The 144,179-nt window shown below is 37.3% G+C and overlaps 8 protein-coding genes across 9 annotated transcripts; 2 read left to right on the top strand and 6 right to left on the bottom strand.

Annotated features, from left to right (window-relative positions):
* Window positions 1-5,260: 5,260 nt before the first annotated feature.
* On the bottom strand, window positions 5,261-13,065 carry LOC752889 (ADP-ribosylation factor-like protein 3). Its single transcript, XM_001176236.4, has 5 exons — window positions 12,935-13,065; window positions 11,128-11,335; window positions 10,581-10,687; window positions 9,675-9,866; window positions 5,261-9,020 (listed from the first exon to the last, which is right to left on the bottom strand). Exons 1-5 carry the CDS (start codon window positions 12,935-12,937, stop codon window positions 8,976-8,978), a joined length of 555 nt encoding a protein of 184 aa, XP_001176236.1. The 5' UTR covers window positions 12,938-13,065; the 3' UTR covers window positions 5,261-8,975.
* A 5,043-nt stretch (window positions 13,066-18,108) lies between these two features.
* On the bottom strand, window positions 18,109-24,816 carry LOC586828 (ADP-ribosylation factor-like protein 3). Its single transcript, XM_011664952.2, has 5 exons — window positions 24,717-24,816; window positions 21,627-21,834; window positions 21,361-21,467; window positions 20,554-20,745; window positions 18,109-18,763 (listed from the first exon to the last, which is right to left on the bottom strand). Exons 1-5 carry the CDS (start codon window positions 24,717-24,719, stop codon window positions 18,704-18,706), a joined length of 570 nt encoding a protein of 189 aa, XP_011663254.2. The 5' UTR covers window positions 24,720-24,816; the 3' UTR covers window positions 18,109-18,703.
* Window positions 24,817-27,170: 2,354 nt separating this feature from the next.
* Window positions 27,171-59,974, top strand: LOC586678 (MICOS complex subunit MIC60). Its single transcript, XM_030985328.1, has 15 exons — window positions 27,171-27,198; window positions 42,504-42,582; window positions 46,011-46,162; window positions 46,766-47,005; window positions 47,361-47,415; window positions 49,430-49,601; window positions 50,333-50,469; window positions 50,818-50,924; window positions 52,915-53,053; window positions 53,376-53,499; window positions 54,351-54,574; window positions 55,464-55,692; window positions 56,490-56,573; window positions 57,490-57,625; window positions 58,089-59,974. Exons 1-15 carry the CDS (start codon window positions 27,176-27,178, stop codon window positions 58,492-58,494), a joined length of 2,307 nt encoding a protein of 768 aa, XP_030841188.1. The 5' UTR covers window positions 27,171-27,175; the 3' UTR covers window positions 58,495-59,974.
* Window positions 59,975-62,044: 2,070 nt separating this feature from the next.
* On the bottom strand, window positions 62,045-68,578 carry LOC586702 (uracil-DNA glycosylase). The gene is made up of 8 exons (XM_786473.5): window positions 68,406-68,578; window positions 66,479-66,706; window positions 65,819-65,914; window positions 65,174-65,228; window positions 64,863-64,905; window positions 64,203-64,291; window positions 62,757-62,935; window positions 62,045-62,198 (listed from the first exon to the last, which is right to left on the bottom strand). The coding sequence occupies exons 1-8, from the start codon at window positions 68,484-68,486 to the stop codon at window positions 62,046-62,048; spliced, it is 924 nt and encodes a 307-aa protein (XP_791566.1). The 5' UTR covers window positions 68,487-68,578; the 3' UTR covers window position 62,045.
* Window positions 68,579-75,314: 6,736 nt separating this feature from the next.
* On the top strand, window positions 75,315-89,845 carry LOC100890609 (transmembrane prolyl 4-hydroxylase). Its single transcript, XM_003729238.3, has 9 exons — window positions 75,315-76,020; window positions 78,106-78,187; window positions 81,373-81,898; window positions 83,007-83,064; window positions 85,678-85,823; window positions 86,725-86,815; window positions 87,776-87,902; window positions 88,480-88,588; window positions 89,213-89,845. Exons 1-9 carry the CDS (start codon window positions 75,859-75,861, stop codon window positions 89,436-89,438), a joined length of 1,527 nt encoding a protein of 508 aa, XP_003729286.2. The 5' UTR covers window positions 75,315-75,858; the 3' UTR covers window positions 89,439-89,845.
* Window positions 89,846-92,441: 2,596 nt separating this feature from the next.
* LOC105437857 (transmembrane prolyl 4-hydroxylase-like) lies at window positions 92,442-99,325 on the bottom strand. The gene is made up of 6 exons (XM_030986396.1): window positions 99,287-99,325; window positions 96,214-96,344; window positions 95,446-95,536; window positions 94,486-94,609; window positions 93,220-93,328; window positions 92,442-92,727 (listed from the first exon to the last, which is right to left on the bottom strand). Exons 1-6 carry the CDS (start codon window positions 99,323-99,325, stop codon window positions 92,442-92,444), a joined length of 780 nt encoding a protein of 259 aa, XP_030842256.1.
* Window positions 99,326-105,273: 5,948 nt separating this feature from the next.
* Window positions 105,274-118,521, bottom strand: LOC115924299. The gene is made up of 3 exons (XM_030986397.1): window positions 118,237-118,521; window positions 112,224-112,305; window positions 105,274-105,776 (listed from the first exon to the last, which is right to left on the bottom strand). Exons 1-3 carry the CDS (start codon window positions 118,519-118,521, stop codon window positions 105,274-105,276), a joined length of 870 nt encoding a protein of 289 aa, XP_030842257.1.
* A 2,408-nt stretch (window positions 118,522-120,929) lies between these two features.
* On the bottom strand, window positions 120,930-136,282 carry LOC100890950 (transmembrane prolyl 4-hydroxylase). 2 transcript variants are annotated; one of them, XM_030985329.1, is made up of 9 exons: window positions 135,854-136,282; window positions 130,803-130,884; window positions 129,668-130,166; window positions 129,184-129,241; window positions 127,266-127,390; window positions 125,812-125,902; window positions 124,861-124,990; window positions 123,870-123,978; window positions 120,930-123,346 (listed from the first exon to the last, which is right to left on the bottom strand). In XM_030985329.1, the coding sequence occupies exons 1-9, from the start codon at window positions 136,226-136,228 to the stop codon at window positions 123,061-123,063; spliced, it is 1,755 nt and encodes a 584-aa protein (XP_030841189.1). In that variant the 5' UTR covers window positions 136,229-136,282; the 3' UTR covers window positions 120,930-123,060. The 2 variants fall into 2 exon arrangements, with proteins under 2 accessions (XP_030841189.1, XP_030841191.1); XM_030985331.1 differs by lacking the exons at window positions 127,266-127,390; window positions 129,184-129,241.
* Window positions 136,283-144,179: the final 7,897 nt, after the last annotated feature.

The following is a 144,179-nucleotide window of genomic DNA, read 5'->3' on the forward strand; positions in this document are numbered from 1 at the left end:
TTAGTTGAAAGAAAATTGGCACCGATCAAATAATAAAGGGGCATTTATCAGAGGTGAAGGGGGCACTTATCTGAAGTGAAAAGGATTAACTTCCCGTACCTGAAAAGGGTCATTTACCAGAGAAGGGGGCACTTATGAGAAAGGGCTCTTTTTTAATGGGGCACTTATCATTTGGAAAAGGAGCATTTATTAGAAAGGAAAAGGGGCACATGTGAAAATATAAGGTGCGCTTATCCGAGTTAAAATAGGGGTAGTTATTAAAAGTGGAAGGGGCAGTTCTTACAAAGGAAAAGGGGCACTTGTCACAGTAAAAGAGGCAGCTCTCAGATTTGACTATAGGGCAATTATCTATACCTCTCTATAACTATATCGGCCATTAGAAATGCAGTCAGGCATTGTTCCCTAAAACTCAAAACTATAAGAACGAAAGGCCTAAAATTGAAGAAAAAAAAACAGGAAATGGATTACATCAATGGTAAGTTTGACATTCTCAACCCTCCAATGATTGAGAAAGATATGAGAAAGCTAGGTTGCAAAAAAAGTTTACAAATTTCTATTTTTTGTAAAGGCATTAGCCAAATAGGCACTCACCAATAACGTAAGAACATCTACATGTACGCACAAAAAGCCGCTAGCCGTTTCAAAGTTGTCACTTTGACAACATAATATTAACAGACGCGTAGCCAGGGGGCGGTGTGGGCGGTCGCCCCCCCCCCCAAAAAAAAAAGAGAGAGAAAGAAGAAAGGAAGAGGCCGTAGGAAGCAAAAGAATTATAAGTCGAAAACGGTACAACGAATCGTCTTCTTTCTCTAATAACTTAATGAAACGTCAAAGCTTCCGCGCTTCGCGCGGGAGGGGGGGGGGACTGAACTCATATAAGGATTTAGAGTCGAGAACGGTACATCGAATCTTCTTCTTTCTCTAAATAATTTAATGAAACGTCTATCACTGACGTTTAATGTTGCAGGACTAATCATATCAAGCAGTGTTTTTTGTTTTCTCTATCTACATAATATCTAACATTAATTTCATAAATTAATAAATTTTGGGTGAAGGTACGAAAGATTCCGAAATATTGGGCATGTTGTTTAAGGATTTAAATTATAATTATAGAAATAATAAGTTGATGATGTTTTTTCTCTAAAGAGGCATCGGAAGAGAAATAGCTTCGTTTTCTTGTAAATAGGCCAAGATGTTAAAGGACGTCTCAGTGCAGCAAGCCCAGCACGCAGGAAAGCCCATCAGTCAAACCGACAGCCAGCCAGCCAATTTCAACGACCCAGTATTCAGAAGATCGGGCTGATGCTATTTACGACTTCCGTCGATCTAGAGGAACGGTAAACCAAACCCTAACCCTTACCCCTCACCCCAAACCTTGCCCAACCTCAACCCCAACCCAAATGCAATTGACAATCGCATCGAATAAACGGGGGCTCATATAGTCGTCCGGCAAGCGGCAGGGGAGGGGACCAAAGAGGTGGCCCAATTCGTGAGAAAATATTTAGCGGCAAAACAGCCTGCCGGTGAATAAGCGGGGGGGGGGGGGGTTGAAAAATTGAAATCCCGGGGGCCCCCTGGATCCGTCACTGACCCTAACCTCTATACCCCGAACCCTAACCCTAACCCTACAAGCGGTTCACCAAAGAAGTTGGAAATTTAACGAAGCAACATTCTGGTCATCTGTTATGTGCCTTCTGTAATTACTATTTTTGATGCTCATGCTTTTTGTTTATACCAGCTATTCGGTCAACGGTCATCTCTTGTAATTTTTGTGTTTGAGTAAGTGCTTCGTATCTGCTTTATGGAAAGGCGCTATCAAAAATATTTTGCATTATTATTAATTTAAAGGAGAAGAAGAAGTAGACAAAGAGGAAGTATAGTAGCAGAAGAAGAACAAGACGATGAAACAGAAGCAGGAGCAGAGGAATTAAGCAGCAGAAGCAGGAAATCGAGGGGGTGGGAAAGCGTGCTCGACATTACATTATCGTAATGCAATTGTATTAACTGCGGGCGATACAATAATAATTCCTTGCTAATCAGAGCGCATCGAGGACACGTCAATTGAAAATTTTGAAATCAAGCACATTCCTAATACTTATCGCTGTGACACTGTTCTATATCAAATAAAACATTTAGTGAATTTTACTTCGGAGAAGAAAATAAGTAGTCGAGAGATGGTTTATATATATATTTCATTGTGAATAAAAATATTTTAAACACATGGGTATTTTTTCTTCGCTCGCTCACAACAAATTAGAAACCGGATAATTTCAGGAAGTAAAGTGCCTGAATACTGTGCAACGAGGTGCCAAAATATATATTTAATAGCAAGGTGCCCGAATATCGTCTCATTCAGGCAGCAATAAAGACGCGATAACAAAAACTTTCGGGAAACAAAGACTCGAAAGAAAAAAGTCAGCGATCGAGCGGCAGGGCGCCATCCGTATGCGTTCCCGAACAATCGGGAAAATCGTGGAGGGGGGGGGCATAATGGCCCCGGTCTTATTAGGGTTTATCTTGATGCAATATTGTTGAATTCAAACTCTGAAGAAAACGTGTAAACTCTGTATCATCCCTGCATCAGCAATACAGAATTAAGTGCATTGAACCTGCCGACCTTTCGCTATTCAGTATTATCAATAATTCGCGACTCTGGGTTCAAAGTCTGAGGAGCCCTGAACTTTCAGCTGTCATGCACAATGGTAACTAACAACAGAGTGTTGTGAATTAGATACATTAAGACGTCGGGCCCTCACAACATATTCTTATTATATGCTACACAATAACATTTCAGTATTCTATAACTTCGCGTTAGTCTGATAAAAGAGTCTCGATCTTCCAACTTCCACCATGAACGTATAATGTACTCGAGTTCAAATCCAGCAAATTAACATCACCATAACAGCTAGCTTTGATAATTCTCTTTTATTTGGTTTCAATACCCGTGCAGTTATTCCTTTGCATACAAGTGTAATAATCAAGTAAGTCTATTAATCAAAAGTAATTACTAAATTGCAAACGCAAAAACCCCATCGATACGCCGCATACACACTTTCAAAATAAAGAATTAAAGAGTAACTGGTGCAAAGCAAATTATTTCAAAAGTACATTAAATCGGACAAACAGATCACAAATACTTCACAAAACCAGGGGGTGGGGTGTTTCACAAAGGCTTTTTTTCATAATGACAAATGACAAAAATCATTGACAAATCTGCTAATAACTAGTCAGAAGCAAGGATTACACTAGCCATAACGAAAAATGTCATTTGTCACTGTCATTATACACGCTCTCCCCTCTAAGATCTGGCTTAAAGACAGATAAGCAAATCTTAAATCAAGATCTAATCTAAATTTATATGTGCAAGAAACCGATTACCAGGACAGCATTGACATACTGTGAAACTTAGATTAAAGTAAGACCTAAAAAAGAAAGATGTTGTATTGCCCTTTGCGACCGACCCAAAAATCTTGAAAGAGAGAGTTTTAGAGAAGATTGGCACCTAAAGGGCAATACAACATCTTTTTGTTTAGGCCTAATGGACATGACACTGTGAAAGTGTACATACTCGGTAATGGGGTTCATAAATCGCACCCCACCTAGCTCTTCCGTGTGACATATCAATCCAACCTCCCCTAGTAATGTTAAAAACAAGAGAAAATGGTGCAAAGTACCATTTTTTTGAAAAATGAGTCTAAGTCATTTATGCCTAAATGGTTGGGATGGTTGCCAATAACATACCCTTCTTGCTACCTTTTCCTATTTCTCTGATGTTTGACAAAAGTTTATTTCTACAAAGTAGCTATTTCGTCATGATTAATTGATTGATTTGTTGAGGGGGGGGGGGGGGGGCAAGAAACCAACTAAATAAATTAGTGAAATAACATTAGATTTGGATTCATAAGACAGGTGGGATTCATAAGACAGGTGGGATCTATACGATTTAAAAGGGATTCGGGAAGATCTGTGGCTATAATAAGGGGAAAGGTGCCAAAGTGCAAGATATATGCACAAAAAACAGTAAAACGGAGAATAAAGGAGAAGATGGCGGGGAAGCTTAGCAGAGAAGTCATTTTGTTAAGACTCCGTGGTAAGAAGGAAGTATGCATGGGAAAAGTAAGGCAATGCCAAGAGAGAGAAAGAGAGAGAGAGAGACAGAGAGAGACAGAGAGACAGAGAGAGAGAGAGAGAGAGAGAGAGAGAGAGAGAGAATAGCCCGGATTTAAATTCAGTTTTCGTTATATTATTAAACCTGATACCGATGATTATTTTGTCTGCCATGTTAAACCTTGAACACAATCGCACAATCTTTCGCATGAGAAGACTTTCGCGCAATGCAACCTTACCAAACATGTTTGCCATCAAACAAATACATTGACGTAGAATTAATCTGAACACGATTTTTATGGGATAAACAATATGGATTTGAAACTACCCTCATGCCGATTTCTTGAAAGTGTTTGCGATTATATTGTTGGAGAATCATTCCTTGGGAGTGTTTCACAAAGACTAAGATCGACTTTAAGTATATAGGACTTTACTACGGCAGGCTATCTGTTTGCTCCCATAATTTACTGGCATTCATTGGTCTCTCAAGGGACTTACAAATCATGGTCACAAATCTACTTTTTTTTTTATAATTCATTATTGAAGGAAGAAATATTATCTAATGATATAATTGAGAGACCAATGGTGAGAGCAAGCAGTGGTATGACGATCTTAGTCTTTGTGAAACACCCCCCCCCCCCCGGATGTGAAAAAATAATAGAAAAGAAAGAATTCAAACCTTACAGTATTTAATCCCAATAATGTAGAAATATTATACACATATACTGGTCAGTGCTCCCAAGAGCTAATGAACAACCTTATGATACACAATACAAAAAAAATGTGCATGCTGAAAAAAATGCTTCTTTCCTAATGACCGTAACGCTTAAATTACATTTTACATCTATTAATACATAATGTATATATATATGAAAATATATGAAGTTGCATTATGTTATCTTTTTTAATAATACCTGTACTTGGCACTATGCCACTCATCCAAACTCTCTCATTCTTTATTTTTTTCTTGTGCGCCTCGGAATAGAATTGTCTAGATAGACGGCGCTATATATATATATAAATGCCTATTATTATTATTATTATTATTATTATTTTACATATAATTCTAAGATGGAAAAGAGGAAGAAAAAATAGAAATTCTCAAATTTCAACATAAATATGAATAAAAGTCAATAAATAAATACACAAACAGTGAAAGTATACATCAAGTTCATATTTATGAATACATTCAGGAGGATTTTCAAGTTTTATCACTTCATAAATAATCAAAATCTCATTCCATGAATAGCTGGAGTTTTGATCCCATACTTATATCTGCTTAAATATTAAATCATAGAAACCTTTTTTTTTACAGAAGACACACAACTATATATATACTGGCAAAGTACTTAACCATCAATACCTTTCTTAATAATAATAATAATAATAGTAATAATAACATTCTGGCTTTATATACATGAAGTGCTAACTATATCTAAGATATCTCTTTTCTTTTACACTATCCTGTTCATAGTATTTAGACTTGGCCGCACACAATACGTTCACATTCTCTGCACATTCTCTGCTCCCTTAGAAGCATCCTACCAGGTACCTATTTAATACTTGGGTGGATAGAAGCAATATAGATAGAATCCCTTGCTTAAGGACATGTTTACGGCACCTGCAGATATTCAACCCACAACCAATTCATCTTCAGTCGAGCATAAATTGACTAGCTCACCTCTTTTAAGCCATTATGCTAATCATAATAATAATATTGGATATTTACATAGCGCACATATCCACTCAGGTGCTCAAAGCGCTCCAATATTACCTCGGCTCTGCTAGGCTAATACCTTTTTAAATAGAACAAAAATCTATAATGTCATTTGTGATACAGTATATACACATGTATAAACCTGTTTTTGTACATTATAATTATATCAATCCGTCTTAGTCATATCATAGTACGATTTGTCATCTATTTAACCTGTTGAATCTATATAGCCATTATGATATTTACATATATGCATTAATTAGACAAACTTTTAACTCAAGGTGAATACATTTCATGCAAGCTAGGTGTATATACAAAACAAACAAACAAACAAAAATACATAAAAAACATCCAAACAAGCATTACAGTTATGGCATACTACATATTTATAATGCACATACCATAATTCAACCTGTTCATTACTTGATGCCACTGTGTTTTCTTGAAAAATATTCTGTATCTAAAGAAACAAAAGTCACATGAATGAAACCTAACTATATAAAACTATAAAAAATAAAGGGGTGACTTGGGACACACAACATCTGCGGTATCATAATGAAAAGATATTTTAGCTTTCTAGAAGGCTAAAAATAGGTTTCATAGACAAAAGGGATTTTGTACGATCTGCATTTTCTATTTTTCAGGTTGATTTGAATGATGGAGAGGTTGGTTAAAGACTTAAAAAGAGGGGATCATTTTGAAACCCTGGAACAGCTCATGTGTTACGTCATCATTACATACAGTAAACACACTGGGCTATTTCCCCTGCTGGCTAGGGGATTAACGTAGAACAAGGTTTTGTGTGCTATGAAAAAAATGGAGGCTATGACATATACACGTGTAAGTATTTTGTTGCAATTGATATAAATATGCAGTGTTTAAAAGAATAGGGCTGTTAAAAAAAGATTCAAGCTTCTCGTTGTTCCCTTCTGTGCTTCTTGATGAATATGTATATATATTTATATAAAATCAGCCATTTTAGACACGTTTCTTGATAACAAAATGAATGAATCAACTTTTTCATAACCATATCAATGTATACACAAAAAAAAAAGTGAAATTATGATCTTATTCTCAGGTAAAGACGCAATCCAAGTTCAGAGCAGCTGTCCAGTTCACATGCTGAAAAATCAGACAACTTTTTGATGCTGGAATAAAATTTACATTTACTTGATTGAATTCTACATTTGCTTTGAGACGATTTTACAGCAGCTATCACACAGAGCCTATGAAGGTTGAGACTAAATATTAGGCATTTCAGACCATGCTCATATCAACAGGCAACTACCATGCTAGATGTATTGCTCTGCAATACACCAAAAGATTTGTATTCTTGAACTTAATAACCATGACATCACAATGGCTTAACTTGTATGATGGCCAGAAGGGGGCGCTATACAACATTTGAATTCAAGCATCTTTTATTTCTGAAATTAGCCTACACACAAAAATGTATAAATAAAAATTCTTTGGCACTGATTGCAACTTTACTTAATCATTCATTGAAAAGAATTATCTGGCAACAAACAGAAAGCACTGGAAATGTAGCACATACGTGAAGTAAATTTCTGGACATTGCTGTTGAAAATTCACAAAGCATTTGAGACCAAAATATTTAAGGAGAACCTTGTATTTATGAGGGCTGTTGGAGTGGCACAATGTAAGTAAGCCACACCTTTGTGGGTTGATTAGTTTTTCATTTTCTTAATCAGTTCATGAATCTGTGGTGCAGTAGTGTGCATATAATATGTAGTATGTTGGTCTACCCATCGACTACGCTATATGGCAATAATTCAGTGCATGGAAATCTTTCAAAGCAGGAATCCCTTCTGCAACACAAAGTTGGGGTGCAGACCTAAGGCTATGATGCAGTAATCATGGATAAAATCTCAAAACTTTTAAGAGACATGAGTCAAATTTTGTATCTCAATTTGTTAGTTTCATTGCTAAATTGGGCAAAAAATATCTTCTTTTGTTTCTGTTTCATGACAAAACAAACTAGCTTTCCTTAATTTAGACATTATAATTGTGTTATCATTTACAATCTCGGGCAGGGTGTGCAGCTGACTTTGCAAGGACTGCCCAAAGACCACCATGGGTGCCAAGCACATCACATCGAGGGGTCAGTGACACAAAGACGTAACTTCATTTTGGCCATTTTGAGAAAAAGTGGTTTATGTGTCACTGAGCACTTGGGCCTTAAGGAGTTAAGTCTATGTTTCACTAGCCATTGACTTAAATGGGGTGTTGGGTGGTGTTAAGTCTTTATGTTTCCTGGAAAGACCACATTTTTCTGAACATTTTGATATGAAATACTTATTTTGGCAAAAAGAGGAGTTACGTCATCGTGTCACTGAACCCTCGACATGTAGATGACAGTCAGAGCTGCCTTGATCTTTTGATGAGAACTTGAGTAATCCCTTACAACAATTCTTTGAATTACATGGTTATTGTGGGAGGTGGTTGCAGTTATCCTTTACTGGATGAACACAAAGAGGGTGCTAGGCATAACACGTGTACAGGACTGGCAGACAATGAGCCTTAATGACCCTACTTGCATATACAGACAATGCTCTACATGTATAACCTCTTCTGTTGTCTAAGTTTTTAGATGATTGTCATGAATAAACTTTGAAGTGTTGCATCAAAAATAATTCTGCTGTTTGAATTGAGCATCAAAGGTTTCCATGGAAATAAACTGACAAACGTTTTTTTTTTTTAAATAAAAAAAAATATATAAACACATTTTTTAAAAAGAGAGCTTTGAGCGATATAGCTCTGGTAAATAGAAAAAAAACTCTGTTAAAACACAATACACATGTATTACTAAACTATCACTGATAAATTTGCTCCCACAAACAAACAGAAAAGTATTTTTCACGCTGCTGCACAATGATGAGGGTAACTGTGTTCAGGAAGCAAAGGGTGGCGATCATCAGCCTCCACACATTGTCCACCTTCACCTTCTTGGGCGGACTATGCAACCCAAGGGATCAAGACTGAAGACCATAAGAACATACATCTTGAGAACAAGCTGGTCCTAGGACTACACCCATTATCTTACTGTCAAGGATGGTATGGCAAGGATCATGTGTCTTCTCTGCTAAGATGGCAACGCCACGCTGATGGAACTGGGCAGGATGGAAGGTCTCTACTTTTTACTGTTTATCGTCTTCACTACCCACGTTAAACCATCCTGTTTGGAACAGAGAAAATTGAAAGAAAATCACTTCATTATTAGGCCTACAATAGATGGCTCATCGACTCGCTATGAAGTCAAGCCTATTGGGTCCCGTGTTATGTTGTCACCGTAACTGCGGCAAATCTGTCCTATATTGCCATGTAATATGGAGGGGTGCACAAAATTTGTTTTGTGTGCAATTCTGAAAGGGAAATATTGTAATCCTTTATATTTGTATTCTACATTCATTCAACTTTGAATTAATCCATGTTGTATTTTCATAGAATAGGGTCTTTAATAACTGCACATCCTTTCTAACCCAGGTGTCGTGGTCAAGTGGATACATCCCTGGACTGTCGATCACAAGGTCCGCGGTTCAAGTCCCGCTGCAGCACTAATGTCCTTTGGCAAGACGTTGATCTACATTTGCCACACTAAACCCAGGTAATGTAAATAGGTACCTGGCAGGAATTAATTCCTTGAAATGCTGGAGCGCTGTAATGGCTGCTAGGCTAAAGCCGCCAAGCCAGGGTAATAATAAATGCGCCTCGGAATAGAATTTCTAGATAGAGGGCGCTATAGAAATGCCTATTACTATCATTATTAAAATCTATATATTGTTGCATACAAATATAAAGATGAAAGCATCTCTAGAAAAGACTTATTTACCTCCAGGCCTTCTCCGGACAGGGCTGAACATGCTTGGATTTGCCAAGGCCTGTCTCGAATAGATTGTAGATTTAAAGCATCACCATCAGATAGGTCAGAGGCAGATGCTGCTCCTACTAGATCCTGCTTGTTGGCGAATACTAGCACTGGTACTCGCTGTAACTTCTCTTCCTCCAATAGTTCATTCAATTCCTAAGGAGAAAGAAGTATAGTATTGATAGAAAATTAATATACAGAGGCATAAGAAAATACAGAGACTGTGGACATTATGTAGGTACAGAAAGTCTATCCTATAGCTATTACAATATTCTTGTAAAGAGATTTAGAAGGGAGGTGATACCAGAAAAGTGGAGGCAATCTAAATGGTTCAAGATTGGCAATTTGATTGTTTAACATATTCTTTTGGATTAAAATTCATGAACAAATTTGTAAACTTGAGATTTTGAGGGTGGTCAGTGATATCAGTTGGTTTTACCCAATTAGCCTGAAAAGAGACCCAAGCATGTTATCTCATATATGTTTTTTTTCTTCAAATTTGAAGCCTAATATGCCTGAAATAGGGAGGTACTACGGAATGAAATCAGGGGAAAGCCGGAAAAATGGCATCTGTGTGTCATTCCTACCAATCTGGTGAAAATTCCACTCCAGCCGATTTCATACATGAAGTGAAATCACAACTTCAACCCTGGACCGAACACTACACTTACCCCCACCCCTAACCTAACATCCAATAGAAACCCAAATCTTGAGCATTTTTCACAGCACTTTGAAGGGTATTACGTGTTCTGCAAAAAATTATTTGTTGCTGTTATTGTTGTTGTTGTTACTGTTATTGTTGCTGTTGCTGTATATATTTCCAATAAAAAGGGGATACATGCCTTTAACTACTCTTAAGTAACAACTCACCTCCCCTGTTTCTTCAAATCTTGTTCTATCTGAACTGTCTACCACATATATCAAAACATCGGTATTTTCAAAGTAGTTCCTCCAGTACGGTCTGATCTTCCGTTGCCCTGTGAGGTCAAATTAGAAGAAAGATAAAAGAGAAAGAAAGAAAGAGAGAGAGAGAGAGAGAGAGAGAGAGAGGGAGATAAAGAAAATAAGTTCAAGTGTCAAGTCAAGCTACTGGTAATGTCTCTACAGACCAACAAACCGTAACAGGTATTCACAATTGTGTACACAAAACTAAATTATAAACAATAAAAACAATGAGATGTACATAATATAATGTTATTTTAAATTATAAGATTTAATAAGCTACATACATGTACATGTATTACTAAGATTACGAACATTGGGATTTAGAATGAAAGTGAACAAAGTACATGGGATTAGAATTCTGCTCTGGAAAGCTCCAAAGTTATAAATAAAACAAAAGAGCAATATCTGCAACAGTGCAAGTTAATTTCAGAGAGAACTCTGCAGATCAAGCCTATCACATGTAGCTACATACCTCCTATATCCCATACGTTAAGATTCCATTCCTTGTTTTTTAAGCTCTTGATGTTGAAACCTCGCGTTGGTGATATGTTCTCATGACCCTCTTTAGAAAGGCTTTTAAGAATGGTAGTCTTGCCAGCATTGTCCAGACCAAGTAGAAGAACTCGTAGCTCCCTCTGATGTTTGTGCTTCAGTTTCCGTAACAGGTCTAAAAAGTACGGCTGTGAATATGATAAGAGGGAAATCAGGAAGGTAATCTTCTTATACAAGAAGGGGACACAAATCACACAATGCTGGAAGTCTTGAGCCCCCTTTACAAAATGCACCAAAGCACCTCAAATATAGTGCTGCACAGCAAAATGCAATGACCTACACGTTGTAAGCATGGTGGTCTACACATTTCTTTATAGATCTCAGGGGAAAAATATTTAGTTAATTTATTTAATTTTGGGGGCTACTTTTAAGCTTGCTTGCATTAAAATTACACTCTTTAAATTGTTTTGCGTTGAACTCTATGCAATTTTTTGGGGGCACTTATATGACTTTTGAGGGCTCTTTTTTGGCATTTTTGGTGCAAGTTCACCCCGAGCCCCTGCATATTTTTTCCCTGATAGATCTCATGTATAAGCGAAGCTAATGTATGTGAGTAAGTGTAGGGTATTTTGCACAAAACTATTTTTTAAACTCCACTTGACAACATTTAGATCTACACATGACATTGAACATGTCAAATGGATTTTATTTTCTTGCAACATTATTTGAGATGGTACCGTAATCCGTATACTCAACTCAAGTATACCCAGACAGACTTAGAGAACTACAACTTCCTACTTTGGCTTACAGAAGACAAAGAGCAGACCAGATACAGATATTCAAAATCCTGAGAGGCTTTGACAGAGTGAATCCTTCAAAATTCTTCCAACTTGCCACTGAATCAATAACAAGAGGACATGATTTCAAGATTGTTAAACAACGTTTTAACACAAGACTTAGGCAGTATAGTTTCTCAATAAGGAGTCATGTGTAAACAATTGGAATGCCCTGCCTAAGGAAGTAGTCAATGCTACCACCATTAACCAATTCAAGTCATCCCTAGAAAGGTAAGTTTGAACCATACTTGAGACGGGATGCAACAGTAAAGAGGGACAAATAAGCGATGCTTCCAGTCTCTACACCCAAGTATACCCAAGTAAGTACTCAACGTTGTTATTGTATTCTGTGTCAATCAAGAAGCTTCTTTTATTTTTTGCACATTTAAGAGAGTTGCTAGCGATTAGAATCTAGATCTAGATCTAGTAGTACTCAGTCTCAGTAGGCTAGTAGTAGAACTATAGAAGACCTCTAACAAGTCTAAGTTAGATCTACTCTACTCTCGGCTAGGGCTAGGCTCTAGGCCTACACAGCGAATAAGGTTTGCTAGTGCCCAGCTAGCTAACATGCACCATATAATTAAATAATATACTTTATAATTATACTGTCACAACTTCACAAGACTATGACAAGGCAAGGAATTTTGAATGACTGCAGAATGTATCCGCATGTACACATCTTACATTGCACTACGGGTACCAGAGCTCACTGCGCTCCGAGCCGCTACGTACCCGCTGTCAGAGGGCGAGAGTTCGCATAGCCTCGAAGGAATCACCGACACTCACCGAGTTTCAAACCCACAAAGTTGTACCAAAGGCAGTGACAAAATAACACTACTTCAGCAAATAAAATAGCAACTTTTTCTTTACTTATAATTTAGCAGCACAACAAATGTAAAAAAATGATACTGGAAGGAGATAAAAGTGCCAAAATATATGTTTTTCTCTTACCATGATAACTGTCTCGTCGTCGATCTGCGAAATTTAGCTTGGTGTAACTATGTAATATGACGTCATCATGTATTGGAAGATATAACTTCCGGAAAATAAATAAATTATTGTGGCGGTGGATATGACACAATTGAGGCAAATCAAAAAGCGACCTACTTGTTTATTTCATTTTTTTTAATCTGACATGTATTCATTTACCAGTCCTTGAACAGTATATATTAAACCATTTATTAATCATTCATCCATCCACCCATCCAATAAACATCCATGCATCTATGTTGTATATTTTTATATATCATATTCATATATCTAGCAGATGTCACATGCCTTATGTCCATTCATTTATTCTTTTTTGACGAGCAAGATTGATCTCTTATACCCAAATCTCGAGATTCATGGGGAAAAACAGAAAGGAAGAAACTTATGAAAGAAAGTAAAAAAGAAAGGAAGGATCGAAGAGAGAAATGAAGGAAAAAAGAAAATTAGAGCTAGATCGAGAGAGAGAGAGAAGAAAATCAAAAGAAAAAATAGAAGAAAAGAAAGCATGTAGAAGAACTTCTCACACCATGATCTATGCCTCCAATAGGTTGTGAACAAAACAAACAAATGGCAAACAATAATGAACAAATTTAGTAAAAAGAAAACAAATCAAAATGTATCCCGATTGCTGTGCATAACCAAATGGGAGCTCCTCTCGATCTACATGCAAGCTAGCCCATATGAAAAGGAAAATTTAAATGACAGGGAACAGCTAATTGCAGCTTACCATTCATAGTGTCAAAATTAAAGGAGAGAAACATTTTCAAGTATCAGAATATGAGGCATTGGCAACTTGGAATGACACATTGTGCTGGAATATACATTTTCAAAGCATACCTGTTCCTCACAGTCCAACAATAAAATAACCTTTTTTGCACATCATCATCACTTGGTTATTTCATATAATTTTCAAAGGTTCACAACTTCTTTCATGTAAGTCCCATAGCTTCTTCAGCATTTTGAAATCTTTAATAACTAGCTATTCTGCCCTTTTGAGGCTATACAAAGCATAAGCATAAGTCTGGAAGGAGTGTTCTCCTCCAATTTAAGTCAATTTGGGAAATCTTAATCAATTGCCCCACCCCCCCCCCACACACACACACACACACACACACACACACACACACGCACACATTGTCTATATCAACAGGATTAACCGGCCATGTAATATCAGCTTTAAAAAAATGTTTTTTAATCTCAATTCAACTTTCTCAATATTTCTTGTGTAAATCAGTGCATATATATAGCTAAGCCGATTTTGTTTTAATTTCTCAAAGTTTGAGGGTATAACTCTTTTCCACACCCACTCAATCTACTCACATAGCTAAGGGGGTGGGGACTGCCGATCCAATGCCAATAATGTGTTACAAATGATTGTATCTTCTTACAGAAGCTAATGGGCTACTAACACATCAATGTCTCCTGCTTTAACAAAAATAATGAACAATGAAGCAAATGATCCATAAATGATTCAGTCATAACACACCAAAAGGTAAATACCAGTTCTTAGTTTATTTCATTTATTCAATTAACTTATTACAGGCATATCCTATAGATGTGAAATCCATATATATACATAAGACATTTACACACACAAGCTGCCAAGTTTACATTACCATATAGATACATGCACGGAACACAGTGTACACAAATAGTGTGGAATTGTGTTTTCATCTCAGTCGATAATTCAACAATTAAAGCCAAAACAATATCATAGGCCTAGAAAGAAGTCAAAATTGATACAGAATTACTGTAATATGTAGGGATATACTAGGATGATGGGTCAAGATACATATGGAGGCATGCAGGGAGCAGCTATAAAGCAACCACTGTACTAGATCCCGTTTAAAAAGAAGGTGAGTGTGATTTAAAATCAATATTGAGGTCTGGAGTTAAATACAGAGAGAGGGAAAGAGAGAGAGAGAGAGAGAGAGAGAGAGAGATAGAGAGAGGGGGTGGGGGGAGGGGGTGGGGTCTAAATAAATTGGGTGTATCCTTATGAAGCTAATTCCTGGAAAGTTTCCCCACAGGCCCAGATCTCTACCATATTTATACCCAAGGGCAATATTAAATAGGGGAGTACTTGTCTTGGGGGGGGGGGGCAGATATTACTTTGTGGTTGATTGCCCAAGGGGCAGTTGTTCAGGAGTGAAATGACAGTATTTCCAGAGCAATCATTCTCATGTAAAATTGTTGTGAAGTATGTTCTAGTTCTTGATAATTGATAGAATTATAATCTATATTAAACATAAATGTATATCTGAAATATTGCGAGAGGTTCTATCACAAATGATATTATTTTTTTTGTAAAAGCAGCTTCAAAATAATACTCACACTTACTAATGGTACAACAAATACAATCTAATTGTTTATCTCTATTCTGTACAGTCCCCATCAAATACTTGAGGTTCATGTCTGTGCCACTTTCTAATGAAAGTCTAGAGCCGAGCCGAACCAACACTAAGATAACATCCAAATGCCTGAGTAAGCTATATACATGTATATGTATATCCATGAAAACATATAATTATCTACCAATTAACATATAATTCTTCACCGTAAGCAACATTTACATTAAGGAGGGTGTTTGGGTGATTTGCATTAGAACATAATCATAAAATGTGGGTGTTTCAGTCTGTATACGTTCACTACCGGCGTGTATTTCCAATTAATACAAATGGATTCTGATAACTGATCCAGCATTATTACATGCATGCTCACGAAATGATATCAACATTGGACTTTCTTCACATCTACTATTGACATAAACTGTATGTTAGGCAATGCAATGTCTAAATAACTATATCATGTGCTCCAATAACAATGTATAGCTTACTCCAAGTACTTCATACTGAATAAGTGAGCTGCTAATGATAAATTAACATCGTAACTTAGCAATGAATTATACATCACATTCTTTATAAAACGCAGCCCTTGCTATTTTATGACTGTCCCATACGTTACTGACTGTATCAGTTTGAATCAGACAAAACATCAAATAAATTGTTATTTTTATGTTAGTTACTATTCACAATTCCACCTATGGGACATACCTTGTACTCACCCACTGATAAATGGGGATGCCAGTTAGAATTGATCAGAGGGCCTAAAAATCACCTAGAATGAGCTATTTTGAACACAAAAAGGCCTAAACTATGATCTGAAAATAACTCGCCAGGGCCTGAAAACTGGCATCCCTGTGATGAATATTGTATGGAACAGATGAATAGAAGGAGAAGGGAGTAAAAGACAAACACTTAAATCTCTCAGTCACTTGATTTGGTATGTAGATATACATATCTTCTCCCTTCAAACGAAATGACTATCTAATAATAATAATAATAATTAACCATTCTTGTATAGCGCATAACACATAGTATTAAAACATGTCCCTAAGCGCTCTAGAGAAAAACACAACAAAATACAAAGACAATCTACCTTTAGTTTTGAATGTATATACAATTTACCAACGCCGAGTCTAAATAAACGAAAGATCCCATTTTGCAAAGTAAAAAGTTAACTTCACAGTTCTTATTAAACTACAATGTATAATTTTCAACATCACCATGAACACAATGTGAAAGCACTACATGTATTAGCTTTGTTCACAATTCTAACTTATTATCCAATTTGCCTACTGGTACATGTTGTTATCCACATTTCTGATGCAAAATGTAACTCAAGTAGATTATATGATTTCATCAAATAATATACTTGTTTCAAGTGAAACTATTATTCATGTTTGCACAAACAGTACCCCACATAAAAAAGCATATATTGTGTTTGCACAACTTACAGGCAATTACATGCCTAATTTGGGTGATTTGTGCAATATGCAAATTTGCAGTGTAAAGTGATCAAAGTTGAGCATTATATTGACCAAAAGTTGATGGAGTCACACACCTAATTGACAACATGTTGGGTAATAATCTTTACCAAGGAATTGAAAAAGAGTACAGGAACTTATAAGTGCATGACCCACTTAGAATCATAAGTGAATACAATTGAAAACAGGTTTTCAGATAATTATATTTCGCTGATGTAAAGGAAACCTATCTCAAATTTCCTACAATATCCACATCTGAATTTTACATGTTTTACTTTTACATTCCAAATTATGGGAGAACATCTGTATTGCGAAAATAAATACTCAATTATTTAAAGGCAGGAATTAAAACTCAAGGTGATTACAATTACAATCAATGCACGTTGACATGAATACTGAAATAGTACTTACAGACTGTACAGATGTGAAAAGTTATTAGTCAAAGTCAGGGCCAATATTCAGAAAACCATGTATGAACATGTCCACAGCTCACTGAGGATAAACCACATATATGTACATGTCTTGTATGATTTAGCCTGTTATATCTTTTCGGACTAGCTTTGATGAATACGGACCTATGGAAGATGAGAGAAATGTGAAAAGACATTGTCCTATTCTAAAAACGAAGTTTCAAACACACAACATGCACACATCTAATTTAAGAGAAACACCCTATTACATAAACCAACCTAATCAAAAGCAATTAATACAATGTTGTACATTTTATGAATACACAGGTCTGCACATTCTGTCCTTTGGCTCAGTACCTTCACATGATATAAAAAGAATTAATAATAATAATAACACGGGACAATTAAGATGAGTTTAATTTTAGGGCCCATATTTATAGATCCTTACCAAGCCTAGTTATCATCTAAGTATGTAATATGGCATATGTATTAATTGACAACAAGCTCAGTAAGGTTGTATGAATATGGGTCCTGAACACTTCATACAACATGTATTTTTTGGTGATGTTTGACATGAAATACACACAAATGGAGGAAAATATGGAGAAATGGTGGTGAAAAAAAAGCATCCATCAATTTACATAATAAAGGTATACCATTGACAACTCTACCTCCGTTTTACTACTTACATATATATAAAACTAGAATTCTAAAAAATGTATCAATTAAAAGGTAAACTCAAAAACTTAGGATCCACGCAACCCTTTACTTCTTGCACATTTCTTCTGGTCAAAATTCTCTCCACCCCCCCCCCCCCCCATAAAGAGAAATAATAATCAATAAAATAAAATAAAACATAATGATAATAATAAATAAATAACATAAAATAATAGTAATAATTCAAATATTAAAAAAAATTATAACAATCAGCTCATTTTAAAATTGTAAGATTGCTACATTCATTGCATTTTTGTGCAAGTGGGAATTGAAAAAGATAACAAAGATTACTCTTTTCCAATTATGTGATAGGGTACCATGAATATTCTATAATAGGAATCATTAACAGGCATAATGTAATTGTGGAGAAGAATTATCATGAAAAAAATCACATACGGATTGTCCCATCCTTGTGATTATGATGTGATGATACAGTATGTGCTAAAGAAGCAAATGAGCTTGGGCTACAAAACGCAGTCTGTATAATGAGCCGACAATACCTTCCATGACAGCATTCTTGTACACATGCATGTAGCTTACTACATGGTATATGTGTGTATCAAGAGACTCAAAACTGTTGACTCATTATTACTGACAGGTTTTGGATTAAATAAAGTTGTATAGGTACATATTTGTAGGTGATACTGGTTTTACAAGAACACCAAAGTCCTAACAACCATTGCGTGTGAGCTTGCGATGACCGGTTTCCTGATGATTTAAGATCCTCTTCATATACTGTCCTGTTCATAACTAGAAGAGGCTGATGCTCGAGGTCTCTTACTTCTTTGTGCTCGAGGTCTTCGAGCTCGAGTTCTTCATCACCCACAACATACCTTCCTGCATGGGGGGGGGGGGGGGGGGGAGGAGTACAACACAAACATGGAATTATCATTTATTTCATTAGGTGTTATAATACAAATTAAATGTATCAGTGAGGGTATTGGTAAGCATTTTCCACATCAGCCCTACCCTTGGTAGTCAGACACCTGAGGTGGAAGGCATCATTAAAAAAAATATTAAACGATGTCACAGCCGTAAAATATGCATGACTGAAAACCTGGCTAGTATCAATACCAAGACATGGAGCAGGTTCAGTATCAATATATCAACACATTTGTCCACTAATGATTTCTTTTAAATCCAACTATTTCACAAATTTTTTCAAAGTCAAGGTCCTATTCTCAGACTTGTCAATAATTGCACTACATATGTTAAACTTACGAGACTTCCTAAACTTACTATTTTGCAAAACTGTTTAGGACTTCTGGAACAACCATGTATTGCATCTTCTGGGAATACCCAAAGGACTTTACACTACTATAATGCAACATCACTCTGTTTCTCTTCTTTTCAGGAAATGACTACGGTATGCACCACTTTATCTTTATTATTTCTAATAATGCAGTGGTCTGAATTATGAACCTATCTATTTAAAGCCTATCTGCACTAGTTTGGCCAGGAAGGACCAAGCCTCCCTGCATAGTCACTGACAGGTGATTATCTCATCAAATCAGCTCTCAATTAACATAAGAAAAAGGAAACCATGGGGGACCAACAGCTACATTTACCTCATCGGCATTGTTTGCTATATAGAGGGCGCAAGTAGCTACAAGTAGTGCAGTCCCACTTTTAATGTAGGTCCGTACAACAAATGCTTTGCAAGTCCAATTTAATGCTTAATTTGATTACAGAATATTTGCTCTACCATTTAGTGAAGAAATTATTATTATCAGATGGTACATTCTCTTAACACCTGCATAGCACATACATGTAAATTGTTTTATATTTGAATGTATAATCTTGATAACTTGTCTTTTGCATTTTCTTAATATGAAGATACAACCTGTATGAATATAATATACATGTACATGTATATCTTATCTACCGGTACTTAATAATGACAGTTTATTTGTATACAATCAGCTTATGAGCAGAGCCTTCTACAGAAATATGAATTCTTTTGGTGTTCCACAGGGATTGTTTTATGGTTTCTTTACTTTGTTATTGTATAATTTCTTACTGTATTTTGTCTTCTTTGTTATAGCCATACTCGCTTACGTTCCTGGAAATGACATACCGTAATTAACAGTGTATAAACTGCCCTCGTGTATTAACGGCACCCCTCTTTTTCGCAAAAAAAATAAATAAAAAAAATTTAAAAATTGCTGACTCTTTCAGCAGCAAGCCAGGTCTGTGTTAAAAAAAAAACATGCAGGAAGGCCTTTCATTTAACTGCGAGGTGCAGCCAAATGTGTAAGATCATTGTAAATTAAAAAACAGTAGAGGACCTAGGATAAAACCTTGTGGTACACCATGTAATAGAAGAAAAATTGGAGGAATTATTATTATAAACTATTGAGATCTATCAGAAAGATTACTTTCAAACCGAGATGACAGACAAATTTGAGTGTTGTTCTAGTTTCTGAGTGGTGAGTCAACAGCTGGGAGACATTGCCAGGCATAGCGCCAGGTGGAGGGTCAAAAATCGAAACATAAAAAAAAATAAAATTAAAAATTGTACCGTGTATAAGCCGCACCCCCGACTTTGAATTTTTTTTCGGCGGCAAAAAAGTGCGGTTTATACAACGTTAATTACGGTAAATAAAATAACAAGAGCAAATCCTTACCTTTAAGCCCTCTCCAGTGAGCGCTGAGCATCTTTGTATTTGCCATGCCCTGCCACGTATTGAACGAAGGCTAAGGGCTTCATCATCTGAAAGGTCCGCTGGACTTGCAGCGCCAAGCAAATCCTGCTTATTGGCATATATCAACACAGGTGTTCCCTGTAAGGGCTCTTCTTCTAAAAGATCTTGGAGTTCCTGCATGGCATAGAGTGTAAGAGCAAGGTGTATGAAGAGAAATACAAACTTACTGATGATATCTTTTAAGATTAAGAATAGCAGTTCTGCTGAAGTGTTAAAAAAAACAATCTTAAGAAATATCTGTTTAATTTAGCTTATAATTGATTACCATAACCTTTCATGTCTGTACCTTTCCTATCGCACTTTGTATAAATGTATCATGTATGTATTTCATCTTTTGCACAAGCTGCGCCTTGAGCATTTGACTGTCAAGTGGATTTGGCGCCTTATATTATTATTATTATATAATAATAATTAGTACAGTACACCGCATAATAAACATTTACAAGCAGAGTATTCTGGCCAGGACGCCAATTTTATAAGTGCACATGTGCCAATATAACCATATTAATGTTCACATCCTACAAGGTACCGGTACCCATTTAACACATACATGAAGATTGATTTTTTTACAAAGGACATTAGTGCTATGGCGGGACTCGAGCTGTGAACCATGTGATCCACAGTCCTGCGACATATCAACTAGACCACGACACCTCTACAGATCCCACTGTAATGACATGTTTACTAACTGAGTAAAACAGACAGGTAATATGTTAACATGTTACTTACCAGACCAGTTTCTTCAAATCTGTCCCTGTCGCAGCTATCTATCACATAGATCAACACATCTGTGCTTTGGATATAATTCTTCCAGTACGGTCTTAGTTTCCGCTGCCCTGCAATGAAAAGAGTGGAAAGGGGAAGGGAAAACGTTTGTAAATAAGTATGGTACATATCCTCTACTCTATATGGTTACCAGTTAAATGGACTTGTGTTCTTTAAATCCTCACTCTATGTCTACTTTTTATATTTGAAACATTGTGAAGTTGACATACCTCCAATATCCCAGACATTCAATTTCAAGCCATTTGCGTTTACACTCTTGATGTTGAATCCTTGTGTTGGTGAGATGTTGTCGTGGCTTTCATTTGACAGGAACTTTAGAATGGTAGTCTTGCCAGCATTGTCCAGACCCAGTAAGAGAACGCGTAGCTCCCTTGTGTCTTTACGCTTCATCTTCCGTAATAAATCTAATAGCCCAGGCTGCAGAAAAAAGCACACATAATTTTACCATTAAGGCATTAACTAGTAGTAGGACATGCAAGAACAAGACCATACAATTACATACAAGGTATATAAGACCTAACCTCCACCCAATCCTTGGTCTGTAACATTATTACTAGAGAAACTCTTTTTCCTAGACGCTGTATTACATGTACATGCAATGATAGATGAGCATTTATTTTCCGAAGAGGTTAATTTGTTTTATTTTGCGAGTTGCTGTGGGATGACAAGATCATGAACTTAACAACATGCAAAGTGAGTTGGTAATTTACAAACTGTGTACTGCAGATATGTGCACTGACGTTTTGTGAGTTATTAAGGGTGCGTTTAAGCTCAACTTTTTCAGGCCAGAATAAGGCTTTTGTTACACATTGTGTTCAAAAGAAGGTTGCCTCCTTTCTCATTTTTGAATAAATGACGATTGTAAACATCGATTGTTAACTCACAAAAAGGTGAGCTTTGGATCAGTGTTTCTCTTAACAGACGGTTTCTGGGAAAGCATAAATGCACAATCAATTGTAAACGTGTGTCCGATTCACATGAAAATCTGTGCAAAAATTCTCAAGGCATGCGCATAATCAGGCACAAGCAGAGTCATCCAAGGCCGAGCAAGATCATTTGTAACTGTACTTCTTCCATATTAATATCATTGTCTTGAAATGAGAGTCAAGAGCTCAAACTACAGACGATAGTCGCGACACGTACACAAAAATATCACAGTAGGCCCTATACAGTTTTTTAAAATAGCGCGCCCCAACTTTACCTTCTTCTTTGTCCTCATTCTCCACTCCTGAAAGCCTTAGCTCAATTATGATATCTCATCAAGTAGATCTAGAATTTCACTTACCGTTACTGGGTTAGAAAGTAGATCTGATTGGTTCAGATAAATTTGCGTAGAATGTGACATGGTTTGAATATCACATCTCCCCCACCCCCCAAAAATGGAAATTTGCGCAAACTTTTTGGACACCAAATTCACACAATCAGCAATTAAATTTAAGCATCATCGTGATTGATATTGATAAGTATCCTGATCATTCATACTCATAGTAGGCACATTCATGGGGCACTAGAGGGCGCTTCGCGCGCATTTGAAAATCTGAATGGCCTTGCTGCGGTGGGTCGGCAATAATCAGCCCAAAACTTGGATATGGGAGGGTGGAAGGATATATCTTTTTTATAATGTTATCCGGTCTTACCCCTGACCATCCTATGTTTAATCTAAGTAGAAATAACATGCAAGTACGAGAAGAGAAACACCGGGCCCATTACTGATGCAACTTTTTAAATATTTTGCCTAGAAATGACCACCAAACAGAAAAAATTGACATTTTTTTCTGACAAATCTTCATAAAATCTGAGTTATAAACAACTCACAACTAGATACGGTAATACGATTTTCTGAAAATTCAGATGTGATTTTTTAAGTTTCTTTCAAGTATTTTTCTGCGCATCGCAGCACCAATTTTCTTCACTGCTTCAAAATCACCCTTGAAATTTTTTTTGCAACAAATTTGATACAAGGTCCGCGAGTGTTCCCCGTTCCTTGCGTGTTGAAAGTTTGGTAATACATAGTTTGCATCGACTCGCGCACGAAAAAATGGCTCGAAAACAAATGTCAAATGAAGAAATAAACAAGCTTTTGTATAGTTATAAGACTAAGAGATCTACCAAGGTTTCTTCGTCGATTTAATTTAAATTATATAGTCTCAATTAGAATTCAGAATTATCTCACTGAAAAGTTAAGAAACCGACGATGTTTTCGATCGTAGTTATTTTTATTTTGCCAGCAGACAATCTAGCGTTGTTTTGGCAAAAAGCTAGCCCGCCACCTTCCCACCACGAACCTTTCGAGTTCCACTAAAATTGCGCGCTGCGGAGCTCTGAAGGTGCATTGGTATCGTTGGCAAACTCCCAGTCCGCTAGCTCCCCACGACGGACCATTCGTGGTATGGCAACAGTGTGTGTACTGTGTGTGAGGTACGATTTTGGTTTCGAGAACGCACGTAACGCAACCGTGCACGTCACTTTCAGCTGTCGAATAAGGACATTTTTACATGTACGATTTTTAGGATGGATACTTGGTCAGTTTTCTTCTTAGAAAATATCTTTTGTTGCTTTACAATTAAAAATAAAATTTCTTCAAATTTGCTCCTGACTCGGTTCAGTCTAATCTACATGTAGTCTAGATTCTAATTGTCTGATGTGTTTTCAAGTCAATTTTTTAAATATATTTGTTTGCATGAATTTGCCTCGGACTAGTCTACTCATAGACATAAATCTACATGTAGGTCTAGACTCAAGACTAGATCTAGACCTATATCTATTCATAGGCCTAGACCTAATTCATAAATCATGTCTTTACTTTACTACTAGTCAGCATGGTCAGTAGATTTAGTCTGACTTTACTTTCAATATTTTTGTTTCGTACAGAAGTTAGATCCAGACACAGTCAACAGTCACACTCACACACAGTCAGTAGTGTAGGTCTAGATATGAATGGATCACAACACAGCAGAGGAAAATGGGTGCCAAGTTAAGCATGTTGCAAGCCTTACATGCAGTCATGATTAACTGATGTTGCATGTCAAAAAAATTCACTAGCAAGCAACGCAACGCAATACCTTGGCTTGAGCCTGGTCGGGTCAGCGGTTAGCCATGACGCCGATCTCACAGGCGCAGGCGAGGCTGCTTCGCTGGAGCTATGCGATTTGGCTGCGATTGGAGAGCCATCCTCACATTATTCGATCTTTTTTATACGCTGGATTAACTGCAACACAAAGTACACAATTACAGAATTGAAAGAATATTATGAAAAAGAAGTACATGTAACATATAACCTAACCACATATATTTCTTACCATGATTGTAGATATAATAGATAGCCTAAATCCGGAGACAAATAAATGGAAACGCTTTCTGTAACTAAGCTATGTGACGTCATTGAAAAATGTACTTCCGGAATTCGGATAGAGCTCATATTTATTGTGCATTGTGGGATACAATGCAATGGTACGTGAATTAGGAGATCTATACCAGCAATATCAGTAATACTGCCTATAGCTCCTCTCAAGTCTCAACTGCATAAGTTCATTTCATATCCTGGGATATATTAGGCTATATGGTTTCATAATAAGGCCTATGCACAGCAGGGGCGGATCTAGGGGGTGGCGGTTTACGCCCCCCCCCCCTTGGCAGCCAAGTGGAGAAAAAAAGAAAAGGGGGCCGGGGGCGGGGGGGGGGGGGAGAGAGAAAAAGAAGGAGAAAAAAAAGTTTAAAAAGTAAAACAGTAAAACGGCGCGATTTTTAGAAAATCCTGGATCCGCCACTGGGTCAACATCCCCCCCCCCCCCCTGGCAAAAAGCTAGAACCGCCCCTGCACAGACCGAGTAATTATAGTACTAGAGAAAGTAGTTATTTAATATAAATCAAGCAATCAAGGCAACAATGCCTCATGTTAATTGAATGAAAACAAAATGATATACATAGTACATCTGACAAATAAGGGCATATTTCTTACCAGTGCCGTGGCTTACGCAGGATTTTTTCAAGGGGAGGGGGGGGGGGGGTTAACATTTTTAAATCGGGCCGAAAATTTCACAATGCCTCAGCCAGCCGGTGAATAAGCGGGGTGGGGTAAGAGCACATTTTTATTTGTTGGTCCCAAAATGTTTGCAACGAATTATGGGGGGGGGGTAAGGTCAGTTTTGGGGGGTCACCCTTTGGTACAAAAAACATATACAATGTTTTTTAGTTTTTTAAGGAGGGATTTCATCAAAAATCAAAGGGATGGTTCGACCCCCCCCCCCCCCCCTGCGTACGCGTCTGTATCTTACTGAAAGTTGATCAATAGCGACAATCTTCATTAGGAGCAGGCGCGTACGCAGGGGGGGGGGGGGTGTTTGGGGGGTTAAACCCCCCCCCCCTTTGGTATTTTTATGTGTATAAACCCCCCTCAAAAAAACCAAAACTCCCCCCTTTGTTTTTTTTTTATATAAAAAAATGAATAAATAAAAAATTATTCCCATGGCAGACCTAAAAAAGGTGATCTTACCCCCCCCCCCCCCCCAACGGAGCAAAATGTCAAATTTTCAAATTTCGAGACCAAAAAAAAAAAAGAAAAAAAAGTCCTCCCACCTTCTTATAATATAATCCCCCTTTCTTTATTTTCCCTTTCCCCCTTTTCTCTCCACCGTCTTTCCCCTTTCTCCCTTTTTCGCCTTTTCTCTCCTCTCTCTCTTCCCCTTTCTTCCTTTCCCCTCCTCCCCTTTTCTCTTCTCTCTCTTTTGTTCTTCTTTCTCTCTTCCCTTTTCTTTCTTTCTCCCCTCCTTTTTCTTTCCCCCTCTTTTCAGTAATCATTTTCTCCCTTTTTCCTTCCCCCTCCCCCTTTACCCCCTTTTTTCACCAGGGGGGGGGGGCATGTGCCCCCTGCCCCCCCCCCCCCCTTTATCTGCCACTTGGGGTACTCCGCACATTACATACGGGGATGTGCCGCTCTATATAAAATGAGTCGCTCTTTCTCTAAAATTCACTAGACATAGCATTGGTTTATAAAAGTGTCACTTGCACATATTGGTTTTTTGCTTGTTTTTTTGTTTGTCTAATTATCACCAAGGACTTGTAAATATGTAATTTTCATATGATTGAAAATGTAATAAACACACAAATATTTTTTTTTAAATATCACTAAACATGGGTCCAATTATCAAACATTTTCGCGTGTTTGCATGGCGAAAAAATCTGCCAAAATGACCCTAAAAAATGGGGAGGGGTAACTAAACCAAATCTGAGTAGGGCCTCCCCCCAAGAAGAACAAGAAGAACAAGAAGAACAAGAAGAACAAGAAGAAAAAGAACAAGAACAAGAAGAACAAGAAGAACAAGAACAAGAAGAAGATCGAAGAAGAAGAACAAGAAGAACAAGAACAATAACAAAGAAGAAGAAGAACAAGAAGAAGAACAAGAAGAACAAGAAGAACAAGAAGAATAAGAAAAAGAAGAAGAAGAAGACAAGATCTGATAGAAGAAGAAGAATTAGAATTAAGAAGGATCGAGAAGGAGGAGGAGGAGGAGCTAGGAGGAGGAAGAAGAGGAGGATGGAGGAGGAAGAGTATGACTGAGGAGGAGGAATTAGAAGAGGATGAAGAAGAAGAGGTGAGGAGGAGGAGGAGGAGGAGGAGGAGGAGGAGAGGAGGAGGGGGAGGAGGAGGGGATGGGGAGGAGGAGGAGGAGGAGAAGGAGGAGGAGGAGGAACTAGTCTTTAGCTATGCAACTAGCGACTGTTCGCGCAGACTACTATACCGTGTGTTTCTATTACGTCTATGGTTCGAGGGTGTTTGCCAGGGTAGGCAATCTTTTGGAACCTGTAGAGGTTTGCGCACGTCACTACGTAAAGGAAATGTTGACGCCCCCTAATGAATATGCATTATGCTTGTGCCGACACGGCGTGTGTACTGTCCGTACACGCTGTGCATGCATAGGCTATGGCTATGTTGACAGCACATCTGCACTACCGATTCAAGCAAGAGAATATATGTATTTCACTACACTTGTATTGTTTTGAATACATTAATTGCATCTATACTTGCATCAATTAAGTTAGTGCATTTCTAAATTTGTATTGTACTGTTGTGACTTCATACTTGCATCAATATAAGTTATTGCATCTAACCTGTTCCAAACTGCATTTTGCGTGTCCCAAATTTATATCTTTGTCATGGGTGCATTGTTTGCATCAATCAAGTTATTGCATTGTACATGTTCCAAGCTGCATTCTACGTGTACCAAAATTTCTATCTTTTGGTAATTGTGTTGTTTTGACTACAGACTCCCATTATTTAAGTTATTGCATTGTATATGTTCCAAGCTGCATTCTACGTGTACCAAAATGTCTATCTTTGGGTAATTCTGTTGTTTTGCCTACACACTCCAATCATTTAAATTATTACATTGTTCATGTTCCAAGCTGCATTCTACGTATTCCAAAATGTTGAGTAATTGTATTGTTTAGCCTACACACTCCCATCATCCAAATTATTGCAATATACATGTTCCAAGCTGCATTCTACGTGTTCCAAAATTTCTATCTTTGGGTAATTGTATTGTTTTGACTACACACTTGCCTCAATCAAATTATTGCATTATTATGTTCCAAGCTGCATTCTACGTATTCCAAAATTTCTATCTTTGGGTAATTATATTGTTTTGCCTACACACTCCTATCATTCAAATTATTGCATTGTACATGTTCCAAGCTGCATTCTACGCGTTCCAAAATGTCTATTTTTACGGGATAATATTGTTTTGCCTACACACTCCCATCAATCAAATTATTGCATTGTACATGTTCCAAGCTGCATTCTACGTGTTCCAAAATTTCTATCTTTGGGTAATTGTATTGTTTTGCTTACACACTCCATCATTCAAATTATTGCATTGTATATGTTCCAAGCTGCATTCTACGTATTCCAAAATTTCTATTTTTGGGTAATTGTATTGTTTTGCCTACACACTCCCATCATTCAAATTATTGCATTGTACATGTTCCAAGCTGCATTCTACGTGTTCCAAAATTTCTATCTATGGGTAATTGTATTGTTTTGACTACACACTTGCCTCAATCAAATTATTGCATTGTATATGTTCCAAGCTGCATTCTACGTATTCCAAAATTTCCATCTTTGGGTAATTATATTGTTTTGCCTACACACTCCCATCATTCAAATTATTGCATTGTATATGTTCCAAGCTGCATTCTACGTATTCCAAAATTTCTATCTTTGGGTAATTATATTGTTTTGCCTACACACTCCCATCATTCAAATTATTGCAATGTACATGTTCCAAGCTGCATTCTACGTGTTCCAAAATGTATATCTTTGGGTAATTGGTATTGTTTTGACTACACACTTGCCTCAATCAAATTATTGCATTGTATATGTTCCAAGCTGCATTCTACGTATTCCAAAATTTCTATCTTTGGGTAATTGTATTGTCTTGCCTACACACTCCCATCATTCAAATTATTGCATTGTACATGTTCCAAGCTGCATTCTACGTGTTCCAAAATGTCTATCTTTAGGGGATAATATTGTTTTGCCTACACACTCCCATTATTCAAATTACTGCAAAAAACATGTTCCAAGCTGTATTATACGTGTTCCAAATTTCTATTTTTAGGGGATAATATTGTTTTGCCTACACACTCCCATCATTCAAATTATTGCAGTGTACATGTTCCAAGCTGCATTCTACGTGTTCCAAAATTTCTATCTTTGGGTTATTGTATTGTTTTGTCTACATACCACTCAGGCGCGGATCCAGGATTTTCCAATAGGGGGGCCGGAAATTTAAAAATTGCGCATACCGTTTTTGTCCAACTCAATATACCAATACTGACAAGGTCATAATAGAAGCACCATACCGGTACATCGGGGGGGGGGGGGGGGAGGGCTATAGCCCCTTGCCCGAAAAAGTAATTTTCTGGTTTCACAATTCGGCTAGTGAGCGAAGCGAGTGAGCAAAAATGTGAGCATAATATGTATTTTGTGAAATAATTATTTGTCACCAAAATAAATGAGAAAAGATTTTTTTTTAAAATCATATTCGGGCAGCTCGCTGTTCCCCCCCCCCCCCCCTTACTGGCGAAGCGCATAAGCTTTGATGCTTCATTAATTTATGAGAGGAAGAAGATGATTCGTTGTTCCATTCTCGGTTCTTAATCCTTGTTTGAATTCAGTTTTCTTTAAATTATTAGAGAAAGAAGACAATTCTTTGTACCATTCTCGTCTCTTAATCCTTGTTGAATTTAGCTTTCCCCCTTCAGCACGAGGCGTGGAAGCTTTGACGTTTTATTAAATTATTAGAGAAAGAAGATGATTCGTTGTTCCATTCTCGACTCTTAATCCTTGTTTGAATTTATTTTTCATAAAATTATTAGAGCAAAAGGTCTAGCGACGCCCCTGTGCGTACCCTAGATAACACTGAGTGGGTGGGGAAGAGAAAAGTCGGGTGAGGAAGGGGGAAAGAAAAGGAAATGGCGCTAAGTGACAGTAACGACGAATAAGGGAAAACTGTAATCCGGAGATTTGGGGGTCATTCCTGAAGGCTTGGCATACGTTATTGAATAGAGGGGGCCGGGCCGGCCGCATAAAATCTCGAGCCGCGGATTCAAAGTTAAACATTAAAAACAGCCCCTGCGCTCCCGCCCCCCCCCCCCCCCACTCAGTGTTATTTAGGGTACGCATATGCTCGTACCCTCTTTTTAACAGCACCCCCTATCTGAGGACTGCCAACATTTCCAAACCCCCCTTTCGCGGGCTTTTCGCGGGCTTTTCCTGCCTTGGAGACCCCCCTAAATCAGGAAAAATGCTCAATGTACCCCCCTAAATTCGGAATAATTTCTCAGGAGTCCAAAGAGATGAGAGAAAAAAAGAAAAACACCCCCTTTTTAAAGAAATCTCAGGGTGGAAAGTCAAATACACCCCTTTTTTTACAATTCTCGGGCCGGACTTTGTCGCACGAAAAATACCCCTTTACCGGACATTTTGGCAACACGCATGCGGTCATTCCGACCTTTGAGTGGGGGGGGGGGGGGGGCCGGGCCTGCGCTACAAAGGTCATCACTCTTTAGTGAGAAATTTGAAAAGGGCACATAGGCCCGATTTCACAAAGCAAGGTTTGAGCTCAAACCTCCTTTTGTTTCGCCAAACCTCCCTTTGTTATTTACAAACCAGGTTTATATGTTGGATCTCTTTTAAATAGAAGCTATATACTCAACAGTCAGATTTTGCCCTTCATTTGGATTCAGCTCACAACCAACTCGCTTGTGTTTGTATTTGAACTCATGTCGGTAGTAATCATGGACAGGGGCGGCAATCCTGGATCCGATACGGGGACACGTCCCCCAGGAAATTTAGTAATATAGCCAGAAAGAAATCTAGCGGAAAGAACGTACATATTGAGCTTAGGGATTTTCTAGATAATTTCGCCCGATAACACAAAACTATGATATGACGCTCCCGGGCCGTGATTTATCCATGGTTGGTGTAATAGATCTGTTTTTTCTTTCATTTCCACTAACCTAATTATGTGCTATCACAATTATGATTGTTTCATTTCCCCTTTAAAGCAGGCGCGTAGCTAGGGGCGGTAGGGGCAGTAAGAGGACATAGGACGAAAAAGGAGCAGACAAAGCAACATTTTTGGAAATTCTGACAAGGCGAGAACGGTACAACGAATCATCTTCTTTCTCTAATAATAAATGAAATGTCAAAGCTTCCGCGCTTCGCTCGCTCGGGGGCAACTGAATTCAGACAAGGATTGAGAGTCGAGAATGAAACAACGAATCGTCTTCTTTCACTAATAATTTAATGAAAATAAATTTAAACAAGGATTAAGAGTCGAGAATGGAACAACGAATCATCTTCTTTCTCTAATAATTTAATAAAACGTCAAAGCTTCCACGCCTCGTGCTGAAGGGGGAAAGCTGAATTCAAACAAGGATTAAGAGACGAGAATGGAACAAAGAATCGTCTTCTTTCTCTAATAATTTAAAGAAAACTGAATTCAAACAAGGATTAAGAATCGAGAATGGAACAACGAATCATCTTCTTCCTCTCATAATTTAATGAAGCGTCAGAAGTTTACGCGCGGGCGGGGAAAATTGAATTTAGACAAGGATTGAGAGTCGAGAATGGAACAACGAATCATCTTCTATCTCTAATAATTTAATAAAACGTCAAAGCTTATGCGCTTCGCCAGTAATGGGAGGGGGGAACAGCGAGCTGCCCGAATATGATTTTTTTTTTATTTTTATCTTTTCTCATTTATTTTGGTGACAAATTACACTTTCACAAAATACAATTTATGCTCAAATTTTTGCTCGCTCGCTTCGCTCTCTAGCCGAATTGTGAAACCAGAAAATTACTTTTTTGTGCAAGGGGCTAAAGCCTCCCCCCCCCCCCCCCCCCCGATGTTCCGGTATCGTGCTTCCATTATGACCTTGTCAGTATTGGTATATTGAGTTGGACAAAAACGGTAGGGCAATTTTTAAATTTCCGCCCCCCCCCCCCCCTATTGGAAAATCCTGGATCCGCGCCTGAGTGATGTGTAGACAAAACAATACAATTACCCAAAGATAGAAATTTTGGAACACGTAGAATGCAGCTTGGAACATGTACATTGCAATAATTTGAATAATGGGAGTGTGTAGGCAAAACAATATTATCCCGTAAAGATAGACATTTTGGAACACGTAGAATGCAGCTTGGAACATGTACAATGCAATAATTTGAATAATGGGAGTGTGTAGGCAAAACAATATTATCCCCTTAAAGATATACATTTTGGAACACGTAGAATGCAGCTTGAAACATGTACAATGCAATAATTTGGATATGATTGGAGTGTGTAGGCAAAACAACACAATTACCCAAAGATAGAAATTTTGGAACACGTAGAATGCAGCTTGGAACATGTACAATGCAATAATTTGGATGATGGGAGTGTGTAGGCAAAACAATATTATCCCCTAAAGATAGACATTTTGGAACACGTAGAATGCAGCTTGGAACATGTACAATGCAATAATTTGAATAATGGGAGTGTGTAGGCAAAACAATACAATTACTCAACATTTTGGAATACGTAGAATGCAGCTTGGAACATGAACAATGTAATAATTTGAATGATTGGAGTGTGTAGGCAAAACAATACAATTACTCAACATTTTGGAATATGTAGAATGCAGCTTGGAACATGTACAATGCAATAATTTGAATGATTGGAGTGTGTAGGCAAAACAATACAATTACTCAACATTTTGGAATATGTAGAATGCAGCTTGGAACATGTACAATGCAATAATTTGGATGATGGGAGTGTGTAGGCAAAACAATAAAGATATACATTTTGGAACACGTAGAATGCAGCTTGGAACATGTACATTGCAATAATTTGAATAATTGGAGTGTGTAGGCAAAACAATATTATCCCGTAAAGATAGACATTTTGGAACACGTAGAATGCAGCTTGGAACATGTACAATGCAATAATTTGAATGATGGGAGTGTGTAGGCAAAACAATATAATTACCCAAAGATAGAAATTTTGGAATACGTAGAATGCAGCTTGGAACATATACAATGCAATAATTTGATTGAGGCAAGTGTGTAGTCAAAACAATACAATTACCCAAAGATAGAAATTTTGGAACACGTAGAATGCAGCTTGGAACATGTACAATGCAATAATTTGGACGATGGGAGTGTGTAGGCAAAACAATAGAATTACCCAAAGATAGAAATTTTGGAACACGTAGAATGCAGCTTGGAACATGTACAATGCAATAATTTGGATGATGGGAGTGTGTAGGCAAAACAACAGAATTACCCAAAGATAGACATTTTGGTACACGTAGAATGCAGCTTGGAACATGTACAATGCAATAATTTGATTGATGGGAGTGTGTAGGCAAAACAATACAATTACCCAAAGATAGAAATTTTGGAACACGTAGAATGCAGCTTGGAACATGTACAATGCAATAATTTGAATGATGGGAGTGTGTAGGCAAAACAATACAATTACCCAAAGATAGAAATTTTGGAATACGTAGAATGCAGCTTGGAACATATACAATGCAATAATTTGATTGATGCAAGTGTGTAGTCAAAACAATACAATTACCCAAAGATAGAAATTTTGGAACACGTAGAATGCAGCTTGGAACATGTACAATGCAATTATTTGAATGATGGGAGTGTGTAGGCAAAACAATACAATTACCCAATGATAGAAAATTTGGAACACATAGAATGCAGCTTGGAACATGTACAATGCAATAATTTGAATAATGGGAGTGTGTAGGCAAAACAATATTATCCCCTTAAAGATAAACATTTTGGAACACGTAGAATGCAGCTTGAAACATGTACAATGCAATAATTTGGATATGATTGGAGTGTGTAGGCAAAACAACACAATTACCCAAAGATAGAAATTTTGGAACACGTAGAATGCAGCTTGGAACATGTACAATGCAATAATTTGGATGATGGGAGTGTGTATAGGCAAAACAATATTATCCCCTAAAGATAGACATTTTGGAACACGTAGAATGCAGCTTGGAACATGTACAATGCAATAATTTGAATAATGGGAGTGTGTAGGCAAAACAATACAATTACTCAACATTTTGGAATACGTAGAATGCAGCTTGGAACATGAACAATGTAATAATTTGAATGATTGGAGTGTGTAGGCAAAACAATACAATTACTCAACATTTTGGAATATGTAGAATGCAGCTTGGAACATGTACAATGCAATAATTTGGATGATGGGAGTGTGTAGGCAAAACAATAAAGATATACATTTTGGAACACGTAGAATGCAGCTTGGAACATGTACATTGCAATAATTTGAATAATTGGAGTGTGTAGGCAAAACAATATTATCCCGTAAAGATAGACATTTTGGAACACGTAGAATGCAGCTTGGAACATGTACAATGCAATAATTTGAATGATGGGAGTGTGTAGGCAAAACAATATAATTACCCAAAGATAGAAATTTTGGAATACGTAGAATGCAGCTTGGAACATATACAATGCAATAATTTGATTGAGGCAAGTGTGTAGTCAAAACAATACAATTACCCAAAGATAGAAATTTTGGAACACGTAGAATGCAGCTTGGAACATGTACAATGCAATAATTTGGACGATGGGAGTGTGTAGGCAAAACAATAGAATTACCCAAAGATAGAAATTTTGGAACACGTAGAATGCAGCTTGGAACATGTACAATGCAATAATTTGGATGATGGGAGTGTGTAGGCAAAACAACAGAATTACCCAAAGATAGACATTTTGGTACACGTAGAATGCAGCTTGGAACATGTACAATGCAATAATTTGATTGATGGGAGTGTGTAGGCAAAACAATACAATTACCCAAAGATAGAAATTTTGGAACACGTAGAATGCAGCTTGGAACATGTACAATGCAATAATTTGAATGATGGGAGTGTGTAGGCAAAACAATACAATTACCCAAAGATAGAAATTTTGGAATACGTAGAATGCAGCTTGGAACATATACAATGCAATAATTTGATTGATGCAAGTGTGTAGTCAAAACAATACAATTACCCAAAGATAGAAATTTTGGAACACGTAGAATGCAGCTTGGAACATGTACAATGCAATTATTTGAATGATGGGAGTGTGTAGGCAAAACAATACAATTACCCAATGATAGAAAATTTGGAACACATAGAATGCAGCTTGGAACATGTACAATGCAATAATTTGAATAATGGGAGTGTGTAGGCAAAACAATATTATCCCCTTAAAGATATACATTTTGGAACACGTAGAATGCAGCTTGAAACATGTACAATGCAATAATTTGGATATGATTGGAGTGTGTAGGCAAAACAACACAATTACCCAAAGATAGAAATTTTGGAACACGTAGAATGCAGCTTGGAACATGTACAATGCAATAATTTGGATGATGGGAGTGTGTATAGGCAAAACAATATTATCCCCTAAAGATAGACATTTTGGAACACGTAGAATGCAGCTTGGAACATGTACAATGCAATAATTTGAATAATGGGAGTGTGTAGGCAAAACAATACAATTACTCAACATTTTGGAATACGTAGAATGCAGCTTGGAACATGAACAATGTAATAATTTGAATGATTGGAGTGTGTAGGCAAAACAATACAATTACTCAACATTTTGGAATATGTAGAATGCAGCTTGGAACATGTACAATGCAATAATTTGAATGATTGGAGTGTGTAGGCAAAACAATACAATTACTCAACATTTTGGAATATGTAGAATGCAGCTTGGAACATGTACAATGCAATAATTTGGATGATGGGAGTGTGTAGGCAAAACAATAAAGATATACATTTTGGAACACGTAGAATGCAGCTTGGAACATGTACATTGCAATAATTTGAATAATTGGAGTGTGTAGGCAAAACAATATTATCCCGTAAAGATAGACATTTTGGAACACGTAGAATGCAGCTTGGAACATGTACAATGCAATAATTTGAATGATGGGAGTGTGTAGGCAAAACAATATAATTACCCAAAGATAGAAATTTTGGAATACGTAGAATGCAGCTTGGAACATATATGCAATAATTTGGATATGATTGGAGTGTGTAGGCAAAACAACACAATTACCCAAAGATAGAAATTTTGGAACACGTAGAATGCAGCTTGGAACATGTACAATGCAATAATTTGGATGATGGGAGTGTGTATAGGCAAAACAATATTATCCCCTAAAGATAGACATTTTGGAACACGTAGAATGCAGCTTGGAACATGTACAATGCAATAATTTGAATAATGGGAGTGTGTAGGCAAAACAATACAATTACTCAACATTTTGGAATACGTAGAATGCAGCTTGGAACATGAACAATGTAATAATTTGAATGATTGGAGTGTGTAGGCAAAACAATACAATTACTCAACATTTTGGAATATGTAGAATGCAGCTTGGAACATGTACAATGCAATAATTTGAATGATTGGAGTGTGTAGGCAAAACAATACAATTACTCAACATTTTGGAATATGTAGAATGCAGCTTGGAACATGTACAATGCAATAATTTGGATGATGGGAGTGTGTAGGCAAAACAATAAAGATATACATTTTGGAACACGTAGAATGCAGCTTGGAACATGTACATTGCAATAATTTGAATAATTGGAGTGTGTAGGCAAAACAATATTATCCCGTAAAGATAGACATTTTGGAACACGTAGAATGCAGCTTGGAACATGTACAATGCAATAATTTGAATGATGGGAGTGTGTAGGCAAAACAATATAATTACCCAAAGATAGAAATTTTGGAATACGTAGAATGCAGCTTGGAACATATATGCAATAATTTGGATATGATTGGAGTGTGTAGGCAAAACAACACAATTACCCAAAGATAGAAATTTTGGAACACGTAGAATGCAGCTTGGAACATGTACAATGCAATAATTTGGATGATGGGAGTGTGTAGGCAAAACAATATTATCCCCTAAAGATAGACATTTTGGAACACGTAGAATGCAGCTTGGAACATGTACAATGCAATAATTTGAATAATGGGAGTGTGTAGGCAAAACAATACAATTACTCAACATTTTGGAATACGTAGAATGCAGCTTGGAACATGAACAATGTAATAATTTGAATGATTGGAGTGTGTAGGCAAAACAATACAATTACTCAACATTTTGGAATATGTAGAATGCAGCTTGGAACATGTACAATGCAATAATTTGAATGATTGGAGTGTGTAGGCAAAACAATACAATTACTCAACATTTTGGAATATGTAGAATGCAGCTTGGAACATGTACAATGCAATAATTTGGATGATGGGAGTGTGTAGGCAAAACAATAAAGATATACATTTTGGAACACGTAGAATGCAGCTTGGAACATGTACATTGCAATAATTTGAATAATTGGAGTGTGTAGGCAAAACAATATTATCCCGTAAAGATAGACATTTTGGAACACGTAGAATGCAGCTTGGAACATGTACAATGCAATAATTTGAATGATGGGAGTGTGTAGGCAAAACAATATAATTACCCAAAGATAGAAATTTTGGAATACGTAGAATGCAGCTTGGAACATATACAATGCAATAATTTGATTGAGGCAAGTGTGTAGTCAAAACAATACAATTACCCAAAGATAGAAATTTTGGAACACGTAGAATGCAGCTTGGAACATGTACAATGCAATAATTTGGATGATGGGAGTGTGTAGGCAAAACAACACAATTACCCAAAGATAGAAATTTTGGAACACGTAGAATGCAGCTTGGAACATGTACAATGCAATAATTTGGATGATGGGAGTGTGTATAGGCAAAACAATATTATCCCCTAAAGATAGACATTTTGGAACACGTAGAATGCAGCTTGGAACATGTACAATGCAATAATTTGAATAATGGGAGTGTGTAGGCAAAACAATACAATTACTCAACATTTTGGAATACGTAGAATGCAGCTTGGAACATGAACAATGTAATAATTTGAATGATTGGAGTGTGTAGGCAAAACAATACAATTACTCAACATTTTGGAATATGTAGAATGCAGCTTGGAACATGTACAATGCAATAATTTGAATGATTGGAGTGTGTAGGCAAAACAATACAATTACTCAACATTTTGGAATATGTAGAATGCAGCTTGGAACATGTACAATGCAATAATTTGGATGATGGGAGTGTGTAGGCAAAACAATAAAGATATACATTTTGGAACACGTAGAATGCAGCTTGGAACATGTACATTGCAATAATTTGAATAATTGGAGTGTGTAGGCAAAACAATATTATCCCGTAAAGATAGACATTTTGGAACACGTAGAATGCAGCTTGGAACATGTACAATGCAATAATTTGAATGATGGGAGTGTGTAGGCAAAACAATATAATTACCCAAAGATAGAAATTTTGGAATACGTAGAATGCAGCTTGGAACATATATGCAATAATTTGGATATGATTGGAGTGTGTAGGCAAAACAACACAATTACCCAAAGATAGAAATTTTGGAACACGTAGAATGCAGCTTGGAACATGTACAATGCAATAATTTGGATGATGGGAGTGTGTATAGGCAAAACAATATTATCCCCTAAAGATAGACATTTTGGAACACGTAGAATGCAGCTTGGAACATGTACAATGCAATAATTTGAATAATGGGAGTGTGTAGGCAAAACAATACAATTACTCAACATTTTGGAATACGTAGAATGCAGCTTGGAACATGAACAATGTAATAATTTGAATGATTGGAGTGTGTAGGCAAAACAATACAATTACTCAACATTTTGGAATATGTAGAATGCAGCTTGGAACATGTACAATGCAATAATTTGAATGATTGGAGTGTGTAGGCAAAACAATACAATTACTCAACATTTTGGAATATGTAGAATGCAGCTTGGAACATGTACAATGCAATAATTTGGATGATGGGAGTGTGTAGGCAAAACAATAAAGATATACATTTTGGAACACGTAGAATGCAGCTTGGAACATGTACATTGCAATAATTTGAATAATTGGAGTGTGTAGGCAAAACAATATTATCCCGTAAAGATAGACATTTTGGAACACGTAGAATGCAGCTTGGAACATGTACAATGCAATAATTTGAATGATGGGAGTGTGTAGGCAAAACAATATAATTACCCAAAGATAGAAATTTTGGAATACGTAGAATGCAGCTTGGAACATATATGCAATAATTTGGATATGATTGGAGTGTGTAGGCAAAACAACACAATTACCCAAAGATAGAAATTTTGGAACACGTAGAATGCAGCTTGGAACATGTACAATGCAATAATTTGGATGATGGGAGTGTGTAGGCAAAACAATATTATCCCCTAAAGATAGACATTTTGGAACACGTAGAATGCAGCTTGGAACATGTACAATGCAATAATTTGAATAATGGGAGTGTGTAGGCAAAACAATACAATTACTCAACATTTTGGAATACGTAGAATGCAGCTTGGAACATGAACAATGTAATAATTTGAATGATTGGAGTGTGTAGGCAAAACAATACAATTACTCAACATTTTGGAATATGTAGAATGCAGCTTGGAACATGTACAATGCAATAATTTGAATGATTGGAGTGTGTAGGCAAAACAATACAATTACTCAACATTTTGGAATATGTAGAATGCAGCTTGGAACATGTACAATGCAATAATTTGGATGATGGGAGTGTGTAGGCAAAACAATAAAGATATACATTTTGGAACACGTAGAATGCAGCTTGGAACATGTACATTGCAATAATTTGAATAATTGGAGTGTGTAGGCAAAACAATATTATCCCGTAAAGATAGACATTTTGGAACACGTAGAATGCAGCTTGGAACATGTACAATGCAATAATTTGAATGATGGGAGTGTGTAGGCAAAACAATATAATTACCCAAAGATAGAAATTTTGGAATACGTAGAATGCAGCTTGGAACATATACAATGCAATAATTTGATTGAGGCAAGTGTGTAGTCAAAACAATACAATTACCCAAAGATAGAAATTTTGGAACACGTAGAATGCAGCTTGGAACATGTACAATGCAATAATTTGGACGATGGGAGTGTGTAGGCAAAACAATAGAATTACCCAAAGATAGAAATTTTGGAACACGTAGAATGCAGCTTGGAACATGTACAATGCAATAATTTGGATGATGGGAGTGTGTAGGCAAAACAACAGAATTACCCAAAGATAGACATTTTGGTACACGTAGAATGCAGCTTGGAACATGTACAATGCAATAATTTGATTGATGGGAGTGTGTAGGCAAAACAATACAATTACCCAAAGATAGAAATTTTGGAACACGTAGAATGCAGCTTGGAACATGTACAATGCAATAATTTGAATGATGGGAGTGTGTAGGCAAAACAATACAATTACCCAAAGATAGAAATTTTGGAATACGTAGAATGCAGCTTGGAACATATACAATGCAATAATTTGATTGATGCAAGTGTGTAGTCAAAACAATACAATTACCCAAAGATAGAAATTTTGGAACACGTAGAATGCAGCTTGGAACATGTACAATGCAATTATTTGAATGATGGGAGTGTGTAGGCAAAACAATACAATTACCCAATGATAGAAAATTTGGAACACATAGAATGCAGCTTGGAACATGTACAATGCAATAATTTGAATGATGGGAGTGTGTAGGCAAAACAATACAATTACCCAAAGATAGAAATTTTGGAACACGTAGAATGCAGCTTGGAACATGTACAATGCAATAATTTGAATGATGGAGTGTGTAAGCAAAACAATAGAATTACCCAAAGATAGAAATTTTGGAATACGTAGAATGCAGCTTGGAACATGTACAATGCAATAATTTGAATGATGGGAGTGTGTAGGCAAAACAATACAATTACCCAAAGATAGAAATTTTGGAATACGTAGAATGCAGCTTGGAACATGTACAATGCAATAATTTGATTAAGGCAAGTGTGTAGTCAAAACAATAAAGATATACATTTTGGAACACGTAGAATGCAGCTTGAAACATGTACAATGCAATAATTTGAATGATGGGAGTGTGTAGGCAAAACAATAGAATTACCCAAAGATAGAAATTTTGGAACACGTAGAATGCAGCTTGGAACATGTACAATGCAATAATTTGGATGATGGGAGTGTGTAGGCAAAACAATAGAATTACCCAAAGATAGAAATTTTGGAACACGTAGAATGCAGCTTGGAACATGTACAATGCAATAATTTGGATGATGGGAGTGTGTAGGCAAAACAACAGAATTACCCAAAGATAGACATTTTGGTACACGTAGAATGCAGCTTGGAACATATACAATGCAATAACTTAAATAATGGGAGTCTGTAGTCAAAACAACACAATTACCAAAAGATAGAAATTTTGGTACACGTAGAATGCAGCTTGGAACATGTACAATGCAATAATTTGAATGATGGAGTGTGTAAGCAAAACAATAGAATTACCCAAAGATAGAAATTTTGGAATACGTAGAATGCAGCTTGGAACATGTACAATGCAATAATTTGAATGATGGGAGTGTGTAGGCAAAACAATACAATTACCCAAAGATAGAAATTTTGGAATACGTAGAATGCAGCTTGGAACATGTACAATGCAATAATTTGATTAAGGCAAGTGTGTAGTCAAAACAATAAAGATATACATTTTGGAACACGTAGAATGCAGCTTGAAACATGTACAATGCAATAATTTGAATGATGGGAGTGTGTAGGCAAAACAATAGAATTACCCAAAGATAGAAATTTTGGAACACGTAGAATGCAGCTTGGAACATGTACAATGCAATAATTTGGATGATGGGAGTGTGTAGGCAAAACAATACAATTACCCAAAGATAGAAATTTTGGAACACGTAGAATGCAGCTTGGAACATGTACAATGCAATAATTTGGATGATGGGAGTGTGTAGGCAAAACAACAGAATTACCCAAAGATAGACATTTTGGTACACGTAGAATGCAGCTTGGAACATATACAATGCAATAACTTAAATAATGGGAGTCTGTAGTCAAAACAACACAATTACCAAAAGATAGACATTTTGGTACACGTAGAATGCAGCTTGGAACATGTACAATGCAATAACTTGATTGATGCAAACAATGCACCCATGACAAAGATATAAATTTGGGACACGCAAAATGCAGTTTGGAACAGGTTAGATGCAATAACTTATATTGATGCAAGTATGAAGTCACAACAGTACAATACAAATTTAGAAATGCACTAACTTAATTGATGCAAGTATAGATGCAATTAATGTATTCAAAACAATACAAGTGTAGTGAAATATATATATTCTCTTGCTTGAATCGGTAGTGCAGATGTGCTGTCAACATAGCCATAGTCTATGCATGCACAGCGTGTACGGACAGTACACACGCCGTGTCGGCACAAGCATAATGCATATTCATTAGGGGGCGTCAACATTTCCTTTACGTAGTGACGTGCGCAAACCTCTACAGGTTCCAAAAGATTGCCTACCGTTTGCCAGGCCAAGGGAAGTCTACAATTTCACTTCTATATCAAGGAAAAATGTGGCGGTTATCAGGGAATATTTCGAGAACAATACGAGTAAGTATATTTTGATCAGAATAAATAATCAAGTTTCACAATTGCTACTTTAGTATTGATTAGGAAAGGCATGAATTATCTTTTGGATGTACGTTCTTCCATTTGTGTAGTCCCATAAGTTTAAAATAATGTAAAGAGCCATCTGATTTTTCATGCAATTGGAAGTCAACCGATCGCCAGTGCAGTCTCTGCACGTAGAACTTTGCGCATTGAGCGCTGTACAGTGCAGGGAGTTTACACGCTCCCATTGGTATTGGCCTCCCTACTTAGATATCATTATCATGGATATGGATTAATATGGGTAGACTATTTTGAAACGCCGACAAAAATGAATTTGAGAATGAGCCATGCCAGAATCACGTTTTTGAGAGATGATAAACGCAAAGCTGTTTTGTCTTTTGAAACACACGTAGACTAGATTCTAGCCCGTAATCGGCTAGACCGAAAGCTTCAGTCTCTCTAATCGTCGGTTGTTCCACTGAGACTATGTCTGGCTCCACTAGACCTCCGATTACAGAGACTGAAGTCTGGGGACCTCTTTCTGTGAGGCACTGTACGGAACAAATGGTTCGGTTCGACCGGACCGCGATGAATGAGATATGCAATGAGTAGGTATGTGACTATCGCGCACATTGGCTTGGTTTCAGCGTGCCCGGCAGCGGTTTCACGCCCAATACGAGTTACTCTGCAGGGTTCCTCTTTGATTGCGTGTGGAAACGGCGGTTTCTCGCCAGATTTGGCTTGCTTGTCTGATGACGTCATTGGAAAAATTTCCTTTCGCCTCGACTTCGAATTTTTAGAAACGGACATGTGAAAGTGCATTTTTGTTCAAGTCAAAGTTCAATGTCATCTTTAGTCATCGTAATCTTCGCTGAAGATAAGTTTTAATAGTTCTAAAACTAATTTAATTCGTTTATTTATACATTTTTCTCGTTACTTGATGAATATAAATCAAATCGGAACATACAATCATTGTTTTTTTGCTTCCTCAAAATTGATTGTCAGGAAATTACGGAAATTTGTCTGTATTTTTGTGGCAGTGAGTTCATTAATGACTAATTAGCTAATTAATTTGCTAATTGCTAATTACTAATTAATTATAGAAGGGTCTATAATACATCAAATAATACAATATTGGTTTTCTTCCCCTATCACATGTTCTTTCCTTAAGGTTTTATCTACAAAAATGAATAATAATAAAGACCATCCTTTATATTGGTCATGGTCGGTCACAGATTTTGAGAGGTCTCAATGGTAAAACAATGGCGATAATTAAATCAGATTTTTAATCTTAAAAAAAATCATAACTCGCTAAATATTTGTCCTAGAGCTATGGTTTATATACCATTTTAAATTTTTTTTCAAGCCCTTTCCAATGATATAAGATACAATGTAATCCCACAATTTTTATTTTTTTAGTCACATACCTACAATGAGATTTTCACTCTTTACATCCTCATAACTGCTGCAATTATAACACAAATTAAAAATAACATATATATAGCTTATTTGACTTACGATAGCTTGCTCATTTAGATCCTAAATTAATGATTAATCCGAGAAAGTCTCGTCGTCAACATTATCCGTCTTGGTGTTAGTTGATGAATATTCATTTTTTCTTTTCGAACGTCCAATAGCTACCGTAGCTACGTACGAGTAAGCCCAGCTTGACCAATGAACTCCCACGAAACGAGTGCTCTGATTGGCCATTTGGCTATGTTTTGGTAGGTTGACCCGGAAATATTTTGGCCGCCGGGTCATATAGCCCTATGTTCCGAGTGCATGAACGTTCGGAGATACAAATTGGATAATTCATATAAGTAAGTCCGTAAATTATCCATTTAATATTGAGTTATCAAATTTTGATAACTGTAATTATTAGGACAAATGACATACCGACCTAATTTAAATCTGATTTAGAAATCAGGAAATTAGATCTAAATAAAGAAAATCGGGGAGAAAATGTCGTGGACGAAAATATGTACATATAGTAACATAGCCATCCCCACGGTACGAGATCTCTGGGTTGCCATCTGTATTGGGGAATGACAACAAATGTCAGTTTTATTAAAGAAATGACCCAAATCAGATGGTTATTGCTGTCTAGTAATCGGCCAGCTCCAGTTTTCGGCCGATTGGTTGGATGCAAGGTAAAATCCCTCTAAAATACATTGCATAATAGCATAACACATATCCCACACATACCATACCATGCCAGTGTCACTGAAGAACCACATTTGCAATGAAAAATATATCCTAAAATATCACATTTTAGCGATGTAATCGGCGGTCCCGCTACCCGAATCTGAAAAATCAAGTATCTTACGCGTGTCTGTAAGAAATATGGGTACCACAAAATGAGCTTTATTTCAAGTATTTTTCAGATTTGGAGCCCGATTTTGTGCTAGTCGCAAGCTCAAAAGTATCTCATCGCATGTATTAAATCAATGCAGCCGCACACCGCAACGCACACACGATATCTCTGTCTAATTCAGATTCCAATATCCGATCACCGCAGAACTAGTTTTCGGCCTGGCGAGCTCCGGGGAGCTCCGGCGTGGGATATCTGCTCTGCCCGCTAGTGCTATAGATCAGCGCGGAAACGCACGGCGCGTGCGCGCGCTTCCTATTGACTTTGTACATGCGGCCGAAAACTGACTCCGAAACAGTGAAAATTGAAATGAATATTGTCATGGCAATTCGTGCTTTTATTCTGGGATTCTTATTTTGTTTAAATAATAATAATATTTGCTTCATGATTTGAACAAAAAATGATAATAAATAGGAAGTAAAGGGTCCAAAAAATGGATTTTGTCTTAAGTGGCCGAAAACCGGCTCCTTTACTCTATCTGTACATATCGGACCTTTCCAGGCTAATTTCTGCATCTGGTTCGGAGAAATAGCAGGCGCCATGTGCTGTGTCATTTTGTTGTACAACCTAGCTCAGCGTGCATGCCTGTGTACATGGTGTAATCGTTCATCATGTTCATTGTTTACGTATTATGCGATTGTGCTTAACTTATAACTATTGACTTGTATTGTCAATGCTAGCTGTCTTGCCATTTCTCATGCAGTAATTTAGCAGCAGCATGAGTCCCCATCGTTGAGCACACATTACGGCCAAAGACATGTGTCGATTACGAACATTTACTCACGGCATGTTTACAAACACATGCAGACATCAACGGAATTAAAAACGAGCAAGACTTTTTACACTTGAAATTTTCAAAATTACTAATTGGTACAATAACTAGGTCTACTAGTAGTCAGATCGAAAAATTAAAAAAAGTGTGCACCCTAGTTGACCTCCAAGCAACTCTCTGCTTCCCGGTAACATGGGTCATAATAAATAAACCCTTTAAAATGGCTGAATCTATGTGTTGGTATGGTAAAAAAATGTTTATTTTGTTATCTTTTGTTTCTGCTAGGCATGTACTTGTCGGACACCTAATCCAGTGAGCCATAAGGCTGGAGGAAAATGCAGTTATTGCTCCAAGCCGAGCTCAACCCCTCCTGAAGCTCCAAAATCAGCGCCGCCTCCCCCACCACCTCCTCCTCCTCCTCCTCGTGTTCAAAAGAAGTAAGTTTGTCTAACCATACTCCATGCATACAATCCAGAATTATGTTGGAATAATACAAGGCTCATGCCTACAAATGTAGGAAATTAGATTTGTAGAATTTTTTTCTGTGAAGAGTTGGCTTACACATCTTCATACATTATACATGTATTACTTAAAATGCTCCCTTTTTCTAGCAGTTGTAGAGTGAAGATGGCAATTTTTGCCATGCAGAACATTCTTTAAAGTCAAATACACACTTAACTTGAAGATGGCTATCCCTTTGATGTTTTCAACATGAACACGTACCCGTAGTTCAAAAATAAACAAGGCAAAAACATGGGAGTAAAAACAGAACCACACACAGTCTGTTTTACCCTTACCCTATTTCTCTGAGAAATTTGAAAACCAAAGTATTGTGTGTTTTGGGTATTCAATCCCATGTATATTGTATGTGATAACAAAAATTATTTGTTTACTAATGATAGTCATGATTAGAGAAATTTTTTTTCCAATTGTTGTACACAACATAAAATTAAGTTAAAATAATGATTTTTTTTTTTCTCCTTTTTTTCATTTTTCTTTTGTAATTGTGTATTTGTTTATCTGTTTTGTTTTTTGTGAAGGTCTGGTAGTGCAGGGAAGGTCATCATGGGTGGTTTGTTGGTAGGAGTAGGAGCAACCGTGGGTACATTAGCCTACGCTAAAGCTAACCCTGAGTTCAGGAAGCAGGTAGAAGGCAACTGGCCCATGCTCCTAGATGTCTTCCCTTATTTCTTAGACGAGGATGCGGCAGGAGACACCAAGAAGTCCAAAGCAGATTCTATGTCTCTTGGTGGAGGGAAGAAACCGTTAATACCAATCAGGTACGTCTCTGTCAAAGCCTAGGTAACCGGTTCATTAGTCAATTTATTCCTCAGTGCTTTTCACCTGTATTTTTTCCTCTGATTTTTACTACTTTGTTTTCTTCTCCTTCCCCCATCTTTTTTTTATTCCTACCCTTCCATTTGCTTCTCACTCACATATCTTGTAAATGGTTTCTTGTTCATTTTACATGATTTCTTGTACGGCATTGATTTCTATGATTTATAAATACTAAACTAAATACTTGTGCTTCTTATATTTACACTTTAATGAAATGATGTAGTGTATCATGTCTATTTCATGATGGTCTGATTCATTTCCCAATTTGGCATGAAAACAATTATTTTATCTTTGTAGCTCACCAAATACTGTTACTCCAACCGGTGAGACACATGCAGTAATTTCACAATCAGTAAGTACATCAGGGCTCTCACTTAACTTTTTTTCTTGGTTGCCAGCCGGGCATCCTATACAGTTTTTTAGGTTGCCAAATGGCAGTTTAGGTGGTCACAGTGAATATGTTTAAAGGGGTTTGTGTAATGCATAAATCTGCCATCGGGTCTGTCGCAATTGTCGCGCCATCGAAATTACCATCCTCCATGGTAACCATGGTAATCATGGTACCAAACAATAAAATACATTGTTTGATGACCCTATATTTATCGTTTGATACTATGGTAACCATGGTGGATGGTAATTTGGACAACAAAATCATGGTTACCATGGCACTTTTTTTTGTTATAAGGGGCGCTACTTGAAATCTTGAATTAAAATATTTAAACTAGAGGGTCTATAAAAAAATCATAATTAACTCAGTGCCCGGTACAACAGTCAGGGAAAAAATTAAGTTTTTCATTTCAGGGGCTCCATTTCAGGTTTTGGGGACATTTTTGGGGGGCTACTTTTTCAACTTCCGAGAGCTTTTTTTTCATTTCGAGGGCTCTTTTTTCTGGGGCTACTTTTTCATTAATTCATAAAAGGATAGTTTGTTGAGATTTTTTTTTGTATGCTAAGGTTTAATTCGGGCTTCCTGCGTCATAATTACCCATTCAAAAAGAAAGCATTTATCTAGTTAAAAACCTAAGTTTTAATGCATTTGACTGTAACATAATAGATTGTGATTATTCTGGCCATGACCATGTTCAGATCTTCTACTGAATTTCGATAATTATTTTTTTCAAAGTAAAATTTTCACAAGAAAATCAGACAGTCGTTTAAAAACTAAGACATAAGTAACACTTTTACTAGTTCTAAGCTCAGGTTTCATACCTCGATTCACGAACCTACTTTGAAATCACGGCAATAATGATGCAAACAGATAGCAATTTCAAAGTGTTGTCAAGTCTCTTCGACTCTAGCTCAGCTCAGCTCAGCTCACACAGCAGCTGCAGTGACACTGCACTGTGCAACTGAACTGTCAGTCACGATCATTTTCTCCGATTTTCTTGTGAAAACTTATTTGAAAAATGAATATCATGGCGAGAATAATCACAAAATAAGCTTTGATTTCATACCTCTATTCACGAAAACTATATACAATAGCGGCAATCATGATGGAAATTGATTGCAGTTTGGCGATCTTTTTTAGCAAATGGTCTAGGTTCAGCTAATATGATCTATCGAAACAAAATCGACCGCAAAAAACTCGATCCCTGCGCTCCGTCTCGCAACCGCGAAAATGTACGTGTTTTCGCGTACACGTGCGTGCGACATGGTAAGCCAGGTGAATCAAGTTTTTTATGACCGAATTTGTGTATACAATTTTAGACGGAGATTCAGCGCGCGTGTGCGTGCCGACCAAGAAATGCACACAATGAATACAAAGCTAGTAGAGAGCGGCCGCTCGTAATCGTTACGGGGGCCGGGGCTATTTGAGATCATTTCCTTTTTTTGACATTTATTTTGTTGGTTGCCAGCCGGGCAGCCAAGACGGGACTTTTAGGTTGCCCGGTGGCGTTTTAGGTGGTCAATGGCACCCGGGCAACCGCTAATTTCGAGCCCTGTACATGTATGTCCATATTCTGCAGACATCAATTAAAAGGGAGAATATAAAAATGTAATTTATGAAATATGCGAGTTCTATATTACCGTTTCTTTTGATCGTTGGAGCAATTTGATGTATTCATAAAACACTACATGTGTAGCTAGCTACCAAATTTTCAAGAGATTAAAAATAGCCGATCAGTCGAAATGTTAAAAAACAATCTAAAGTTATATCCGTTTGATTTGGCTTATGATTAATTGTACTTGTTCTTCTTCTTTTACTCTTTCATATGTTGTATCCTACTCAATTGGATGTTTGTTTATATATTTTGTTTCATCTTTTGCACTAGTGCACCTTGAACATTTCAATCAAGTAGAAATAGGCGCCTTGCAAATGTTATCTTTTATTTATATCATAATCTTTATATTTGTCTCTCTCTCAGCCATCTGTGCAAGCCACAAGAGAGCCAGCAGTACAGCCTAAAGCTCGTGTTGCTCCCAAGGCTTCCCTTGAGCTGGAGGCTACTCTCAAGAAAGAGGAGGAGGCTAGAAGGAGCCAGGAGCTACATGAGAAGCTTCTAGAACAAGAGATTGACGAAGCCGCTAGTCTTGCAGGTTAGTTTGATTCATTAGTCGTCCTGGGGGGTGTTTCACAAAGATCTTAAGGTGAACTTAACTCCAAGTAGGACTTAAAAATTATGGAGAGCCATTTGTAGTTTTAAAATTAAATATATTAAAAAGCGAAACTTCAAGTATTTCAGACTTTTTATCAATTCCACATCGAGAACATGAAATCTCTTTGATAATAAACAAATATGAATGATTTGTTTCAAAAGGTTATGCCTTTTGAAATAACTTTTACAAAATATTTTTTATAGATGCTAACGGCTTCCATAACTGTTAATTCCAATTTAAAGATAAGTTCAACTTAGGATCTTTGTGAAACACTCCCCTGGATTGTGAAAGGAGGGTGGGGGCTTAATAGCCCAAATGTATGTCAAGCAAGCATCCCCCTCCCCTCCTTCCCGACAAAAACATCTTTGTGTTTCTAAAATTAGCCTGATATAGTTGAAATCGGGGGGGGGGGGGGGGGGGGGGGAGGTGCCCTCATCTTTTTGAAATCTGCCAATGGTCAGGTTTTTGTTTGATTGATAGCTCAATAAGATGTCAAACTTTCTAAGCATTAATTTAAATATTATGAGAAAAAAATAAACTATCATTTTGTAATTCAGACTAATGATGGTTATGATGAAAAGAATCATGATCGAATATGAAAGTCCAATGCAAGTAAATAAAGAAGCTAATAACAACCAAACTGAGCAATGTCTCATTATTTCCTCCCGCAGCATATGAAGCCATTGTAGAGAGCTGTGTATCAGACAGCGTAGAAGCCACAAGGATTGCCATGGGATCAAAGAAAGAAGCGGTAGAAGCTACTAAACAACATACAGATAAACTCAAGCTTGCTATGGGTGATCTCGAGGTCAGTATGGTCTACCAAACATTTCATGATCCAACCATGAGCCCATTTCGAAAAACATTGCAATGCCTTTAGATATAAAACTTCAAATATGATCATGTAATATGGTTCGATTGGGTTTCTAAATTATCATTTCTAATTATATGATACATCCTGCCAGTGCCTCTGCTCTCAAAATGTCATTCTTTGTGGAAACTACATGTCTCTATTTATTATGCACTTTATTCATTCTTTTTTTTACTGTGGACAGTTTAGATAACTTTTTCACTTGGCTGAATTAGTTATAGATTGTGACTGCAATTCAGTTACTCTAACATTGTGCATGTATCAATATTTTTTGCTGATGTCCAGGAGGAGAATGGTGAATTGAAAAAGAAGCAGTGGGATGAGGTGGTAGTAGCAGCAGAAAACAAACTGAAGGCAGTGACACAAGCTAGTAAAGGAGAAGCAGCTGCAAGGTCAGTAACAAAGGACCATCTTCACAAAGTTAAATGGAATGGTTAGAATGTTGTTCTATGTGTAAGTTTGTTTGTTAATACATGACTGCTATGAAAGCATGTGTATGCTTGTCAGTAAGCAACCAGGGGACCAATGGCTTTAAGTCCTCACCAAGGGACTTGGTAATGAGGATTAATGCCTCACCAAAGGGCACTAGCCCATCGACTTGGTTTCAAACCTGGGACCCACCGGAAACGAGACCACTGCTCCATCGCCGAGCCATCACGCCTCCTAAAGTATTTGTATATGGCACACATTGCCCTTATGATATGCACCAAACATCATTATGAACTTTCAAAGAGCTTTTGAGATGACTACAAAGCTTTCGTTCCAACGACTGTTATAAGCACACAACACATTTCCAGGAATTATTCCTACCATTACTCATTTACTTCATTTGGGTTGAGTGTGATAAATGTAGATATAGGCCTTTCTAATGGACTTTGATTGCAAAGCAAGGATTCAAATCCAGTACTGTGTGATCCAGAATTTGTTACTTATCCAATAAAGTCTAGACCATCACACCCCTACAGGTTGAACAGATGATGTATTAATGTAGGTTTGATAATCATAAACCAAGAATTTTCTTCCCCTGTCCCTAGATGTAGGCACATTTTCTGCAGCTTTTATCAATTATGCAGACATGCCAACCGTTCCGATTTTAACGGAACTGTTCCGTTTTTGAAGTTTTTATAGCCCTAAAAAACGGAACGTTCCGATTTTGGGGAATTTGGCTTTCCATACATAGCATTGATCCGATCGAGTGCTGAACGGATTGCATTGCGCAAGGTGCGTGCAGCGTGCACTGATATGTACGTACAGTGGTAGCGTGTTGCTGCGCGCCACGTGCACTCTGATATGTGTTTCCGTACGTAACATTTCCGTACGTAAATACTTGCGCTGGCAAATCTCGTAAGTATAATTTCTATACGTTTGCACGCATATCAGCGCAGCATGCATGCATTGGCTATCGCGGCTAGCGCACCGTATATGCATAGGGTCCCCATGCAAAGTACGTGTTTCGAGGTACCGTATATTTTGTGATTTGTGATTTGTCTCGGAAGAAAATCTGTCAAAATGAGCGAAACAGCAGCAAGACGAATTCAGAAGTACAAACAGGAATACAAGGAACGATGGCAAAAAGCTAGCCCGCCACCTTCCCACCTCGAACCTTTCGAGTTCCGCTAAAATTGTGCGCTGCGGAGCTCCGAGGGTGCGTTGGTATCGCTGGCAAACTCTCGGGCGGCTAGCTCCCCACGACGGACCATTCGCGGTATGGCGAGAGTGTGTGTGTGAGATACGATTTTGGATTCGAGAACGCACGTACCACAACCGTGCGCGTCATTTTCAGCTGTCGAATGTCTACGACCAATTTTACATGTACGATTTTTAGTACAGATACTTGGTCAGTTTTCTTCTTATATCTTTGGTTTTACAACATTTAAAAATATAATTTCTTCAAATTTGCTCCTGACTCGGTTCAGACTAATTGTCTGATGTGTTTTCAAGTCAATTTCTTGAATATATTTTTTTGCATGAATTTGCCTAGACCTAGTAGACCCCTCTATGACACAAAAATTACCCATAAACTTGGGTTGAATTTTAGGGGAAATGGTCCCTAAAATAGGCTCAGATTGCACCAGAGAGCATCTGGAACCCAGAGCTTCCAGGGCCCTAAAGCGGGCCCTGGACCCCGGCTAAAAGGACTTCGCGCTCGTGATGTGCGCTTCGCGCACATAGTGTACAGATTTCTGATTTTCAAATGTTGGCATGTATGAATTATGCGACAGGGTCACTATACCCTTTGTGACCTAATCTCAGCCCAAATGAAGAATGTAAGTGTTTTGATTGCAAAACAAATGGCAATCTGTATTTTATTTCTAGGTCTGTCACTTATATATTCAGTGTCAAGCTAAAAAAAAAACTAATTATTCTTGTTGTGTCCTTCAGAGAAGCATTGGCCAAACTGAAGGCAGTCCTAGAAGAAGCCAACCGGACCAAGACCTCGGCAGGACAAAGCTCTAATCTCATAGGAGCTCAGGCTAATCTGAATCAGATGGTCTATGACCTGGAGTTTGCCACCGCAGAGGTAAGAGGAATATATACCAAATGTTTTCTATTGTACTGATATTTTAATCTCTGGTTTACCACTGTAACATGCAGGGGACTGCCACAGTCATGTAGCATATAGTCTAAAACATGTAGCAGTTCAGGCTTTCACTTCAGGAGGAGGGGGAATAGCAGGCAAATAAAGCATTTGTTTTGTTTTTCTTTTCTTTACTTTTGTTGTTAATGAATCAATACTCCGGGGCCTGATTGATGTAAAGGACTCCGGCTCAGGTTTGTACAAAAAACATGACTTACTCCTGCCTCAAAGTAATAATTCTATTCTACTATGTATTACTTTTCAGGTTGTGGTAGCCCAGAATGAAGCGCGTATTCTGAAGAACTACCATGAACTGATTCAGGAGGGTAGGGAAAGCTTCAAGAAGGAAGTTCAAAGCTTGATGCCAGAGGCTAAAATTGGCAAAAAGGGTAAGATTTTTAAAAGAGTACCAATTACCTCAATAAAAAAAATAGTGTATACCGGTAGGTAGAATATATAAAATCAACCCAATAAACTTTACCTGGTATTTGGTAAACGGACCAGGAGTATGAATAAAATTAAGGATAACACAAAAACCTACGTAAATAGGGTAAAAACTTAACCGTAGTTGGACTTGGGTCCCATCATGCCCTATTTAAGTAGTCTATTCAGCAAGACATTTTACAGTTCACTGGGAGTGTACCGGTATATAAAATGCAATATTTCTTTGTAATAGAAATTGTTGGAGCTCATAGTTTGACTACAGTATACAAACATGGAACCTCTCACATCAAACTTACTTCATGATTGGTATACTCTAAAGTGACGATGTCGTAGGGCTGTAGATAGCGCTTCTCGTAGTCTGGTTTGTCGTAGTCGAACACTGTACTAGTCACTTGACTGGAGATGTCAAGGTTGTGTGTTTGGTGTGTAGCATGGAGCATTTAAACAAGCATTTTATGTACATTGTTTCTCTCCACCCAGGTTTACAATTTGGGTACCCGGTGAGATGCAAACATTATTTATGTTTTATTGGCATGTGCATAACTTTACAAGGCGAACGGCTACTAGAATTGCTTCGCAGTGGAGCGTAAGGAATGGCAATTGAATTCAGAGACTGGAGCAATGACAAGTTCATATTGAGCTCTGAAATGAAAATTTAAAGTGCTTAGAAATGTGCATTTAGTATTTAGTGCTATACTAATTTCTGACTCACATAATCATCATCATCGTCATCATCATCATCATCATCATCCTCATTGTTAGTACTATCATCATTATTTGTTAATGGTTCATGTAGGTAAGAAGCTAACAGAGGAAGAGCTGAATGCCTTGATAGCCCATGCCCATCGTAGAGTATACCAGCTACAAAAGGGGCTTGCTGAGCAACAAGCCATGGAACAGAAGAGATTAGCTGCTGCTATGGAGGTACAGAAAGAGGAAGATGAAGGGGTCACCAAGTCAAAGGTCATGGTGGAGCTTGAGAGACAGGCAGCTGACCTGGCTGTACTCTACCAGAGGAAGGTCAGTTTAGGGGAAGTCCCATATTCATCAGGATGTCATTGTGTAGTGAGCAGGCACAAACCCTTGCAGTTGTCATGTATAAGGCCTGAAGAAAAAAGATGTTGTACCCCTTTAGGTGCCAAAACACGGGGCGGTCGTTTAGATTTTTTTTTTTTTTTTTTAACTTAAAAAAAACCCATTTTACTCCCTCTTTGGGCTGATATTTCACAGTTTTTAATGCTTTAATACATATTTTTTCTAAAAAAACGGTAAAAAAAAAAAAAACTTTAAAAGAAAGCCGACCATAGATTTCAAGATTTTGGGGTCAGTCGCAAAGGTCAATACAGCATCTTTCTTTTTTTGAGCCTAACAGAGTGGCTGAACTGTGAGACTAGTAAGACTTAATGATCTATACTGCACTCCATAGACTTTTTACTCTATCTGCTTCTGGCATATCCAGAGACTGACAGAGTTGGGGGCAGATCTTCTTTTTGATGGATTTGGTAAATCATCATTATCCTAATGTTGGATAATGCTGTACATGGAAAATGTACATTAAAGATGTTCATGCAGGGGTATATAGTCGTTCGTGAAGTAGGCAACTTGGCGAACACTGAGCCATAAAGGGACACTAGTACGCTCGGAAGTGTAATAACCGTTGGCTTAGTGTGCTGCCCTCTATATACCCACAATGAGCAACTTTAAAATGACAGGAATATTTTGATTGTCTCACCAAACCTCTCACTGAGTGTCTGTTGTTTCAGCACATAGAACAAGTTTGTAAATGTGAAGTTAGAATGTTACTCACATTTTGCAACAAATGATAGAAGAAAAACAAAAAAGCAATTTCACATGTACGATATATCAGAACCCTATTTTCAAAGTACATCCATTGTTAATTGAATGACAGCAAGAAGACTTGTTGGCTGAAGCCGAACAGGAGCTAAGGCTTCAGCTGAGACGTCAAGCTGCAGCTCACAGTGACCACCTCTCAGACGTACTCCAGCAACAGCGGCAGGAGTTTGATCGTCAGCTTTCCGTACAGGACGTTCTGGTGAGGGATCAAGAGAGGGATAACTACTATAAGCAACTCTCTGGTGCTATGGCTAAACTCAGGGGCGTCGAAGCTGCAGTAGAAGGTAAACATCCTGGGTCACATCTCTGTACTATTTAAAATATAAAAAACACTTATTATTATTATTGTTGTTGTTAATGATATAGACCCAAATTCACAAAGGAGGTTTAAATTTAACCCATGGTTTTATATACCCTCATTTACATAACCCATGGTCTATGTAATTGAGGGTTTAAATCATGGGTTAAATTTAAAACTCCTTTGAGAATTTGGCCTTTCTGTTTATTATTATTATTTATTTAGTTTTATTGAAGTATTTGACATGACCTGTCCCTGGGAGGGAAAAGCAAACTAAATAACTGTAACCCTTTGGTCTTTCCTCCTGATATAACTGATTTGGGGTGTGCAGGTGGACATTTAAACCAGGATCCCCCTTACACTCGATACAAATAGTGCAGTGAGTTTGTAACATGCATAGGTTGTGACTACTCTCTACATGGGGCCTGTACTTAACATCCCTACTGAGGGACATAGTGTTTTCTACTATAACATAGCCTGCAGCTATGAAACATAGGAGGGGCACATTAATGCAATGTAAGCTTTGGTCATCCATTTGATGAAAGAACCCATGATCTTTGGTTCTACATGCAGACGCTCTACCAACTGAGCCAACTCGCCTCTTTGTCTACACATTGAATGGGAACTCCTTCATGATATTTAGTTGGTTAAACAAAAGTATAAGTAAGATAAGTTTCCCATCGAACTAGATAAAACACAGATTTCACTTTCATTCCCACAGTCCCATTATCATGAATATCATTGTGGTATTTATAGACTTAGTGTGATTGTTATTTTTCTCAGGGAGAGCAGGACTGGAGGTACAGAATCAGAAAGCGCAGGAACTCTGGTTAGCTTGTGAAACTCTCAAGAGAACAATTGCTACAGGTAGGATGTATTCTTAGAGTTTTGAGTGAGAGAAAAGTAAACTTGTTTCAATGTGGTCTTTTATTTGTTCTATGTGTATCAAAAGATTTCCCACAAAACTTTTTGTCAATATCATGAATCTGGTATAATTTTCGTATTTTTGTGTAGGGGCAAAATTATGACACCTCCAGGATGAAGAAGTTAACGGGTCACACTCCATGCTATCAGTGAAATAAAAGTGTAGCTTCTTCTTTTTCAAGAGATATGATTTGAAGGAAGAATCTATCATCATCTGAAAGACCTATTCTCTTATTTATTTGAATTTAAAGTCTCCTCTTCAACTATACAATGATGCCGAACACATTACATTTGCTTTTGTAGCATTTTCAACTAATCAATGAAAATATTTGTTGTGCAAGTGTTCATAATGTTATCATATGTGTTAGTTTCTTCAATAGCTGGACCATCAGATGGTTCAATGGTTTAATGCCCGGTTCAATTTTGTCTATTTATCAATCATTTTTTTTTAAATAGGATAATAAAATATGTAGTGTAAAATGAGCTCAGAGATTGATCCTCCATAACCTTGCACTACGCCAATAACATAGGTCAAGGTAAGTCTTTATCTCACACACTGGGCAGGTATATCAGAATCAAAGAAACGTAGAGCTGCAGAAGAGAGAGCAAGACGCCCTCACACACAGCCTGGCGGAAATCATCGGCATCGATGGATAGCGCCAATAAACCCAACAACAACAACAAGGTGTGATTAAGGAAAAATGGAAACTACTAAAAAGTTTGCAAAAAAATTGTAAGGCGTAGTCCCCCAAGTATACACATACAGAAAAGTCAAATACATTAAGATTAGATCATTGCTGAGGAACAAAAAGGTTGATTGTGTGCTTAATAAGTAGAATGATGTTTGGTTTGTTGACAGGTAAGCTAGAGGCATCCTCATGGGAGGAGAAGCTCAAACCCTTAGCCAGTGAGGTCCAAGCAATCAAAGAAGCATCCGTTAGCAACGACTTTGTGGATACGGTTGTCAAGACGATACCAGAGGAGGCTCTTACAAGGTATGAAATAGAGTATCGTTGGCAGGGAACGATTCGTGAAAACAAGTCCGTCGAAAGGTGAAACAAATATATTAAGAGGTATAAAATTTCTTGATCATGAAAAAAGTGGTGATATTCAGCCTATTGGCGTTTAGAAAGAAGGGCAATGGATGGAGAAAAGCGATGAGGTCCAATATGATATTGAAGAAGAAGTGATGAATTATAGTCCACATATCCCCATAAGATGATATATATCTCTGTGAGGGATCTCTAAACAGTACACTGCAAATTATGCCTCAGCAGTGTATCAATCCTTGCTTTACAATCCCTAATATAAGAAGTTTTGAAGCATATTTGATATCATTAGAGCAAAAAGAATAAAATAAAGTGAAATCTGCTCAAATGGTAAAAATATTTTGTGTGATATTTAGCCTGTTTGTGTTGTATACATAGCTTTATACATTGTATTTGATTTGTCTTGCAGGGGAGTGTTCACTGAAGACTCCCTACGTCAACGATGGGACCAAACCCAGCGGGTCTGCAAACGAGTCGCCATGATCGATGAGACCAGTAGTGGCATGTTTGCATACTTCCTCTCCTACTTCCAGTCCCTCCTCCTCCTCAACGACCCCCTTCCACCAAACTCGGAAGAAGCCATCGACCTCTCCACCCTCGATACCTTCAAGCTTGTATCGTACGCCTCGTATCACATGGAGAACGGCAACCTAGAGCAAGCCTTGAGGTATGCAAATCAGCTGACGGGTATGCCCAGGAAGGTGGCCTCTGATTGGCTGAGAGAAGCACGGTTGCTATTGGAAACCAGTCAAGCAGCATCAGTCCTCTCATCACATGCGTCTGCTTCGGGATTGGGAGGGTTGCACTTCCAGTGAAAGAGATTCTAAATTCATATTATCTAGATAGCATGTTGAATCGTCTGTTTGGGGCCAGAAGGGCTTAAAGAGATTTAGCGACCTTCTGGCTCTGAACAGATGAAATATAATATAAATTCAATTTCATTCATTATGTGGATTATGCCAGCCACTTATATTACATCACAAATATATCACAATGGTGAATGGGATATCAATATATCTGTAAAGCACCGAGTGACATCATAGATGTATTAGGCACAATGTAAATCCAAAATATGATAATCAAAGTAAGCAAGATGGTTGTAATGGTCATAAAATGACATTCAACCTTATACAGTTGCAATGTTAATGTAGTAATACATATAACTTCAACTTGCCCCCCCCCCCCCCCCACCCTAATCCTTGAATGTTTGTGAATTATTGCACTTTGTACAGTGTTTGTAAGGCATAAATAGAACGGATCCAATCAGATATGCTCCATCGCTATGATATAGCTTGATGTACATAGCTTGCTAAAAAGACACGCCTGTCCTGAAGAATGATCTGCACTAATTTTTGTAAACAAAGAGTTTTTTAAACGCTCATTCACATTTGGTAATTGCAATTCAGAATGTTTGTGCTGGATATGTGTGATATCATGCATGGTGTTTATTATTTCATTTTGAAGGATTTGTTTTTATCAGTAATTCAGATTTGGAGTTGTTTTCTTTTATAATTTATATCATCCTTTGTCCTTTGTTATATTTTTCATTCTTTGAAAGTTGAAGGAGAGGAAATTATAAATTGTGATTGTGTAGATTCTACACAAGCCTTTACAAGACAGTTCTGAGGTATTCATTAGATTTTGTGCTCACATTTGTTTACACTCTGATTATTCATGCTCACGATATCACCTGCTTGGAGCGAAAAGGCCGGCCTTGATTGATTTAAAGGATTTCTGTCTGGCTCTCGACAGATGATGGTGGAATGCTACACTAATTCAAATGTGGTTGTATCATCATTTGTTCTTGGGTTTTAGGGAAGACTCGTCTCCAAGACTTCTGAAGAGACCCAACACAAGGCCATGAATAGAAAGAAGAAGAAAAAATTATTACTTAAAATGGCCAAGATTTTGTGTTGTAACCGGGGCATGACTTTATGCTTTGGTTTCCCTTGGCGGGGCTCTTCACCAACTTTCATCATTGAGGGTCTGGATTGAAAACTATAGGGGCTTTTATGCATGAGCAATATGCTAAAATATTGAAATGTTGTGGGCTTCTAAGTTGATTTTGATTAAAAAGGTGTCCTAGCCACCTGTTTTTTTCAACTATATTTTTTGCCATGACGCCATTGTGTGTGACTGCATGTAGACACGAATGGCAGACGGCTAAATGGTCTTGAATTCCATAGAATTGAAATGGCTCCATTGGACAATGCTCCGAAAACTCTGTGAGCATTTTTGTAAGGCAGTCCAGATGTGTATTGTCTCTGAGAGAAATAAAAAAATTATGTCAAAATATGTGAACTGTTTTTTTTTTTTCTTCTTCTTTTGCACTTAGGTAGGCAGAATGGAAATAAGTGAGGGGGGAGCAGGAGTATTTTGTACTTTCTATGATATTGAGTAAGGCAGAGAAGGAAACAAAGTACAGAGATTGAGAGACAAAGCAAGAGAGTTTCCTTCTGTGACGAGGAAGGGAATAAAGGGGGAGGGGGGAGAGAGAGAGAGAGGAGCAGGAGCACTAGTTTGTCTCTTCTAAGGGTGACAGAAACAAAACCTACAAAATTAGGGGGTAGATATGTTGCAGTAACTTCTTTAAATATATTCAAATTATTATATTTTTTTTGGTAGAGGTGGCATCAAAAAAGACTTGATTGAAGATGTCTTACAAAGAGTGGATTCAACAATTAAACCGAGTATCACCACACCTCCAGAAACCTTACAATGAATAACAAATTCTACACAGCAACATGTTTAGAAAAGTTTTAAAAATGTTTTTATTATGGCACGAAAACAAATGTAAGGCACAATTGTTGCATACAGTGTTTTGCATACGTGGAATTGGAATCGAGTTTCAAGCATTGAAACACAGCTGCATCACACTTTTAATACTGAAAACCTGTTTTTTACAAACCTGGTTTGTAAAAACGCGTAAAAATGCGTCGACAAACCTCCTTTGTGAATTCGGGCCTCAGAGTCTGTAAATATCCTTCCTTGTTTAGAATCACATTTACACACATGTTTCAAGTGAATTAGAAACATCTTAATGTAGTTTATATCATTTCACATGAATGTTTGGATTTGGATAATAAACCAGTAAATGTCAAAGTGTCTTGCATAATGTAAGACAGGATATTGACAACTTAAAAAGATACATACAAATGATACACAATAACGGCTTTTAAACTGCCCTATGCAAATAGATCATCTCACAGTTTAAACTAATACTTTACTGCACGCCGAGTACACTATCGAGATTCATACACAAGTGTATCTTACTTCTATGGTTGGAATCTTTCAGGATTTATCACAGTACAATTTATTTGATTCATGAAAATACTGTTGGGGTTACGTCCGATTTCAGGTCTACATCGGGTAATGATGTCTTGTGCAAAAATGGAAATGTGTGCATTTCACATAAAAATCATTTTAAATATAAACTTTTCCAGGACAACTATTAAAAAGTAAAACAAGTACAAAGTTCTACAATTCTTCCTGGCAAGGTGCTTGATAATTTCAGTGACAAAAAATCCAATGCTCAAAATGTAAAATCATGTGATGATTCTAAAAATGGTGGGTCATATGATATTATGATCTTATTCGTTATGAAACATGAAAAGTAACGGTTCACAATCACGTAGATCCGATTGATTCGGCTTAAAAACTGGAAGAAAATGTTTGGCAAAAAGATACATGTGTAACAAAGTGGGGGTGATCAAGTACACACATTGCACTTAATTTTGTTTGCAGTCCTTAAGAGTGAGATTACTTCTATACAGGGTGACCACAAAAAATGACATTTCTGGTTTATCTCCTTTAATAGCTCTTGTGTAATTTCACAGCGGACAAATAGGAAACAACAAAGTTGAATACAATTTTAGTTAGACCAAAACCCTTGAACTAACTTTGCAAGGGTGGTACAACATTTATAAAGCTAGGAAGTGATCAACTCCTCTGCTCCTGGTTCCACTTAAGAGCTTCAAAGACGTGTGCTCCATAAAATATGACTCTGTGCATCTTCTACAGCCATGCCAGATGTATGTCATTATATAAACATGTACTATTAAACTTGATGCAATGTACAACTTCTATTATCTTTGATGTCGAGTAAACTATGCACTTAAAGCTCAATCTCTAATTATGGGGGTAACTGGAACTTCACTATCTCTCCACTCTCTTTCTCTGCCTCTATATTTACCTTTCTTCCACCCCCCCCCCTCTCTCTCTCTCTCTCTCTCTTTCACTCTCTCTCATTCTATCTCTCTCTACCCTTCTCTTCCTTTCTCTCTCTTTTCCTATAGCACCATCTCACTCTATCTCTCTTTACATCAAGTTTCTTTGAAAGAGAAACAAATATCCCAAGTTCTTTAGTTCAATTTTCATCTGAGAGCCTTGTCCAGTCAATGGGTTCCTTGCCAGCTTTCTGCAGGAGTTTATTTGTTCTTGAGAAGTGCCCGCAATCGAAGAAACCTCGATGAGCTGAGAGAGGAGATGGATGAACGGCCTTCAGCACATGATGGCGCTTCTATGTAGTGAAAGAAAAAAGAATGATAGAAGTGGATGTCCCTGTGACCGCACATACCAATATTGTACGCATGCAGGAGTGATACTGCTGTCATCCTTCTCCTTAGCATCATCTATCAATCTTATCATCAATTTAACCAACAGGTAAAGTACATGGCATGAAAATACATGTTCCTTGAAAGTTCAGATATTGGTATTTAATCTATTGATAATTGTTATTGCCAGTACATGTATGTCTAGACAAACAGTAAAACCAGATACTTTCATTAACCCAAAGGCCATTGAATTATTTCATTCCCATGGGTTTAATACATGGAACACCCAGTTCCTGTACACAATGAGTTAAGTATGGGGATAGTCAACATTTATGATAGATGCAGACAGCAAAATACATCAGAATACATCACATCCAATCCTTCTAGTTTGCAAAGTTCTAGTGTTAAAGTAGGCACACAAATGGAAAAGTAAAGAGTGCTAATTTTCTATCCTTCCCTCAGTTTCTTATATCAATTTTGGAAATGAACAAAACTAAAGAAATTTTGGAAAGTTCTCTACTCACGGAGTTAATGATGCTTCCTTTCTTCTGTGCATATGATCCCCACAGCATGAAAACGACTCCATTGAGGTTTGAGTTGAGCCAGGCGATGACCGCTGTGGTGAGTTTCTCCCAGCCTTTGTCTTTGTGTGAGTTTGGGTTGTTGGCCCTTACGGTCAAGACCGCATTCAAGAGAAGCACTCCTATAAAAAATAGAAGCAGTGCACAGCTTATTGTAACGTCCAACTACAACAAAACTGTAGGCCAGTTGCCCCCAGTGACAGTTTGATTTTCATAAAGTATATTTTCAGGGTTATCAGCAGGGAAGAGGAAAATGTCTTTCAATGTCAAAATAAGAACTTTATATTACAGCCCGTCTGTTCTAGTTTGGCCAGGAGGGATTAGACCACCCATGGTGGTCACTGGCAGGTGGCTATCTCACCAACTTAGCACTCAATTAAAGGAAAAGAGGATCATGGGGGATCAACGGGCATGGCTTAGGCATTGTTTTCTATATAGAGGGAGCAAGTAGCTACAAGTAGTACAGTGGGGCTTTAAAGCACATTGGTACTTGCTATCAAGACAGTAGGATTCATGCTGTCAAGAAAGGATATCATCAGGGGCTCAAAACTGACAGAGTTCTGAGGTCATACCTATTGACATGCAGAATGAGTTCCAAATTTGAACGATCCCTTCTTTATTAATTGATAAAGCAGAACTCTTTTTTTTTTTAATGTCTTAATAATGACAACTTTTACTTTATCAAGACAAATATTAGCTGTTTCACACCTTATTTCAACCCATGTCCAGGGTACTGAAACCATCCAGGCAGCTAGGGGGAACACCCTTGCGAATGAATAAGTATCCATTGTGTTCTTTTTATTCGTTATAATTACATTTTCACTTCATGTTTATTGCATGTATGACTTGTATGAAATTGCCAAATAAATAATAATAATAACAATAGATATCCACCCTACGACCTCCCATCACTGAATAGAAGTTGTGTCCTACCTTGTTTAGACCATCCAATAAGGTGCCCATGTCCTGGGTACTGAAACTATACTAGATATCCAGCCTGCCCCAACCCCAACGACCTTCCATCACAAAATAGAAGATGGGTCCTACCTTGTTTAGACCATCCAATAAGGTGCCCATGTCCTGGGTACTGAAACTATACTAGATATCCAGCCTGCCCCAACCCCAACGACCTGCCATCACACAATAGAAGATGGGTCCTACCCTGTTTAGACCATCCAATAAGGTGCCCATGTCCTGGGTACTGAAACTATACTAGATATCCAGCCTGCCCCAACCCCAACGACCTTCCATCACACAATAGAAGATGGGTCCTACCTTGTTTAGACCATCCAATAAGGTGCCCATGTCCTGGGTACTGAAACTATACTAGATATCCAGCCTGCCCCAACCCCAACGACCTTCCATCACACAATAGAAGATGGGTCCTACCTTGTTTAGACCATCCAATAAGGTGTCCATGCCCTGGGTGCTCAAAGCCATCAATGTCCTTCATCAGACACTTGTACATGTTTGCCAGACTGAAGACAAATCAAGAAAAAAAGGGTGGCAGGAAAATAATGTTAGGGCCGCTAGAAACAGTGGTACAGCACTTAGTTGGGCAGCAATTGCTCTGCATCAATTTCTACACAAATAAAATTCATAACTTCAACCCAACACTTTACCTATCCCTATCATTTATACTAAACCACACGCAAAACACAATTGCAACTAACCCAATACCTTTATTGAAATAAAGCCTGGAGCAATTCTCACTGGAGCAAATTTTGGGTCACCCTGGAACTACTTCGTAGTGTATACAGATAAATACCCTGCATACTTTAATATACTCTATCCTTCATCAGGAGAAAAGTTAGAGAGCACTATCTGAAAATGTCAATTACCCCTCCTCTGAAAGATTACCTTGACAATTCTTTTCCAAAATTACCAAAAAGGCACTGTAACTCATTGAAGTACTTGGAATTAACTTCTTCTTGGTTCATAAAAGATATAGGGACACATCTACATGGTGTTACTTCAGACATCTTACATTTTTTTTCTCACCACAACAAACTACAAAGAACATCTATTTAAGTTATATACAGGACATACCTTGGTGGTGGCTTCACTCCTTTTTGCACACTGAAGCATAAACCTACAACAAAGAAGAACAAAATCAAAGAAAACTGAAAAATGATTGAATAGAAATGAAAAAGCATAAGTTTATATGATAATGCATAGTTTTTAAATGAAGTTGTTACTATATATGGATTCATGTAGATGGTTGATTTTATATATATTTTCTTTCTTTACTTAACCGTATACAATACAACAGAAATTCAACTCGTTACTTGTGACCATCTAAAAAAGTAATCTGGATTTATTCTAATTTGTTGGGATGGCGGTGACGTCTAACTACTCACCGTGTGCTTGACCAGGTCCATGGTATGGATCTTGACCAAGGATCACCACCTTAACCTGAGAGAGAGAGAGAGAGAGAGAGAGAGAGAGAGAGAGAGAGAGAGAGAGAAGCAGAGAAAGAGAGAGAGAGGCAGAGTAAGAGAGAGAGAGAGAGAGAGAGAGAGAGAGACGGACAGAAAGAGAGGCAAAGAGGCAGAAAGAGAGGCAGAGAGACAGAAAGAGAGAGAGAGACAGACAGACAGAAAGTTTTATACTGGGCAAAATTGGTGCAAATACATTAAATGCCCCTTTAGAAAAATGAAATTTTTTTAAAAATGAGACAGACAACAACAGTACAAAGATGAGTAAAAGTGAGGCCATTAATTACTGAAGACATACAAAACACACAACATGAACGTTACTGCCCTAAGTTCAAAATAATGACAATCTTGATGTCAATTCCTTAGGCTTATGCCATCATTTCAATCATTTTGGGCCTTTGTGCCACTCTATGTGGTCAAAGTGATCACATTTCTGCCTCAAGCATGGTAATAGACAAGGAAAGACTGAGAATATGTCAAATATGTACATGAAAGGGAAGTGTATGGAATATTTCCACGGGGTGAGAAGGCAAGGGGGTGTAATGGTCAAGTTTATGCAGTACTTACATCTTTGATATCACAAGCCTGTGTCCATGAGAAAACCTGATGTGAGGGTGGGTAGATGGTATGGCTTCTACGCTCAGCAGCTACAAACTCTTGCAACTGAAAGAAAATATAATATAATAATCAATCTATGACAATGGAGAATGTATCCTTATAAGCAAATTACAGACTAATGTAACTCCAGGAAGCTCAGACGCCGATGCCGCATTTCTACTGAAGTTTAAGGCAACTTGCCAACAGGGTCCTGGTGCTAAAATGCTAAATAATCATAAATTGTGCATGTTTTTAGCTGCACTTTTCCCTAAAACAAGATGTTCAAGTAAATGGCAGGTAATAATTGGAAGACTGGCAAAACTGTAAATGTATGCCTTTCTATGACTATGATTTTTTGATTTTTAAAAAAATATATCATGACTACTACCTGGTATTCAGCGCCTTCGATTAGGCAACTAGATATTGGCCTTTTATAAATTCCTGGATTGGATATTCAATGTCGTTTATAAATTTTTTCTTAATTGTTTGTCAATATCTCACATGAATATAAACATTATTATACTTGAACAATGCTCATTGTGCCAATTACATTGTTTACTGGAGAAACATTGAGCATAAGGTATATATATATATATATATATATATATATTTATTAGCATCTTGATTTACCTTGATAAAATATGGTTTGGAGAACTCGGAAGACAAAGCCTTTGCCCAGGAAGCACCAATGCCATCAGGTCCATTCTTGATAGAGTTGATAGGAGATATTTCAGTCTTCTTCATCTTGAGTTTCTCCATAGCATCCTTCTTTTTCTCTTCCATCCTATGTTTTTGCTCTGGGCTAAGCCCTGTAGATTTACCATCCTTCACAGCTTTTGCTTTTTTTGGCGATGGGCTCTGAATGCAAAAACAAATCACGGGGGTAAAATGAATTTATGTCAAACAGCATCAAACAGCCAACTCCATCGAGATCTGGATCTGTACTCAAAATATCCATAGCCATTTTCATGGTCCAAAAAACTCTCTAGTCTAGATGTATTCTACATTAGAGGATCTATTCTACATTAGAGGATATATTCTAGACTTAGAGATGTACATGTACTGTACATGTATTCAGAATCAGGGGTCTACACATAAACTGGTCAAATTCAAAGGCAAAACCTGTACTGTAGGCTGTACTTGTAAACTTGAAAACACAATTTCTTTTAGTCGAATTACATCTAGGCCTATTCTTTTTACCAGAGTCCTGCCACTTACCATTGACTTAGCATTGGGATGGATTCAATTTTTATGGTTATCTTTACTCTTTAGACTATAGTCAAACACAGGCACAGCATTGGAATTGAACACAAAACCTACTGTTAGTATAAGTATATTATTGGAAAGCATGAAAGCATGTTGGTAAATAATCATTTGTATGAGAACTTATATTAGAATTTGAATTTGTGAACTTTTCATGAATCACGCCATATGAAATTATTGAATCATTGATTCAGAATTCACAATTAGAGTATTGACACATTTAACTTCTTAGACTAAGTTAAAGTTAAGTGTTGGAATTCATGAAAGTTTCTTCAAATTCTTGTCGTGAAATTGTCTGTGTAGCAATGCCAGTAAGTTTAATTTGCTTAACAAACAGCTGACCAGACGAACATGCTATATCGTTCAGTGCATGAGCATGACCATGGTCTGAATCTGATACTAAAAAACAGATGGTGAAAGTTTCATCTTTCAAATATTCACTGATCACGCGCCGGATCGACAACACGATATGACACCGGTATACCCAACCCAGACGTGCAGACCTTGCGTGTTCGGACAGGTTGTGTTTCCAGGACGTGGATTGTAAAACAGCAATAGTCTTTAGAACTTAGAAGTTAAAGGGAGTGTATCATGGGAAATATTGGTTAACGCCATCTACGTTTTCTTTTGGACAACTGCACGTAAACGAATAAACTTGATTAGCTGGGTCAGCGCGCGCTAGACTGGGTCAGTGCGCGCTAGCGTTCGTGAAACAGACCGAAGTTCTCCTCGCGCTTCAGTTTCGCGTATTTGCATGCACGTAAATGTTGCGTTCGGGTCGTCCGTAGGCGTAGTCGTATTATACCCGATTGGCCCAGAGTAGGCCCCCAGGAAAGACACGTAGTCTCGTCATGACACACTCCCTTTAATTTAAATCAAAATCCTATTTCATAAATAGATTCTAGATCTAGATCTAGATCTAGATCTAGATCTAACAGTTAGAGTCTATTCCAACTCTGTCTCTAGATCTAAGTCAGTCAGAGACTTGTGTGAGAGTGAGAGTTTATGTTGAACAATATTATTAATTATTACAGAGAACAAAAAATGTACATCTATAAAGAGAAGGCTTTTTGTTTGCTAAGCTAATTGTCCGGACACCAATACATATTAGCATTGACCACTATCTCTTTGCCTGTGTACGTCTGCTGCGAGCTGCGGACAACCAATCCCCACCATGTCAGAAACCAACAAAAACTACTGTAATTTACATGCATGGGACTGGTGAGAGATCTAGCGGAACAAGTTGTAATTAAGTGCAACTTTCTATACTAAACGCATAAATATAATTACATACCTGTGAATTTTCTATACTTGAAAGAGGTCGTTTGACTTGCTTTGGGCTGAAGAATGCCGATATTTTTGCCTGTCCAAGCATGTTGTCTACTCAATTTTGAAATCTTGCACAACAATTAAGGCTAAGCACCTGTCGATTTGTTTTTCTTGAAAGCGCGCGCCAGAACTTTCGAGCATGCGCAGTTTGTTGTATAAAAGTAGTCTATAATTATCAGACCATCATCGCATGGAAGATGTGGGTTTGTCTCATATCGGAACAATTACCCCCTGGGTTATCACCCCCGGAAAACTGCTGCTCCCCCCCCCCCCCCCAACGGAAAATTACACGTGGATAATTAACCCCTTCCCCCAGGACAAACAAGGGCAAGCACCTCCGCGGACAATTACCCCCCACTAAAGGGCGTATAGTTAGGGAGGGGGGGGGGGGGGGGGGGGAGTTGGTGTTCAAATGCAATTTTATTTTTTGGTGCTTACCCCCCCCCCCCCCTCCTCCCCTCCCGCTTTTTCTATTCACCGGCTAGCTGATTCCTCCGCTAAATATTTTCTCACGAATTGGGGTTTTTAAAAAAGTGCTCCTTACTACGCCCCCCCCCCCCCCCCTATTCACTGACTGGCTGATTCGCGGCTATATATTTTCTCACGACGTGAGCAAAAGAACACCTCCTCCCCTCCCGCTTTTTCTATTCACCGGCTAGCTGATTCCTCCGCTAAATATTTTCTCACGAGTTTAAAAAAGTGCTCCTTACTACGCCCCCCCCCCCCTATTCACTGACTGGCTGATTCGCGGCTTTATATTTTCTCACGAGGTGAGCAAAAGAACACCTCCCCATCCTGGATACGCCCTTGCCCCCAAGAACAATTATCCCCCGGAAAATTACCCCCCCCCCCCCGGGGACAATTACCCCCAGAAATTTACCACCCGAGGTCAATTACACCCCCCCCCCCCCTGTCCGTTAAAGGGGAAAGTCCAGCCCGATAATAAGTTGGTTTTAATTAAAGCAGATTTTTTTTTTTCTTTTTCGTAGGGTAATTATCCTCGGGGGGGGGGGGTAATTGCCCTTGGGAGTAGTTTTTCGGGGGGGGGGTAATTTTCCAGGGGGTGATCGCCCAACGGCAAAGGGGGTAATTTATTGTCCTAGAACCCATTCGCATTGCGGTGATAAATTTTGGTCCCGACTCCCAAGGTATAATATAGAAGTTTGATATTATTTCGTTGTGAAATCATGTGATGCAAATAACTTCCTTTAGAAAAATGGATCGAGGCCTATTCCTCAAAATAATACTGTCATCAAGGAGAGTTAGTTAGGTAGTTAAAAGTAGATGAAGTAATAACCAATAATTCGTCCTTGTTTTCACGAAGTGACGGTAGTGAGGAAAATCGTAACGCAAAGTGAATGCAATTTTTTTTCACTACCGTCACTTCGTGAAAACAGCGACGAATTTATTCATACCATAGGCTATCCAAGTTGTATGTATTTTTCAAGTATGTGAACAAATTAAATAGACTCGGTGAGTGTTTAACAAAGGCCCTGAATTCAAACAGTCCATCTTTCATTCTTGAGTTATGAACACAAAAAGCAACATAACATTTATAAGGGGTGTGAATTATAATATTGTTAACTGTAGATAATAGACAATAGATAGATAGGCCTATACGGAGCGAGAGGTAGAAATAATAAATGGAAATATATAAAATCATATCATATAGATGTATATGGAGAGAGTGATAAACGCAACTAATAGAAACATAGATATTATATAATTATGCTTAGATAGGTGGAGCGAGAGAGAGAGAGAGAGAGAGAGAGAGCGAGAGAGAGAGAGAGGGAGAGAGAGAGAGAGGGAGAGAGAGGGGAGAGAGAGAGATAGAGAGAGAGAGAGAGAGAGAGAGAGAGAGAGAGTGTGTGTGTGTGTGTGAAAGAGGGAGAGAGAGATCGGTCAACACCATACACCTCTTCCAACGGAAGTACTGATAATTTGTTTTGGTCAAATACATGTAAATCCAGGACTACCAATATTATTGTATCTATTTCGCGGACTCAGCTGTTCGATCAGAGCTGCAACCAAACTCATTTGGCGAAGAAGGACCTCCGACTAAAAACTAACAAAACAAAAACAAACGGACACAATAACAAGCCAAATGAAATCACTCACCAATCAAAATAGTGCAACGTTGTTCTCCGGAAAATTTCCCCAATGTCATTTCCATCATAGTTTGTGAAGGATCCTGTTATTAGTAGGAGATGTTTCCTATCAGGATGATAAAAGATACTTATCAAGGAGATTCGATTCCATTACCCATTTCTGGTGCTCTTCAAAGATAACAAGACATTTAATATAATAATAAGTTATGATTATGTTGCCTTATTCTCGAGATCTGGGGGATTAAAAAAGAATCCTCAGAGTGAATAGTAAATGGTAGATTTCAATGATACGAAAATATTATGATCCGACAATTTTTATTTTGCTCGAGTCACGTTATATTTCACTAAGCCCAAGGCTGAGATTTAATTGGAACGATTATTTGGGCGGGAGTGGCCTTGACTGGAATTAAAAAGCTGAGCTATACTTCCCTGTAATCCGAGGCATCCCTACAATAATTATAAACTACATTATAAAGCAAAGCAAAACAAGTAATGTAAACAGTAACGAAATACATTTATAACCAGTAATACATGTAGTAAGATCGCATGGGCCTGCAAATGCCGGGGTAGGGGAACTCTGGGGGAGAGGAGTATCTCTGCTCCCCATGTGAAGGATACTTTATTTTCATGGGTTTATTGGTGTTATCATCCTATTGAAGAGGGTCATGTCATTGCCGAGTCGAATTCATAAAGAATTATGGGCCTATAGTCGAATAGTAAGTCTCTCGGATAAATTCTAAAGAAATAGGGGGGCAGTAGTTTCTTCTCTTGTCATATCAGTAGCAAAACATGTGCAACTAGGAAAAACAAAAATTGTAAGGACTATAAAACGCTGAGGCCTCCCTCGCATGACTGGAGCAAATACCTCGACTCGAAAGCCTTGACCGTCAATATTATCTGAACTTGACTTGCGGTTGATCTACCCTTCGAGCTCGAGTTAATATGTGAGTCATTATTGTGCTTGCTACTCACAAAAATAATATACCACTTCGTCTTTGAAAATTGAACGGTGCAATTTCCCAAACAGGGCACCCGCTTCTATTTTCTTATATTTTTTTCACTTTGAAATGACAAATTTTATACTAACTAACCCCTCCTCCTCCTCCTCCTCCTCCTCCTCCTCCTCCTCCTCCTCCTACTTTTCCTCCTCCTCCTCCTCCTTCCCCTCCTCCTCCTCCTCCTCCTCCTCCTCCTTCCCCTCCTCCTCCTCCTCCTCCTCCTCTTTCTCCTCCTCCTCTTTCTCCTTCTCCTCCTTCTCCTCCTCCTACTCCTCCTCCTCCTCCTCCTCCTCCTCCTTCTCCTCCTTCTCCTCCTCCTCCTACTCCTCCTCCTCCTCCTCCTCCTCCTCCTCCTCCTCCTCCTCCTCCTCCTTCTCCTTCTCCTCCTCCTCCTCCTCCTCTTTCTCCTTCTCCTCCTCCTCCTTCTCCTCCTCCTCCTCCTCCTTCTCCTTCTCCTCCTCCTCCTACTCCTCCTCCTCCTCCTCCTCTTTCTCCTTCTCCTCCTCCTCCTCCTCATTCTCCTCCTCCTCCTCCTCCGCATCTCTACCAATCTGTTGTTTAAGCTCTATGTCTGAATAGACTAGAGCAATACACATCATGCAACACAAACATTGCCAAGTCAAATGCATCATCTCTGAACCTGAAAATAATTCATCGTGATGTTTGGTTTAATGTCTCATAAGTTGACAATAATTCATAGTGATAAATGGCTTGATGTATGAGAGTGCATCCCACTGTTTACAAGGTCAAACGCGATGCATGTATGTACCTCTGATTGTTTGTACAGTACATCTGTTTATCTATGAAAGAACATAAAGTAGAAAGGAACTAGTTCGTAACAGTGCCTGAGAGAGAAAAGGAAAACTTATACAAATCTGAAAGGCTTACGTGCCGAGTTGCTAGGACCACGAAAAGCGCGAGATACAAGTCAGTGATGCATCGACTGTGTTTTTGGTTTCAATTATACTATGACCTTCTTTTTTCTTCTTCACTTTATCTTCTGATTTCGTCCACCAAAACAGGTAAAAAAAATACCATAAAACATACTTCAATATGTTTTACTAAATAAATCGTATATGATTATTGCCTGGAAAAAGTTATTCCCACCAGTTTATACGCAGTATATCCGCATTTTTTCCCCACATGACAACACTTTTATGATCAAGATGATACTTGACACTATTTTATAATTTGAATATATTTTTTATATTGTAAGACGGAGATTCTTAAACGAGGAAAAATTGTTCTGACTTATAATTATGTTCTCTCTGAATTTCGCGATAGTTTTTTCGATAAATTTAAAAATATTTAAAAATATGTAGTTTTAAACAAGTCTGTCGATCAACATCAATTCAATTATCTTGCACGGTTTATGATATTGAGCATTCCTTTGTCCAATTATGGTTTGTTTTATGACTTTATTTTTTTCGTTGGGGAAACGACTTCCAGAAATGAAATGACTAAAAAATTGCGACAAGAAAAACAACTGAACAAGCAAAACAACCCCATCACCACCACCACTAACAACAAAGTCATTATGTACCGGATATCTTCATGACAGAATTGCTTTATGTTAAACCTTTTGGTGTCTAGAACCTGCATGTGATCTTTTTAAAGTTGCGATTAATTTAATATTTTTGCGGTGTTTCATGTTAATCATTTCATACGTAGACGGGGTTTTGATTTTGGTTACGCTTAATAAGACGAAATTTATTTATGAAGCAACACAAAGATGTAACCAAATCGTAAATAGGATTGGTTTCGGTGCTGGAAGAATAATATTCTAGGGACGGAACTCAGTGAGGGGCCTAATAAATGAGTTCTCGTTGCGGTCTTAGGTCCTATACCGATACGAGCTGCTTGGTAGGGGTCCGGTTAAGTTGAAGACATTTTTTCATTAACATTGAAATATAATAAACGAAAACAGCTTTGAATAAAGAATATGAAAGGAGATGAAGCACGAGATGAATGAAGATAAAGGGGGAAAAGGTTTGGATGGAGAAAACAAAGGTTCAGAGAAGTAGAAAGCAAGTGAGGAAGAGAGAGAGGGAGAGAGAGAGAGAGAGAGAGAGAGAGGGAGAGAGAGGTTGGAGGAAGTGGGAAAGAGAGAGAGAGAAAAAAAAGAGAGATATATAAACAAATACAAAAAGAGAGGGGAAGGAGAGAGAGATGAGGAGGGAGAGCGAGACGAGAGAGACAGGGAGGGGGAGAGGGAGGGGAGGGAGCGGAGATGTGGAGTGATGAGAAGTGAAATGACAAAGAGATAAACAAGATGGCGGAGGTGAAATGAGACGAGAGGGAGAGTAGTAAGAATGAAACTAATGAAGCAAATAGTTTCGTGAGCATAGAAATTTACTGCACAATAACAGTTCAAAGTATTCACCGACTTTGATTTAGATTTTCCCTTTTGTTGCTCGTTTCCATCTCATTCCATGCTCTTTTTCACTCGGGAGTCGCATTAACCTACTTTTGTAATCATGATACATTTTTTGGTTACGACCCCGCCCATTCTTTTGGCTCCGTTGGAGGCCCTTCTCTCTAGAACAAAGTCAACTTTCTATCAAATAGTTTTTATCCTGCCTTTAGGCACCACAAACATGGCATCAACAAAAGATAATGTGTCGTATCCCATTGAGCATTAGCAGTATGATATGAATCATAGATGCATGCTGTGATGCGGCTTGGATCACGATACAAAAGTGCAAGCCTCTGGCCTAGATCACACTCGTCGAGGAGGTGTTAGATGTCTGATGAACTCGAATACTACTTTCATATTTACCGTTGAATTTTTGGGCTTTGCAAAGGAGGACGAAGGATAAGGAGGTAGGAGAGGAGAAGGAGAAAGAGGAGGAGAAGGGTCGAGGAGGAGGAGAAGAGAAAGAAGAAGAAGACGACAAAGAAGAAAAGAAAAACAGATTAAAAAAATTAACAAGCAAGCAAACAAACAAGCACACACTGGAAATATAACCTCTGGTTGCAGATATGATTCGAATAGTAATTATTTTCGCATGTTTTTTGTTCCCCGCTTCGCATGCTCTGCAGGTGTAGCCCACATATTTCAGTACTTATCGAATAATTTAAAGAAGACCCTGTAATAGTGTCGACTGAAAACAAATTCTAAAAATGAAAGGGCACAACTGTCAAGGCATATGATAATATACATGGATGACACAGCAGTATACTGTTTTATATCTGGTATTGTCATTGGTCTAGAATCTGTCAATGCTTATATAGATGGTCAACGAGTGGAGGGGGCGGTTGCATGAGGGGAGGGGGGGGGGGGGGTAGACGAACGGAAAATAAATTACAAGTACACAGCTGTACGCTTCGCCTGTCAAAGTCAAGTTGAGGCATTTACTCCCTCACATTCTCTGATGACTGTCTCTTCCTTTCTCTCTCTCTCTCTGTTTGACCCTTGCCACATTTCTCTTTTTCTTTTAGTTCTCCTCCCCTCTCTCTACGGTGCCCTCTCTCTCTCTCTCTCTCTCTCTCTCTCTCTCTCTCTCTCTCTCTCTCTCTCTCTCTCTCCGTCTCTCTTTCTCTACCTTTCTGCCACTAATTATGATTTTCCTCATATGTTACTAATTTGTTGTCTCTTCCTGTCTCCCTTGTCTATCTCTACTGTTTGCTCTCTAAGCCTCTCTTCTCAAATCGTCTCCATCTTCTATTCCTACATAGCACTGTTTCTTTTCGTCTCTTCTTTTTTTTAGTCCCTCGCGCTCCCCCCCCCCCCCCCCCACCTTCTCCCCTTGTCCCCCTCTCCTCTCTCTCTCTTTCTCTTTCTCTATCACTGCTTCCTGGTTGTTTCCCCGTCCTCCACATCTCTCCTCAGCTAGCTCTCACTCCGATGGATGTTCATCGACATGCTCAAAATAATTGGCTCTCTTCACTCGCAGCTATGTCTCTCACTCTCTCTGGATCGCTCTGCTCCCAACAGTCAGAGCATTTATAGGGAAGTCGCCCCAGACCAGAGGAATAATATATGTAGGCCGTGTTTATATTCATTTTCAGCAAACGTCAACAAAAGCCCACCTGCTGTTGGCAACATTTCAAATCATCGAATTGACATCTCCGCCCCATCCTAGATCTGTGGAATCCATCCTGATCATCATTTCGGAATAAACTGGAATACGCGTTTCGACGATGTATTTTTTTGTTCGCAAACTCCTCCTATCTTCAGAAGCATTTTGTCACCTGGAATGCCTAGCTATACTAGATGAGTAACCCGGACGACATAGTACTCTTCACAGATACAAACTCGTGTTAAACTGAGTTATCTTTAAATGCATTGTTTCAATTAGATACCATAACCATGGAATTGAACGCTGAACTAATTTTGACATTGTTTTCAGGAGTATTCTTCTTGAATCATGTGCTGTCGTGTGACGATGTTTGCTCAACGGAAGGACATAATTATAGCCCAATGGGAGATGTTCCGGAGAGGATGGAATTATTTCAGTATCATCCTGTTAAAGTGAGTATAAATTATCTCGTCATGTTAATAAAATCAAGCGCTTTGGTATAGATTTATCATTATGTATGAAATGGATACAATTTATACTTGTATATTGTTGTTTTTTTCATCCTAACAGTCTCATATTATGTGTGTGTATAATTAAACCTGTCAGTCTCTCTCTTTTCATCTGTACGAACGTAATGTAATTTCTATATACTTTATTTCTGATTAATCTCTATCTCGCTCAAGCCCAAGCTCTCTCTCTCTCTCTCTCTCTCTATCTCTCGCTCTCCCTCCCTCTCTCTCTCTCTCTCTTCTCAATATATCCCTCTCCCCACACCTCTCTCTCTATCTTCTCCTCTCCCTCCTCGCCTCGAACTTTCTACATCTCTCTCCTCTCTCTCTCTCTCTCTAAATATATACGGAGCTATGCAGACATAGAAACATCTGTACATAATCTATATACATGTATATTTAAAGTTGGCCAATGTACATCCTGTACTATTCCTGTATACTAATCGTGTACTAATTTTCATGTCTGTCTGTCTGTCCGTCTTGGTAAAAGTATGTACAATAAACAACAAAATTATTCATACCGTTACCAAGTTTTGTATGTGAAAAATTGATTTGTGCCGATTTATGTTTTTTGATAATGTGATATATCAAAGCTTATCTATTGTATCTATCCCTTTATTTATATATCAATCATTTTCCTGGCCTTATCCATGTCTGCGATATGATAGTTGCTAAATCATATTGTCTGTCGAAGTAGATGGCAAGGTAGCTTCTGTTCACCTCTCTTCCTTGAATCATCTTTCCCCTGCAAGGCATCATCCCTTGTATTTAACCCTCCAACCTAATGTCCTTGTTGTCTGATGATTCCAATCATCTTCGTTATGATATAAGAGCTTAATTCCAGAAGGAGCTAAATCCACTTTTGATGAAAATTGAGTTATCGATTTAAGAACATTGCCCATTTAAGTACCCGTCTTTCAACACAATTATGTACCTACATTTTGGTAGCAATTATGAAAAAATGCACCTTCTAATATCACTTTTCCATAGACGCTTGTATACACAATCTGGTAAACAATCTTTTTCTCTGAAGCTTCAAAAATGGATTTAGTTCCTTTTGGAATTATACTCTCTTATCAGTGGCACTGTCCTCATGTAACACACGGTGTAGTTCAAAGGTCACCCTCAGCTGTGACAACATTATCAATGAACATGGAATACCAACCGATCTTGCCATTCATCAAGGTGTATTTTTGCCTTTTTGTAAATTTGGATGTGTATGAAATTGTATATCACATTGTATTTTTCTCAGTATTTTCTGTGTATGATGTAAGTATAATGTAATTTAGCCCTTGAGCTGCGATCTTGCTTTATAAGATACCTGCCCCCTTAATAAATCTGTCATGATTATGATTTTGTTTGCAGAAAATGTTCACAAAAACAAAACATAAATATCAACTGTGTTAAGATTTTTTTTGAAAGGAGCTACGAAATAATATATAATTACAATTGTTATCCGTATAAAATGGCGTATCCACCACAGGGTTCAACCCCCATATAATTATGAAGGCCTATAAAAAAATGTCGCCCCCTCATTATCAGTACGCCACTGAGCACGGCATTATCGGCTTGGTAAACATTTAGAAGCCGACAGTGTTTATAATAATTGTGAGTGACTGTAAGTTAAAGAGAGATCTATCCGATGTATTATTGTCGCTGACAGATATATATGCATTCCACGATCACTGTATTGCTAAATGAAGCAGTATGAAAGTTAATAACACCCCAATTACTCGAAGTAAGTCACACAGTATGTGCTGTTGTGGATTTGCAGTTGATGTCATTTTTTTAAATCTTTGAATTAGGAACTCGACAATACTCAAAAAGAAGCCGTAAGAATATAGATAGGCCTATATGGTGATATCCAATCCGTATTTTCTATAAAGTTCTAAATAATAATGCATTTTTATTTAATAGAAAGGTGAAAGTAATTTTGACGAAGAGCGAATCTAAAGTAACAAGTAACAAACATCTTTAATATGGAGTCATAACAAAACCCATTGTATATTATCTTTCTTTGACTGTTAGATTGGTCATGTGCGATTCGTAGAGGTTGAGCCGGGCAGATACGTGCAGATGAAAACACTCGCAATGCATCCACCCATATTTGGTGAGTACTGTCACAACGCTTATTTGGTTTGATTTGATTTGATTTGATTTGATTTGATTTGATTTGATTTGATATGATTCGCCAAATGAAAATATATCTACATTGGGAAATAAATATCCAGTGAAATACACTTTCTTTTGTTTACAGAATAACCCATCAAAAGGATTATCACTTTCTATGATGAAACTTCTACGCGTAAATTTGAAGAAAATAAAGTCTTCTGGCCAAATCATATTTAGTTATACCACTATACCAGGAATATTACACTCATTATTGAATAACACAAACAGTGCTATATATGCAAACTTTTAATTTTTACTCAACATAATTGAACCGCATCTGATCTACTACTATTTGGTTTTCTTTGATCTACTTTGGAAAACTTGTTGTAAAGCTTAGGCGTTAGCATGACCCACTTCATTCTCCTTAGCAAGTTCAATCGGAAATGGGTCTAAGCTTCGTCCAACCCTGACCTCTGTTAAAATATAGACATTCCTTAATCTTCTAGAATATTAGAAAAGGTACATGCAAACATAACATGCTCAGGTGACAATTGCTCTGCGGCTAATAAGTAATATCCTAAATAATAATAATAATAATAATAATAATATTCCGCTTTTATATAGCGCCCAATACATCGATAAAACAATGTGTCTAAGCGATATTATTACCCCGGTCACGATCGGATTCAGGCTTAACCGCACACAATGCATGTACATTCTCCACTCCCTGGGGAGCATTCAACCGAATTCTTGACTTCAGGCCATGACCGTACGCTGTACATAACGTTAATCCCAACCTTAAACCCTTACCTTGAACCAAATTGCTCTACTTTGATCGTTACCATGACTCTAAATAAAGCCCGGAGCATTTATCCCCAGATCATCATAATATCACGGAGAGCTGCAAACCAATGTTATCCTTTGATATTAAGCTTTATACCCGTTTCTATTTGGAATATAGACTTCATTTTTCCCAAAAATTTGAGTCAATTTCGACTTTGTAATTTTGGTCATACCAAACGTCACAGTAAATATAAATTCATATAGTAACCTTTATTTTTTCCGTCACAATATAGTCGGATGATCAACACTTAACTTTGTATTTAATGGACATGAATGGAATGTATTCCGTAGTGATTACAATTGAACTTTCAAACTTGAAAGGTCGTCAATCCGCTCAGAACAGGTGTAAGCTTGAGCTCTGGTATGGAATCAAATCTCAAGTGAGAATAGCTCGAGAATGCACTATGAATATGATTGTATTTTTATCGTGCAGTATTAAAAGCAGGTCATTTAAATTAACCTGCAAACAATGTCATTAAACTTATATTAACTTACCCCCACCCAATTTCAGATGCCGTATGCCTAAGAAGCAGAAAAAAGAACGGAAATAAAAAAATCCAAACCATCTGCATATGCGAGTATGGGACTACTGATGAGCGACATACAATATTTTGTCATTATTTAGTAATTCAAACGTGTTTTTTTTCCTTAATATATTTTGGTAGGGAAATACGACGTATATGTATTTGGCCTTCTAGTGGACATTTGTTAGAATTTAACTTTTCGTCCTAATTCGAACTCGATCATGCCCACATGGTGTTACCTCGGTTCGAGTAAGGGAATATTGAGGGTGATATGTAATGATATTATTTGCTACGGTGTGACAATAATATCAGCTTGGTGTTGATGGAAGAATAAAGGTATAAACTTGATAATGATGTATATTCTGACCCCACCCAAAGTAATAAATGAATTAAATAAACAATAAAACAAACTAATTAAACAACAGTGGTGAAATAACCAACACATGTTTTTCTGTTATTAAATTGAAATATAAGTCACCTGCAATTTTTGGCAGTTTGATTTCTTTGTTCAGCTACAAAAAAAATGCAAATTACAACATAATTATAACAAAAATTGTAAGTATTTGAAGATACAGACTCGGGAGTGGGAATGGTGAAATAGAAAGGGAGATCTCATGAGACGAGAACAATATAGTGCGTGGGAGAGATGCAGCAGAATAGAAGAGAACGAAAATTACCACGAAATGCAAAACAAATACAAAATTAATCATTATTTAAAAAAATTAAGAAAAAACGAGTGATAAACTAATAAACTATACAACAAGGAGAAATAATAAAGACGAATAGAAAGAGAGACAGAGAGAAGGAGAGATAGAAAAGGAGAGCTGGAGGGAGAGTGAGAAAGAGAGAGAGGGAGAGAGGGAGAGAGGGAAAGAGAAAGAGAGAGAGAGAGGGGCGGGGAGGAGCGCAGGCAAGGGGACAAGAATTCGACTTAGAAATGACAGCGAAGAGTATACATTATTCGATAAAGTGGTATGAATTAACCCTGATTATATAGAACCGAAAGTATTCAAAATGGAAACTGGAGAATGTCAATTCTCGACCTAAAAAACATGTTTTTCCTCAGCCTGTCTATTTGATTTGACCACTTAAGTATAACAAGCCATAACAGTGAGAGAGGGGTATCTGACAGATTGACTACAATAGTACACACTTCTTCCATGGAAGTATATGATGCGAACACTTTACATTGTCAAGTTCATTTCCAGCCCCGATTATAGTTGGCATCTGTAGTCAAAATAGTTCATCTTGAATCAATCAAGATTTAGATAGGAACTATAAATTCAGCAATCTTCTATGTTCGGTCTTTTGAATCGAATGACCTTTATTTAGACAATGCCAAGTAAATGTACATGATGTACGTTTCATGTTAAATATCTTATGACTATTTTTGAGACATGCAATACTATAGCTTGATGTCTGTCTCGTGAACCCTGAACTGCCCAAGGCTTAGAGTGTAATCCCAGATCACCTCTACCTTGCTGTTCCTAAAAAATATGTACTGTTTTTATAACACGATTGCACAGACTTTCGAGAAATCAACTGACAGAAAGGCAATTCTGATATACTCATGCATATCCCGAAGAAATATTATTCGGATTGCGTAATACGTCATTGGTATTAGAAGGTGACGCAAGATGCTATCTACATTGCCCGAGGTTGATTTCCCGAAAGTCTTTGCTGCCGTTTGGACTGGATTCACAGTCTTATCTATTGTTTTTGGTTTGTTTTGCTCCGTATATTGTTTTACTTTTTCTGCTATTAACCCAAGGGGAATGTAAATATCAGTTATGATTTTCATACTGTTTCTTTTCAGAAATACCAAACTTTTTAACTCACGGAGAATGTAACTACATTAAAAGAGTAGCTTCGGAGAGCGGACTTGAAACCAGTAAAACTGCCTTTAAGGGCTCTCTATCAAACAATGATGGGCACTCGTTGATGTCACACGCTCATGTACACGGCTACAATGAGACATTTTGGAAGGAACAGATAGCACCTTGCGATACCGACAATGATTTCCTGCTCGATCAGGACGAGGCTTTACGATGTCTTCCTGATCTCCGTCGGCAGAACGTGACAGCCGCCATGTTGGATTTAATGATGGGGGATCTAGAGCTCGACTACGATTCGGACGCTCGGTTCGACGCGAAGGAAATGTGGCATATATCGGAGGTGCCGGGAGTTGCCGAGGATATCCGACAATGGTTGGATAGATGGAGGAGAGAAGGGGAGGAAGGGAGGATGGTGAAGAAATGGAAAGGGAGGACGAGAGTCAGTGATCAAACTTGGATAAGCTCAAATACCGTCAATGGACATCCTCTACAAAAGATTCAAAACAGGTATACTTAATAATTATAACCAATGGTTTACTGCGAATCATTGGATCATCGCGTCCGTTCGGGTGGTACCGTTACACGACCTTTCGTGAATCGAACACAGAAGATGACGCGATCTTTCGTAGATTTGCCGTATAGTTTTCACAAAGTGTCGGGTAATTTGGACCAGATCATGTGTAGATATAAAAGGGGTTTATTTCACAGACGTTACCCCCGACATTTCGTGAATAAAAGGGCAAGTTTTCACAAAAGGTCGGGTAACGCGACCACCCGACCCGACGTGATGACCAGATGATTCGAAGTAAGCCATGACCAATCATGTTAATAGTCAAGTATGTATATATTTTTTAAAATATATAACCACATGAATATGTCATGATCTCGAAGAATTTCAAGAAATGGACAATACGGTTATTTCAAAACACTATTGTTTGGTAGATTAAAATCATATCTTGCCAACAGAAATCGTCTTTTGATTTTGTAAAACGTTGTTTTCCTGTACATCTATTTCAATAGAAGTTGTCCAAAGATATGAATATTTCCTTAGGTTTTTTTAGTTGTTGTTGTTGTTGTTGTTGTTGTTGTTTGTTGTTTTGTTTGTTTGTTTTGTTTGTTGTTGTTTTTTTTTTGGGGGGGGGTCTTTTTTTGTTTGTTTTTGCTTTGTGATGTGTTTTCTGTATACAAAAATGCTAGCACAAACAGCTACCGTTGAAGACAAGTCATGAGTATATTTTATGTATATTAATCATGTTAATGTGAAACATTGTAAAAATAATTATACTTACGAAAATTTCATCCTATTTCTAGCACGTTTTTAATGTTTTTACTCTGCATTCACTTTTTTCCTCAAACCCTCTTTATCTTTTTCCTTTTCGTCCGCTCTCTCCTTCTTCCTCTGTCTGTCTCTCCACCCCCTCCTACCCCTCCTACCCCACTCTCTCTCTCTCTCTCTCTCTCTCTCTCTCTCTCTCTCTCTCTCTCTCTCTCTCTGTCATACTCCCCTTACTACAACCCTCTCGCTCCTCTCTGCCTCTCTTTCTGTATTTTTACTCTCTCCGATTTTTTTCTGTCGTGGCCCTCTTTCCCTCTTTTTTCATACGACGATGTTCAGGATCATAGCACTTACAAGACTTTCTCCAGAAATTGTGCAGACGAGTGAATCGATGCAAGTTAGTGTCACATAAGTATCCATTATGCCGCCCACACAGTAATACACATTTATTTGAGAAGAATCAGAAGATAGTAAAGTACATATCACCGATATAACCGGTCCGTATTCTGATTAATTCAATTCAACCCGACCCTGTGTCTAGAAATCACGTTTAAAGAGGAGGTCCACCCTGATAAATGAGAGAAACATGTTAGTGAAAGCAAAATCCGATTAAAAATAAGAAAATTATGCATTTTTGAAGTTGTCATCAGCGAAACACAAATTGGTATTACACTGTTACTTATCATGCGTGCTCCTCACAAATTTGCTCTGTACAGAAAATTTGATAAACTTTAATTTTCTTAGTTATTAATGTCGGAGTAGATTTGTTTCATACAGGGGTTGTATACAAATATATTAGCAATAATTATATTTAGGGTGCAAGTGTGATTGAATTTTTTTTAAAGGAAAAATATATAATATTGAGAAATAAGGTATATGAATATAGGGGAAATGGGAGGGAAGCTCGCAAAACACGTCACAGGGTTACCAATGTGTGCTTGATTGATTGCAACTTTAAACAAATAATTACTGATTTTTTAATTGGTTGATGCTCAAATTTTCACCGACCCGTTTGTCGCATTTTCTGCTTCTACCAAAACCAACTTTAAATCAGGGTGTACTTCCCCTTTAACATAAGAAATTCTTAGTATCCGATTTGGAAAAAGAAGCTCAAGCCCAGCGTCGGGTTTAAGATTCAGTCGAATACGGGCCAGTTGATTGCTTGTCGCTATCGCTACCTATTATTGTTAACTCTTTTGAAATTATAGCATGAATTTCCATGCTTATATAATATATTGGCGAGTCAGAAAGCTACTAATTATTAGCCGACTTAATTGCCAATTAATCAACATCTTTCTTTTCTTTATATTTTCTACGTTTTCGGCATATCTACACGTTCCCATATTCATATATGCGTTATTCCTACATAAATATACTTGTATGCTTTAAATCAAAGTATGTTTGTGATTCAAAATTTGTTATTTTCATCATAATTGACACAGTTTCAATTATGATGAAAACAACAAATTGTTAGTCTAATTAGCATGGGGATCGATTGGGGAAGGGGTGGGTGTCCCAATATTCTTTAAGTGACCTATACTGTGACAGGAATCACATCATCTGATCATATTCGGGTACCGTTTGTTGACCGTAATTATGACGTCGTTACTTTAATAGCGTGTTGGACCTTTTGCACCTTGTATCATTTTGTTCCATTATACTTTTGCTAAATAGAATAACCACACCCAGTCATTATCATTATTACTCGGTTCCTTTCGGCTCACAGCCATAGCGATTCTGATTTTGTTGTGAAGGACAATGCTCCATTTCCTACCTAAAGTTTACATTGGAATCAGTTCGAGCTACAAGAAATTTTGAAGGAAAATCAAAATAATGTAATTCTCAGCCGGAACAAAGAAAGGAAGAAAATATTCCCCAGTCTAGAATTCGGCTGAAATTGGTTTGATGAAATGTCAGGAATGCGACAGGCCTTTGGTGCGATGTCGCATTTGTTTTTTTAGAAGAAGAAAATCAAGCTGTTCGTAATAAAACAACATAAAAAATACAATATTAGTATCTCGGAATTTATTTTCCCCCAAATCTACCCGTCGAGTGCGGTTACAATCAGATTCATTTCATTCACTGAATGGTCTTCATGCCTTGTTCAATTTGAAACGTCAAAATGAAATCGAAAATATTTTCACAAGAAAGATGGATGATAAAGGCCTGCACTATGTAACCTATCACGTCATAGAAATGGAGAAGAAGAGATATAGTTCATTCTTTGTTTATTTTCAAAAGGGAGTAGTCGGGGAAATCCGAGGCTTGAAATAATTATCAAGGGTCAGATGTATCAACTGGAATTTGAACCGTACGCGCGGTTTCAAAAGAACCTGTTAAATACTCGGTGTTTATCCATAAATCAGATTGAAAAAAAGAAAGTATTATTGAAATGTCCAATACATGCCAAAAGGGTGTTTTTTGCGTGGGAGGCTATTTTTGGTATAAGTCCTTTAGAGAAATATCAAGAGTAATGAACAAATCTCGGGCGTATTCAACTCTTAAGGCAGTGATCCTACAGCCAAACTTCCACTATACGATCCAACTACGATCTGATTTTAGAAGAAATTGCAATAGAACTTTGATACGAACATTCAATCACGTAATATCTTAATGACCGAACATCTTAATAGTTATATATTTAAGAAAATGTAAATTTCAAGAGATTTGATGCTTTCTTAAATCCACCTGGAAGTCTGTCTGGAAGAGTTCAGTGCATTTCAATTCCGGTTGTTAGTATTCTTACCATTATCTAGAAGCTAAATCAGGAAGATGGTGTTTTATTATATTTCCTATCTAATACAATGGCAATTTCTTCGAAGATCAGATCACATGACGATCGTGTAGTGTGCGGTGGGCTTAACATGACCACTTCTAAGTGAGTCACATCCAGTCCTATGCATTACGATAGTATTAAGATGTATATAAGTATTTATTCAGAGTTGCCCTATTCAAAACTCGATAAAATCTGTATAATATTGGCTTAACTCCAACACCCCTCCTCTTTCAGGTAGTGCGGTACCGCCCAGGAGGGCATTACCACGCCCACTTCGACAGTAGTGAGGTGACGTCAGACTTGGAGTGCAGACATACAGCTATTACTTTCAACCAATCAGAGGAGACCCCCTTCCATGAAGAACGTTGTCGATATTGCAGGTTTGTCTGGGCGCGGGGTGAGACAATCCCCTTCCTCGATCCAACTCAACTCGATTAATGAATGTAGGCCAAGAGCATTAGTTTAACATGAGCATTGCTCATAACAAGCTGAATTTTCAGGATAGGTCCAGGAATATGTCTAGAATAACATACTAAAAGTCCTCATAATTCCTCCATGAGCGTTTTGCGCAATCCAAGATGGCGTCCAAAATGGCCGCCATTTCCTGAATTTCTTATAACTTTGCAACTAGATAACCCAAATATAAAATTTTAATGTCTAAATATATACTTGTATGATATGAATTCATGAGGTAATGTGAATAGTTAGCACAGTGGTCTGGGAATCCATTCGAAAATAAATCAGTGCACAGTCAAATTGTTTTCTGTAAATAATTAAACTTCAATGACCAAACATTTTTATTTCATTCTATCAAAGCCAGGGTAATAATCTCCAAGTTTGGAAGCGCTTAGTGATTCTGATAAGCGCTATATAAAAACTGAGTATTATTATTATTAGTATTATTATTACAGCACTTATAAGATTATAAGATCAATAGCAAATGTGATACAGGCTGACCTAAGCATGAGTTTAAATTAGATTTCGCCTGCATTCTAGTAGCAGGAAAATCATGTCCAGTATGGAATTATTATCTCCATTACGACATACCGATGACAATAACGCTCGTCGAATCTTGAACAATCATATGCAGAACGTAATTTGTTTGACTGTTTGATGATTTGAAGAAGAGAGACGCTTAAAAAGTAATAATTTATTCGAAAACCTCTAGGTCGGGTACAATTCTGCCTCATGTCTTTATTTTTTTTAGCAATTTCATATCATTAAGATAACGTGGGAGAGTATTGATTTATTCATACAATTTGTTTTTTGTCATTTTTACAGGATGATAACAATACTGTACTATTTGAATGACGTAGACCAAGGAGGAGAGACGGCATTTCCTTTCGCCGACATGGATCCAGAATCACCAGAGGTACTTGTTCTTAGATTTTACTCACAATATTAATGCCCCTTTAAAGTGTTGGGAGCCCCTAAAACTTGATGGCAAATTTCCATTTAAACTGTTTGATGATGTGAACGAGAATGTCATTTAAGACACGTTTTTGCAAGGATTTTCAAAACAAAATTTAGGTTATCTGCATACAACAGAAAACCCAAATTATCAACAGTTGTCTTCAAACACATTTTCGCAGAAGTGTATCTTAAATGACACCCTCTTTCACATTATGATACAATTTAATCGAAATTTCTGGCGAATTTAAAAGTCTCAACACTTTAGAGGGGTTTTAAATGTAGCGGTACGAACTGACACGCCCGGAACGAAAACTGTTTAATTTTTGAAAATTATTAGTTAATCACTTAGAGGTATAAGGTCATATCATTAGGAAACGAAGCTAGCAAATACACATACTATCTTGATGAGGCTGAAATTTCATGCAGATAATTTCACACAAAGAACTTATAATTAACAAACATTACTAAGTATTGTGCATTTTGTGTCCCGGATGTTTCTTTCCGTGCCATTTCATTTCGCTAAGCTACCCGAGGTTGGGATGTCTATAAAGCAAACAAATCAGAACACAGACTTTGATAATTATGTAGTAAACGGTGTAAAAGAATCAAAGCGTACTGAAATTATATGCAAAATAATACAATAGTGTGTATGCGGTAATAACTGCAATAGGCATTTCTGTGTTCCGTTGATAATCATAATTACTGTATTCAATTCAATTCAATTCATTTCATTTATTTCAATCAAAAAAACACAATTTTTATGGAATAAATTCTAAACAGAAATATTATAGAAAATTTCGAAATTCCCTCTCGTATTTTGTTTGTATTTACAAACGCGCTTTTTTTTTCTCCATAACATAATTTTCGAATAAATTTGCTTTCCACCCTCCCCTTACCCCCTTTGACCTTTGAACTTCAGTATGAGAGGAAACTCCAGTATGACTACACTGACTTGACTGATCATTGCCATGATAGCAGTCTAGTTGTCAAGGCAGAGCGCGGAAAAGCAATCATGTGGTATAACCATAACCTAGATCCTGAAACGGGTAACTATAAACATCATCACCCTACTCAGAGGGGCAAGGGGCCTTCTGCCCCTTCCCTAACTTTTCTGTATCCACGGTATAGACTGGTCTTTAAAAATCACCTTCCAATTTGTATTGACAAATGGTCTAGTTTTGAGACTTCGTCGATATATTTGTAACTCATTATTTTTCTAGTTTTAGCATAATATTTATCAAAATTCATGTATCATTACGCAACCACGTCATATAAAAATGACTATCGTTATACACGAAATCGTTTGTTTACCAACTCGCTTCAAGAATACTAAGTATACCTAAGTATATTGAACATGTTGATGCTTTCGAAAAATCATCAAATAAGCCTATTATGATTATGATAACCGCATTAATCTTTGATTTAGGCCTTCAGCTATGAATACGTCCAGTGTCCAGTGTAGTGTATTTTTTTAAATGACCCCCCCCCCCCCCAAAAAAAAAAAAACCACACAATTATAACAACGATCGGAGAAAGGTCCATTTTATCTTTGCTCCATCACGACTACCAATTTCTCCTTCAATCAGAACCCATTTCAGTCCGCTATATATCTTCTAAAACTAGGTTGGCTAGGGACAAGTAGAGGTCACTCGCTGCACGGAGGTTGTGAAGTCATTCGCGGGGTCAAATGGATAGCCAACAACTGGATCTCGGTCGATGACGTCTACGCCAGGTAACTATGCCACGACAATGAACCCTTCAATGCACTTTTATCAAATACAAAATACCAAGCTTACTGATACTTTGAACATGTTATCCTTGTCTCAACATGATCAGGGGTCCTGGGGAATTATGACTGTTTCAATTCCGTGGGCAGGATTCAGGAAGGAAATAAAAACATAATAGGATCCATAATTCAAGAATTCCGAGGTTAGCGGGAAATGAAAAGCTTTCATTGCTGATAATGAGCTTACGTTATAGCATAAACAGATATTCGGATAATAATTCGAACTCGTGACACTGGATATATCTTTGCAAAAAGTTTGTATGACCTTATTGTTTGACTATGGTGACCATGGTAACCATCGATTGATTATTGACGTAATTTATGTAAATGACGTCTGGTTTTTTTGTTGTACCTGATCACTATCTCCCTCACTCTTTCTACCTGTCTGCCTTTTTCTTTTTCTCTCCATGTATCTTTTTCTCAATTACCTGTCTCCCTCCTCTCTCTCTCTCTCTCTCTCTCTCTGTCTCTCTCTCTCTCCCTGTCTCTCCCCCTCTCTCTCTCTCTCTCTCTCTCTCTCTCTTAATCTATTTCCCCGTGCCTTTAACATGTTTATTATTTTAATTCCAGACAGCAACGATACATGGACAAACTGAGACCATTTCTTCGTGCAACACCATCCCATTCAAACCTGAGGACACATAAAATAACGGAAACGACTCCAGATAGATCACAATCTGTTTCGAAGTTAGAGAAGAACACTAATATTTCATCATATAGTTCGAGAAAAGACGCGAACGACAAACAAGAGCCAGTAGAGCCTATATGTACTCCGCAAATGTATGACGAGACGTAGATAAGAGCTCATTATTTTTTCTTCTTTAGTAGTCACAATACAAAAAATTGTATTTTTTTGTTGTAATGGCAATGTCTCTACAACTCTTAACTGCTGCAATTTTCACTCACATACTATAATAACTGTCAAATTTGACATAACGATTCTGATTTGCTAATTGTCAGCCTTATTAACAATATGTAAATGAAACGATGATCTTGATTGGCCATTACCATTATGCATTATGCATGATTGATTGCGAACCGTTGTGTTACGGGGCATTGGTTTAGCTGGTCACAACTGTATCTAGTCTCTCGTGTTATACTTGCCCGACAAGGCTGCACTTTCCATAATGTAACCAAGTAGAACCGGGTGGCTAAAATACTGTTTTAATAACTCCTGGGGGTGTTTCACAAAGACTGAAATCGACTTTAAGTTGGACTTAACTATGGCAGGCCGTTCATGCCATTGTTTTGCTCTCACCATTGGTCTTTCAATTATGATATGAAGATAATATATATTTTCCCTCAATGATAAACTATCAAAAAATGTAAATTCTGTAGATTTGAGACCATGATTTGTACGTCCTTTGAGAGACCAATGCCAGTAAATGGTGAGAGAAAACAGTGGCATGAACGGCCTGCCATAATAAAGTCCAACTTAAAGTCGATTTTAGTCTTTGTGAAACACTCCCCTGGAGTCCTTGCACTTGGAGAGGGGGCATGAACCGCCATGACTACACCAGTATTCCTTCTTTATACCATGGTTTTTTTCTGTACAAGGTCAAAGTGATACCCCCTATACAACGGATATAATGTAATAATTGGCTGTTGGTGACGGTGTAACCAACCCCTTTGATATTTTTTCTCCGAATAACTTGATGAAATACATTTAGCTTCGAAAAAAATGTCGAATGGCTCAGGAAATTACTTGTGATAATTCTCTTGAAGAATACAAGATTCAAATCATGGTGTAGAATTCGATTAGAAAATTACCAATGAAATAAAATATTTATTTTTAAGCTTTGAAAAATCTCCAAAATGAATGCAATGCTTACGAGAAAGTAAAGGCATTTTAAACTTGTATTTTGGACAAACTCTTGATATTGTTACCTGTATGAAATATTCCGTATTTTTTATAAGCATACTCAAGTTTGTAAATAATCAAATTAAGATCGTGCTTAATTTAATATTCAATTTTAATATCAGTCATAATTAGCTAAAATCATATTGATTTATTACAGAGAACAAATATATATGATGAATAATTGTATGATGTTTGCAGTCAATTTTGCTTTTTTATCTATTTTCAACGAATCTAACACATTCAAAATATTCAAAGATTGAATAGACAGGTGGTGCGATATAAACATAGTGAGAGGTGGAACATCCCATGACTTTTTTTATTATTATTGTAAGAGGAGAGAGAGAGAGAGAGGTTGAGAGAGAGAGAGAGGGAGATAGAGAGAGAGAGAGAGAGAGAGAGGGGGAGATAGAGAGAGAGAGAGAGAGAGAGAGAAAGAGAGAGAGAGAGGAATAGAGAGAGAGAAAGGTAGAGAGAGAGAGGGGGGATAGAGAGAGAAAGGTAGAGAGAGAGAGAGAGAGAGAGAGGAGAGAGAGAGAGAGAGAAAGGGGGAATAGAGAGAGAGAAAGGTAGAGAGAGAGAGAGAGAGAGAGGGAGAGAGAGAGAGAGAGAGAGAAAGGGGAATAGAGAGAGAGAAAGGTAGAGAGAGAGAGAGAGAGAGAGAGAGGGGAAAACAAATAGAGATGGGGCAGTGGTAGGATGGTAGGAGGGAGAATTGTCATGGTCAAAATATTATATTTTCCTAGGGTGGCGCCATTTTCTTTATGATTAATGGTGAAGTATTACATGAATTTCGAGTTTTATAGCTTCGTCTTTTAGTGATAGACTATCCCGTTCATGCCACCGCGACCGACACCATGCATACCGACAACACAACGAGCATAACTGCCTACAGCAGGGGCTGCTCCGTGGGGGGGGGGGGGGGATCGTGAGGGGGCACGCCCCCCTTTCCTTCCGAAAAATAATCACATAAATGTTCAGTTTACCCATTCAGAAATGCCTTAGAATGTACCATGTAGAGCATCTTAAAGTTCAACATTTTCCCGGGCCCTTAAGCGCCAGGCGTGTCCTTGGTATGATAGACATGAGTACTATAAAAGAACCCACTATAGCATTACATTACCCTCAAAGGGTCAAGGTACGGTCGGTTTGAAGTCTATTCTGAAATGGTTGTAGAACTATGAAATAACAGGGGGGCGTTTCATGAAACAATTAGTCAGTGGTTGCCACCGACTAATATCATGTTCACCGACTAATATCATGTTCACCGACAAGTCTTTTGTCACCGACTATTTTCCAGGCCTGTGATTGGTCAAATTTATTCAGCGCTGACTAAATTGTTGGTGAACATGATATTAGTCGGTGAAAACCACCGACAAATTGTTTCATGAAACGCCCCCCAGGAATACAAGATCATAAATCATAGTGGAGGTAAGTTTATTGATTATTTAATGATAACATAGTTTATCAGTAATGGATGTATAACAAAGCAATGTGTTATGTATATGACAACACTTTTGTGGAAAATTAGTGAACTTTATAAAGGTGAAGGACAAATTACAAATAAAAGGAACAAGATCGCGAAGACTTTCTAGAAATAAAGCCCGAGGTGATTCTAGTATCCTACTGTACATTCTCTATCTTCTTCAAAGTCTTCAAAGGGAGGTGACCACATAATAAAAAAGAACCATATACCATTAACAAAGAAAATGTACTCCATAATAAGCAATCAAAAAATACAAATCATGTGCAAAATAACAATGTAGCTGTCATATTACAGCATAACAACGAAAAAAAAAGCGGGTTAATGGAAGCGAACAGAAAATCAAAATTAACCAAATATATAAGGTACATACGAACCAGAACCACAAGTCACCCTTATATCGTTTTGCTTGATAATGTTTAACGGTAAAATCTACGACTATAACCTGACAATTGAAATTATAATTCAGTGTGTCCTTTTAGAAGATCATCTCTTTCAGTCTTGTCAGTAGATGGCGTGCTCTCATGTGTTTCATCTGTAGAGATTGCGTTGTCGTTTGTAAGATCATTGATGTTATCGTTTTTGGACTCTTTCTTCCCTTCGTCTATTTCTTCATCATCTGCTTCATTGTCGTTGTCGTATTTTTCCGTACTGTCGTTCTCACTGATGTCCGTTTCGTTTTCTGATTCTGCGGTTTCATTATCTTCATTTGGTTGAAATTCACGTGCCTGAAATTGCATTTGCCTAAAAATAATCATCGAAAGAAACTGACAAATTAGGGTACAGACCTCCTTAACATTTTATTCCTTAGCTCTATTTGTATTGCTGATTATATAATGTTTTATTGACCACGTTGACGGTTTGTATGAGCATTTTGAACAGTGAAGTGCCATTCTTATTTTTTTTTTGCTGAGTGTATACTTATTACAAAATATTCTTTACAGTTTATCATTCATGCAACTTCATATGATTTCAAGTTTTTAGATTTAGATAACAAATCAATTACTTTCGCCTTGTAAACGTGCGATTCCTTCCATCCAGCTTTCAAATCGTGGTTTGGATTGGGAGATCAGAATAACTTGAGACCCAACTTTTGTTTTCTTCCTCTTCAGAAAATAGAAATGGTTATGAAAAAGCTTATTTCGCTCAATAGATGCATACTAGTTACCAATTAATGCAAATTCATACGATTTTAAGTTAGACTGTTTTTAACTTTTAATAAATAATTCCGCTTACCTTTCATACACATCATCGACGGTGATCCAATTATTTGCGATCCATTTTGTTCCTTTTGTGACGTCACATCCACCATGAAGGGCATGAGTATTTAGAGACGACATCCAACCTAATCATTGACAGTAGGGGGGGGGGGGCGATAGTTATTAAAGCAGATTATATATATTAACAAAAATGTTATGTTATACATTATTCCAAACAGAATGATCGAGTCTTACAGAGGTTTTTTTTTTTTAAATATCGTTAAAAACAAAAATCTAAACAAAACAAAACAAAACAACAACATTACGTTTTCATCTATAAAGGCTAAATGAGTAAAAACAAAATTGGTATTCTCTTTGATATTCCCCTTCCAAGCCATAGGCGACAAACACTGCTCTAGGATTGCAATTATGAACAGTTTATATCAAGATGTTCTTTTGTTCAGACGGACGGATCGAGATCGCAACCAATTTCGAGAAAAACACTCCACTGTTTATACCATAGAAATCATATACGTCACTGTAATGTTCACCCCTTTTAAAAAGGTAAAGGACGGGGCTATTAAAATTATCTTAAAGGGAGATCCAACCCAAATAGACGACTACTCTAACAGAAAGAAATGAAATCTGACTGAATATAAGAAAGTTATGAATTGTTGAAAGTTGTAACCCCTTTACGTATGTGCACTTTCAATTGGCTTAAGCGGTAATGTCAATGTAATGTAGTACCGGACTACTTTTCCATCTGTTCCAACATATAAAATTGCTTAAATGAAGAAAAAAATAATTGCTCAGTAGGGTCTGTTCTCTTTAGAGGACTTATAATAATATGCTATCTATAATATTTTTGAGTAGTGCCCCAACGGATAAGGATCTTACGAGAAAAAAAAGAAATTAATGATATTTTTGTTCACGGCAAATGGGAGAGTTATCCACGTCCTATGTCACAATCCACTGTCCGAACTACCAATACATGAGATTCGCATAAAAGTTAACTCATATTTCAAACATTCATAACTTCATTACTTTTAGTCTGATTCATTTCAAACTTTTGCCATTCTGTTTCTGTTACTTTTTCCGCTATCATAAAAATCAACTTATTACAAGGGTTGGATTGTTCTAAAGTAGTTGCGATCGCTTTACCACGTGTATAGATAGTCAAACAAAAAACATACAACCAAAAATACAGAGCTGGTATTATAATAATATTGCACGAAAACACTGCTCAATCTTGTTTGCTTTAAGTTTAAACCTTATTAACGTACTAGTTACAAAAGGCATTAACCTGTTTCGTCGTCGATGAAATGATTATACCACATGATTGCCTTTCCATACTCCGGCTTGACGTTCAAATTGTGAAAGCAGTTGCGCGTCAAGTCAGCGTAGTCATAATCCAAGCTGTCGCGGTACTGGATAGATAAATAAAAAATAGAAATTGCATATCGCTTGCGTGGACATCTCTTTTCTAATCAAAACCTGGAATTGTTTCCAATTCAATTTAATTCAAAGCCACACTTTAAAAAACATAAACAAATTAATCCCCTCTAGCTGGAGGGAACACATTGGTATATTTCAAATTCTGTACAGAGCAAATATCACGTTTTGGGATCCCCTTTTATTCATTTTTCATTTATCGAATTAGAATATCATTCGCTGCTTGTGGGCCGAATTTAATATTCTTTATTAAAGGGTACTTACATTTGACTGCAGTCATATACAAAGTAAAAGAAAGTACCGAATAATTTTACTACAACAGTCTGTTACACGCAAATCGACAATTAACATTTGTTTCACTTTCAATTAGCTTGCAAGTTGAGCATTTGAGTAATTTATTCTTGTCGTACTAAGAGGGGGGGGGGGGGCGCCCCCGTCCCCCGGGATTTCCACCCACGACAACTAGTTTTCATGCACAAACTCTTGTCATTCGCTACGCGTAACATTGTCTGCACAGTGAGACTAGGCTGGCAGCATACTCAGCATAGGCTATGATACAGCCAGGGAATTCCAGAGATAGGCTCTGCTCAAGGCTTTAGGAACTGAATTAAATTGGATTCTGTGCCTTCAGACTACATGAAAAATAACTCATAGAGTTTGTCCTAAGTACAGGTCCAGAGTATTACACTCAAACGTAGTTTATTCAGCCCCATGTTCTTCCCTACCCCCACCCCTCCTCTAGCTTTTAGCCTCACCCACAAGACTCTTTGTATGAAGTTTACCACAGAGGCAGGAAATTGGAATACTTTACTTCTTTAGAGACGTTCTCAAATTCAGCCAAAGGGAACGCTGTTTCACCTCCACCTTCCACATCTTGTAGATAATACAAAATGGTGATAAATCTGGGGGAAAAATCATTACAACAACCTGATTATTAATATTATTAACATGTCACTTTTATTAGATTTTATTTGAATTTAAAACTGCTTAATGAAAACAAACCCCATCACCCTTAATCAATAGTGTTAAAACGTTGTTTCTTGATCGAGACTAAGAACGCCCAAACTATATTTTGTAGTTTGTAGTTTGTGGAGAAGGCATATTATCGTAAATATTCCTGTTTGCCTGATCTTATCACATTTAAACTTAACATGTTACCGTATTATGTACGTAAATGCTCTGATAATGGTAGGAGTTTTTTTCATGTAATTGAGGCTACTAGAGATGTTGAACATTACTAGGTGTAAAGTGTTTCGGGTGTTTAATGTAAGGTAATCCCAAGTTGCACACCTGCAATCGAATACTGCAAAAACAAACAAAAAATCTAAAATCAAACAAATCAGGCTAAGTTGAATATATTGGAAAGGCGTTTAAGAACCACCTTGCATCAACAGCCGAAAATGAAATAGTTCGGATAAACGAACTTTCGAAATAACGCTCGTAATTATGAGCTCTATTTGATTTCCAAAAGTATGAACCCCTATGTACGGAAATTGTGTGTTTCATAATTATGAACCTTCTTAAAAATGAGTGCCTCCCTTTTATCAATGAAATATAATGTTATTTGATATAGGCCTACCTGCAAAGTCTAAGTGGAACATTCGAATCTGAGCTTTGGTCAGGGTGACTGTGATCGCAGGGTTTGTCCGCCTCTATCTCTTCACTATCCCAATGTGCATGATAGTGCCCACCAGGGTAATAACGAACTACCTGGAAAAAATAATACAAAATATTAATGATAATAACAATAACAATAATAATAACAATATACAGTAGACTTATACGGTTGCACCATGTGAGAGAGGGGGATTGGGGAGTCCTGAGAAAGACTGTCGGTAATCTTTCTTTCTTTCCTGAAATAAACGAATAATGATAATGATTTAAAAAATAGTAATAAAATAATGTGATATATGGAAGCGTCATACCTTGCGGGCTACCTATCAAACCCCTCTAATATCCTGACGAGTATATCTCTCGATCATGGAAAAAGTCAAGCAATTTACTCTTCCAGCAGATAAGCCTCAGCCATACTGGAGCAACATCAATAATGACACTGCCATTTGGTGATAGAGAGAAAACGAAACTCAAATGTTTCCTTCAACAGAAATTCCAAGAAGAACTCCTATAGTCAACACATCCATGGCATCATGAAAAGCAGTCATTTCAGCAGTTTGTGAACTAACAGAACACCCACAATTGGCTAATGTCGGCCGGTCTCACAGATGAAGCTAAGGGCGTCACCTTTGCCATACAAGACAAGGTGGTAAAAACCCGAGCATATGAATAACTAGACAGAAATAACCGTCTGATATGGGTCATTTCTTTAATGAAAATGACATTTGTTGACATTCCCCATACACAGACGGTAACCCAGACGACTCGCAACGGGGGGATAGATTGAGCATTTTATTTTTTTTTAAATCGCGCACACGCCTATGCGCGCGCGTTTTCGTGCGTAACACCATTACAAAACATAGAATCGCCATTTTTTATTCTTTCATGATATTTCCCATATTTTTCCAAACAAGTTGATACCATGTTTTTCTCTTTATGACTATTAATAACAAGATGAAAACCCATTGAAGATAAATGTCCGTGCGCGCGAGCTCTTATAATACATAGCATATATGGGCAAAAACATGCCTATACATAATCCATTATAGGTCTTTGGGATGCACCTGGACCCCAATTGTTTTTTCATATTTTGATAGAGTATGAGTCGGAGATATGATTTCCTGTCTCATATGGCCATTAAGTGTATTCGTAAAATCATTATAATGTCCTTGAAACACAAAATACGAATTTGCATATTATGACGTCAGCATATTTATGTAATATTGATTGTATCTCTGTAAATATTGATCAATTTTCTTCCAAATTTCGATATGTTGTAGCTAAGACAATTTTCTACAAGCTCAGTTATAACCATTTTTCATTTTGATGACGTCATCATCGTGAAAATTACGATTAAAGGGCACATATAAGAAATTTCTAAGTTGCGTGTTATGCCTATGGAAGGTGAATTTCTTTCACATCATTAATCTACATGACATTGTTTTTTAGCAGTATCTCGCTTTTTTTGGCTCTATTTTGTCTCAAATTTTAGTTGGACCAGCCCAACTTTACTTGTTCCAAACAAGTATTACATGTCTAGTTTAGATCTAATTTTCTGATTTATAAATGAGATAGGAAAAAAATATGTTTATTTTTTTTCCTATTTACAGTTATCAAAGTTTGATAACCTATTACTATTACAAAATGCAAAATTTAGGGATTTACTTATATGAGTTATCCAATTTTTTTAATTTTTTTTTTAATCTCAGAACCGTGAAACGGTTCGTTCATGCATTCGAACTAGTAATCTATGACATGACCCGGCCGAAATATTTCCGGGTCAACCTACCAAAACATAGCCAATGGCCAATCAGAGCACTCGTTTAATATTGGGTTTATGAATATTCCTATATCACAGGGTCAACTATAACCAAGATGGCTGACAACGAATCATGTTGACTACGTACGAGACTTTATCGGATTAATCATTAATTTAGGATCTAAACGAGCAAGCTATCGTAAGTCAAAGTAGATATTTCTGTGTTATTTTTTTATCTGAAATAACAATTAGTGTAATATTACAGGCAAATTGGATATATGAACACGTCAAGAGTAAAAAACTCTTTGCATATCTCATTTATCGGGGTCCGGCCGAACCGACCCATGACTCAGTCCCCATAGGACGTACTTCAGTCTATGTTTAGAGACGGTCAGAGAAGCCAGATGCAATCTCAGCAGAACAATCGTCGATATCAGAAACTGAAGCTTTCGGTCTAATGAAGAACCAGTTCTCAAAGTAGACACCGATTTGACACCTGCAAGCTGTCTGGGAAAGAACCAGAAACACTAGCCATGCCTTTGGTGTCAGGATGTTCGACTCTTGCTCAGACGGATTATATCACACGACACGACAATATTGCAAAACGTAATCATTGGAAATTGCTAAAGGATCATTGGTATACGACGGCTTATGCCAAAAGTGTGGGTAGCGTCGCGTCGCGTTGACTTGAACGCGACCATTCGTACAAAGCCCCCTCCTCCCCGGTTTTTCAGAAATGGTGTGTTGTTGACTGGAGCGCGACCATTCATCCAAAGCCCCTCCCCCCCCCCCCCCCGCCCCCGGTTTGGCCGAAAGGGTGCGTTGACTAGTCTTCCACATCAGTCGTTTATAATAGAATTTAAGGAAAATAACGTAGTCTTGCAGATTTAAGCGTTTATAAAAATTAAAACAATAAATAACACGAAACGCAATCAAATAATTTACTCTGATATTTAAAAATGTCATTTAAAAATGTCAAATAAAGGTGTTTACCTAGTCTTGCATATCAGTCGTTTTTTTAAATCCTTTTCTTTCTATGTATGGAATTTAGAAAGCCCCCCCCCCCCCCCCATGTCAAATAAAGGTGTTTACCTAGTCTTGCATATCAGTCGTTCTTTTAAATCCTTTTCTTTCTATGTATGGAATTCATTTCTGTTTTTTGCGAATTTAGGTTGAAGTATTGCCATCTAAACCTCTGAAGGCAATATTTGAACCATATTGAATGGATATTTTGCCCCCAAAACCCCTGAACCGCAATTTTACCACTACCGATCTTTACCTTTAAGCAGAGTGCGATCCCCATCCAGCCAGGCACCATATTTAGTAATATCATTCTGTGTAATGGTTTATTTAGGAAAATGGACATTTAATACTGGTACGTTGTTAGATAACATCATTCAGTCTGATTTGATTGAAGATATATCTCATTAATGAAACAGTGTAAAGGCTTTAAAGTCTCAAACAGACCTACACCATCAAACTTAGTGGCCAGAATTCACAAAGGAGGCTTGTGGACAAACCTAAGTTTTCGTGCTATGACGCGTTTCGACGCGTTTTTACAAACTAGGTTTGTAAAAAAAAAAAACGCGTCAAAACGCGTCATAAACCTAGGTTTGTCGATAAACCTCCTTTGTGAATTCGGGCCAGTGTCTCCGCCATTAAGCCAGGCACCAAATTAAGTAATCTTCTGTTGTGTTTCTAAAGACCGAGTTTTCCCATGTTTATTTACGAAAATGGACAATCAATACTGGTTAGTTGATTGATAACATCACTCAGTCTGATTTGATCCGAGATATAAACTCATTAACGAATCAGTGTTAGATATATTCTTAAACAAACCTTAACCATTAAACTTAGTTCCATCGCCGGCCCTAGTAACATTGTTCAGATGAGAGAAAATGGTGACTTCAATGCTAAATGTACAATTAAAGATAATCTGAAGTTTGAGTAAAAACAGACCATTATCAATGATACAAACTGGAAAAAAAGATCTGATCGATTTTATCATTACAATTTAATTACATTTTAGGTGAAAGAAAACTGTCGCAAAGCAATGCATTGGCTCTATATACCATTCCAGACATTTAATTGTTGGAAGATTTTTAAAAGCCTGTTATATGATTTTCACTGGAAAAACGGATGGAAAAATTCAAAAATGGTTGGGAGAATTTACTGTTAGAGGGTGTCGCACAGTGGATTTGTTCCAGTTTTATTTTGCATGTAAATAGAGAGTTAGTACAGTAGAAGGAATATTATCAGTAACATTTCATACACAAATTACGCTGTTTTTTCATCAACGTTCACCGATGTTGCCGAGTCACTTTAAGCCAGATTGATATGGTTAAGTTGTTCGATAACATCATTCAGATTGATTTAATTGGAGATATATCTCTTAAAAAACAGTGTAGAGGCTATATAGTCTCAAACAAACATACACCATTAAATTTCAAGCTCACTCACACATGATATATTGCGACACTTTCAAGGCCACTTATTATTTCAAGTTCTTGTATGTACAAACGGTGACAGTTTCAATATTAAATGTAAGTTCTTCTCACTTTTTGGTCTGGAAACAATTATTTGACCATTGTTGAATATTGTATTACATTTTCACTAACGATGAATTCATCAAACTGAGTGATGTTATCGAACAACTTAACAATATCAATCTTCTATATTTTCCTTAATAAACCTGGGAAACCTGAAAATTGCATTACAATGGGAATTCTTCGTTAGTAAAAATGTAATACAATATTCAACAATGGTCAAATAATTGTTTCGAGACCAAAAAGTGAGAAGAATTTACATTTGGTTCTAGGACAATTACCCCCTGGGTAATCACCCCCGAAAAATTACCCCCCCCCCGGAAAACTACCCCCAAGGACAATTACCCCCGGGTTTATTACCCCCCCGGAGAATCACCCCCCCCCCCCCAGGACAACTACCCCCAAGGACAATTACCCCCGGAAAATTACCCCCGGAGAATTACCCCCCGAGGACAATTACCCCCGAGGACAACTACCCCCGGAGGACAATAACCCCTAGGACAATTACCCCCCCCCCCAAGGACAGTTACCACCGGGGACAATTACCCCCCGAGGACAATTACCCCCCGATGACATCTACCCCACGATGACAATTACCTCCAAGGAAAATTACCCCCCGAGGACAGCTACCCCTCGAGGACAACTACCCCTCGATGATAATTACCCCCCGGTGACACTTACACCCCCCCCCCAGGACAACTACCCCCGTGGACAATCAGCATTCAATAGCAAAAGACGATCTGACACATTGAGCTATGGCTACGAGATGGCTACGAGTATGGATCATGGCATGGATGAGGGCCCATTATACAAACAAAGACAAATACACGATCAGCTGATTAAACAAATTACAGAGGAAGCATAAAGGAAATCTTACATCCTAATTTCTTTGTTGTGCCATTGATGGTGAGAGAGGCTGTAACGCGTACTCATCTGCGCGCAATGTATTGTTCAATTTCTAAGAAATGTAATTTCTGTTCTTTACTCGGTAGCAAAACTACAGGGGAATTGGGCAACTTTCACCCCCCCCCCCCCCATATCGAATTGAATAATTTGAAAAGACTGAAATGAACTTCATAAATAACAAAGAAAATAAAGGTTCATGCAATATTAATTGCATCAAGGGGGTAAATAGAAATTTGGAGAGAAGCTTGCGTTATACGTCACAGTGTTATAATTTCCTCGGGGATGATTGTCGTTGGGGGTAGTTGTCCTCCGGGGGATTATTGTCCTCGAGGGGGGGGGGGGAGGGTTGTCCTCGAAGGGGGGAGGGGTAGTTGTCCTCGGGGGTAGTTTTCCTGGGGGATAGTTGTCCTCGAGGGTAATAATAATAATAATAATAATAATAATAATAACGTTTTATTTACCCAGGGTACCCACTTCAGTTATGAAACTGCTCTTCCGGCGCGACCAGCATAAGATAATATGTTATTACTACCCTTCTCCAATCCACTCTAATATGCTGAGCGCCTAGCTAGAAGGCAGAAGCTCCCATTATTATAAGTCTTTGGAATGACTCGGCAGGGGTTCAAACCCACGACCTTCCGTTCATGAGGCGGGCGCTCTAACCACTGAGCCACCATGCCCAGTAGTGTGCATTGGGGTAATTGTCCTCGGGGGTAGTTGTCCTCGAGGGGTAGTTGTCCTCGGGGGATAGTTGTCCTTGGGGGTTAATCGTCCCAGGGGGTAGTTGTCCTCGGGGGGGGGGGGTAATTTCCCGGGGGGTAATTGTCCTTGGGGGGTAATTGTTCTCAGGGGGTAACGTCCCTACTTCATTTTTTTTTAGGAAGGGGGGGGGGGGGTCGTCCCCCCGGAAAATTTGAAAATGTGCACACCCAAAAATGAATAGCAATCAGTTATTGACTAAAGACTGAAACAAACTTTGAGTCTCTTGATGGCTAAAGAGTGCAGCGTTTAGACTAATAAAAATGCAAAAATCTTCTCGCTCCCTCTCATAATATCCTTTAAAATGTACAAGAAGGCTAAATATTGTAGAAAATATGTATTCTGTTGGTATCACGTAATCACAGCTTACACTGTATGTTTACAAGATTAAGAGTTATAGAAATAGGTCAGTGCTTAAAAAAAAATGTATATTCAGCTTAATTGCTTTTTTAAGAAGTCCCTTCCTACCTACTTACTAAAATTTACCTCATAAATATTAACAACCATTTCGGACTGCACACTAGATACCGGCAAAGTCAAGGTGAAGTGTGGAAAAAAAGTAAATTGCTCGTTTTTTGGAAGAATGGTCGCGTCCAAGTCAACGCGACACGACGCGACGCTACCCGCCCTTTCGCTATAAGCCGTATACGACATGTAATCATTCATGGGAACACCAACCACAACCGGTCACCCAGGTGAATGAAGACACCATAAACTGGAATCGCGGCATACTGACGGACGGAACTATCAATTGCATCAAGCCATTGTCTTAAGGGCAGAAAGAAGAAGAGGCAGAATAAAAATAAGAAGAAGAAGAATTTGATCTGTTTAAAATCACATTTTGAATATGAGAGCATTTGAAGCGCGACCCTTTGCATTGAACATCTCTCATATCTTCCATACCGACATAAACACGACGAGAAAGTGAACAAATTACAACCCATCACCTTCCTTAACAATGGAATCCTATGCAAACCTCATGCACCTCGTTGGTAACTGCTTGAATTCATATTAGATATAAGTAAGATACACATAAGCACCCACTAACGCCCACACACGCGCACACAAGATATATAAAATGAATGTTTAAACCAATATAAAAGAAGGAAGAAAAAACAGTGAGTGATAAATCTTATTCATCAGTTTAATAGAAAATGTATATTATTATAGAGAAAAGTCGAAATAAGGGTGAGGATTTTCCTTTTTGTTGACATAAATTAAAAATATGAAGTCTTATTCAGTTCGGTACCTTCCTTTAAATTTTGTTCTAAAGTAACGTTCTGCGATTCTTACAGTTTGCAGTTCAAAGGCAGAATGATGATTTAATGATTCTTGTATTATTTAACATTTACCCACAGATTTCTGTTATCGTTTTAAAAAAGGATGGGGGAAAAAAAACCGAACTAATTACCAATACTTCCATCATGCAGAAAATGAGAAGAAAAATAAAGACCACTACATCCGCCCATTGCCGTAAGAAGAACAAAAACAAATCATGATATGTTTCAAACCTGGAGGCTTTCACTCGAAAATACAATGTTTCGATCAATCTTCGTGAGGGCTGTTACCCTATCAGAGAGCGGAAAATAATAAGAAGAAAAAAAGTTGAGTTAAAAAGGAAGGATTCTATTGTATTATATGAATATGATTACATGTATACGGTTTAGGAGGTAGGACGTTTTGGAGTTGGGTCGATTGGTACAAAAGACCCGTGCGATATAGGACGTTTGGGTCCAATGAGGCGTAGGACCTACTGGAAATCAATCAATAATACGATAGTCTCCCGCAAGTAGGAAAGATGTTAATAATAATAATCAGTTTTTATATCGCCGTACATCAATAAATATTGATCTCCGTTTTGGGGATGTATGTTCATGCACAATCGGGCCTATCATCTTACGTGGAATGGTCTTAAAGAGTTCAAAATCAGTTTAAAAGAGTTGATATTATTTGGAAAGGCGATGGTGTTTTGAGGATCTGCGCCTGGAAATTTAAAATCCCCAAACGCATCAACCATAGCTTGAATCAAGAGCGGTGATTTCTTTTCATGACAGGGGGAGGACAAAATGTGAGGGACGAGGGATAGCGTAACGAGCAAAAACGTTGAGGGGGGGGGGGGGCAGAACAAAATCTGCGTCACCCCCACTCTTACATGTTACATGCAGGCCCCGCGGAACGTTTTTCAAGGTGGGGCTGAAGTATTTACGGTCTGGTACAGCAAAGCCATCGAAGCAAGTTAATTGGCTTGGGGTCCAGAAGCATAGCCCCATCGGGGGTCAGTAAAGCTCAGGAATTTTAGGCATTTAATGACGGTCTGATCAGCATATTTTGATACCTTATTTGTGACACTGGCATGGAGTTAACTAATTGGATTGGGGTAAAGGGGAGTAGCCCCCAGAATCTAAGGGGTTTTAAGCAGTAAATAACGATCGGTTGAGCATTCAGGGGGATGCCTTAAGGCCCTTGGTGGGGTCCAGTGGGCAAAGCTCCCGGAAGCTTAGGTTTTTAAAGGCATTTCATTACGGTCAGATGAGCAACCAGGGGGCAGAGCCTCCGGAAGCTCAGGGAAAAAAACATGCCAATTCAGTAAAATTTGTAAATCACTGGTATCGAATTCGAAATAAACCACGATCGAACTTTATTAGGAGGGCAACTGCCCCAAATCCCCCTCCATTATTACGCCAGTGCGAGGTATAAAGTGAACGAGAGTGACTACCCCCTTTCAGGTTTTTGAAGTTTTGTTGTATTACAAAATCATATTCCTTAGCAAAAGTATAGTATCAAAACAAGCAATAACATTTTGTTCACATTTCACTTTTCTACAATATATATTTGAACACTTTGAGGGGTATTATGCGAGGGAGCGTAGGTACCGAGCAAGAAGAGTTTTGCAATTTTTGTTGTCGAAACGCTGCACTCTTGGGCCGTCCAGAGCCTAAAAGTTTGTTGCAGTCTTTAGTCAGTATTTGCTTTCCATTTTTTTTTTGCACTTTTTCCAATTTTCCGGGGGGACGATGTCCCCCCCCCCCCCCGGGATCGCTGCCCCTGGCTTGAATTACCTATCTCGGATTGTCCTTATGGTAGGATCTGTAAAACGACTCCAGTTAATCCAAGCCTGCTCGCTGATTCGACCGCGTCCCCGTCCTGTCACTTTGGGCAACTCTCCTCCTCGCCAGCGGGAGAGCCATTCCTCGATCTCAATAGTCTTGTTTTCTAGATGGATCAACCAGAGTTCTTTTGCATCAATGAATCCATTGGAGTTCAGGTCCAGCTTCAGCTGCATGTACAAATCGGCCAGGATAGCTGGAGGAACTATGTCTCCTTCTTGGAGCCCTGGAAGACAGCGTAGTACTTCCGTGAAGTCTAGTATTTTGTCAGTGTTGTTGTCGCACTTGGCGAACTTCTGTTCCCATTCTGTGGCGTTATAAATGACCTTGGTTTCATCGATACCGCTTTTTGATAAGTCTATGGACAATGTTGTACTGGTAAATAGTCCAGCATCTAGGGCTAGCTCTTTGATCCTTTCGCATTCCTCTGGTGTTAGGAAATTTGAAATTTCTGGTGGGAAGAGATAATAATAATGATAGTAAATTGGTAATAATAATATTATTTATGTCTTTAAAGCGCTTAAAATTTCATTTCGAAGCGGTTTACATTGTAATCATGGTTATCACGGTCATTAATTGCAATTGCAAATCTTAACTTAATACTGAAGAGAAAGGTCGGCGCATGTCAATATCCTTCAAGATAATAAAACAAATATCATACAACGTATTTGATCGTTTGGAGATAACGGGTACTACAAGAAATGAATAAATAAAAATAATAATAATAACTAGAAATTTAATTCGTCATGGAGACGAATTAGGTGGTCTGTCTTCAAGTCTTATGAGAGATTATAATATTTACTATATTGAGAAAGGGAGAAGTTATATATACATGTAAACAATGATGATCATCATGATGATCATGATGATGATGATCTTGATAGTAATGGTGATGACGATGATGATGATGATGATGATGATGTTGATGATTATCATCAACAGACCACGATGACATCAGACTGAACAAAATTAGAGAACATTTAGATAGCGTATAGTCTCAGCTACAACATACTCAAAAATCAACAAAAACCAAGCCGAAATAACGGCGATATTGCTCGCAAAAGACAAGAATGTAGAATCCAGATTTGAGAAAAAGTCATCTCCCATAAGGATTACACGCCATAAGTAATGGATCTAGTGATAATAGGGTAATAATAAAGTAAATATGGTTGTTTATTACATTATTTGCGATTGTACGTGTTTTAATATTCAAAGGAGATGGTACAGTGAAAGGTCAAAAAGAAAAAAAGTGAAGAAAAAAAATTGTTGGAGACGCCCGGACTCGAACCAGGGACCTTGAGGTCGGAAGTCAAGTGCGTTACCGATATACCAAAACATTTCCCATAGAGATTACACGTAAACGGAAAATGGAATTATCAAATCCCACTTTGTAAGTGAAATATGAGCATGATCCCGGCATCTGATCGAAAAATAAAGGACACACTTACGATAGCTTATTTTCTCAGCTACAACATACTCAAAGCTCAGCATAAACAAAGATAAAACGACGGAGATATTGCTCGCGAAAGACGAGAATGTAGAATCAAGTTTTGAGAAAAAGTCATGTCCCATAGAAAATACAAGCAAAATGTGAAAAATTGACATGCCTCCTTTAATCGCAAAAAACGCCATGATACCTTTGTCAAAATGAAATCTTGTGACAACTGCATTTGTAGAGAATATTCTCAGGTAGAACATATCAAAATTTGAAAGAAAATTGATCAATATTTACAGAGATACAATCAATTTTCCAAAAATCTGCTGACGTCATAATATGAAAATTGAAATTTTGAGTTCGGAGGCCATTATGATGACGTCATGAGTCAATTGAGAGTCAAATGAGACATGAAATCATATCTCCAATTCATACTCTATCAACATATGAAAACAAAATTTGGTTCATCTTCCATCCTAAAGCGCTACAATGGATTTTGTATAGGCATGTTTTTGCCCATGTATGCTATGTATTACAAGAGCTCGCACGCACGGACATTATCTTAAACGGACGCTCATTCCGTTATTAATGGGCAGAAAAAGGTGAACAAGGTATCAAAATGCTTGGAAAAATGTGCTAAATATGATGACAGAGAAAATTTTGCGATTTTATGTTGGCAAATACCAGTACGCGCGAAAACGCGCGCGCACGCGCGTGCGAATTTTTTTCGCAAAACGCTTAAAATGGCCTGAAACGTATGCAAAATTAATTTTAAACGATTTGAAGCATTTTCATTTTTTGCGCGCGCGCTAACGCGCGGACGTACGCGTGCGCGCGCGTTTTTTGACCTGAAGTTGACCGGACGGATATTGACCTTAATCATGATAAATATGAATGAGAAATGCTTTTCCGTTAAGAAGATATGATCATGAGTAAAAAGTACCAAAAAAAACACAAAATGGCGCCTGGATGACGTCATGAAAACTTGATGACCTTGAAAATGTTACTCTAACGTCTCATGACAATGACCTATGACTGTGCCAAAATTGAACGAAATTGACTAAACTGATCTTGAGTTATCCTGTTAACAAAAAAGTGTGAAAATAAATAAAAATAAATAATAATAATAATAACTAGACATTTAATTCGTCATGGGGACGAATTAGGTGGTCTGTCTTCAAGTCTTATGATAGATTATAATATTTACTATATTGAGAAAGGGAGAAGTTATATAGACATGTAAACAATGATGATCATGATGATGATGATGATCTTGATAGTAATGGTGATGACGATGATGATGATGATGATCATGATGATGTTGATGATTATCATCAACAGACCACGATGACATCAGACTGAAAAAAATGAGAGAACATTTAGATAGTATATAGTCTCAGCTACAACATACTAAAAAATCAACAAAAATCAAGCCGAAATAACGGCGATATTGCTCGCAAAAGACAAGAATGTAGAATCCAGATTTGAGAAAAAGTCATCTCCAATAAGGATTACACGCAAAAAGTAATGGATCTATTGATAATAGGGTAATAATAAAGTAAATATGGTTGTTTATTACATTATTTGCGATGGTACGTGTTTTAATATTCAAAGGAGATGGTAGAGTGAATGGTCAAAAAGAAAAAAAGTGAAGAAAAAAAATTGTTGGAGACGCCCGGACTCGAACCAGGGACCTCGAGGTCGGAAGTCAAGTGCGTTACCGATATACCAAAACATTTCCCATAGAGATTACACGTAAACGGAAAATGGAATGCACAAATCCTACTTTGTAATTGAAATATGAGGATGATCCCGGCATCTGATCGAAAAATAAAGGGCACACTTGTGATAGCTTATTGTCTCAGCTACAACATACTCAAAGTTCAGCGTAAAAAAAGCTAAAACGACGGAGATATTGCTCGCAAAAGACAGGATGTAGAATCCAGTTTTGAGAAAAAGTCATGTCCCATAGAGAATACACGCAAAATGTAAACAATTGACATGCCTCCTTTAATCGCAAAAATACGCCATGATGCTTTCGTCAAAATGAAAATTCGTGTCTACTGCATCTGTAGGGAATTGTCTCAGCTAAAACATATCAAAATTTGGATGAAAATTGATCAATATTTACAGAGATGCAATCAATTTTCAAGAAATCTGCTGACGTCATAATATGCAAATTGAAATTTTGAGTTGGGAGGCCATTATGATGACGTCATGAGTTAATTGAGGGTCAAATGAGACATGAAATCATATCTCCAATTCATACTCTATCAAAATATGAAAACAAAATTGGGTTCATCTTCCATCCTAAAGCGCTACAATGGATTTTGTATAGGCATGTTTTTGCCCATGTATGCTATGTATTACAAGAGCTCGCACGCACGGAAATTATCTTAAACGGACGCTCATTCCGTTATTAATGGTCAGAAAAAGGTGAACAAGGTATCAAAATGCTTGAAAAAATGTGCCAAATATGATGACATAAAAAATTTGGCGATTTTTTGTTGCAAAATGCCATTACGCGCGAAAACGCGCGCGCATGTGCGTGCGCGCGTTTTTTGCAAAATGCTTAAAATGGCCTGAAACGTATGCAAAAAAAATTTGAGACGATTTGGAGCATTTTTATTTTTTGCGCGCGCGATGACGCGCGGACGTACGCATGCGCGCGCGTTTTCTGACCTGAAATTGACCGGACGGATATTGACCTTAATCGTGATAAATATGAATGAGAAATGCCTTTCCGTTATGAAGATATGATCATGAGTAAAAAGTACCAAAAAAAACACAAAATGGCGCCTGGATGACGTCATGAAAACTTGATGACCTTGAAAATGTTACTCTAACGTCTCATGACAATGACCTATGACTGTGCCAAAATTGAACGAAATTGACTAAACTGATCTTGAGTTATCCTGTTAACAAAAAAGTGTGAAAATAAATAAAAATAAATAATAATAATAATAATAACTAGAAATTTAATTCGTCATGGAGACGAATTAGGTGGTCTGTCTTCAAGTCTTATGAGAGATTATAATATTTACTATATTGAGAAAGGGAGAAGTTATATATACATGTAAACAATGATGATCATCATGATGATGATGATCTTGATAGTAATGGTGATGACGATGATGATGATGATGATGATGTTGATGATTATCATCAACAGACCACGATGACATCAGACTGAACAAAATTAGAGAACATTTAGATAGCGTATAGTCTCAGCTACAACATACTCAAAAATCAACAAAAACCAAGCCGAAATAACGGCGATATTGCTCGCAAAAGACAAGAATGTAGAATCCAGATTTGAGAAAAAGTCATCTCCCATAAGGATTACACGCCAAAAGTAATGGATCTAGTGATAATAGGGTAATAATAAAGTAAATATGGTTGTTTATTACATTATTTGCGATTGTACGTGTTTTAATATTCAAAGGAGATGGTACAGTGAAAGGTCAAAAAGAAAAAAAAGTGAAGAAAAAAAATTGTTGGAGACGCCCGGACTCGAACCAGGGACCTTGAGGTCGGAAGTCAAGTGCGTTACCGATATACCAAAACATTTCCCATAGAGATTACACGTAAACGGAAAATGGAATTATCAAATCCCACTTTGTAAGTGAAATATGAGCATGATCCCGGCATCTGATCGAAAGATAAAGGACACACTTACGATAGCTTATTTTCTCAGCTACAACATACTCAAAGCTCAGCGTAAACAAAGATAAAACGACGGAGATATTGCTCGTGAAAGACGAGAATGTAGAATCAAGTTTTGAGAAAAAGTCATGTCCCATAGAGAATACACGCAAAATGTGAAAAATTGACATGCCTCCTTTAATCGCAAAAAACGCCATGATACCTTTGTCAAAATGATATCTTGTGACGACTACATTTGTAGAGAATATTCTCAGGTAGAACATATCAAAATTTGAAAGAAAATTGATCAATATTTACAGAGATACAATCAATTTTCCAAAAATCTGCTGACGTCATAATATGAAAATTGAAATTTTGAGTTCGGAGGCCATTATGATGACGTCATGAGTCAATTGAGGGTCAAATGAGACATGAAATCATATCTCCAATTCATACTCTATCAACATATGAAAACAAAATTTGGTTCATCTTCCATCCTAAAGCGCTACAATGGATTTTGTATAGGCATGTTTTTGCCCATGTATGCTATGTATTACAAGAGCTCGCACGCACGGACATTATCTTAAACGGACGCTCATTCCGTTATTAATGGGCAGAAAAAGGTGAACAAGGTATCAAAATGCTTGGAAAAATGTGCTAAATATGATGACAGAGAAAATTTTGCGATTTTATGTTGGCAAATACCAGTACGCGCGAAAACGCGCGCGCACCCGCGTGCGAGCTTTTTTTGCAAAACGCTTAAAATGGCCTGAAACGTATGCAAAATTAATTTTAAACGATTTGAAGCATTTTTATTTTTTGCGCGCGCGCTGACGCGCGGACGTACGCGTGCGCGCGCGTTTTTTGACCTGAAGTTGACCGGACGGATATTGACCTTAATCATGATAAATATGAATGAGAAATGCTTTTCCGTTAAGAAGATATGATCATGAGTAAAAAGTACCAAAAAAACACAAAATGGCGCCTGGATGACGTCATGAAAACTTGATGACCTCGAAAATGTTACTCTAACGTCTCATGACAATGACCTATGACTGTGCCAAAATTGAACGAAATTGACTAAACTGATCTTGAGTTATCCTGTTAACAAAAAAGTGTGAAAATAAATAAAAATAAATAATAATAATAATAAAGAAAGAAAATTCTGACGAAAACAATAGGTGATCTGTCGTTGACAGACCACCTAATAATAATAATAAAGAAAGAAAATTCTGACGAAAACAATAGGTGATCTGTCGTTGACAGACCACCTAATAATAGCCTAATAGTCCACTCCAAATTTTATAACCCGAAACGGAAATTCTTTTTGCCCAATTGTTCGTGAGCCCGGCAGCCACTGAGCAGCGTCAGATCGACTATGCTCTATCCCTTATTGTTGAACGCCAAACAAGGTAGCAACTATAAAACAAAATTGATACTGAAATACAAATTATACAAAGAGATCGATATTTTGTTGGTATTTCATGAATGATTTAAGGCATTATTTACCGCTAAATTGTAGAAATACATAGTGAGGAAATAATTATCCATTTGGAAAAATGATTACACTAAAAAAGCAATGTATGATATAGCTACAAAGAAAATGGAAAAAATGTAATAAATGTAAGCGCCTAAATCTGGCTTGCACTGATTAGAGACACGACATTTAAAAATGTTGATACATAAAAGCGTGTCTCCTCCAATAGGTTTTTTTTCTCATTTGAATCCCCGTGAAGATTTTATTTTCATTCATGAACTCACAATGATTATATTGACTTTCTTATTGTACAAGAGTTGGTTTTATCGGAGTGCTATTACCGAAAGCTGGTGGTTTAACGGCAATGGTTTTCAGCTGGACATATCTTCCCGGAGAAATCTCGACATATCTTATGTGTCCAACCTAAATAGCATGGAAGATAAAGATAAAGATACGTAAACTAATATGTAATACAAATTATTTAATACATCTACATATACTAAGTTTATCATATTTTTGATATTTAAAATGTTATGACATAATATTGGGGTGATCACACTGCCTGTGCACACAGTCTGCCCCGCGTACACAAACACACAACAGCAGTCAGTTGGTAGAAATAGCATTTTTTGTAAATTTATTTTTAAAAAAACTAAACAATATTTCTAAATTTTTATTTCACATATACCTTTACTTACAATTATGTGTAGTTTCATTGTTATAGGCATGTGGGAAATATGTTAAATGATTTAATTAGAATATTGTCTTTTCAGCCATTGTGTGACATGGCCCGCTGATCGCCCATTGACTCGCGCTGCTATTCTGCGTGGTGAAAATGCACCTCAATGTATAAAACTCCCGTACAAAAATGCAATATCCTCATGTGTTTCACTCTTTGAATCAATTTGTTGTATACACTCAAGGTAGCCACAATTGGACTGAGGTCACCAAACTTTCTTTCACTCTAAAATTTAGTCCCTGTGGAATGTTATGGCCAGTTGACTGGCTTCTCGAAAAATCGTCACAAATCCTCAAATCTGACATTTAAAAAAAATATATATACTGTGATGTAGCCAAAAATCTGCAAATTTTTATCATTTGATCGGTTTTTCTGAATAATTTGTGAAACATATGCGGAAATAGCTGTGACGGTGATCCAAGTAATTTCAATCGCCATATTTTATTGACATTGCAAAAATATTTGGAATTTAATGTTAATATTTGATGTAGTGTGTGTGTGTATTGGGTTTTTACGGACGTGTATCAATCAGATATGATTATTTACGTCTGGGACCGACCTTTAAACGTCACCATCCGAAAGACGATTTGATTACATATGCGCATAATAATTGGGCGGACTTAGTTATTTTCACAACTTTTTCATATCTGCAGATTCGCAAAAATGACTTATTTTGTTGGCTTCTGTTTTCAAAACGGTAATAGATATATGAATTTTCTTTTCTTTTTTTTTACCACAAAGATTAGTATCTGATAATTTAATTCATTATTTGTGTCCGAGAAAGTGATGAATTAAGTTGTTAACTTTGTCGAATTTTGCCATTTTTGCCAATTTGACCATTTCTGGCATGTTTTTCGGTAATTTTGCGATTTCAAAAAAATGGTATAAAATCACAATGCATCGACCGATTTCAATTCTGTTTTTTTTTTTTTTTTTGAAGGTTTCATAAAGCTTGATCATTTGCAATCATCAAATAACATGTGCTTGTTGTACTTATTTTTGGTGCGCTATACCTAATAATATTAATATCTTTATCATCATCATCATCGTAATCTTTACGATTATTGTTGTTGTTGTTATTATAATTTTTTATAAATTTGTCTATTTATCAATCAATTATTTATTTATTTATTTATTTATTCATTATTCATTAGTACATGTTTGATAAAATAACGTGCTATGATCAGCATGAGATTAAACAAATAATAGTAGTAGACTTTAAAAAGAAGTTACAATCAAAATACATTTAGAGTAATAATGCATGAAGAAAAAGATAGATGTTTGGTAATATAAGTCTAAGACTTAAAACGTTTCCACACCTTACCATTCAAATAAATTTATTCTTAAAAAAAAATACAAAAACAAACAAACTAAGCATTGTCAATACTAGATATTAGTATTAAATACTAATGACAGCATGACAAATAATTAATTATCGAGCTAAACATGTATTACGATCAACAAATATAAAACATTTTTGCTAGCATGAGAATTTAAGTATAGGAATAAAGTAGCCTTTATCTGATTTTAAAAATGTCGTCTAGGCTGCTATATTCATACCCTCATTTCCCCTTGTCTATGTTTAAAATGGAAATAGCTCCAGCACATATACGAATGTTTTACTTTTGCAACAATAGAATACTATTTGTAATTGTATTTTGATGTTGCCAAAAAGAACCTTACAAAATGAAATGTAGGGTTGAATGAAGGTAACTATTGTACAATATGAATATTACCTTGTCAGGTAAAAGATATTTCACCCCATATAATATGCCAAAATTTCGGAGTTTTGACGCCCTCAGTTTTCAGATGATCACTCCAGTTGAGTTGCTCATTACATTGATGTAAACCCACTGAAACATCGTGCACGTTTTTCCTTCCTATAAGGCATAAGTTTAACACTCCTTGGGAGTGGATATAATATATGTTACGAACGTTGAGATACGGCATATTATTTCGAAACGAATCAGCTAATTTTGGTATTGATGTCGTTTTCGAGGATATGATTATCAAGATGAAATTAGAAATCACTAGTGTCATCAGCAAACTATACGTATTTTAAAATAGATGACACAATGCAAATATCAATTTAATATAGGAAATAACAGCACACCTAATAATATGAAACCTTGTGGCACCCACACTTCTAGAAATGATACACTGTTGCTCATAACGGTGGAATATTTTTTTTAATCCCAATTTATGGAATTATTTTATAAATAATTTAAAAATACTAGATCTAGATAATAGTATACAGTCTCAGATTTTATTGAATAATAATTTGCCAATATGTGTTTTGCGTGACTGCTAAAGCATGTATATTATGCTACTATGTTTATCAACAAGGGGACCTATGCCCTTAAGTCATAAATGACAGTAATGAGGATTAATGCCTCACAAAAGGGCTCTGATATAGCACATCGACACGGTGTTGATCCTGGGGCCTCACAGTTACGAGGCCATTGCTTTGTCACTGAACCATGACTGTACGCAGCGGGGGCTAGGGTAGGGGGCAGTTTCCATAAATTAAAAAAAAAAAGAAAATGCAATAAATATTCAATAATTTATTGCATTCTACCCCGGTCCCCAACATAAAAAAATCCTCTGGACGGCCATGCATTATGGCTCAAGGCATGGGCACACAGAAGATTTTATTATGTTGGGGACCGGGGTAGAATGCAATAAATTATTGAAAATTTATTGCATTTTCTGTTTTTTTTTTAATTTATGGAAACTGCCCCCTACCATAGCCCCGCTGCGTACAGTCATGGTTCAGTGACAAAGCAATGGCCTCGTAACTGTGAGGCCCCAGGATCAACACCGTGTCGATGTGCTATATTAGTGCCCTTTTGTGAGGCATTAATCCTCATTACTGTCATTTATGACTTAAGGGCATAGGTCCCCTAGTTAATAAACATAGTAGCATAACATACATGCTTTAGCAGTCACGCAAAACACATATTGGCAAATTATTATTCAATAAAATCTGAGACTGTATACTATTATCTAGATCTAGTATTTTTAAATTATTTTTAAAACAATTCCATAAATTGGGATAAAAAAAAATATTCCACCGTTATGAGCAACAGTGTATGTCAGATTTAATACAGTTATCGCAGGTCTATTGCCTTCTACTGGCAGACATATCAGTGTAGTGTCTATCACTTCTAACGTTATTATTATTATTTTTTTAAACAATTATTATCATTATCATTAGTTTCATCATTATTTTAATATTGTTACTGTTGTTTTTGCAGTTTTAATTATTTGTATAATGATCATTATCATTGATACATTGGTAGATTAACTGGACAACATGACAACTGGTATATTACCCTAACCCCAACCCTAACCCTAACCCTAATCCTAACACTAACCCTAACCGTAACTCAAATTCAAAACAATATAACTAATCAAACTAATGATTAATGATTGTATCTATTGTTTCTTGGGAGGCCTTAAAGTTCCCTCTGCCTGCAAACGAACGCAGAGGTCGGGAAGTAACTCTATTTTTTAATCGTTAAAAGGACAGGAAAATGTCCTGCCAATCAGGGGCGTCGCTAGACCTTTTTCAGTGGGGGGTGTAGAGGCCAACGATTACCGACAAAACTAGCCACCAATTACCGACAAAATTAAATGTCCAATATCTACAAATTCAACCATATAAACCTGGGGCCGAAGGCTAAATTGTTTTGCGTATGTACTATCTATAGTATTAGCATATGCGCAAAATGGTCATTTTCCTCGACGACATAAATATACGAATTATTTCTGATGGGCCTCCTGCGCGAAGCGCGGAAGCTTAGACGTTTCCTTAAATTATTAGAAAAAGAAGACGATTAATTGTACCGTTCTCGACTGGTAATCCTTGGCTGAAAAAAGTTCCCCCCCCCCCTCCCGCGCAAAGTGTGAAAGCTTTGACGTTTCATTAAATTATTGTAAAAAAGAAGACGATCGGGTTGTACCGTTCTCGACTGTTTATCTATTTCTGAATTCAGTTCCCCCCCCCCCTCCCGCGCAAAGCGCGGAAGCTTTGACGTTTCATTAAATTATGAGAAAAAGTAACCGATTCGGTGTACTGTTCTCGACTCTTAATCCTTATCTGAATGAAGCTTTCCCCCTCCCGTTTTGACGTTTCATTAAATTATTAGAGAAAGAAGACGATTCGTCGTACCGTTTTAGACTCTTAATTAAGCTGGGGTCACAAAGGTTCGTACGAACGATAGTTTCGTACGAATCTCCCTGTTTTTCTATTGTCTTTTCGAATTTCCATTGTCTGAAAATCGCTCGTACGGCGTTCGTAGCAGTTCGTAATGACATTTGTGACCGAGGCATAAGCCCTATTCATCTGAATTCGGTTTCCCCCTATCGCGCGAAGCGCGAAAGCTTTGATGTTTCCTCATATCATTAGAGAAGGAACACGATTCATCGTACCGTTTTCGACTCTTAATAAGCCCTATTCATCTGAATTCAGTTTTCCCCTCTCGCACGAAGCGCGAAAGCTTTGACGTTTATTAGAGAAAGAACACGATTCGTTGTACCGTTTTTGACTTTTAATAAGCCCTATTTGTCTGAATTCAGTTTCCCACTCTCTCGCGAAGCGCGGAAGCTTTGACGTTTCCTTAAATTATTAGAGAAAGAAGACGATTCGTTGTACTGTTCTCGACTCGTCTAAATGAAGTTTCCCCTTCCGCGCAAAGCGCGGAATTTTTGGCGTTTCATCACATTATAAAGAAAGGTAGACGATTCGTCGTACCGTTGTTGACTCTTAAACCTTGTTTGAATTTAGTTTTCCCAAAAATTTTAAACCTCTGATTTCTTTAGCTGATATTATAGGAAAGTGAAACTTCGAGAAAATACAAGTATTGTAGTTGTAGTCTCTCTCGAAGTCGTCACAGCGGATAAGAAGTCACAGTTCGTAGGGAAAAAACTTGTCGGCCGACCGACAATATACATCTCACCGACTTCAAACTTCTGCATTAATATATAGTACACGAGGATCGAGCAAGAATACCGACACAGCTGATCCGACACCGAAATATATTTACCCGTGGCTTTCTTGCTCCCTCAACGAGACGACTCCACCCAACAACCCCCTTTTCTATTTTACTCCCACTCCTCCTCTCTCAGACTCTTACCTCCCCTCTCTCTCTCCTCTCTTTCACCCCCCCCCCCCATTTCTTTTGTTTCCCTTTCACTCTTTTTTCTTCTTTTTTCTTCTTTTTTCCTTTTCTTTCTTTTTCTTTCTTTCCTCTCCTCCCTCTTTTTCTTTTTTTTTCTCTTTCTTGCTTCTCTTTTCTTTCTTTTCCTTTCTTTCTTTTCTTTTCCTTTCCTTTTTTTCTTTTCTTTCCCTTTCCCTCTCTTTTTTCCCTCTCTTTTTCCCTCCCCCTTTTCTCTTTTTCCCGACGGCAGCGCAATTTTACCGACACTATCCTGACAGGTGGGGAGGTGTCGCAACCCACCCCCCCCCCCCCACACCCCCCCCCCCTTTGGCGACGCCCCTGCTGCCAATGACCATTTCTACTTAATGACTCATGTTGTCACTACATATGTCCGTCTAATGACGTTGTAGTGTATATACATGCATTATGTTCGTGTACTCACGAAGTACTCACTTCAACAGGATCGTACTGGAAGAGTCGTATCCTTTCGTCAACCGGGTCCACGTTGCCTTCCTTCTCAACGGCAGCATCGACGATGGCCCCATCACCAACATCATTCTCCAAATCATCGACCTCGATTGCTGCAGTATTTCCCGTGTTCGTGTCGTCTGCACCGGCCGAAGAATCGTCATCTGATAGCACCGAAGAAGAAAACGCCAAGGACAACATCGCCAACAGAACGACAACGCATTTCAGACAGACCCTTCCCCCTGTTCCTTTATCTAGTTTCCAGTGCATGTTTTCTGTAGTTCTGAACCTATTATGTGCATGAAATAATGGATGCGGCTTTTTCCAACGTTACCCGGTATAATGCCTGCATCTTTGAAATTACCAAAGGTTATAACATTGGGGCCGGATCAATAAGGAAAACAACAGATGCGCTATTATTGGGATTTTGTTCATTGAACCATATTATACGCATCGAAATGCAACAGTGGCAGCTGTTTCGTGATCTGTCGTATTACTTTAAATTTGCTGAGTCTGTACATGTACAATTGCCCCTATATATGTTTACTATGTGATTAAATGATAAAGTCACGTGCGATGCTGAATTATGTTCCATGACAGGAATACATTCTTACAGATTGTAGATTTTAGAAGAGACAGAGAGAGAGAGAGAGAAAGAGAGAGACACCGAGAGAGATATATATGTAATTATATATATATACGTATATATAGCTAGGGAATTATATCATGTTCTCTTCTCGTAGTTGTCCATTTCATTTTCTTTTCAATTTCTCACTTTTGTCACCATTGGCTTTATAGGGTCCTCCATGTATGTTATGTTCTATCCCAGATACGGTGTGTTTTTATTTTATCTAGCCTGCATGGTTATATGGCACGGGGAAAGTGCGCATTCGGTCATCCGATTTGGTGGGATTCGAGCCCTAGACAGATGCTCCGTCGACAAATAACCCCTTGGTTTCACACTTTTACAAGTCAATCAATTTGTAATTATTTGTTACGCCAAATTTGCTTTGAAAACACACCGGGTTTCCCAGGATCGTGCGACCCTGCGCTGACCAATGCATAACAAATTATATAGCTGCATTCATCTAGAATAGGCTAGATCGAATATATGTCGCTATAGTAAAAACAATTATATCGATTTTCAAAAGTGGTACGTTATTGCACGTATTAAAGCATGTTCTTCTTGCATATATTCTCGTGCTTTAAAGGTACTTTGTCCCATTTGCAGGCCATAAAAATGAAAAGGTTAAATTCCAACGGCATTTGAAAGACAATACTAATTTAGAACTTCCCTAAAAAAAAGGGGGGGGGGGCTTGAAAATGTCTTTAAGTGGGAAAATAACGATTATAAGTCGTCGAATCGACTCAGGAGCTACAGAGCCAGTAAGTAATAGTCTGATTTTTCAGACCATTGTACCGAATGGTCGTACGTTTTATGCTGCGCAAAGATTCAATCGGTTTAATTTTGGCCATTACAAGAAGTGGGTTATTGTTGTAGACAAATGCTCATGTACCCTTTACAGCTCATTTTATGTACGTTTATGCCAAAGATGAAAAAAGGCCAGTCAGTCATTCAATAGTGTCCGACATTGAAGTCTAGCAAGTAAACCTTGTTTCCTTGCATAATTTGAATATTAAAGATAAACTTGAGTTCTGGTAATGCGATTGCATTGTGAAAGAAAAGGTGTGGAATGGATAAGAAAAGTTGATTATATAGTATGTAAGTAATGGTGTGTAATGCAAGGTTCTGGAGTCATCAAAATCATCATAAATTTGGCAGAGTCTTGGTAAAGTAACAATCACTTACACAGAAAGATGTATATGGGACAACACACATGGTGTCGGGGCTAGTACTACCCTGATTTCCTTATTTTTCTATGCTCATTACTCAGCCAGTATACATTTTCTTCCAAAATTGTTTGGCACATGACATTTATTTGTAATCTTGAACATTCAGTGTAAGTTTCGTTAGATTCTGTGAGAATTCATTTTCTTTTTTTACCAGAACTCAAGTTTATCTTTAAGACACTGCTAACGTTTAAATTTCACAGATAGGACATACATGACATATTCATGATTCCTGCAAAGTTCTACAGAATTTGATGTTGGCTGCAAAAGGGACATAGTATCTTTAAAATTAGAATTTTCAAATATGCTCTTTGCAGACGTTAACGATACGTTAGCTTTGGCTCCTTAGGATGCTAGTAATTCCATATGGACAGTTGATTGTCACTGGGCGTCACTTACTGAGGGAGGAAGGAGGGGTGGTGTGTCTGACCCCCCCCCCCCCCAGTGTTATTTTGAATGCCACTGTTTGGTTCACCTATTAGACTCCACATTAGAACATACGGTGATTGGGCACATTGTTATTAATTTTAAACGGCCAGTATTTAAGTAACTGACTTCAATTCTAAAACGGGCTAAAGAATATAGGCAATCTAATTGGTCAAATGACACCACGTGACCATGCATCATTTTTTCCCATCACGCCTTTCGTGGAAAAAGGTTATAACCCACGGCCCACTAAAAGTGAAAATGCACGGTTGGTCATCTCTAGCGCGCATAACAAAAAATAAAACGCGATAAAATGCACGTAGTTTCAAATGGCAAGGTCATTAATGCGCGCGCTTATGATGGTCTCTTTCAATAAACACAATTTTAATGGCAACCTCGAGGACTGTTCTTTTTAATTATTTATTTAATATCGAGGAGAATAAAATGTAACACATACACCAGTATAAACAATACAGAGAAAAGGATAATGGGTACCAGCCAGTACTTGTGGATTGCCTAAAATGATTTAGAATTCTGGCGAGAAGCTCTCTTCATTGGCTGGTGCCAAACTTAAACATAAGACAATAATTAGAACATGATATAATAACAGTAATGATTTGGCATGAGTCAGATTATTCTCACCAAGCAAATAAAACCTTTTCAACATCCTACGATGATACCAATCACTTCAACACATAATTAAAGGGGAATCAACTTCAACCTTAACGTTAATTTCAGTTTGTAGGCAATGTAACACATTATCTGAAAAATATAAAACATTAAACAATTGACGAAAAGGAGGACGTAACTCTTTTCAAAATCCTTCGTCTTTCGCGGCTCTGAGACTTTTCAGAACGTCGCCATTATGTGTGTGCAGTGTGCGTTCTGTGACGTATCGCATGGATTCGACCGCTATTGCTGACGTACATTTCCCTGCTGTAGACTGTAAAATGATCACTGCAGATCACATCGTTTTTCCTGTCGTACTTGTACTTTTTGTCCAGAAATGTCTCCACCTTCACAGCTGCTACCTATAGCTTGAACATTTCATGAAGATTGTGTTTGTCTTGAAATCGATGAAACGATTTCTCCTCGGTTTTCGAGGAACATTTATTTCAACCACACATTGGCAGTACACCATGTTTGATGTAGATAATCATGCGCGCGCCGCGCTACATCGGTTCTTCTTGCGATACGTCACAACCCGGAAGTTTTTTACGGGAAATTTCGACAAAGGTGGCGCCTTTTTTTTCATGATTCATCGTGATTTCTCGAGTAAGTTTCTTCTCCTAAAAGACTATCCCATTCATGCCACCGCTGATAAACAAAGAACATGTCCCAGAAGATAATGGCTTGATAGCACAATAGTATGTAATAATATCATATTCTAAGTCCTATTGATGTTTCAATAAACAAATAGAAGGTTTTGTTCAGGTGAAGATGAAAACAAAATAAATCTGTGAACTTTTTTTAATTTCAGTTTTTATATATCTTATCATAACTGTCCCCTAAAAATGGAATATTCTTTAAAAGCACTTATATTTCAATATATCGATAATTATCAGACAAGTTTGGAAAACAAAATTACCTATTGAGAAAACAAACAAAAAACAAGAAATCCCAATATTTACATATAAATGAAAATGTGCATTGACAAACTGCATTTTCCCATTGCACTCATCAAAGCATGAACGCTAAGAATTTAAACAAAATCAACTAAAGGGTATATTCAATACACTGTTGTATTGCCCTTAGACCTCATGTTCCGATTATGTCATACACCATGGGAATACTATTTGGAAACAAATATTTGTACTCTTTTCAGTAAAGGATGTACAAGAAAAAAATGCGTTATATATATTTATATATATGAACAAACTTATACGGAAAATGAATGAACTTTAACTTGTACTTAATGTTTACACCTTTCAACAGGTGAAGGGTGAATTACAAATAAAAGGACCAATATCGCGAAGACTAGAAATGAAGCCCAGGGTGATCCTAGCATCTAGTGTACATTCTCTACAGACATCATGTTCGGATTATGTATGACGTCATTGTAATGTTTGCAAATTTAAAAAAAAATGATGGACAGAGTCATTAAATTGACTTGCGTTTGTTTTTCGAAAGTATTTGCCATGGCGTTTAAAGATTTGAATTGGTATTGATTTTGATTCATTTATGGATTGGATGCCCTTGTCAACTAATGGTGGTATTTTTTTTCTTCAAAGGGGTCTGAGCCACATAATGAAAATAAACATATACCCTAACAAACATATAGTAATAATAAGCAATCAAAACATATAAATCATGTGAAAATTAACAATGTAGCTGTCATATTACAGCATAACAACGAAAAAAGAAGAGATAATCGAAACTAAACAAATAAAACTGGTTAATGGAAGCGAACAAAAAAATCAAAATAAGCACAAATGTAAGGTATATATGAACAAGAACCACAAATCGCCCTGGTATCGTTTTGCTTGATAATATTTTAACGGTAACATTTACCAAACAACCTGACAATTGAAATCAAAATTCAGTGTGTCCTTTTGGGAGATCATCGCTTTCAGTCTTGTCGGTAGATGGCGTGCTCTCATGTGTTTCATCTGTAGAGATTGCGTTGTCGTTTGTAAGATCATTGATGTTATCGTTGTTGGACTCTTTCTCCCCTTTGTCTATTCCTTCATCCTCTGCTTCATTTGGGATGTCGTCTTCTTCCGTTCTGTCGTTCTCATCGACGCCCGTTTCGTTTTCTGACTCTGCTTTTTTATTATCTTCAGTTGGTTGGAATCGACGCGCATGTAATTCCATTTGCCTAAAATAATCCAGAATGAAACTGACAAATTAGCATATAAAGCTTCTTAACATTGAATAGCTACTTGGTTTAAAGATTAAATGAATGAACCTAACTGAGAATGAAAGTTCAAAACTCGATTGCTGTTGGTATATATTCTATTGACTATGTTAACGATTTACGACATTTTTATACATTAAAGAGTGTACAGTTTGTTATGGTTGCTTAGTGTATAATTATTAGCAAATCTACTTACAATATATCATTCATGCAACTTCATATTATTTCAGTTTTTTTTAAATATGCTTATAGATTTACATTAAAAATCAATTACTTTTATTTTACTTTTTCAATGTAATTTCAAATTGCGTTTTGGATCACATGGTATCGGAGATCAGAATGACTTGAGACTCAACTTTTTTCTTCTTCTTCTTCTTCAGAAAATAGACATGGTGAGGAACAAGTATTTACAAAACAATGCAACTTCATTCGATTTCAAGTGTTTAAGACTGTTTTTAGCTTTTAATAAATAATTCAACCTAACCTTTCATACACATCATCGACGGTGATCCAGTTATTTGCAATCCATTTTGTTCCCTCTGTGACTTCACATCCACCATGTAGGGAGTGAGTATTACGAGACGACATCCAACCTAATCATTGACGGTGGGGGGGGGGGGGTATTAAAGCATATGTATAAATTAACAAAAATATTAGATAATTATTCAAAACTGAATGATGATTTATAACCACTCGCATTTTATGATCGAATCTTACAGAAAATCTTTGCAAGATTGCGAGAATGCTTAGTGTTAAGGTTGTGGCCCGAATTGCACCAGGCTTTTTCAGACTTTAAATGAGGCTCCATTATAATATTATATCTTCATTTATCAGGCTAAATGAGTAAAACAAAACTGGTATTCTCTTCAGACCCTTTCCAAGCAATAGGCGACAAACCCTGCTCAAGAATTGCAATTATGAACTGTTTATAACAAGATGTTCTTTTGTTCAGACGGACGGATCGAGATCGAAAAAAATACCTCAAGGGTATTTTCCATACCCCTTGTACATCCCATGAAAATCATGTTCAGACACAAATTAAAAGGTAATGACATTAAGTTAATACACCAGTTTACGGTTGTGTGCGCCATTTTAAACAAAGCCAATGACCTAGAGGTCATGTATTTATGCGTAAATTAAGGTTGCGCCCATGCAAATTATGATGACATCACTGCCTACGCGCTGCGTTTTGCGCGCACATCATCATTTGCATGGGCGCAATCTCTTAATTTACGCATAAATACCACTGACCTCGGGTCATTAGCTTTGTTTCAAAGCCAATGACCCGAGGTCAACTGTCTGCGCATGCGCACTGATACAACCGTAAACTGGTGTATTGTTTGAAAGTAGTTGCGATCGTCAAACTAAAAACCAACTACAGAATCTAAGGTTGGTATTCGACCTTGTCTGCTAGGCAGTTTAACCCAGACGGAGTAGTCTTATATACGTTCTAGAAGTTACAAAAGTCTATTTACCTGTTGCTTCGTCGATGTAATAATTATACCACATGATTGCCTTCCCAAACTCCGGTTTGACGTTCAAATTTTTATAGCAGTTGTGCTTCAAGTCAGTGTAGTCATAATCCGATTTCAAGTTTTTACGGTACTGGATGACAAAAAGAGAAAATACAAATTACGTAACGTTTGCGTAGACATCTCTTTTCACATCCGAAAATGGAATTGTTTCCAATTCAATTTTAATTTAAAGCCACATTGTACTGGAAGCACTACTGTAAAATCCCCTCTAGCGCCATCTCAGGGCAGCTGTAGTAGTATGGTCCAGTAACTTGCTGGGATGTTGGTTCTGGCATAAATTTCTCTTTCTGCGAAGTGGATATTATGTATTCGGTTTCACACTTTGGGCAAGTTGAAAACTGTGATGGTGTGCTCTGCAGTAAACAGTACGCTAGGGCAGAAAGTTCAACATTTATAAAGTATCGCTTTAAAACATTAATTTTCTTCCATGTAATCTACACTGTTGGTCATAATGGTGGAATACTTATTTTGACCCCAATTTATGGAATGATTTTGACAATGATTTATTCCTAATAGATCTAGATAATAGTATACATTCTCAGATTTTATTGAATAATAATTTGTGAGTGTTTGTTTTGCGTGACTGCTGAAGCATGTGTGTGCTACTATGCTAATCAACTAGGGGACCTACGTCCATAAGTCATAACTGACAGGAATGAGGATCGATGCCTCATAAAAGGGCACCAATAAAGCACATCGACACGCTTTTGATCCTGGGGGCTCACAGTAACGAGGCCATTGCTTAGCCACTGAATCATGACTGTACGCAGCGGGGGCTAGGGTACGTCGCCGCCCCAAATAAAAAAAACACAAAGAAAATGCTTTACTCTAACTTTACCCCCCCCCCCCCCGAATCTCTGTATGAAGAGGCAAGAAATTGAAATACTTTACTTCTATAGAAACGTTCTCAAATTCAGCCAAAGGGAACGCTGTTTCTCCTCCACCTTCCACATTTTGTAGATAATACAAAATGGTGATATATCTGGGGGAAAAAACATTTATACCTGATTATTTGAATTTAAAATTGTTTAATGAAAACACCCCCCCCCCCCCCCCCCCGAACCTTAATCAATAGTGTGACAACGTTCTTTCGTGATCGAGACTAAGAATGCCCAAACTATATTCTTTAATTTGTAGATTGCGGAGAACTTAGAAGACATAATCGTAAACATTTTTGTTTGCCTGATTTTTTAACATTTAAACTTAACATATTACTATAATTATATGTACGTAAGTGCTCTAATATTTGTAGGAGTTTTTGAGGCTACCAAAGGTGTTAAACATTACTCAGTGTAAACTGTTTCTGGTTTTAAAGTTACAGAGCGTTTACAGATTTAAAGTAATACCAATTTGCACACCTTGTATTAAAGATAAAGACCAGTAATGGTCATGCGATTGCATTGTGAAAGGAACGTTGTGGAATCGATCACTAAAGGTTGATCAACTAGCATATAAGTATTGGTGTGTACTGCAAGGTTCTGGAATCATCAACATTATAAGAAATTTGGCCCAGTCTTCGTAAAGTTACAAACACTGTACACAGAAAGATGTACATGGGACTACGCACACGTGCGTTTATCTCTCACATACCAATAGATAAACTAATTTACCAAATACATCAATTAGTAGGCGGTTTCCCGGAAAAATTGTTATCATCATGTATTAGTCGCAACATATTCTTTCACATGATTGGTAATTAAGAGGTTCCATTTCATTTTTTGAAATTGGGACGTTTCCAAAACTGGTCTTTACCTTTAAAGAGTGCAATCGAACAGTGCAAAACGAAAATTCTAAAATCAAACAAATCAGGCTAAGTTGGATATATTGGAAAGGTGTTTAAGTAACATATTGCATCAACAGCAGATACTAAAAATAAAAATCAATACATATAATAAATGCATGAATATTTATACTATATTATCGAAACAGGGTTATTACAATTGCAGGTTTTCATGAATCAGTAAATAAAGATGAAATGCGGCTCTTAACTAATTTGTATCGGCTATATGTCGTTTGTCCGAAGGTTCATGAATCCGAAGATTCTTTCAATCCGGAGGTTCATAATTCCGAAGATTCGCTTTTCCGAAAATGAAATATCGGTGAACATAAGTCTGAATTTAAAATAGAGTTCTCAATGCCGAAAATGAAATAGAGTTCATGATTCCGAAAATGACGTAGAAACATGTATTTTTTCTCGGAATAAGAACCTTTGGCTTTAAAAAAAAAAACGTCTTTCCCTCCCTTACGAATCCCCTGGTACGGAAAATGTGTGTTTCGTAATTATGAATCTTCTGAAAAACGAATGTCACCCTTATATCAATGAAATGTAGTTTAATTTGAAATACCTGCAAAGTCTATCAGAACCCTCCAAATCTAAACCGCGGGTAGAGTGAATGCAGGGTTTATTTTTCTTTATCCTTTGACTGTCATAATGTGCATGATAATGCCCACCAGGGTAATAACGAACTACCTGTTATAAAAATAAAACAAAATATAAATGATAATAACAATAACAATCATGATAATAGTCACGGAAGACAGAATTCTTTTCAGACGATAGGAACTATTTTCTTTGAAGACAGGTGATCGGAATTTTTAGATAATCGGCCTGATTTCTTTCAATTATCTTTGGTTTTAGATGTCTCTATGCCATGGTAAAGGAATTTACTTTGAACTATTGGATTTGTTTTATAGTAGCTCTGCTACGGTGGAGTGATATTTCAAACGGTGGTGTGATATTTCAATAGGACGGGTACCTGGTTGCAATGAATTTCGGCAGCGTGGCCATTTACTTTACAGGCTCTGATTTGGTGGAAGTCGGGCATGTAATCACAGCCGACCAAGAGAAAAGTGCATGCAACTTTCCATTTTATATCATTTTTGCGGAGAGTGTTAATGGTTCTCGGTATTTATCTATATAAAGGTTGAACAAGTATTCATAATTACAGTAATAGTTGAATAAGTAAATTGTGAACTATGTATATTGATCAGAACTCTTTATATGAATTCATGAAATAATAAATATAATTTGACTACTTGATTTTTTTAGTCAAAGACAGTAGTGTAGCCTGTAGCGGATTGATTGGTCTTGTAGTTATGACTGTTTGGTTTTTCATTTCTTTAGCTTGACCTGTGTAAAGCGTGTAAGGTCAATATGTCCTGGTTTCCTGCGGATTCTGGGGGTGTTTCACAAAGATCCTAAGTAGAACTTAACTCTAAGTTGGACTTAAAAATTATGGAGAGCCATTTTTAGTCATAAAATAAAATATATTCAAAAGCGAAAAATCAAGTATTTTAGACTTTTTATAAATTCCACATCAAGAACATGAAATCTCCGTGATAATAGAAAATATGAATGACTTGTATCAACATTTGATGCCTTTTTAAATAATTTTTACCAAATATTTTCGAGGATGTTAACGGCATTCCCTAATTGTTAAGTCCAACTTAGAGATAAGTTCAGCTTAGGATCTTTGTGAAACACCCCTCTGGATGTGTCGGTGGTTGGTGACCACGAGTAGGCATCAATTTCTGTACATGTATTTCTAAAGCAAAATATTTAATTTGGTCTTTCTAAAATCATATTTTGAATATGATAGCATTTGAAGCGCGATCCTCTGCATTGGACATCTCTCATATCTTCCATACTGACATAAGCACGATGAGAAAGTGAACAAATTACAACTCACCACCTTCCTTAACAATGGAATACTATGCAAAACTCATGCACCTCGTTTGTAACTACTTGAAATCATATTAGATTGAAGTAAAGACACACACATGCACCCACACACGCCCACAAACGTGCACACTGGAAATATAAAATGAATGTTTAAGACAATAAATAAGTATAAAAGAAACAGGCAGTGAATCATAATGCTTCTGCTTCATCGGTTTGATAGAAAATGTATAATAATAGAGAAAAATTGTCTGCGATAAATAAATCATATAAGTTTAACCCCCCCCCCCCCCACCCCCCTATAGTGAACGTTTTCAGTTAGGTACTTTTTCTTAGTGTTTCTAACGTAATGTTTTGCAATTCTTTTACAGTTTTGCTGTTCAAGGTTGAGTGAGGATTTAATGATCATTGCATTATCTTAACAGTAAATCTCAGACTTCAGTTATCGTTTTAAAAAAGGAGGGGAAAAAATAACCGAACACATTCCCAATACTTCCATCATGCAGAAAATGAGAAGAAAAAGAAAGACCAATACATCCGTCCATTCCAAGAAGAACCAAAACAAATCATGATATGTTTCAAACCTGAAGGCTTTCACTCGAAAATACAATATTCCGATCAAGCTTCGTGAGCGCTGTTACCCTATCAGAAAGCGGAAAATAATGTTTGTAATCGTTGCGTTTAAAAAGAAGAATGTCGTTGTATTGTATGGGTACGAATACATGTATAGGGTTTGGTAGGTAGGACATTTTGGAGGTGGGTCGGTTGGGAAATAGGATTAGGGCGAGATAGGAAGTTGGAGTGGTAGGACGAAGGACCAATGAGGCGTAGGACCTTTTGGATATACAGTCAATAATACGATAGTCTCTTGCAAGCAGGAAAAATTGCCCCATATCAATAAATATTTATCTACGTTTCGGGGATGTATTTGTATTGCACAATCGGGCCTATCATCTTACACGATATGGTCGTAAAGAGTTCAAAATCAATTTAAGCGTCATCAAAAAGATATTATTTAGAAGGAAGGATATGTTTTCAAGAAAACGCATCAACGATAGCTTGAATTACCTATCTCGGATTGCCATTATGGTAGGATCTGTCGAATTTTCCCATTCAATCCAAGCCTGCTCGCTGATTCGATGGCGTCCCCTTCTTGGTACTTTGGGCAACTCTCCTCCTCGCCAACGGGAGAGCCATTCCTCGATCTCAATAGTCTTGTTCTCTAGATGGATCAACCAGAGTTCTTTTGCATCAATTAATCCATCGGAGTCGAGGTCCAGCTTCAGCTGTACGTACAAAGTGTCCAGGATGGCTGGAGGAACGAGCTCTCCTTCTTGGAGCCCTGGAAGACAGTGTAGTACTTCTGTAAAGTCTAGTATTTTGTCAGTGTTGTTGTCGCACTCGGCGAACTTCTGTTTCCATTCTGTGGCGTTATAAATGACCTTGGTTTCATCAATACCGCTGTACAATAAGTTTTTGCCCACTGTTAAACTGGTGAGTAGTCCAGCATCTAGGGCTAGCTCTTTGATCCTTTCGCATTCCTCTGGTGTTAGGAAATTTGAAATTTCTGGTGGAAAGAGATAATAATAATGATAGTAAATTGGTAAATTTAATGATATTTCACGTCTGTAAAATGTCATTTAAAAAGCGTTTTACATTGTAATCATGGTTATCCCGGTCATTAATTTCAATTGCTAATCTTAACTTAATACTGAAGAGAAAGGTGAGCTCACATCAAAATACTTGAAGAAAATTAAACAAATATCATACAACACATCTGATCGTTAGGAGATAACAGGTTTCACACAAAAAAATACTGAAATGCAAATTCAAAAGAAAAGAGAGCAATAATTGTGTTTGTGTTTAAAGTATCACGTAAGGCATCATTAACCGCTAAGAAACCGCTGTAGAAATATATAGTGAAGAAATAATTATCCATTTGGCAAAAACGATTACCAAAAAAAGCTATGTGAGATCGAGCTACAAAGAAAATGGACAAATGTAAGCACTAAAAACTGGCTTGCACTGATTATAGAGACATGACATACAACATTATATTTGTGTTACATAGAAATATGTCTCCTCATTAAGGTTTTGTTTTTATTTATTTTAATTCCCATTACGATTTTATTTTCATTCATGAATTAACAATTATTTTAATTTTCCTATTGTACAAGATGAAGATTTATCTGGGTGCTATTACCGAAAGCTGGTGGTTTAACGGCAATGGTTTTCAGCTGGACATATCTTCCCAGAGAAATTTCGACATATCTTATGTGTCCAACCTAAATAGCATGAAAGATAAAGATAGGTAAAATATAATGTTATACAAATAAGTTAATCATCAACCATCATCAACAAGCTCCTGCACCGGAAGACTAAATCGACTACGGCACTTCAACATCATTCCTCACCTGATGATCTGGCCTCTAAATTTTCAAGGTATTTCATTGGTAAGATTAGAGTCCATTAGATGCAACCTGCAGTCAGATATGGTTTCGACTGATGGAGTAGAGTTGGACAATGATGTAACCTCATCTTGCAGTGAGCGTCTGACTACACTTGCGCCCACAAGTTCGCTAGATGTGCATAGAGTCATTCGAAGGACGGGCCACTGCTAAGTCATGCTCGCTGGATCCGATTCCTAGCTCAGTTGTGAAGGAAAATGATGACTTGATGGCTATGCTTATCGCAAAGATAGTTAATACTTCCCTACATAGTAGGAGACCAGCCTGTAGGTCCCGTGACCAATCTCTGGGAACAAAGGTTTGAAAGTGTTTTTGTGTTCCCTGATGAATACCGAACCATTTTGACTTGGGCTGCCCCCTTGAAAATCCCGGGCATTTTCGTGAGGGGTCAACAAAGGTCATACAGGCAAGAAATTCAAATATATTTCAATCGTGTCGATATGCATATCAAATTACTCGTCTGGTCATGAGGATTCCAAAAATGTATAGTTTGCTATACCTCCGACCTTAAATAAGGGCGCTATGGTCAAAAACGTTGAAAGGTCAACACATTTTAGACTGGTGGTCGAATTCACCAACACAGTTAACCTTATCAAATTGCATATCAAATTACTCGTCTGGTCATGAGGATTCCAAAAATGTATAGTTTGTTATACCTCCGACCTTACATGAGGGCGCTATGGTCAAAAAGGTCAATGCACTTTAGAAATTCACCAACACAGTTAACATTGTCCGATTCTAATGATTTAAGGGTCTAATAATATGTTTTCTGACATGGCAAATTCAACTATACAACTTTCAAAAGTAAAAGTGCTTACCTTGACTATGTACATTCAAAATGGCTGCCGTTTCGGTGACAAACATCAAACAACTTCTTATCCATGGGTTTGAGGGAAATTTAAAGGTTATGGCAACCACTTTTGATTTTAAGAGTTGCTTAGTTGAATTTGTTATGTCAGAAAACATATTATTAGACACTAAAATCATTAGAATCGGACGATGTTAACTGTGTAGGTGAATTTCTAAAGTGCATTGACCTTTTTGACCATAGCGCCCTCATTTAAGGTCGGAGGTATTACAACCTATATATTTTTGGAATCCTTATGACCAGACGAGTAATTTGATATGCAATTTAATAAAGTTCACTGTGTTGGTGAATTTGACAACCAGTCTAAAGTGTGTTGACCTTTCAACGTTTTTGACCATGGCGCCCTTATTTAAGGTCGGAGGTATAGCAAACTATACATTTTTGGAATCCTCATTACCAGACGATTAATTTGATATGCATATCGACACGATTGAAATATATTTGAATTTCTACCCTGTATGACCTTTGTTGACCCCTCACGAAAATGCCCGGGATTTTCAAGGGGGCAGCCCAAGTCAAAATGGTTCGGTATTCATCAGGGAACACAAAAACACTTTCAAACCTTTGTTCCCAAAGATTGGTCACGGGACCTACAGGCTGGTCTCCTACTAACAGGAAGGGAAGTTTCCGGAAGAACTGAAACTTGCTCATGTTACACCTGTACTGAAGAAATAATCCCTAGATCATGACCAGATGAGCAGTTATAGGTCTATATCTAACCAGGCGCGTACGCAGGATTTTTTTCAAGTGGGGGGTTTTAACATTTTCAAATCGGGCCGATAATTTCGCACTCGACTCAGGAAGCCGCTGAATAAGCGGGGGGGGGGGGGGGGGGGGGGGGGGGGGGGGGGAGATAAGAGGACACTTTTTCCTTTTTTTTTTGGTCTCGAAATTTGAAAATTTGACATTTTGCTCCGTTGGGGGGGGGGGGGTAAGGTCACCTTTTTTAGGTCAGCCATGGGAATATTTTTTTTATTTTTTATTATTAAACAAAAAAAAAAAAAAAACCCAAAGGGGGGGGGATGGTTTGGATTTTTTAGGGGGGTTTATACACATAAAAATACCAAAGGGGAGGTTTAACCCCCCAAACACCCCCCCCCCCCCCCTGCGTACGCGCCTGTATCTAACCTGCCTTTCCTCGCCAAAGTCCTCGAGAAAGTAGTCGCCAAAAGACTGACATCACACCTTCAGGACTACGACCTTCATGAGACCATGCAGTCTGCTTACAAGAGGCTTCACAGCGTGGAGACTGCTCTATTGAAAATATAATGACATCCTGAGGGCAGTCGACAACAAGAAAGCAGTTATGGTATTTCTTTTGGACTTATCTGCTGCATTTGATACAATTGTTCGCAAAGTCCTTCTCCAGAGGTTTCAACGGGACTTCAAGGTTGATGACACTGGAATGGTTCAGGTCATATCTTCACTGCAGACGACAGGCTGTGAACATCAATGGAACTGTGTCGGATGAAGCTTTCTTGACCTACGGCGTTCCACAGGGTTCCATCCTCGGACCGATACTCTTAACGTTATACACTTCCCCTCTTGGGAACGTAACCCGTCAACATGGTCTACAAGTTAACTTTTACGCCGATGTCACTCAGCTGTATGTGACATTTGATCCAAGAGTGGCAACTGATGAAAAGGCCATAGCTGCAAGGATGACCTCATGCCTTGCCGATATCCGTCCATGGATGGTGAAGAATTTTATGAAACTCAATGATGACAAGACTGAATATCTTATCATTTCATCACCGAACATGAGGAACAAGATCAACTCCATGGACCTCCAAGTTGGCAATGTGTCTGTCTCTCCTACGGTAAGCGCCCGTAACATTGGGGTCTACTTTGATCAGTCCATGAAAGTGGGCGGGCATATTTCACAGGTATTTCAGACTGCTTACTTCCAGCTTCGTAACATTGCAGCCATTAGACCATTGCTTACGAGGATGGCAGCAGAGAGCCTTATCCATTCACTCATTTCCTCTAGACTTCATTTCTGTAACAGTCTTCTAGCTGGCCTTCCTTCTGCAACCTTGAACAGACTTCAAGCAGTACAGAATGCAGCAGCATGCTTGCTTACTGGGCTGAGGAAGCATGATCACATCTCTCCTGTCCTGGCTGAGCTACATTGGCTACCTGTCAAGAGCAGAATTGAATTCAAGGTCCTGCTGCTCACATTTAAGGCAATTCATGGTCAGACCCCAGGATATGTGTCATCTTTAATCGAGCGGCCTCATCTTCGCCCTTCACTTCGCCCATTTAGAGGCAGGCGCGTACGCAGGGGGACGGGGGTGTGGGGTCGAACCCCCCCCCCTCCCCTCATTTTTTTGTTTTTGGTGCTGAAGGGTGACCAAAAAAGTGACCTTACCCCCCCCCCCCCCCCCTCCCCGTATAATAAGAATATTGGTACAAGAATCAATGATATTTAGATATAAGAGGCTGCTTCAAGTTTCTTTTGAATAATGTTAAAGACTTGCATGAGGATATTTCAGGAGGAATGGAGTTCAAAATAACAGGAAAATTGTTTGTTACAGATTTCAAATATATATTTGTCTTTACTGGCCAGAAATGAAAAAAGTCTCGCCCAAGAGTATTGTGAGTATGAACATCATTTTTTAAAGTGAACATTCACGACATATTTTGCGGTAGTTTATTTTGAAGAAAGAAAAAAAAATATATAGGCCTATCACTGATATTTTTAATATGTCAACTATTTCTAAACACATATAAATATAATAGGGTTAGGGTTAGGTTAATAAACCAGTTTTTATAATGTCCGGTCAATGTACCATTTAGGGATATATATAGATTTCTTGTTAATACAACATATTAGAAATAACATTGGACCCGATTTGAACCTTGTGGCACCCACACGTTTAGAATGATATGTCAGAGTTAACAAAATTATAGCATGTGTATTGCCTTCTTCTGGAAAGATTACTAGCAAACCAATCATTTGCAGAGCCTTTTACTTCATAATGTTATTAGTATTATCATTAATACAATTATTGTAATCATTATCATTATTATTATCATTATCAATTTATCATTGTTTATATAGATGATGTTGTCGTTGTTCTAGTTAATATTGCTATTTTTGTAGTCATCATGTTAAGGACCCCAAGGAAGAACAATAGTGTTCTATAAACACTGCTGAAATTGGCTATCCACCGATTTTTGTCTATGTACATGTATAAATATTTTACTTTGTATTTTTTTACTATGTATAATATTTTTATCTGATTTCGGAAATAAAAACAACAAAAACAACAATCATCTTCACCATTATGATCCTGGATAAGTCTGAGTGAATCTATCTATATCATGAGAGGCTTCACATATTTTAGTGGGAAATATTTTGATGGGAAATTAAAAAACAATTGGAGATGACTTCGATTTCTATGTGTCTATTAAACATCTGTCAGTCATTTAAAGTCATTTTTGCACAGAGTGGCAATGTATTAAACATATATGTGTTCACAAATCTACTCAAATGACGAGTGAAGAAAGAAAAAGGGATGAGAGGTGAATAGCTCATGCATTATGAAAACAGACTGGAACTGGACAGTAGATATATGACGAAATGGGAATGAGTTTGAATAGAGTCTCTGAAAAATGTGACCTGAAGTTCGAATTTTGTCGCCTTTTAATTGCATTGAATGTATGAAATACAATTTATCTCATGGATCTTGCCAATGGTTAGTTTATCAATGAATCTGTAATATTCGTATGTCTTTTCACGTGTCTTTCTACGCTTCTGAGCTTTGATCATGGATAAAAGACAGGTTTATTTATCCGTTATCGCTTGCAGTTTAATACAAAAAATAAACCCTAAATAATAATAATAATGCACTAAATCCACATATATCATTTGTTTCGAACTTAACTTTTTGTACATCTTCACAAAGTACTCACTTCAACAGGATCATACTGGTAAAGTCGTATCCTCTCGTCAACCGGGTCCAAGTTGCCTTCTTTCTCAACGGCAGCATCGACGATGACATCATCACCAACATCATTCTCCACATCATCGACCTCGATTGCTGCAGTATTTCCCGTGTTCGTGTCGTCTGCTGCAGCATTTCCCGTGCCCATGTCGTCTGCTGCAGTATTTCTCGCGTTCGTGTCGTCTGCTGCAGTATTTCCCGTGTTCGTGTCGTCTGCACCAGCCGAAGAATCTCCATCTGATAGCACCGAAGAAGAATTCGCCAAGGACAAAATCGCCAAGAGAACGACAACGCATTTCAGACAGACCCTTTCCCCTGTTCCTTTATCTAGTTCCCAGTGCATGTTTTCTCTTGTTGCGGGTCTGGACGTTGTATTCCGAATCAGATGACAGTGCTGGGGATATTGTAAAGAACGTCCAGTATTAATTATGATTTGCTTCCTACATTAATTTAGGTGAAATAATACAAATTCATTTGGCTTCTCTGGGGTAGAAGTGATAAATCCTCGTTGGGCAAAAAATAACATTCATCACTGAAAACTTTACCATTGTGAACATCTCATAAACAGTGAGTAAATAACTAGCATCATTAACCTGGTGTATTCTTTTGGGGTTTTCGGTCTCGTTGACTGTCCGGTTAGCGCGCCGTCGGTCTTTTGGGGCCATTTTGAATTGATGGTCCCATGGCCATGGGCGTTTGGTCTCATGGACAGTCGGTCTCTTTGGCTTTCGGTTTATAATGGGATGATCTCAGAAGTGTTAATTAGATATAAAAAGAAAATAATTAATTGAAACCGAACTATTTTTCAAGATATTATGTCACTGTGATTGTTTGTGTTTATTCTATTTAGTGAATTATTCAGCGACACTGCTTGGAAAGCGGAATTTTGACCCATAACTATTGAGAATGTGAAAAGCTACACATAGAGTGCGTGAGCTATTTCATTTTCTTGTCAATTTCTACCCGTTTTTGCAACATTTTCTCTAGGGCACAGGATTTGTATTTTTTTTTGGAAAGTTTGGATATGTTATGATTTGATTTCTTAATAAAAACATAAATAAACCAAAAAAAAACATTTTCTCTAGGGTCTTCCGTGTATGCTAAATCCTATTTAAGATACGGATTTTGTTTCCATTTGATCTAGCAAGCATTATATGGAATGCGCATTCGGCCATCCGGTTTTGTGGGATTCGAACCCTTATTTCAATCAACCATGTTTCGATAGACAGATGGTCCGTCGACAAATAACCCCTTGGTTTTACAAGTCAATCAATTTGTAATTCTTTGTCACGCCAATTTTGCTTGAAAACACCGGGTTTCCCAGGATTGTGCAACCCTGCGCTGACGAATGCATACCAAATTATAAATTATCAAATTATAGCTGCATTCATCTAGACTAGGCTAAATCGAACATTCTGTCGCTATGGAAAACAAAATTATATCGATTTTTCAAAAGTGGTACGTTATTGCACTTATTAAAGCATGTTCTGCTTGCAAATATTATAAGATGGGTAGAAGAATCCTTGCATTTTGATTGGTCAATTACCATGTAATTATTTTTACTGGATTTTTTTTTTTTTTTTAAATATTTTTTAAAAATATTTGTTTTTCGTGTTTTTTGATAATTATAATCTGTTTTTAAAAAAAAATTCTATAATTTTTTTAAATATTTATTTTTAATGTTTACAGTTTAATGTGCACTGGCAATTTTTGTTTATGTAATTTTTTTTTTGTTAATGATTTTTTTGATAATTATTTTTTTTGGTGATAATTATTTGTTTTTCGTGTTTTTTTTGAAAATTATAATCTGTTTTAAAAAAAAAAATTCTATAATTTTTTTAAATATTTATTTTTAAAGTTTACAGTTAAATGTGCACTGGCAATTTTTTTTTTTTTTTTTTTAATTTCATGAGGAGTTACAAATCATGCGTCCGGTAAAAAAAATCATGCGTCCGGTAAAAAAATCATGCGTCCGGTAAACAAAATTACCGGACGCATGATTTTGCCATGCATCCGGTAAATCTGTAAGATAACACAATTTTGTCTTTTTGACAATTTTTGGGGCCCCATCTTATAAAACAGATGATGCACAGGTTTAATTTTTAAAGGGAAATTTCGACAAAATGGTGGTTTCTTTGGGGAACAGACGACGTTGTAAATATGGAGAAAATAAATGATGCTTCATAGTCAGGAGGTTAATTCCCTTATTACATGCGTGTAAATTTTAAATTTGCCGGAAAATAAACCCACAAAAATGAGTAAAGGACATTACCTTTGAAACGAAAATTATGGAAGTAACATAAAACGGGGGAAATGCCTCAACAAACTGTTGACGTTTTGATCATATTTGTTGCTTTTTTCTCGACTATCAGCCCCGTTTTATAAAACAAAGATTCATGTCAACCCCGTTTTATAAAACTAAGATTCATGTCAACAGTCACATTAGCCGGATAATAAACACGAAAAATCTTGATCATTTTCCGATTGTGACGTAACCAGTGCGTATTGACTTTATATGCAAATGCAAACGCAAATCCGAAATTATTTATAAACTAATGAAAAACCTCACATATAACCAATTTCCACACTTTAGATGATGACATCAATATGATTCATCTGAGAAACTTGAAGAAAATCATGGTCTTCAGCTAATTTCTACATGCGCATTTTGCAGTCAATTTATTCCACTCATATAACCGCCTTCTCAACGTAAATGCAATCGACACTTTTTCTTTTCTGATATCTATAAACTGGGGGAGGCAAGGCCAAATTTGGAGTCATAAATCTTCACTCGACCCAATCCTGCCTCCGATAAACACTTAATAATGAAAAGAATTCGCCCCCATCGGTCTATACCACTTGAAAGCAAGATACTGTAGACACCACGGGTGCTATCGATGACCGATATCTCCCACGACGATCTCGTAACACGCTAATCATGACGTCTTATCATCACCGTGTTTTTTTGTTCTCTCTCTCTCTCTCTCTCTCTCTCTCTCTCTTTCTCTCTCTTTCTTTTATGACGGTACCTGGAAGAAGCTTTGTTTTGCGATGATTACGATATTAATTTTCTTTCACCGATTTTTTATATTTTGGTAGTAAAAAAAAATAGATAAGGAAATGTGTTAACTGCGCTTCTTGTGCAATTAATTTACTTTGGGAATTACAATTTTTATGAACATAACTGTCGGTGAAATCGTAAACCAAATATAACGCCTCATTTATCAAATCAAAAATGTATTTCCCTTCATTCTTCTAGTTACTAGTTATTTTTATATTCTCCAAAAAAAAATTCCCGTTCCTTCAACACCCTTCACATTCACCATTCCTTGTTATTTCTTTGTTATTTTTTTACCCCTCTTTGGTTATATATTGATCCTACGTATTGAAGGGGAAAAAGCATGGCCATTCCACTTTTCTCCTAAACCAGATTCATAAGTACAGATAAGCGGGTAAACGTTGGTGGATATATTACTTTTATATTTTGTTGTTAAGCTGTTATTTTTTTGTTCAACAGACTCAAGTGGTCGATAACTTAAAGAAAGGCGTCCTCCGATGACGTGTTTTACTTTTTACACCTCGAGAAAAATAGGATAGCTGTGCGCAAACTGATGGCGTAATTTACAGAAGTACCTCTTACAAAATTATTAAAACGTGGATACATAAGCGACGTTTCGTCTTTCATCTTCAAATGGCACCCAGGAGTTCACTGTCTGCGCACAAAGTAACATGAGAGGGCGCAATATGGGAGTGATAAATCATGTTTTCCCAGCTCCTAACATGCCTAAAATACGAAATCCTTTCCACCTCTCTCTCTCTCTCTCTCTCTCTCTCTATCTCTCTACACACACCACTACCATAACCCATTCCGAAACACTCTATCTCCTTGCTATGTACATATCTCATTCTTCTTACTCTAACTCTCTCTCTCTCTCTCTCTCTCTTTCTCTCTACACACACCACCACCCTAACCCATTCCGACCCAATCTATCTCTTTACTATCTCTCTTATTCTTCCTGCTCTCTCTATCTCTCTCTCCTTACCCTCGCTTTTTCTCTCTCTCTCTCTCTCTCTCTCTCTCTTTCCCTTTCTCTCTCTCTCTCACTATCTATCCCCTCTCTTTATTATCTCTCTCTCTCTCTCTCTCTCGCTCTCTCTTTCCATTTTTGGTTAATGTCTACGCTTTCTGTTTTTTGTTTTGTTTTGCTGTTTCGTAAGCCTTACGACATGGATTTTGTCGTCCCTTTCAACCATATTTTTGTTTCCCTTTTACTGCATGCATCTTTTCTTTCCTTTTTTTTTCTTGGAGGGGTAGTAGATTATAATTTATTTTTGAGGGAATTATTTCAATAGATCATCCGATTTTCTCTGAAAATTTAATATAATTAGAAACATCCTACAGACGTTTCCAAGTGCCATGACTCCTGAATTTTCGAAATAAAACAGCACAAGCTATATCTTTAACAATTTGAGACAATTTTAATGTATTACTGAAGTGCAATTTTCATACCAAACTAGACAATTTACCTTGGCGTGAAACGATTGTACAAAGTCCATGGCTCTGTTTATTAAACCTTGTCACAAAATGAGCAATTTCAATCTTGACAAATATTCAATAATTACTCAAAGACACTCGTGTTTAATAGTCTAACCCTTCCGCGCGTCTTCTTATTACTCTTTCTCTGCATACCCTTTGTAATAAAGGAAAGATTTCAAATTTCCGGGTTCCAGTTTGCCAACTAATCGTCAGTGTTCGTGATTCTTCTATGAGTATGTTTGTTTTTAATATGACTGCATGTAACGAAAGCGTGTTTCTTTATTTCGCGTTGTCCTTGAGTTCTGTTGGATTATTAAACTTTTGTTTCGAATAATGATAAAAATCATCATAGTTGAGAGAGCGTCGAGTTAATGATCACACTATATATGCTTTGTTAGAGAGAAGAACACTATCCAAGATGAGTGGTATGATAACATTGCTTTATCATTACAGCTCCCTTATCCTGTTTATAATGGTATTCTCGAGGCTGTGTGCAGTCAATATCTATGTATTAATGGATTTTAGATATTTTCTAGCTATGGAAGACCTGACTATGTTATTGTAAAATATCATGTAAGATCTTGATGTGCCATCAATCGTAATCAATTCATCATACATACGATGCTATGGTAATGTTTATACACTTTGAACACGAATTCAAATGTATTTCCGATCTGTGAATCAACATAATTTACTCATTTGCCGTTAAAAGAAGAAGAAAAAAACAATTTTCCAACCAAAACTCCATGTAAGGTGACAGGAAAGAGGGAGTATCTTCCAAATAATAGACGAATTTTACATTGTCATTTTAGGAATTATCTCTTGGCTTTTTAATATTATAATAATTGAAAATGAGAGAACATGAAAATGCAGATACACGTGCTGTTAGGCACTCTTTATTTTCCACTGATTATAGGCCTACTAAGTAATTTTTTTTTTCAAACAGTGCCTTTTTTTAAAAATTGAAAATGAGAGCAATTGAAAAACTTATGGGTTCGTTCAAAGCACACGTTTGTACTGTGCGCAAACTGCGCATTATTTCTTTTTTCACTACAGTTTAGAGTTGATTCGGCACAGGAAAATTAATTATGATACATATATTTTTATACATCTCCCTGTAAAGTGGTACTTTACTTGAGAGAATAGCATTGTCCTATTTGCTGAAATTTAGTCGTTTCACATCTACCTCCGATTGCGTAAATTGATAAAGTAATAAAGTCTAGATCTAGCCTTTGTGCGTGTGTGCGTGACTGCATACACTATAACCTACTCGAAAGGGACGGGGGTGACTAATGGGGGCCCTGAGAAATTCCTGATGTTTGAATTAACCACAGAATTTCATAAAGATAGGATGAAATTAAGATGACAATTGTAATTAGACTGTTATCGATAAAACACTAAGTACAAGGACAAAATACAAACTTTGCTAGCTTGTTCATGTTGGATGAAATACGGCCATGTTCGCAAAATTAGGCAGATATTCTGAGACCGAAAGTGACGATCAGTTTATGGGGCACGTTTTGACCGACCCTAAATATTTTTGACCGATAAAATATGGAATGATGTTATAAAACAAGGCGAGATAGATCGACTGAACTATTTTAAGCATCACAATGAAATATAATTTTCTTAATTCAAATAAATATGTAATTGGAGTTTAAATCATATTTTATAATCTCCTTTACGCGTTGTTTTCTCCAGTTTACTGGGGGGAGGGGGTCGATTCATGTTTCACTCCCATACCTACGCCACTGGTTATATAGGTTACTAAAAAAAAAATGTTGCATGTTTCCCTTCAAGATCTATATAATTTACTTTTGCTTTTAGATTAATGAGTTTGTAAAATAACTTAGGCATCTCAGTTTTTATTGTAAACACATTCAATACCTTCTTCTTTTGAAAAATGTCGCATAGACCAACAAGTTTATAATTCCTTGTCATAATATGTTTGTTCATGCATACCTAAACATTGTCAGAACAACAATTTGAGGAACCTTGCATGCATTATTTCATAAATCTTTTAAGGACAAACGCTTATGATTCATAGTGCCAACTGAAGCATATGTTGTTAAACTCCAAAGGTAAAAGTGACGCCTTTTTTTGCTGAGCATCCGGACACACCACCCCCATCATATATCATTCATGAGAACATTATCCTTTTATATTTTGATGACTGTCGTTAGCAAAGTTGATACAGACGTTAGATGCTGTTATAATGTCTATACTTAAAGAGAAGGTTGAGTTCTGGGAAGAGGTGAACAATAATTTGTGAGCGTTATCATTGCATATGCAAGTGTGGAAGAACATCAGATAAAAGATGTTCCATGACAAGCATGGCTTTTCCAATGCCTTAATATTCTAAATATGGCATGTAACATCATACAAAGCGGGACGGATTTTTATGCCACATGTTCATGTACTCACATATACGTCTTTCTGTGTACAATGCTTGTAACTTTACCAAGACTGGGGCAAATTTCTTATCATTTTAATGATTCCAGAAGCTTGCAGTACATACCAATACTTACATGCTAGAAGATCCACCTTTTCTGATCGATTCCACAAGGTTTCTTTGACAATGCAATCGCATAACCAGAACTCAACGTTAATTTTTTTTTTTTTTTTTTGTCATTTAAAACAAAAATGTTTAATGAAAAATCTACGCATCTTTAAAGCAGTTATTGATGCTTTATATACAAGAAACAACAACAATTGCAACACCAAATGATAATAATATAATTGTACCATATGGACAAATAAGGATAATATTTTCACTTATGTATCTCACCCAACGACTGCAGGTTGTGATATTATTGGCAACACTCAAGGATTAATAGGATGAAAAGATGCTTCGTAAATCCGTCTATTCATGAAAAGTTGTTATTTTTCCCCAAATATCAGCATGGGCCTTTTCCTCTGACCGAAACGAATCGTAGTATGTCATTCCATTCCACAATACTTTTGGAAGAGTACTTCAAATAGCAGACGGGTTTCGAATGCCAGCCTGTATATGCAGTTGACTATATTCGCATATCCAAACGCAGTAATCTCTTCTTTTCTTTTCAATTCATATTCTTAAGGAAAAATGCTGGTATGTACCAATGTACTTTTTGTCATCGCAATAGCGAAAGTCTTGATTGGCAATTTATCGTCATGGATACTCATAGGAATAAATTCCTCAGTTTACCATATGGTAGATTATTATAAGTAAGACCACATTTCCGACCAATAACCAAGGCCTGTATAATTATATCACAAAGAAAATTGTATCGTCACACACCAACGACCAATATTGATAATACTCGTCAGATAAAAAATAGTTAGATTTGAAATTATAATAATAATCCACATTCTTTAAAACTAAAACTAAAATCATGAAAGGATGCCTAACGTTGTCACATTGAACAGGGGCATCATGTATTGTATGTTATATGTATTGTATTAATCGCTTCCCAACAAGGTATAGACTGAACTTCGAATGTTTGATAAACTTTGTACATTTTAAGCGATTGGACAATGAATGGAAATTCACAATTTCCAGCCATTGCAGTTTTAGATGTGATATATCGTAGTAACGAAAACAGTCAGAGAATAATGCATATGCAAAATTAAATGTTTTATTTTATTCTTGTTTGATACTATTTACATCCGTTTCAAATGACTGCTAGTCTACGACAAAATTGAATGTTCAAGATTACAAATAAATGGCATGTACCAAACGGTTTTGGTAGAAATTTCATATGGGCTGGGTAATGAG

This window comes from Strongylocentrotus purpuratus, unplaced genomic scaffold, assembly GCF_000002235.5.
Source record: "Strongylocentrotus purpuratus isolate Spur 01 unplaced genomic scaffold, Spur_5.0 spur5_scaffold_15, whole genome shotgun sequence".
NCBI lineage: Eukaryota > Metazoa > Echinodermata > Echinoidea > Camarodonta > Strongylocentrotidae > Strongylocentrotus > Strongylocentrotus purpuratus.

Bases quoted from the DNA above. Each gene is read 5' to 3' on its own strand.
- LOC752889 (XM_001176236.4), bottom strand. The intron at 9,867-10,580 runs GTGAGTTGTTAC...CTTTCTCCTTAG, and splicing joins GATTTGAAGAAACAGGGGAG to GAATTGAATGAACTATTGGA. The intron at 9,021-9,674 runs GTAAATAAGTCT...TGTTCCAAACAG, and splicing joins TGTCCGGAGAAGGCCTGGAG to GATGGTTTAACGTGGGTAGT.
- LOC586828 (XM_011664952.2), bottom strand. The intron at 20,746-21,360 runs GTAAGTAACATG...TATGCCATGCAG, and splicing joins GATTTGAAGAAACTGGTCTG to GAACTCCAAGATCTTTTAGA. The intron at 18,764-20,553 runs GTAAGGATTTGC...CCCCCCATGCAG, and splicing joins TCACTGGAGAGGGCTTAAAG to GAAGGTATGTTGTGGGTGAT.
- LOC586678 (XM_030985328.1), top strand. From the start codon at position 27,176: ATGGTTCGAGGGTGTTTGCCAGG. The intron at 42,583-46,010 runs GTAAGTATATTT...TGTTTCTGCTAG, and splicing joins ATATTTCGAGAACAATACGA to GCATGTACTTGTCGGACACC. The intron at 57,626-58,088 runs GTATGAAATAGA...TTTGTCTTGCAG, and splicing joins CCAGAGGAGGCTCTTACAAG to GGGAGTGTTCACTGAAGACT.
- LOC586702 (XM_786473.5), bottom strand. From the start codon at position 68,486: ATGCTTGGACAGGCAAAAATATCGGCATTCTTCAGCCCAAAGCAAGTC. The intron at 65,229-65,818 runs GTAAGTACTGCA...TCTCTCTCTCAG, and splicing joins AGGCTTGTGATATCAAAGAT to GTTAAGGTGGTGATCCTTGG. The intron at 62,199-62,756 runs GTGAGTAGAGAA...TTCACTACATAG, and splicing joins AAGGAAGCATCATTAACTCC to AAGCGCCATCATGTGCTGAA.
- LOC100890609 (XM_003729238.3), top strand. From the start codon at position 75,859: ATGGAATTGAACGCTGAACTAATTTTGACATTGTTTTCAGGAGTATTC. The intron at 81,899-83,006 runs GTATACTTAATA...GACGATGTTCAG, and splicing joins CTACAAAAGATTCAAAACAG to GATCATAGCACTTACAAGAC. The intron at 83,065-85,677 runs GTTAGTGTCACA...CTCCTCTTTCAG, and splicing joins AGACGAGTGAATCGATGCAA to GTAGTGCGGTACCGCCCAGG.
- LOC105437857 (XM_030986396.1), bottom strand. From the start codon at position 99,325: ATGGTGCCTGGCTGGATGGGGATCGCACTCTGCTTAAAG. The intron at 95,537-96,213 runs GTAGGCCTATAT...TTTTTCCCCCAG, and splicing joins GTTCCACTTAGACTTTGCAG to ATTTATCACCATTTTGTATT. The intron at 92,728-93,219 runs GTAAGCGGAATT...GATTATTTTTAG, and splicing joins GTCGATGATGTGTATGAAAG to GCAAATGCAATTTCAGGCAC.
- LOC115924299 (XM_030986397.1), bottom strand. From the start codon at position 118,521: ATGCACTGGAAACTAGATAAAGGAACAGGGGGAAGGGTCTGTCTGAAA. The intron at 112,306-118,236 runs GTGAGTACTTCG...CATGCTATTTAG, and splicing joins TCCAGTACGATCCTGTTGAA to GTTGGACACATAAGATATGT. The intron at 105,777-112,223 runs GTAATAGCACTC...TCTTCCCACCAG, and splicing joins CGTTAAACCACCAGCTTTCG to AAATTTCAAATTTCCTAACA.
- LOC100890950 (XM_030985329.1), bottom strand. From the start codon at position 136,228: ATGCACTGGGAACTAGATAAAGGAACAGGGGAAAGGGTCTGTCTGAAA. The intron at 130,167-130,802 runs GTAATAGCACCC...TCTTTCCACCAG, and splicing joins CGTTAAACCACCAGCTTTCG to AAATTTCAAATTTCCTAACA. The intron at 127,391-129,183 runs GTTTGAAACATA...TTTTTATAACAG, and splicing joins TTTCGAGTGAAAGCCTTCAG to GTAGTTCGTTATTACCCTGG.